The sequence below is a fragment of the Cyprinodon tularosa genome, unplaced genomic scaffold (assembly GCF_016077235.1).
Source record: "Cyprinodon tularosa strain WSP-4 unplaced genomic scaffold, ASM1607723v1 ctg222, whole genome shotgun sequence".
Lineage (NCBI taxonomy): Eukaryota > Metazoa > Chordata > Actinopteri > Cyprinodontiformes > Cyprinodontidae > Cyprinodon > Cyprinodon tularosa.
Genome location: NW_024038830.1, coordinates 1,307,219 through 1,450,014, shown reverse-complemented (window position 1 = coordinate 1,450,014; position 142,796 = coordinate 1,307,219). Strand labels below are relative to the sequence as shown.

Here is a 142,796-nt window from a genome sequence, read left to right as displayed (position 1 = left end):
ACCTTTCTGTTGTAAAAAAGCCTCCTTTTGTCAGCGGTGGGTTTGGCCTTGAAGCTCCCCCACTGATGCCATTTTTTCCACTTTCTCTCTTATTGTTAAATCAGCAACACTCTCTTTAATGGAACACAAACTTTGTCCCACAGAGCAGCTTGTTACATCTCACAGTCAAATAATGTGGCTGTAAATTGGTTTTGCTAAATTGTCCTCAGGAATCAGTGCATGTGTGCACATGGTTGTTTGTCCTTAGTAAAATAACAACTAAAGTAAGCTTTAACAACATCAACAATTTCATCTCATAAAATAGTCCAACTGGAGCCCATTGACATAAAATCTCTACCTGATATGGGCAACAACTCACATAATCCATGGTTGAAAAATCTCTGAGCAAATTAGGCCAAACATTTATGTTATTGATTAGAATTTTGAATAAACAGAGAATAAAGATGGAAACACTTGCAGAAATGTGTTTCTTTTAAAATATGTGAAAAGCCCTTCTTCCCTACAGCAACTTTATGATGCAGCTTTCATTGAAAACCAGTCAAATACATTTTTTAGGAGTGAATCGGGTCCAATCTTCCACACAAATGTTTTCAAATATTGATCACACTAAAAATTATTTAAGTTTACTTTGATCTACAGCCATTTTGATAGTTTTAAAAGTTTGATTAAAGATAGATGATCGATTGGATCATTCTAGTAATTTAACTTTTTTAAGGGCCTCTCAGACTGGGCAATGTGTGTCTTGCTTGGAAAACATCACTTACTGTACTTTATATATTAATAATTTAACTTTATTGATCTTACATTGGAGAAATTGGAGAAATTTATCACTGCATTTAACCCATCCCCTTGGGGAGCAGTGGGCTGCCATTGTGGAGAACCTGGGGAGCAGAGTGGGTTTAAGGGTCTTGCTCAGGAGTGCAGGCTGTGGGGATCAAACTGGGTACTTGCAACCTTAATCAGAGCACAAGCCCACTGCTGTAACCTGCTAGGTCAACACTCTTCTTAAGAAGAATCTGATTCCCTTCCTTCCTGTCATGGTGGCATGGGAGTAAAGAAGGCATGGTGTGTTCAATGACATCCAAAGATTTAAGCATTGCAATGCTAATGCAGCAAACTTAAAACAATGTAAGTCTGACCAAAATCTATATCACAATATATTTCTTAGTTTGTGTTTCTTGTGAAGGAGAGTTGGCCTAGTGGTTAGAGCAGTGTGCTTTTTCTCTGAGAAGGATGCAAACGCCCGGTTCGATCCCCAAGGTCTGCACTCATGTTCTGTGAGCAAGACCCTTAACACTGCTCCCCGTGTGCCGCACAATCAGCCCGTTGCTCCCTAAGGGGATAGGTTAAATGCAGAGTTCATTTTGTTGCTTTATACTTGACAATCTAATGACAATAAGTTGCTTCCTCTTCTGTAGATATGAGATAATTTTGATGTTGATTAACAAAAAGCCTCAGTTTGACCACCAGAATGCCCAAAGCAGATGTTTGTACAAACTTGTGGTATTTGCTATGATTTTAAAACTTATCCTATATAACGCCTTAGTATTGTTTGCTTTAAAAAAGAAAAAAAAACACATAAAACTGCACATAACCCCAGACAGTCAGTGATAAATGCTGTAATCTTAGACTGTAATGCATCCAAAACAATCTTTATCAAGATTTCTCTTTCAGTGGTGAATTATGCATAGAGGATACTGTAAAGCAAGCAGCCTGGCCTGGTTAAAATCTCCTAAATTCTTGTAAGAGAATGCGCAATGATCTGATGAAAGCAAACTTTAATTTTGTGCCACAGTTTCTAAAAAAAACAAACAACAACAACAATAAAAGCACACCATGTTTATGCTGAAATGTGGTGAAAGCAGACTAGTAATCTAAGGAATCCTTTTCTCTAATGAAATGGGGTTTTATTAGATCGATTAAATGGATTTGTTTTGTCAGCAATGCAGTAAGATCAGACATACATGTAGATAAACAAAGAGCTAGATGAGAGAGAAATTAAAGTTTGGAATATTCCTAATAGAGTCTAGAACTAAATCTGACATGAGTGAAATCATGTAAAGAGGGTTCTAGGACATTTGTAAGTTAGAGCGGACAAAGAATAATTAAAAACTGAATACATACCTGTAAACACCTAAATATTTCTTTTTGTTAAATGTCACAGGATTTATGTCACATTAAAGGTGGAAAACAACAGTTCTTTTACATACCCATCATTTAACAGGGGTGCATATATTTCTCAGGGTCTTTTGGTTCTGCTTATTTTTAAACAAATATATTGTGCTGGTTTGTTTTTGATGCATTAAATGTTAGCAGGTTAAACAGAAGATATTTTGGGATGTTTTTCTTTCTCTGTCCTACTTGTCTTCATCCACCTGTGAATATGAATTCTGTGATTATGAGTCTGGCACAAATAAAGCATCCTCATTAATTAGCTCAGCTCCGGTCCTGTTTGGACTTTGGTTCTGGGATGATTGGATGAAGTGCTGCGTCTCTTTGGAACGCCATCATGCTACCTCCCAGATCCCAATGCACCCACCGCTTTTTTGACTTTCACCTAATCAGCCTCCCTGCTGCTGTTGCTGCTGATGGATTGTGCTCTGCCAAACTGTTTGGCAGCATGCTGATAAAACCGGATACCGACAGCTTTGATTCCAATTCTTTATGGGTTTTTGCCGTGCATTTTACCTCCCATTCATAACTGTCCTTAACCTCTGGATCGGGTTGTTTTGTTTTCAGTTAATCAGCTGAAACCATCTCTAATTTAACCAGGATTCAGACAATCTAACACTCTTTTTTTATTGTGTATTCTATGCTCATATCATAATTTTGTTTTGTTCTGTGGTTTCTTGCAGCTTTCTCATTTACACTGACCCCAATCCCCAGTATGCCTGTTAAGTAGACTGATTTAATCTTCCCTGGCAGGAGCACCCGGAGCCCCCCTCTGCTTACCCTCCAAACATGCATTTTTAATCAGTATATTAAGATGTCACATAGCAGTCTGAGCTCATCAGCGATGCCATTGGCCAAAGAGAATATGGATTCAGCTATTTAGAGTGGTATCAAACTGCAGCCTGCCGGCCATCAGGGGCTGATCACTGAATAATGACAACCTAAATGTATTTCTATAGAAGAAATGAGTGGGAAGCCTCTGCTGAATATAAAATTACATCTTTATTTCTCGTTCGAGAGCTGTACCAGGATTTTTTATTAGCTGCACCAGAGAGGAACAGAAAGTAAGGAAATCATTTGACTCATTTTCTCAAGGTCTATGAAGGCTCCACAGGGCCTTGTCCTTGCAGCACAAGACTGCTGATGCCACACGGCACGCTGAGAGGCGCTGTGCACGGATTAATATTTGAGGATGTGCAAGTGATGAAAGAGAGATGACTGTCAGCCTGTCAGTTCTGTTTGGAGTCCCGACATCAAGCAGGGACCTGCTCAGTGACACCCGTTAACTCAAGCAATGACATCAACACACGTGTGTGTTTCTCCCTCATCCATGCACTGTGGAGCCTGCTCACATACAGCCCTCTCAGCCCATTCCTGTCAGAGGCATCACCCTCTAGGTACAGTGGTGACCATCATGCAGACAGAGATCAGGCAGCTCACCAACTCTGCCTTATTCTGCCTCTACCTTGACGATTCCCTTTATCCTAATGAGCTCTGTCAGGATGGCATTTGACATAAGCCATCAATAACACATAGATGACAGACATTATGATTCCAGCCAGGCTATCCGCTGTCCTTCATAGTGAGAGCAGCTCATTGGAGATGGTCCTGCTTTGGGTAGAAGACACATCATAAACAAAGGTTCTCATTACAAAGAATACCTGACCTGATTCTACCTCAGCAGACTTGTTTTGTAGATTTTCCAATTAAGCAACCCTGATTGTATATGTGAGCCTTAACCAATTTGATACAAATATGATTGCAAACCCTCTGCAACTTTATTCAGTAAGACATAACAGTTTTCAAAAGGCGCTGAGTCTCATTGTGCAGATCTGAGCAAGTCCTATCTTAAATGAGCTTCACTGTTCTAGTAAAGACTAAAATTATGGCATTTAATAGAAACTAATCAGCTTACTTAAGTCCTTTGGATCACTGTAGCATGCACAAAGTAGTGAAGCATTTACTGTAAACCAATTCTTCCTTCAAGGGGAAGTCAGTGCACTCTCAGTCTGTCGCTCCCTCTCAGATAATGGACACTTGAGATGTTTTTATAGATTTTAGTTAAATCTCAGTCATGTTTCCTGAATGTATATAAATGATGTGAGAAATAAATATGAGGATACATGAAGTAAATCCAAAATGCCCTGTTGGAAGGAGAGAGGACCTCTCTTCACATACAGCGCTTTAAGTCGCACACATCCTGAAGAAAAATGTGTAAATGTCACTGTTGGAGAAAGCTGTGATTGTGCAGACAAAAGAGCAAAGTGTGTTGCTGGAAGACATTTATTCAGAGCTGTGTCTGGGTGTGCACGTATCTATCAGTGTGTGTGTATTCACTTTGAGGCAAAGAGGCTTTTAGACAATGTGAAGTGTAGGTAAGACCCGGGTGACGGGGTTGTGGTGTTGCGACCTGTTCCCCAGGTCACGTATCCAGTGGCCCCCTGAAAGTAAAAGAGCTCTGACTGGATGAGATTTGACTTCTGTCACCTTTGAGAGTCATCAAGATCTGATCAGAAGGACTGTTGTTCATTTATTTAATGATTTAAATTACTTTATTTTGAGTTTAACTCTTGACTGAGAGGGGGCACAGTGTCAATGGGAATGTAAAGTTAAGAAAAAAATTCTGGAGGAGATTTTCTTTCAATCAAGACTGGAAAGGAGCTCTGCTGCTTCCAGAAAAGAAACTCTAAATTCTTTCTATGTATATCTATCTATCTATCTATCTATCTATCTATCTATCTATCTATCTATCTATCTATCTATCTATCTATCTATCTATCTATCTATCTATCTATCTATCTATCTATCTATCTATCTATCTATCTATCTATCTATCTATCTATCTATCTATCTATCTATCTATCTATAATCCATGTAAAATTGCTGCTATTATAGGTGAAGTTATACATTTATTCATTTACAATTTCTTCTCCTTCTGTTGCTCTTGCCTTTTACACAAACACTCACAGATACAGGGTGGATAAAGTGCTGCACTGTGCACCATGCACTCCCCCCAGTTTCATTTAGCCCTTTATCTGGCCAGAAATTGACTGCATTCAAGAGTGGAATGGATGTAATAATTGCATGCGCTCTATAACATGCTCTACAAATGTGTTTTTGAAGGAAAAAAAGGGTAGGTTTCAAGGTATTCTAATGGCTCTCTGCCAAGGATTCGAGGCTCTTTCTTGCTGTATTGTTTGTTTGCAGCAGTCGAACATAGCCTCCCTCTGTCATATTTGCAACAGACTGCAAAGATAAAGCTATGAGATTCCAAAAAAAAAAAAAACACTCAATCCGCCATTTTAGTTTTTAGTAGCATGACAAAAAAAAATTTCATTGAAGTTAAGGTTACAGGCAACAGATGGTTGGTAAAACCTTTTGTAATATGCAAGAACCCTGCAGAGATTTACACAAGAGAAAATCTCTTTGACCTAGGTCCAATGTTTTTGTGTAATCTAACCATAATATACCTACTTTAAGTTTCGCAAACGCTTTAACACAAATATGTTGCTGTTAAATATGACAGCACATAGAAAACACAAACTATTTAAACTATACGACAAGGAATTTGTTTCATTAAAGTAAAACTTAATGCCCTTTGGTTTATCTGAGCTGCACACTGCTTGCCCTCCAGAACAGAGTCTGTCAAAGCAGGGCTGGACATATGTGTGCTCTGCCTCCTCTCCCATCTTTCTGTTGGCTGCATTGTTTTGGCTCTCCTCTCTCCATGTCAGCTGTGCTGTATGACTGAAAGGCACAGGATTATGTACACTAGGGGCCAAAGGGTCAGTGGATAAGAAGTCTTCTCTGTTACCACAAATCCACAGATTAATCGTAGCGTCGAGAACTAGTGCCGCCCTGGGGGCAAATGGGTCTAAAACGCAACTCTGTGAGAGATTTGGCTTAACATTTCTGTCACTGTGGAGCCTCATGGCAACACATGAGTGGAGTGGCCTCTCTTTAAGTCCTGTTGCATGATGCAGGCTTTTTTTTTAAATGTGTCCGGGTCATTCAGGGGTTATTGGTACCATTGCTGACTTGATATCTTAATTGGAAAGTTAATCCTGGGCACAGGCAGCTGACACTATGTTTAAAGGGTGCAGAGAGGATTCTACAAAACTGCCTTTGAGCACACAGGAAAATCAGCTTCCTCTGCAGGCCTCAGGAAATGTACAGTAAACTGCAAGTTTATCTGTTATTTTAGACACAGTCTGTTTTTTTATGCAGAAGGACACAGTGCTCACAATGCACTCGAAGTGTGTTAACACATTAGTGTTAAGATGTTTTTTTTTTAGATAAACTGCCATTTAGCAGAGTTGTGTGCTGTTTATATACATCTCATAGATACAAAGAGCAAAAGGAATGGCAGCAGATGGAGAAAAGGTGCAGTAGGTCTGTGTGGGATAGTAGCAGGAGGGCCGTTGGTGACAGGCTCTTGTAGTGTCTCGTCTGCTCCAGTGATCCTAGGGAATCTGGGTCATTTCCAGCCTGTTCGTAACTGTTCCTGCTCCTTCCCCTCCCACTCCCACCCCCCAGTGCCCAGGGCGAGCTGCGACCCAGCTACATGCTAATGAAAGCAGAAAGTAAATCTGCTTTTACTGCAAAAGGAAACTTCAGACAACTGCACAACACCTCTGTGCATTGTCCTCCTCTGCGCTGATGTTTGTCCCTAAGCTGCTGCACGCCTTCAGACAGTCTCACAGTCTGCATGTTGCCATTAGCTGCACAAGCTGAAGTGTTTTCCAAAAGTCATCTCTGAGGTATGATTCATTGCTTAAATTTACAGCGCATCTTTTATTCAAATCAAATGGATGAGAAAACTATGAAATCAAACACCAAAAATGTACAGACAGTTGTTTGTTTCTCTGCTTTTATTTGCTGTTTGTTTTCTTTTTATTGACAGATTCAAATCTTTGAGGACTTCCCTGATGAATGTGATACCTTTCATCCAATTGGCTCCACCTGCCTTATCCAGCAGCTAACCGATCAGCTCTGCAGGATGAGGACTAGTCAGACACCTTCATCCTCACCATTAATTCCCAGGTGGATTCAGATTTTGGATTCTTGTCACTAACTGACGCCTCAGCAAAACCTAATTTTGCATAAAACTTCCATGTAGAGGTCATATCTGCTCACACAGGTTCATGTATTTGATCTGCAATCCCAGATAATGTCAGGAAATGTGCTGCTGTTCTTTACGCTTAGTTTTTTTTTTTCAACTCTTTATTTAGTCTTTTTCATAATACAAAAACAAAAGAAAAAACAAGAAGAAAAAAACAAAAAACAAGCTGGGGGGAGCATCCGTTGCCATATTTACCAAAGTTTTTTTTTTTTTTTTTTTTCCTCTTATGGTTTGGTTTTGGCCTTGAACATTGACCACTTCTGCCATTTTTTCTCAAAGTCACCTTCCTTAAGGCTCAGACGAAAAGTCAAATTTTCCATGGTGTATAGTTCATCTACAATATTCAGCCATTGTCCATGCCCAGGTGGGTCACGTTTCAACCAATTCCTTGTCAATGCCTTTTTGGCAGCAATCAGTAATATTTTGCAGAGGTAAATGTCTTTTTTTCCAATGACTTCATATGGCATAAGTCCTAGGTATACAAAGCTCGGATTTCGGGGTACAGATAAGCATAAAATTTCCTCTACTGTCTGAATGACACTGTTCCAGAATAGCTGCAGTTCAATGCATGACCAAAAGATATGGGAGTGATTGGGATCTACATGTCCACACCCTCTCCAGCATTTCTGTTGTTGCCTAAGTTGTTTTGATTTTATATATGGGGTGATAAAAAAACGAATTAGATTTTTCCATCCAAATTCTCGCCATCTTCTTGAGCTGGTTGAAGATTGTTGTGTTTTACACATGGAGGACCAGTCACTCCCAGTTAATGTAATGTTGAATTCTTGTTCCCACTTTTCTTTAACATAGAATGAATTTCTGCCATCGCATTTTTGGAGACTATTATACAACTTTGATACAATTTTTGAGGGAGTTCCACCATATGCACGTGTCAAGATTATAATCACCTCACTAATTCCTTCTGATAGGTCCCTGTTAACCTCTTTGTCGTAAAAGTGACGCAATTGTAGGTAGCGATATAGGTCTCTGTTTTCAAGATTGAATTCTTCTTTAACTTTTTCAAATGATTTAAATATTTTCCCTTCAGTGAGTGTACATATTGCCGTAATTCCCCTCTCCATCCACCTGATAAATGTATCATCTGACCCACTGGGGCCAAAACTGGGCATTTGAGATGGCCATATTAATAATTTACTATCACCTTCAATTTTGTTTTTCTTAACGACCTCATACCATGTTTTCAAAGTTTCGCCCAGAATAGTTCCCTCCTCTTTACTATCTGTTAAAATTTTACACCCCAATTTTGCAGGAGGTGGTATTTTACCAAGATTGAATTCGATTTGCTTCCACTTTGCGCTATATGTTGGAGAACACCAATAAACAACGTATCTCAGTTGGGCCGCCCAGTAGTATTTTTTAAGGTCAGGTAAAGCAAGTCCTCCTTTTTCCTTTTCTAACTGGAGTGTTCTGAGTCTTACCCTAGGTTTAATACCCGCCCAGATAAATCTAGATAAGACCTTATTCCATGTAGAAAATTGGGTTTCTGGGATCCTTATGGGGAGGGAGAGGAAGACATAATAATCTAGGCAGCAAATTCATTTTTATCACCTCTATTCTTGTGCTAAAATCTAAGGCCAACATTGACCAACGTGTTACATCTTTCTGAATTTGATCACTTAGAATACCATAGTTTGACTCATATAGGTCTTTTAGATGTTGGGTGATATTCACACCTAAGTATTTTATTGATTTTGTGTCCCATTTAAGTTTATAATTACTCCTCATATTACTGCTAGGTGTATAATTCAGACATAGTACCTGTGTCTTTTTAATATTGAGTTTATATCCTGACATCTCACCAAAATTTTCCATAATGGAAAAAAGTTTAGGGATTATTATGTTTGGGTTCTTTAAGTAAGTGATAATATCGTCAGCAAACAGGCTTATTCTATGTTCCTCTGTTGCTATGTTGATCCCCTCCAAATGATCATTTTGTCTAATATCCTGAGCCAATGGCTCAATGAATAATGCAAAGAGGGAAGGACTAAGACAACAGCCTTGTCTTGTACCTCTTTTAAGGTTAAAGCTACCAGACAATGAGCCATTAATCCGCAACCTGGCTGTAGGATCCCCATAAAGAGCTTTAATACAGCTAATAATTTGATCATTGAAGCCAAATGTCTCCAGCACTTTATAAAGAAAAGGCCAGCTAACTCTATCAAACGCCTTCTCTGCATCAAGGCTAAGCAACACTGCACTGAGCTTTTTTTTGTGTATTTGATCTATGACATGCAGTGTGCGTCTGATATTATCTTGGGTTTGCCTGCCCTTTATGAATCCAGTTTGGTCTTCATTTATTAGCTCAGGGAGGATATGCTCCAACCTTTTAGAGATTATTGATGTGAATATCTTGTAATCTACATTTAGTATGGAGATGGGGCGATAAGATTCGCATAGTGTTTTATCTTTGTCTTCTTTTGGTATCACTGATATCACTGCTTCTTTCCATGACGGGGGTACTTTGGCGTATTTGAGAGTCCAATTCAGAGATTCAAGTAGAGTGGGCGTAAGGTCCTCCTTGAAGACCCTGTACCACTCATTTGGAAAGCCATTGCTCCCTGGGCACTTATTATTTTTCAAATTACTAATGGCTTTATCCAGTTCTTCCTTTGTAATCGGAGTGGTCAAAGACTCATTTTGGACCTGTCCAATGGAGGGAAGATCCAAGGATAATAAATATTTTTTGATCATCACTTCATCTACAGGGTCTGGATTAGAGTATAGTGTCATATAGTATTTTTTGAAGCAGTTTTCTATTTCTTCAGGTTTAAAAGTCAAATCTTTACTCAGTGGGTCCCTAATCTTCGATATACAATTTTTAGTTTGTTGTATTTTCAGGCGTCTTGCTAGAATCTTTGTTGCTTTCGGACCTGATTCATAAGTGGTTTGTTTAGCATATCTAAGTTTCCTTTCTAATTCATCTGACAGTGTTGCATCTATTTGTTTTCTGACATCCTTCAATTGTTCTGTTAGCCTCATATTATTAGCTGTTTGTTGTTGTTTTTCTAACTTTTTCAGTTCTTCCTGTAGTTTTTCATATTTTAATCTCTTTGCCTTAGTTATGTATGCCATCCGTGAAATCAAGTTCCCTCTCATAGTGGCTTTAACTGTGTCCCATAATATTGTTGGGTCAACCTCACTATTTATATTATCTTTAATACAATTTCTAATTTCCCCTTTAATTTCATCCATAGTTGTTTTGTTATTCAAAATCCCAATATTCATTCTCCACAGTGTGTTTTTACGAGCACTATCTAAGTGTATAGTTAAATAAACCGCATTATGGTCAGAGACATCAGAGGTTCCTATTGTACATTCTATCACCCTATGTCTGTCCCCCGCACTCATCAGGAAATAATCTATTCTAGAATGAATCTGATGTGTAGCTGAAAAATGGGTAAAGTCTTTCTCTGAAGGGTGGAGATTCCTCCAGACATCAAACAGGTTATATTCTCTCAGTAAAACATTGAGGCATTTTGACATAGGCAGTTTATGCTGTTTTTTGCTTGTTGTGTCTAAGGAGTAGTCCAAGACTGTATTCCAGTCTCCTGCATAGACTATTATACCCTCACTGAATCCGACAATTTTTTCAAAGAGCTGTATAATAAAATTTTTTTCACATTCCGGGGGTACATAAACACAAGCAAATGTGATTAATATGTTATCAAGTCTTCCCTTAACTAAAATGTATCTGCCTTCCTTATCTCCTTCTTCCTTAATTAGGTCAAAGTTCAGCGTGTTTGACATTAGAATAGCCACTCCCCTTTTTCTGCTATTTTTACAGGAGCTGTAAAAAGAGTTTGAATATCCAAACCTCCTTAGCTTATTATGTTCTTTATTAGACATATGCGTCTCCTGAAGCATTACAACCTCTGATTTATTCTTTTTTAATTTTCCCAACACCTTGCTTCTCTTAATTGGATTTCTTAGGCCATTTACATTCAAGGATGTGATCTTTAAATTACCTGGCTTTGGCATATAAAAACTTCTAATGAAACTTTGGTCTCCCCCAGAAAAGTACTTTACGCTTAGTTTTACAGGTTTTACAGGTTCCAGCATCATCTCCAGAATTTATCTTTGAATCCCATTCCATCTGATCATCCACAATCTATCACTGCTTCTCTCTATCCCTCCACAACCATTTTCTTTACCTTTTTTCTGTGAATGATGTTTTACTCCCATCTCCTTCAGATGATTAATTCCCAGACATCTTATCTCTGCCCATTTGTTATTCATTTCTTATATTTTTTCTAAAGTATATCACTTTAAGCTGTCTGCCCAGATGCTTTGATGACTTACAACCATTTGGATATATTGTCTGGGCCCATTCGACTGAGATCAATCTACAACTTTCTCCATACGTTAATTAGATATTTTTTGATTGTATTCTCATCATGTTACCATGCCAATCAGCTTATTCCTGTCTAAAAACAGACTTGTTTGCAGAATTAGACTTTTATGTATTTGTTTTTAGAAATGCAAACTAAAAGCTAAATTTACCTTTTTGCTCCACTTTCTGTAGTAAATTCAGTTGGGGTTTTGTTGTTGGTAAAATACCTGCAGGATGTTCGGGGCCCCATTTTCTCCAAGTTTTGTTTGGAAATTTATGTTTTTTTGTTTTTTTTTTGTTAATATGACATTAATTCCTAAATCAAGGGTTTCTTGTCTTCTTAAACTTTGGAAAAACATTCTACCAAATGTTCTTTGAAATAAAAATAAAAAAATGTAAGCATTAAGAATAGTTCTTATTTCTGCATTTGATTCTTCTTTAAAAAAAAGGTATTAGTCCCCCCTAAACTGCTTGATTTCTCAGAATGTCAGTCAGGTTTTATATTTTCTCTTTCTACCAATCATGAAAATTGTTTTGGAGGCTCATGTAAAAACAGCTTCTGTTTCACTATTCTATTACTTTGGTATGATCAATTCATCTTCTATTCGTTATATATATATATCAACATGAAACCAGTGTATTGCACAAACATAATTTTAAAACCAATGCAGAAAGCAGGTCATGGTTTTGTCTGAAGCCTGCATCACCGTCTCTATGATTCATGGAGTAAACGGCCAAGAAAAGAAAAGAAATTGGCGTCTTTGAATGACATCCAGTGTGTTGCTGCACTGAATGTGCGGAGATATTGGTGTCAGGAGGCCTATCCCTTGCTGACACAATGACACAGGCCTGGACACACAAAGCAAGCCTCGCATCACTTCAATCGCAAATTAATCTTTGCAGAATTTGAAGGTTGTATGAAACATATATGCAAACGAAAGGCTGAAACGAATTGCTGATTAAAATTGTTATTTAAAAGACTTTCTTTGCATAAAGTTTATGTGTGTTATTTATTATAAGCACAAGTTTCCATTGAGAGGGCAGAACCTATAAGCAGAGCATTTTTTGCTATTTTATAAATGTTTAAATCCGCCCCAACATGGTTGTTTTACTTAAAAAAAAACATGGTATATGGTTGTTATTTGCAACCTTGCGTTTAAGATATTCAAAACACTTTCATATTTAATTGATAATTCTTCTATAAGCATCGCAGTTCTTGTAAATTTAGTTTGGGACTGGATGCTTGCAGACATTAAAGATTTACAGACAGCTAAATATTTCAAGACGGTACCTTGTCACTTGCCCTTAAAATGTATTTCCCGCATGGTTCGTCTGAAAAGGGGTGCAAGCCTTTATTTATATATATAAAAAAAACAAGTAATTATTAAAGGAAGTGAATTATCCTAATGTAAGAAATGTAGGCCTATTAACCGTGTTTTTTTTTTTTTTATTCTTTTTATTTTATTTTCGATGAAGATGTGATCTTTGGAAAACAAGTATGAACAGCCTTTTTTGGAAAAAAAAACATTTCATAACCTCGCATCCAATATGCGTTCATGAAAAAATAAAATCCCGTAGGGGTGAAATCAGAGTGAGTATGGCGCGTGCGCGGGCACGAAAGATGGATATAGAGGGAGTGAAATAGAGCGCGCGTGAGAGAGGATGTGCGTGGGAGTGGAGGGGGCAGAAGGGGAGGGGGGGGGGATCTGTGAAAATAATATCAGGCCTTTCCGTCAGAATGAACTTTACTACTGTATCCAGCCATGAAATAATCTGACCCGACACTTCAAACCATCTGCGCTATCTATCCGCCCTCTTATTTACTAAATCAGCCTGCGCACAAAACGGAGTGAGCCTGATAGCCCACTAAAAAACCCGAGGAGCCTGCCGGGCCGTCATAATCCTATACACACATACGCGCGCACACATTTTTCTCCTCTGTTGTGTTTTATAAGCATCATAAACTGTACGCTGCATGCGCGCTGATATGCTGTCTACACTGATGGAGGATTGCTGGAAAAGGAAAAAAGGCGCCTTTCAGGACTCCCAGAAAAGACTAATTGTATCCATAAAGTCTGTTTTCTTCTAATGAAATTGCGTTTATTTATTTACAAATCGTAAAACATAAATGTAGGTATTGAGAAGATAAAAATATTTTTTGTTGGTGAAAAGTAAAAAGCAGGCTAAGTAAAACCTTCTTGGCATCTGGATTAATTTGATTATTTTGAATATGCATTAAAGTATTTTACCACATATTATTGCATTAGCAACAGATTTTATTTATTTATTTTTTTAAGAATGGAAAGCTTAATGACCTGTAGGTCTATATATTATAAATCCCAGAAAGGCGCACTGATCACCTTCAGCCAGGGGCTCTGGCTAAACATGATATTGTCTGTTTGATTCTACAGTCTGACATTATCTGCTGAATTTAGCCTTTGGGGGCAGCATGGCCGTTTGTATGCAGCGCGGTTTTGTCGTTTTGCTGCGTAAAGCCGCTTTAACTGTGAGTCTATTTTGGCACTACGGCACACATCCACTGCGCACACTTTCTGCGACACAAAGGCACAGGGAGAGAAGCGCAGCGGGGGCATCGAAACGTTTCAGGACGCGCAGCAAAAAAAAAAAAGGTCAAAATGTTGATATTGTATTTGCAAAGGGAGGCGCTGAGCTCTCGTTTCCGCCCGATTGGCCGAAGTTGACAGTGATTGACGTGTATCCATGGCAACCGTGCAGCCAATCTGCCAAGTCCAATAGGAGATCATAGGAGGGGGTTTGACTAGCTTTTTCTCCCCCCTCCCTTAAAAATACATCTCGGCTCCGGCTTTAATTCTTCTCTGCATTCAGTCCCAGGCTACCTTGAAAAATACACCACCGATCGGGCTTTAAAGGTTCCTGCTTCCTCGGCCAGTTGCTGCCCGCCAAGTTCGCCGCGGCTGAAGATGCGGTAGCCGAGGCCCCGCACAGCATCTTCCCATCTCAGCGGCATTCCCCTCGGCTGCTCAGAAGGTTGATCTGCTAACTTTGGGATTTGGCTTTTTTTTTTTTTTTTTTTTCTTCTGGTTTTTTTTATTTTTTTATTATTTTTTTTCTGGTGCCTTGGATTGCCTTGGCGCACGGAGAGAAGGCGCCGAGGAGATAGAAAGAGAGAGAGGAACGGAGAAAGGAGGGGGAGAGTGGAAACCCAGCAGAAGCCTCCATGTTTCAGCTGCCCATCCTGAATTTCAGCCCCCAGCAGGTCGCCGGGGTCTGCGAGACTCTGGAGGAAAGCGGGGACGTCGAGCGCCTCGGCCGCTTCCTCTGGTCTCTCCCTGTGGCACCGGCGGCCTGCGAGGTCCTCAACAAGAACGAGACAGTGCTGAGGGCCCGGGCAGTGGTCGCCTTCCACACCGGCAATTTCCGTGAACTCTACCACATACTGGAAAACCACAAGTTCACCAAAGAGTCGCACACGAAGCTGCAGGCGCTGTGGCTCGAAGCGCACTATCAGGAGGCTGAAAAACTGCGGGGCCGCCCGTTGGGGCCCGTGGACAAATACCGGGTGCGGAAGAAGTTCCCCCTGCCCAGAACCATTTGGGATGGAGAGCAGAAGACCCACTGCTTCAAGGAGAGAACACGGCACTTGTTAAGAGAGTGGTATTTGCAAGATCCTTACCCGAATCCCAGTAAAAAGAGGGAGCTTGCACAAGCTACTGGACTCACACCCACACAAGTGGGAAACTGGTTTAAAAACCGGAGACAAAGAGACAGAGCGGCGGCTGCAAAGAACAGGTGAGCTGGAGCATCCTGCACATGTTTCTCCATGTAAAAATTAGACAACAATGGATAGAAAAAATCTACATGGAGCATAAACTGGTCAGTTAGCGATAAGGGGCAAACTAGATCCATCCAGCTTTTCCATAGATTGACTTATTAGATCCTGAATTTTACTACTAATCTTGTTTTGTATTTAGTCGCTTATAAAATGCTTTATAATGTAAGAAGAGTCTTACTTATCTGAGATGCTATCTGAATATTCTAGATATATTGTGGGTTACTTCGTCTATCAAGAATGCAAAAATAGCATCACTGACTGTTTCTGTGTAAATATTTTGATGGATAAGTCAGCGTCCGAAAGAGCAACAGCAAGACATTTTATACTATATATATTTATATATATTATATATATTTTGCCAAAAAGAAACATAACATTTGATTATTAAAAATCAAACATCTAATCACAATAATTGATTTTGAAATCCTGATACACAATATCAGAATATATAAATATATTTAAATTGTGCAAATAGTTGTATTAAATCTGATGGTTGCTCTTATGTTTGTGTGTTTTCATCAAATTAGCTTTTTTTTAACTGTGCACGTCTGAAATTATGGGTAGTTAATTTAGTTGTTCAATTAACTAAAACAACAAAAGAAGAAAAAAAAGAATTATTTATGTTTTGTTTTGGAAAATATCCTTGAAAAATGATGTTATATTCATTGGATATGCTAAAAATGATGGCAGCCTTTTGAAGCCTTCCTGATCGCCTTTCTCTGTCTCCTTCCTCACCAGGCTACAGCAGCAGGTTCTGTCCGGCGGCTCGGTTCGCTCCTTGGTGGACGAGGACGGCACGGTGGACCGCCTGGGGAACTCCTCCAGTCCGGAGGCCAGCCTGTCCAGCAAAGCGGCCGCCTCGGCCATCTCCATCACCTCCAGCGACAGTGAATGTGACATCTGACGGACGCACCAGAGCGAACTGACCAATAGAAGGGGAAAAAGACAATCTAATAAAACAAGTAACAGTGCCTGCGTCGAGTTAAAAACACACACATAAATACCCACACTGATTTCTGACGGCTGCCAAAAGTTGATGCAACCCGCGATCAGTGGGTGCCCTTTCAGACCCATAGCCTACTTTTATTTGCGTTTGATCCATGCGTGGAAAACTGACAACGGACATTTTATGGACTAGTAACGCTTGAAGACGAAACCTTAAAAAAAAGTGCAGACGTATATACAAAAAGAAAGGGAAGAAAAAAAGGATGAGGTGTCCAAACTGGTCTGACCTGCTGTTCTCTGTGGGTATTTCATGTTGAAAAGAAGAACTGTGATATTTTTACTTTAAAGTTTTATAAATAATGTTTATTTGCTTATTTAAAATGATCTGCTCTATTGTCTCTTGGAATTTCATATTCATTTGCTTGGTGTTTTTAATACATACCTTGTACACAGGTGAACCTGTTGAGCATGCGCGCTTTAGTGACTTTGTGTTTCAGTAAAAAAAAAAAAAGGAAAAGATAACTTAATAAAACAACTGTTGACCAAGAAAGATTTAAATTTAGACTCTTCTTTGAGTAGGTTTCTTATAAATAAGTAGCTTATTTCTAACATTGAAATGTTAGTGAAGGATCCTCTGGGCTGTTGTGGTTTGGAGAAGCATTTTGGATGGGTTCTAACGCCACGGTGCTGCGTTCATTGACACGTTTCAGAGCTTGGTCTAATTGGCCAACATGCTCTGAGTCCCGTAATGCAGGGTGACAGGGAGAGGTCACCGAGAGGCCGGCTCACTAACCCGGATGATCCGCGGGAGAGATCACAGAGATCAAAAATGCAGCAGATTGCAAACCTGGGTTGATGCTCTGCACATGCACATAAACAACTAGATTCTGCCTCCTTAAAACATGCAAGTGTCTATTTTCCCAAGACAGAGCAATCAAACCGCAACCAATCTTTTAATTAACGCGAACAAGGCTGCAGCAGCTCTAATGATCATTTCGGTAACACTTCACTTAAGTATTGCTGATGCGCACATATTTGCAGTTTTTATTTGGTTTTGTCCAGGTTTTAAGGTAATGTTTTTTTAAAAAGCATTTTGGTATTTTAACGTGAAAGCTGACAAAGATGTATAAATTGGAAGAAATGTAAACTTTTATTGTTTGTTTTGCTCCTAGTCTGCTTCTTTCAATAAAAAAGAAGCACATATCTGTAGAGGAACTAAGCTGAGGAAAATAAAAGGTTTTTTATCTGCTTTTCTTTCAAACTCTGGGACAAAACAGCTAAATATTTCCGTTTCTATTGAGGGAAAGAGGGACAGGGAGAGTTGATGAAAAAGTCTTTCTAGCAGTCAATAAGGTTGTCAAACTGGTCAGCGGTAATCAGTGCTAATGATGGGGTCTGGGGTCCCAGCCGGGACAAAAGGGGCCCCCCGACGCTGTTGCAGGGAAGCGTCCGCGGGTTCCTCTCCAAAGAAAAGACTGCAGAGAGGACAGTCTGGAACATGGAAAACACAACTTCTCCGGTTTGTATGTGTGCGTGGCTGCCTCACTGTGAACTCATTTGTCACATTGAAGGGTTTAATTATTGTCTTCTTATAACAGACTGTTTACTGTACGCAGCTAACTTTCTTTAAAATGAAATCAAAAACTTTTACTAACATTTTAGCAAGTAAAAAACAAAACAAAATAAAACAAAGATTTAAGCCACTTTATTTGTATGTGACTACAGTACTGTATTTTTTGTGCCTGTTGTGATGTTATTATCAACAGCAGATTGAAATCTTCTATTTTCTGTGTTTCTGTGAATATTTTCATTTACAAAAATTCAGAAGCGCAGCTGTTTCCTTGCGCAGACTACAGGTTGTGTCTGTTAGGCTACTGATTTTAACGCGTGTTTGACTGAAACTGAAACCTTGTTGCATAAAGACATTCTTTCTCAGTATTTTATAAAAACTGTAATAATACTATTTGTTGATGCAGCTCTGAGCTTTTAGTCTGTTAGACCATTAACGACTTCATTTGCGCCTTACTCCTATAGCTTCACCAATCAGCCTAAGACCTGCATTTTCCTCCATGCAAGGGGAATAAAACTAAATAATTATTTTTGCAAAAATGTATTCAAAAGAGCAAAAAAGTATGAAGCTAACGGACCTGATCTATCTGACTGCATGAAAGGGAATATATGCAGTTATAGACTAACTTTAACACAGCGCGAGCCATTTTCACACCCTTTTTTTCCGATAGGTTCAGACAATTATAGCTTAAAAATATGATTATTTTTCTTATTATTTCTCTTTTTCTATTTTAGTTTTTATTTATTTGTTTTCTTACTACCCAGTCTTGTACCAACAGCAAACGTGTTTGTATTTACATTTCGTTCTTCTTTTAAAATCTACCCTCACACTTAGACAGTTATAACCTCTGCAACACCCTGAGGGCTTTTATCTCCTGGTTTATTTTACCAATAGAAATATATTATTTTATCTTTAGGACTAATTTATTTAAAATCCCCGGTGAAAGAAAACGTCAGGCCTATTTCAGAAAATGGGTGCTTTAGTCTGAATCTAAATATTCGATGGTTCTAAGTCTTGAAAGTTTCAGTTTTGTAGTTTGAACTGTTTAAATTAATTAACACGCGTTATATTGCCGACATTGATTGTGTATTTGCTCTAATAAACGAAGCACCAGGTTTACCACAATGCAGATTCATCCAGAACTGGAGCACATGTCTTATTGCATCAAGTGTTATTTCTTTGAGAGCCACCGAGGAACCAAACAGCCAAAAATCAGTGATCACACTGTAAAATAAAATAAATCTACAGGCTTAACTCTCACAGCAGCGCGGTTCACTGCATATAAATCTGCGTTGTGTAAAAAATATCATAGCCTATAGAGTTACTGGAATATTTTTTTGTATTATATCAATGCATAAAAGTTTAAAATAAGAGAAAATGTGCAGTTAATAGATTTCTGCCTTAATATGGATATATTTATCTCTTATCAGCTCGAATGATGTCACTAATAAGGAAAACCGTGAACATTCAAGGGGACGGTTGTCCTCAACTTTTTCAGCTGCATTCCCCTTTATATCCTGTCCTTACTACAGCTACTGTCTTTGCAGTACAATGTCGGTGGTTTGCATTGCTGGACCACAGTGTGATGGTCTAATAAAATGTAAAAGGTTAATCCAATCAAAATATTTCAGTCGAATAACAGAGGTGGGCGTTATTACTTGTCTCTTATAGCATGGGTGATGAATTCATAACAAAACTGACTCCTTTAAACCTCCGCTTCTCCATCCAACCTTCAGAAGGGTGTTAGGATGCGTCTCTCTGACGTTTCTCCTTCCATCGGCGTTATTCTCAGGCAATGGCAAACAATAGCATACTGGGAAGATGTTCAGGTCCTGCAGGCTTTGCAGAACAATGCTGTGTATCTAAATGTGAACAGGGAAATGTCAGTGACGCCCCCTGGTGGTCATGGGGTCATCCCGCAAACCGGGGAGTGAAGGTTTTATTGAGCATAGTTGATGTTATTTGTTCATCGTAATGAAAACTATATATATATATATATATATATATATATATATATATATATATATATATATATATATATATATATAGTTTTGTTTTGTTTTGTTTGCTACTTTTTGAATGAAAACAATTGACAGAGTTTGAACACAAGAAGTGCAGAGTTTAAATAATTTCTGATGCGCTCTGTGTATTTATGTTTAACTGTTTTATATATTTTGTAAAATAAGCTAGATTCAAATAGGAATGGAATGTGGTTTACCTTTATTAAATGTTTTGTCAAAGCAAGCTCATGACACCACAATCGTTTGTTCAATGAGTTTACCTAACTTAAATGAGGTAGTTCCATCAGAAATTGAGAAATTGTGCCTTGACACCAATATATTAAGGCAGATTTCACCACGTTAAATTGTAGCTATATTGTGGTGAAAGATGGGGAGAAATTATACAAATGCAAAACGCCGCGACCATGCATTATGCAAAAAAAAAGAGCAATAAGGTTCTTTTTCATAAGGCTGAGCAAACAGATTCGTTATATAGTCAAGCCTGCTGATCGATCTAGTCCGAATCATAAGTAAAAAAAAAAAAAAAAAAAAAAAAAAAAAAAAAAAAACATAGAATCCGGGAGAAATTGTTTGATTCCATAACGTATTGAGAAACAGTCTTCTAAGAGAAAGATAGGTGGTAAAATTTATTTATGGAGGGGGCATATTCTGCTGATATTTGAGCGAAAAACCTGGAAAACAAGAAGTTGCAACATTTCAGCACCATGGACAGAGTTCCTGTTGCTTAATTCTCCAGCAAAGCCCATAACTCATCTTTTGCTGTTAACACTCATAGTGATGTTTTTTGTTTGATACATTGTTTATGCTTTGTTTCCAACGAAGGTAAAATCAATTGAAATATTAGAACAAAAAGAGAAAATTGTAGCACAAACTATACTCCCATAATGAGCTCCAGTTGTTAAGCATAGCTGCGTTTCCTTTCAATCCAAATCAAGTTAGCAACTCAGAAAAGTCTCAAAAAAAAAAAAAAAAAAACTATGACAAAAGGTTCATAAAATAACTATTACTCTTATTAGACATTATTGTGTTTTTCCCGAGGTTCCAACTTCAGGAGTTTATCTGGCATCGATTGGTTCCTTTTAGCGGCTGTTTAGATGAATCTGTTCCGTGACTTGTCTGGAGCAATATCGATCACTGATTGAGCGCATATCGCTGCAGCAAACTGTGACAGACCGTTATTATCTGTGCTTTTGTTTTGAAAGACGCTGCCAGAAGCCTCGGATTAAAAAAGACAGTCGTGGTGCATTGTGGGACTACTAGTATCGACACAATAGAGCAGGATGAAGAAGGTCATGTGGGGACACCAAATGTGTTTTTGTTGTCGCTTTAAACTTATATAGATTTTTTTATTTTTTTACTTTTCTTTCTTATTTTTTCTATATAACTTCCTTCTTACTGTGGTTGACGCAGTGTTTTTCATTCAATAGAGTTAAAGAAAGAGTTAAAAGAAGCAGACCATAATGTCTGATTTTTTATAGCGATAATTTAACTTGCATGTGATTTATCTATACAGTTTTATTTAATTTACAGGAAGGCAGTTGGCATTTTTAATCATTGTAATGTCCCACTGTTATTTTGTAATATAAACCTGATTGAAACAGATTTTTGTACTTATACTTACACTGTTTAAATGTATTGTGTTTTAAGTGAAAAATTGTTGACCGATTTCTTAGAATTTCATATATAATCAGCGTTTTTGATTCATTGTTTTAAACAATCAAAAAAATTTAATATTAGGCAAAAAAGGATGATGGCCTGTCAACTGACAGGGCTAAACGACCATTAAGTACCTGTGATAACTGGTGGTGAGTCTGTTTCTTCACAGTGGACTAATTTTTGGACTTCTCAACCTTTAAAAATTGTTTTAATTCAGCTGAGTGTTTTGTAAATATAAAACTTAAGGTCCTGTCAAAGCATTTCAATCTGCATCAGGACCCGATCTACTCCACACTAAAAACTCTTCCTTCAGCCATCTGAAACACAGGCCAGTGTGCTTTGGATTATTACCCTGCTTCCCGAATATTGGGCATAACGCACCTATATCATGCAGATCATCTTTTTTGAACTTTTAACATTGTTATAAAGTTATTCCCTCAATAAAACCATGCACAAAGTAGTATTCCCCTTAAATCATGCTCTCTGAGTAGCAGCCCCTTCTTGTCCTTGAAAAATAAATGTCTACTGTCCTACATAGGACCATGATTAGCTCCCCTATCCAGAAACCACATACCTGTCCAGTAAGTAACACGTCCATTTTCTCTGATCAGTAAGCAATGATTTGAGACAGAGCACCAAAGTTAAAGTTTAGCACCTATTCTGCACACTGACAGCAACTATTCATTCTTTAAAAAAATGTTTGCTGCAGAAATGTGAGGTTCTCATGAAGGCTGAAGGTATCCACATGGATGAGGACGGAGTCACAGCAAAGGCAGGTGTGCTTCTTCTTACCTGAAATAAAACTACTAATATTTCATAACAAATTAATACTTATTAACGCCCAAGACAACATTTCATCATATATATGCCTATAGTTCAATTTTAAGGACTTAATGAACATGAAATAAAAATATGATATATGAAATCACATAATATACGACCTTTAAGGTCACAAACTAATGACTGGATGATCTTGTTAAGGATGTTTTGCCAGGAAACAGAATTCATGGTCTAACATTGTAGCAAGTCATTCAGGTCCTGAAGTAGCGGTGCATCATGAGATCATCAAATTACCACATCATTTCTGCTAAAGACTCTCCTTATTGCTTCCTCCTCCCTGGATCCACTGCGTGGAACACTTAACATACCCAAACTACTGCTCACCTACCTGTGCACCACCACTGTCTCCATCTCCCTTTTGAACAGGAAACATTGCAATGCACCAAGGATCCATCCCACTCATCACAAGCTTCCGGCCTAATCTTTTGTCAGTATAATCACCAGCCTCCCAGAATATTTCACAACTCCAACCACAGTAAAACTATGGCTTCTTCTTCAGTTCAAACTAGTGATGAGGAGCAATGAGAACAATATACTGTAGGTGCAAGAAAGAATTAGGGGGTAAAAATGTGGCCCCTTCAAGTCTTTGACCTACACTATATGACTCTCACTGCTCCCCACCACTAGTTAGAACTGAAGAAGTCTCTTGGATGAGAGATGAAACGTCTTGTAGAAAACTTCACGTCCAGTTGCCTAAACTGAACTTTTTCAAGCTTGACCTGGATGACTGAGAATCGTCACAGATATGGCTTCTTCTCAAATGTTAATAAACAATAAGGTATGATAAGATAAGAGATATCTTTATAGTCCCACAGTACGGATATTCAGATGTGAAAGTTGCTGCATTAAAAAAAATAAAATAAAAAATGACACTAAAAATAATCACCTAAGTCTCTCTGGTGTCATCCTGTAACCTTCTCCCAAACTAAAAGTAAGCAGTCCTCTTTTTGCAGTGACAATAAACCATATAAGCTTTCCCTAGTTGTCTGTTGTTGCTGTCTGCCCAAAGTCTCACTGATATCCATTATGACAAAGTCAATATTGCTCAAACAAATCCAAACTCATCTAAAGACAACACAGCTATGTCAATCATTGTAAAGGTGTAAAAGAGTATGATCGAAATTTAGCAATTATGGAAAAAAAGAAATAAAAAATTAGTGCACCACATGATTTGATAGCATATAGAACCCCATGTTCTGGAATTGTGGCTGCAGCTCAAATCCACAACTTGCCACCATATGACATGCTAGTGTTAAACATCTATACCTTTCTTTTATCGGTCCATTAACCCTTTGCTTTAACTAGAAACAGCTTTACAGACCTACATTGTTGTAATATTATTTTCCTTCTTTAATCATTTTAGACTTCAGTCCTTTTTCATATTTCATCTCATGGATTTTAACAGTTAACATGTTAAATAAGGCTTAAACTCCAGAAATATGGCTCTAATAGAGTCTGTATTGAAACTATGAGCTAATCTTGGTGTGACTGTTTTTTAGATATCCACAAATACAAAGATTGTTTTGTTTTTTATTAGTTTTGGTTTATTTTTCATTTATTTTTTGTTATTGGTCATAGGGACCAATCTTTCTTTTTGTAAAACAGTAGACATCAAATACTTTGGAAGCCCCAAAATCCAAAGTGGTTAACTTGTTACCATGACTTAAGGACTGTGAGAATGTTTCCTAACATAAGATAAAACTCTTATATATTTTTTTTTATTGTTGTTGTTTTTAATTTCTATCTAGTCTTTTATATAATCTATTGCCAATGTTTTTTTTTTTTTTATTAAACTTGTAGTTAATTACAAGTTTTAACCACTAGATGGAAACAGATTCCAAGGAAAAGGAGGAAGTTCACCTTTTTTTGTTAGGAAACTGTGAGCAATTCTTAGATGTCCTCAGATATTTATCTATGTTTCCAAATATAAATTCATTTTTTTTTTTACTTAAAGTAACTATGTTGCTAACTTTATCTTAGACAGAGAAAAACTCCAATTTAATCTTGAAAATTATTATAGATAGGAAAATAATCCAGATGTCTGCTTGTATCAGTAATTAAATTAAATGAGGAAAAACTGGTTAAAAATTGCACCCAGTGTGACACATTTCTTTGTATTATTGATGATCATTAGTTACAGGTGTTAAAAAATAAGTCACTTAGAATATTGCATAAAAGCAGTACAAAGATTGTTTCATACAGCAGAATCATTAAATAGTGACCATATTACCTACATAATCATAAACTGCTGTCTCTAGAGTCGCTCAGCAGAATGTCAATGATTGTTTAAAGATTGTTTAGTATCAAAGATAGTATCAGAAAGTTGGTTGGAAGGAAAAAGTTTGATATGGTTCATGCTTCATGTGCAAATTAACACAAGTCATCTCAAGGCACTTTAGATGACAATGATGTCAGACTGGTTAACAAGTCCATTTTATCCAGTCACTGACTTGCAAGGCATGCTGTTTAGTATATTGGTGACAAGTGTCCCCTTTAAATTAATGACAATGTCAGAACCATTTTACCTGGACTAAGAAGAACAGTTTGGAATGGTGAACTTTGTTTCCTTTGGAGATCAAAGTTACCTATGCAGAAGAGTGGAGAAGCATTAACTATCTACTGTGAAGTTTCCACAGTCAGATGTATTTAGCTACAATCTCATCCCCTGAGTTTAGTCCACTGTGTTTTATCAAGTCCAACATCACAGAAATACTTTACCAGGATACGTTGGAGCTCACCTTGCCTCATTTTGCCAACAAGCTCATTGGAGATACTGAGATTTGTTTCAGGCAAGACTTTGCACCGGTCCACATCACCAAAGGTATCAATATCTGTTTTAATGGCAATGAGTTTGATAGACCAACACACTAGTAAGATCTGGATCACATAATGTATGAAGTATTGATAAGAGGGCGATGAAATGCCCTGGACCTGAGAGTGCAGAAACAGCAAGGGTTACAATTAAACCAACATTTCCTGCACACTTCAGAAACTAAGGCCGATTTTCTCCTCAGTATTCATTCTGTAATTGGAGCAAAATGAGCCCCAACCAAGTATTTAATGCATAATTTAAGCAGTACAAAGACGCAGTTATTATTTTTAATAGGTCCCTTTTCGGTATTAAAAGTCCTTTTTTGTTGTTCTAATCTGATTGTTTTTTTTTTTTTTTTTTTTTTTTTTTTTTTTGAAAGATACTGATTTAGATTTTTTTTTTATTATTGCCAGTAAGCCATAGCCTGAAAGATTAATTCTTAAAAATAAAATATATCACTCTGTATTTATATCTGTATATATATCTATATATAGAAATTTCAAAGTCCAAAGTTTATACATATATATATAAAAACGTTGTTTTTTAAATATTTTTCCCAGATATCCACCGTTAGAAACTAGAAATATTTACTTGTAGTAATACAACATTGCCGCAAGATGGTGCTCATGAGCTACTAAAATAAGTAATCTGTTCAGCTTTAACAGATAATTGGAGAAAGGTGTCATTTTGGATACTAAAACTACTACTACTAATAATAAAAATAATAATAACAATAATGATAATAATGTTCCAATTGTAATTTTTATTTTCCATTTAAAAATTGTTAACATAGAACAAGATAAAAAGAGAAAAGGTGCAAAAATATTAGTTTGTTTTGTAGGTTTCCTTTAGCTCTCTTCAGCTGCAGCTTCAAAAGTTTTCCCTCCCAAGTGTAAATGAGAGTACAACATGACTGAGAGGCGGGTGTGAATGTACATGTGTAAAGAAGTGTCGAGGCGGAGTAACGGCACCAGTTGGGATTTTAAAGGTCTATATTTAAACGATCTGGTTTCTAGTTTCTGCAGCTGTTGCCAAGTTCAGTGGTGTTCCTGGTTCACATAGTTCACATAAACCTGCCAAACTCTAAAGTGCATAGAGGGGGACTGTAGGACAGCCGGGTGTGTTACATTTGGCTCACAAAATTAAATATGCTTGTCAGGTATTTCATTTAGTTTGTGCACTTACTTCTCATTCAATACTTTTTTTCCACATTTAGTGGAAAATAATACATATAATGTAAATCCATGTGTAAAAAATTATATCTATAGTCTATGTTAAATCTCTTTTCAATTACTTTAAACATACATTTTACAGCTATATCTTAAATCTAAATTTTTTTTTTATTTTATATCTAAATATATATATCTTAAATATTTAATATAATCTATTCTTTCAATGTCAATAGATATTTTAGTTGGAAATCAATATTTTAACATGCATATACATCTAAATCTTAAATATAAATCTATATCTTATATCCTAAATCTCAGACTTAAATCTTCTGGATATATGCTAATCAGTTTTGTCCTTTTAAGTCTTAACTTGTAGCCACACACCCTGTCCTAATGTGCTGCCCATAATATGTATTTTTTATATATATATATATATATATATAAAAGGATTACATAACAGAAATGTAACAATGATCACTACCCACTACTTCATTCAAGAAATACAAATAAATGCAGGGTTTTGCTGATAACTTTATTTATTTTCAAAGGAATACAGAGTGGATAGTGAATAGATTTAAGGAGTTAATGTTTTTTTTGTTTTTTTTCCCCCAAAGATTTTCAAATTTAATTGCATTTTTTTATAGAGTTCATATAAAACCCAGAAATGCATACTTTGGGTTAATTTGCTTGTGTACTTGCACACATCATAAATGTTGGTCTAAAATGTTCTGTGAATTGAAAGAATTGAAATAAAATAATTTAGAACTTGCTGCTTATTTATTGTTTAAAAGAGCAAGTTTACATTTTCTACTGGAGAGATAAATATAACGTTAAAATCTAAGGTTGAGGTTGTAAGAATTTCTGTAGATGTTGACCTTCCTGACCTGCCTCATCTCCAGGCTGATGAGGGGAGGAGGTTTGATCTCGGCAACAGATTTATTTTATCATAAAACCATAACTAAAACCTTTTAAGCTTCTCCAAACTAAGCTTCTTCAGTCACTTGGATTAATACATTCTCTATGTAAAAATCAAAATTAAACCCATGTCATAAACCTGTTTGCCCAAATACCTCCAAGATCTGACCAGTTCACCATCTGAGATTGAATCTATGAGCCGTAGAAGGATCTGTGCTCATATAGATCTGACAGTGGATCTGCTGAGGAAGCCTTGTCTGACTAATGGCAGCTCTGAGCCTAATAACAGAGCTTAGCTGGCATACCAAAGCCCATGGCACATTGGTGTAGAGCCTGGTAATTACCAGCACCCGCTGACACCATGCTGCAAATTTCCCACTCAGCTGTAGGAGGACCAGGTTTTGCTACCAGGATGCTCCTGTGTTTATTTCTTCCCAAACCCTGCATACTTAAAAATAGGAAATGCTTTTAACTTTCTCTGCTTCATGTTTTCTGCTACCTTCCCATCTTAATGCTCAATCATCTCAGAAACATTTGTCTGGCCCATAGGCTCTGAATGAAGAAACAGAAAGACTTTCTCTGTGGATAAACCTTGGATGAAACATGCAGGTCCAGGAAGGGAAGTTTATTTTGCTTGTTTCATGTATTTTAGTTGGATAAGGGGATAAGGGAGGAGTTCATTATTCCCTGGATGTCCTCTTGATTTCTCCTCCTAATTTCACAGTATCTTTCCTCTCCTCTGTCTGGGTCTGTCTGTGCTTTCACCCTCTCTCATCTTCTGTCATCTACAGGCTAAAATTGGCCCAGAAGCTTTTCTCTGCTGGAACTTTTGTCCCTGCTCGGGGAGATGTTTGGCACAGAGAGGATCGTGTTACAACTTTCATTTCCTGAATGTTTTTCTTTTTTTTTTTGTGGGGAAAGCAGGGTATTTTATCCCACCCTGCAGTATGAGGATGAATAACAAGGAAGGAGGAAGATGGCAGCTCGGATTCGGGCTGATGTCATCCCTGCTTCGTCAAACAAACAAAGTTTAAACTTCATGTAGCTGCAGGGTCCTTGTGAAGGGTAGCTGTGGTTTGGGCACCAAGGGGGTTTGGATCATGTTTGGGGGGGGATGTTACTCGAGCTGTTTGTGAGCCTGCAGGACAGATGAAGCGTTACCCCTAAGGAGTCGGGGATAGATTTCATAATCCCATCTACCATACTGCTTCCTTTTGTTGTGTCTGCACAATGACATGTCTGGCTTCTCTTCTGTTCATTTATTGTTTAAATGACAAAAACTATAGCCTCTGTTTAAGGTATAACTGAATAAAGGAAAAAAATAAAGAAAAAAAAATAAACTAAGTTTATCTGTGAGACAGAATCATTATGAATCCAATAAACCAATATTTAAAAATGAATCCAGGTTAGATTTAAAATGTGTTTGCAATTATTGGAGAAAGTTTAAATCTTTCTATAAGTGCAGTGAAATGTTTGAACAAACAGACAAAATTATAAAGAAATAATAAACTATATATGTATATAACTATATATAACTATATATAACTATATATATATATATATATATATATATATATATATATATATATATATATATATATATATATATATATATATATATATATATATATATATATATATATATATATATATATATATGGTTGTTGATGTTATATCAGATTCTCTATCTGCAAAAGAAGCGGTCTTAAATATTTATTTTACAATAGCAAAATACCGGTAGGTAAAACCATATATCTAATAAAAAATCTGCATAAAATAGATTTTTTTCTCTCTGTCTGACTTTGAATCAGACTAAAGCTTTCCCTATTAAAGTCAGCGTTGATTTACAAAAATATTTCTATTCTGTAAATGCTAGAATAATTATTTCTTTATTTGTCTTTAAACTCAGATTTTAATACACAGCTTCAGGCAACTTCAGTCACCTGTTTGGGTATCCTTCAATAAGCTTCCCACAGCACTTTGCTGTTATCCTAGTAGAGATAGCTTTGGTAAGTGTCCCTTAATTAATGTCGGACAGAAAAAGGTTTCGACAATTTTTATATATTGTGTCTCTAAACTTATAATGTATCTTTATTAAATATTCTGGCCAAGTCCATCAAAAGGCAGCACACTCCTATACAAACCCAGATAGACTAGTTAACCTAACAATCCTGCTTACAGATGATGTATAGAAGTCGGAGATCACACACATGCATTTGGAGAACATGCAGTCTGCATGCAGAGAGAGAGAGACCTCAGCTTGGGGTTTGAAACTTGTGTGTCCTGGGAAACAGTGCAACTAACTGAACCACAATGCAAACCCAACAGAACATAAGGTGTGTATTAACAGTTACATGTACTCAGCTTAAATCATTTCTGAAAAATTTGTGCCAGGAAGTAGTTTTGTGTTAAAACGATGCTACTTTTTCTTTTTCTACTATAATTTATAGCCACACTATCTACCTCTAGATATGTGTTATACTGTATGTTTACTACTGTATGGGCTTCAGACTAGGTTGTAAAAAATGATTTATAACTAAGGTTGGACTTACTGACATGTTTAATTAAAATCTCATTTGGAAATGTCCATTTATTCTATCTAAATTAATACCAAAAAAGCTTCTCAAATTTAAACTTTTATTTGAGTGTTTCAAATGACAGAATTTAAACATAACAGTTGTATTAATCTGTCTTATCATATCATTTTGTATTAATCCAGTCTGGTGTTCTGACTCAATAGATTTCTTAAGTCTGCCTTTTATCAAAAAAAAATTGTATCTTTCTATTTTAATGACTTTTTTATTTCAACTTTTTTTTTTTTTTTTAAATCAAAATTTTTTTAAGTTTACTTAAATGTTTGGCTTTTTTCTCCATCTTTGGTCATAATCTAAAAATCTATATAAACTCCTGATCTTTGTAAACATCTCGTGTCTATTTAGCACCTGAAATCTGTATCAACGTATCTCATAAGGGCAAAAATATTGTATAAAGTTAGATGTTAGAAATTATAATTATGTAAAGGTAAAGTACATACTTAATTAATGCTTTTGGAATATCAAACAGGCTTTTCTATAAAATACCGAGTCGGCCAATAAAAAGGAAGCACTTTGTTATTAAACTGGAAAATGATAGAGATAAACCGTTTTTCCTTATTTCAAACAGATTATAACATAAACAATTTGAATTGAGAAAGCTTCCTGGAGAGGTAGCGAAACGTCTTCAAATCTTGGAAACCAAGTCCAGTGGATTGGTTTTTTTAAAAAAACTTTTACAGAATGACTATGACCTGGAAGACTAAGAATCTTCATCAGCAACATAAACAAAGGAAAACAACTACAGAAAAAAAGAGTGAATCTGAAACACCTACATTTATGTCACTTGTGAAAACACAACTGATTAAGTGTTAAATACAAAACAGCTTTATTTAGAAAAGCAATTCAAAACACCCACAAAGTGTCACATTGCTGCAAACAATAAACATACATTAAAATAACTAATAAATATAATTAAGGCATAAAAAAAATAAAAGATTGAACACATTAACACCAGTGACAACAATCAAAGCCAAACAAAGTCTCTAATGTTTAAAGCCAAATAATAAAAATAGGTTTCAAGGAGAGTTTTAAAGTTTTAAAGTATTAAATAGTGGAGAATTTATCATGTGCAGGGGGAGATATGTTATCTAAATGACAGAATGGACTGAAAATGTATATAAAAAATACTTTCTTTAATTAAAGTAAAGTCAAAGACTGTCTATCTATCTCTGACAAATATTAATCTAGATAAAAAATAAATCACAAGTCCCCTATTATATTCAGAATGAAGCCGAACGGGGAACATGAGACAGATTGTAAATGTAAGCGTTTTGGGGACAGACTTCTAACCGGACATCTAATGGGTTTTTGTTGGATGTTTTAAGAATATTTGATCATTTCATAGCATCCAGATTTTCACGTTTGGAAGAACTTGATTTTGTTTAACAGACTGACCTCCAGGTTTGTGACCGGTGAATCTTAGATGCTTAGTGATCATGATTCATGGATCCAACAAGTAATCTGGGACAAGGGTTTATATATTCTAGTTAATGTGGATATGTGTGGAAAAATCCCTTTCACATATCTCTAAAGACCACTTTATCTGCCAGTGAACAAATCAGAAACAGTAACATGTCAGGAAGAGCGTTTTTTTTTTTTTTTTTTTTTTTTTTTTTTGTGAACAGAGATTTTTTTCTTCATTCTTCTAAAAGGATCTATTTAGAAGGAACAGATCTTTGTTAATCCCCTGCTTTGAGAGGAGAGCTACACAGAGCTTCCTGCCTCTTATAGCACAATATATTTAACAGTATAAACTCTGTCATCCTATTAGAAATATTGTTACTCTTCTTGTTAAACTGTTCAAAGATGCAACATGATTTCACGTAGGACATCTCAGTACAGATTTTGTCCTTTACAAGTTTTTTCATTTGTTCTTTTAACTTTGACAAAAAAAGCAACATAGATAACCTGCAGCAGGACTGTTGTCTATCTGTGCAAATCTAGAATAGATACAGAGAAAAAAACATAGAAGAACAGTGACACCGCCGAGCTTCATGGTTGATGTGTTTGGTTGCTGAGGCTAGTTGTTCTTCATCTCTCCTTCCAAGCAGGCCGCACTTGTTCACTCATTTGTAATTGTCCAATCAAAGAGCTTAATATATAACATGCTGATTAAGGCATCTAATATTAAACATGCTGACTGAGGCCTGTGATATATAAAAATCGAGCCTCAGGATTTTAAATTAATTGGAGATTGGTTTTGACCCCTCAAAGATTGATGGAGAGCAGCAGTATGATACAGACATTGCTGATGCCTCTCCTTCTTGCCATTCCGCTAACACTCCTGTGTGCAGAAAAAGTGAGACTTCCTTTCTGGATGTCTTTATACTAATGATTATCAGTTAATTCATGTACTGTATCTGGTCAGCTGCTACTTTCCCTCTGAAATGCAACAGAGCAACAGAACTGAACTCATACTTCCAGATAGATATAAATAATTGTTATGATAGTTTTTATTATGCATTGATTTGTAAAAAGCAAAGCTGTTTCAGCTTTACCCCATAGTGTCAGGGCAGTTTTCTTATTTGAACAGGTTTAATGTATTATATTTTGATCAGTAAACTGTGAGTTTAAGATGTTCCCTGTTAATCGAGCCTTCCTATGATAAAGTAACCTTTGTGTTTCTGTTCATGATTCCTCTTTGTCTATTTTTCTTTATCTGCCAGACGTTGGTCTTCTTGCTCATTTTTCACATCTGAAAGTGACATATACTTTCCTCATAAAAGTTTTCCAAAAGCATCCCTCCGGCTAAAGTCACTCTTCTGTCTGACTTCATGAGACTAATGATGCTAACGGATATCATCTTACTGTTGAGGTTCCAAAAATATAGATATCTGATTCTCAGCAACCAGAGATGAGCTTTGTGTCTGCTGGTCATGTGATCCTCTGCCTCCTGGTCACATTAGTGCACGTCTTATCTTGTATTATGTTATTGTTTTTTCCCTCTCTAATAGATTTGAACATTTCCCCATCTTTAGAGAACATGCATACCTCTTTCCTTTATTTGACGCATAACATGCTATTTAACACTCTCATATTGGAGGGTTTCTTCAGCATGTTCCCTTCCTCCTCCTCCTCATCACTTCTGAACTCCAGGTCACCCATCACTCAGAGGAGTGGAAGAAAGAGATAAATATTTCTTTCAGCTGTGTCACATAGAAGCTTCCTGAATGGCTTCCTGCTCTCCGGTGTGGAAGCTGTGTTTGGCTTGCAGCCCTGATATCGGTGCAATTAACATTTTCCATGGGGAGCTCTGCAAAGCTCCAAGATTTATGGTATAGAAACGTAACTGTTTAGTTACTGTGTGAGATCTACTTTGATCAGTTCTGTTTTCTTAAGAAACATTCAGGAACATGCACACACACACACACACAGCCAGGAGCATTGTGAGATCCATGCATCATTGGTAAGAAAATCTTTTTGGCCCCCTTCCTCCTACATCACCACCTCCACCCCTCTGAGCCAGACCTGAAAAGATCCTTTTGTCCCTCATCACCCACCCAGCCCCTCCTCGCCGCCCCCACCCATCTCCTCTGACTCACACACACAGCCCTCATGCAGCCTCTGGTTATAGATACCTGGGACAGTCTTCCACAGGGCTGTCCTGTGAAGTAAAAGCTACCTGCAGGCACCAGACCATGCATACAAGCGGTTCAACCAATCAAGATGCAAAAATCCCCTCAGCTTTGGAGGTTTCTGGATAGCTGGAGAGGAAACACTGACCTGTGCTGAGGTGGATGGCGCAGGCTCAGACGCACGCAGGCCACTCTCCATGTTTATTTGCACACGTCAGGGCCCTTCCTGCTGCTGATTTAGAGCCACTGCCACTTACGCCGAAATACCCTTTTGATGACTCGCAGTCTGTTTGCCATCAGCAGCTGTTGTTCCTGGCCGCGGCCGGCTTCAGGATGACGTTAACCTCCAGCTTTTGTCTTCTTCCTCTATAGGCTGCATGGAGCACACCCTCCTCTTCTTGCACTTGTTGCTCCTCTGATGAGATAAAAACACAAAGTGGAGAATACAGCAGAGAGATGCAGATTCGGAAGCAGAGGGTTTGAGCTTGATTAAAAGAGTTTCCATGAGAGATTGATTTCAGTCTCCTGGACTTCCTGGAGGAGACTCTGGTAGAGTCTCCCTGTCATACAGGCAGAGAGCCTGTTTAACCCTCAAAGTGTCTGTAATTCTGCCGGCCCTGTTGTAGTCAAATTAATAAGAGGAATCTTACTCCTTGATCACCTGGTTTTGCATCTGCATAATTCAGATAGTGATAACATAACATATAATTTAAAAAAATATATATATATATGCATAGATTTGTAAGTTATTTTCTCTGCAGATTTAATTCACAATACCTTTCTTTAAAATAAAAACAAAAAAAATCTGAATTCTATGAATCTTGAATTGTATTTACTGTATTTACACTAAAGTATTATCCCTGGATAAATATTAACTCAAGGACGGCTCAGTTTTACAATTTTAGGGCAAAAAAGATTTCAGAATCAGATTTGTGCAGAACATGTAAAAAAAAAAAAATAAAGCAAAAAAGTAAAGGTAGAAAGAGCGCTTCTTTAAAAGATGTAATCTAAGCAGGAAAACCCCCCATGCCTTATAATTATAATTAGAAATGTAAGTTGATCAATAGTTATTTTTAAAATGTTCATGTTTTGTAGCAGCAAAACTTTGTTTTCCAATTAAACTATAATCCTTTCCCTCAAATGAGATTTTGCTTTCATATATTTGGCCGTTAATGTTTTTCTGTATGAGCCAAACATTTTCTGTGCTGCAAAAAAATGCTCAAATCAAATAACCTCATGAAATGTCTCTAGAATTCTATTTCTACATTGTAACGTTTTTTATATTTTTAATTTCTCTTTATTCATGACTTTCAAAACTAATACTAAATTTTAGAGGAAAAAAACCTAATGTGCCCACTGATGAAAAAAGCTCCTCCACTGCAAACTTTCTTTTTGATATTTTTTCCTTCTCATTGGGTGGAGCAATAAATATTTCCTGACATTTATTGTGAAACTTTATGGGTGTTTTGTTGCATTTATCATGATGAAGGACATAGGGAAATCGTTTTTCATATAGAAGTCTTTCCCATGTTCTTATAAACCATATTGTTTGTTTTTGCTGCAGTCCTTTACCCCACATTCCTGAAATCTCAGTTTAGTTAGAAAAAGCTGAAAAGGTTGGCGATAAAAAGTGTTGCTACATCAATAAGATTTTAAGACAAAAAAAATGTCCCTTTTAGACTTAATTCAAGGAGCGTGTAAATTATGCATGTTGTTAAACATTTGATATGTAAAAATACAAACTGAACTCTGAGCTGGCAGCAAAGTAAAGCTGCTATTTTGCTCTGAGGGGTTTGCATGTAAACCAACATTAGAAGCATGCAGAAAGCTGGAAAAGAGTGAGGCCTCTAGGATGCAGAAAACACTCCTTGGTCTCCTCCAATGAAGCTGTGGCTGCTGCAGCCTCGGCAGCCTCTGCAATCTTTGCAATCAGCTAGTGAGGCAGGCAGGGACTGTTTCAGATTATGCTCAGGAAATCCTCGGTGCTCTCTGCTCAAAACAATTTACTCTGACATGAGCTGAGAAGAGAGCACGGTGGGGGGTGGGGACTAGAGAGCTGTCCAACCCTTCTATTATTATTATTATTATTATTATTATTATTATTATTATTATTATTATTATTATTATTATTATTATTATTATTATTATTATTATTATTATTATTATTATTACTAGCCTCCATAAAATATCTGAGGAGGTGGGGGGGCTCTTTCCCATGGCCCGGAACCGACAGAACAAACTTCCAGAGAGAGAAAAGAAAACAGGGCAACAAAAAGCAAATGATACGCAGCTAAAAATGACAGATAAAAAAAAAACTCGTGGACCTAAACATGCGTGGAAGAGCAGGCTGGATTTTCAATAAAAACCGAGCTGGTTCTTGTGTACACACTTCCAGGCAGCTGCTGCTGTTGACTCTCTTTTGTATGGGTCTCACTTCTGCTCCTTTATTAATCTACTTTTGATAGAAAAAGGAACCGCAAATCAGGATTTAGATTATTTCTCTTCAGAAAAATATATAAATATATTGTTTCCATTTTACTGCACGTAAATTCTTAATTTCTCTAGAAAATTTATTCCATTAAATGCACAAATTACACGGACACAAATGCATTAATTTGGTTTTATTGGAAACTAACCATGGCTCTATGAAAACGGTTCCTCCTAGTTTCCATCGCAGGAGGTAACTTTACTTATTTTGTAGTTTTAACAAAATATCATAAATTAAGCAGGTAGTGGATCCTGTTAAGTGTTTCGTCAGTTAAGAGGGAGTTTTCAGGAAAAAAAACAAAAAACAAAACAAAAATAAAGCATCCATTCAGTGGATGAAGAGTAAGCGCATTAAGGAGGTGTTTTTTTTCTCTCTAACCAAAATTTAACGACAGGCAGTCAGTCTATATTATAAGGTAGGCTACAATAATGTTATTTTATACATATCTTCAATCTGATTCACGCATCAGTTCTCTTCGGTCTGTTTTTTTTTTATGTTTGTTTTGTTTTTTTAAAATCTGCTGGTCTCTTTAAGAGCCCAAATCCACAAGACTGGAGGTTAGAGGTCCCAACAAGGAGTCCTGCAGCTGGTGAGGGTGTCCGTGCATGCTGTGCACCGGCTGTGGGGCCCCCAGCCCGGACATGGGGTACGCGGAGGCCCCGGGGTGGCTCATGTTGCCCTGGAGCAAAAGCGCAGAGTTCTGATCGGGGCTCTGAGGCGGAGAAAACTCATCCTCCGAACTGGACATGAGAGACTTTCCTCCGTCTAGAGGGGACAGTTGGTTCTGTTTGTTCCCGCCTGCGTTGCTGTTCTCGCTGTTCTCTCTGCAAAGGAAAAAAAGAGAAAAATTATGTGGAGGTAAAGATAATTTATTTTAGTGTGCACTCCCTTATTGTGGTTTGCTCTGATAAATACAATTAATCCTACTAACCAATGAGAAAAAAATTAGATACGTTTACAGATAACTAAAAAATAAATCAATCAATCAAAATAAAATGTAAAAAAAGATTTAACCTTGAATTTAGATTAATATCTCTCTAAAAATCTCTGGATCAAATCTCTCTGAAGGGACTCAGTTGAAGAAGGAAATCACTCAGATATCACATGACCCCTCTGTTTTTAAATAATAGCAAACTGCTTTTTTATTGCAGATATAGTGCAATATTCTATTAACTCTCTTTTCATCCTTTTTTCTCCTTTTTCTTTTCTTATCTACTTTAAACCGATGAAATGCAAAAATACTGACAGCTGAAGCTGTTCCTGTTGCCAAAAACACTCATTTACTGCAAATTTTTTGACTTACTGAAACAATCAAGATTCTGGATAAATCCAGCGGTCCTATATATGTTTAACTTTGGTTAAAAAATAAATAAATGGAACTCTAAAAGTTGTCATGAAAAAACAAATCTTTTGTGTATTTTTTCGCGTTTATTCCTTGAACCTAGAGCATAAATCTGTGCGTAATGAGTGAATTTTGAACAACATTCTGGATGCTGCAGGAGCCTCCATGTCTGTGACAGCTGAACGCACCTCTCCTTGGCCTCGGCGGCTCTGTCCCTCTGTCGTCTGTTTTTGAACCAGTTGCTGACCTGCGTGGTGGTCAGTCCCGTGGCCTCGGCCAGCTCTCTCTTTTCCCGTGGGGATGGATAAGGGTTGTGCGTGTACCATTCTCTCAGGACTCCCCTGGACTTCTCCTTGAAGCAGTAGCTGGTCTCCTCGCCGTCCCAGATCGTGCGTGGCAGTGGGAATTTCCTCCGAACGCGATATTTCCCCACAGCTCCGAGCGGCCGGCCGCGCAGCTTCTCCGCCTCCACGTAGTGAGCCTTCAGCCAGAGCTGCTGTAGCTTCGGGTGGTTGTGTGGAGAAAACTGGTGGCTCTCCAAGATTTTGTAAAGCTCTCTGAAGTTCCCCCGGTGAAAGGCCACCACCGCCTTGGCTTTGAGGACGCTTTCGTTCTTGTGGAGGTGATCACATGCAGGCAGAGACCACAGGAAGCGACCGAGCCTCTCCAGGTTTCCCCCCTGCTGCAGCACCTCGCAGACGCATGCCACTTGCTCCTGCGTAAAACCGAAGGACGGTAATATCGACATGATCCACCGGCGAAAATTCCTTGATATCCAAAGCGATTTATTCAACCTTTCTGACTGTCCCACAGCTTCTTGTTATAGTGAAATCCACGCAGTCCGTCCACGCTGCGCAGGCCTGTGTGGGCAATCCGCTCCTCTTCAACCCCTGATGCGCGCCGCAGATTGGGATGTTGATTGTTGGGACAATTTGTTCCTGTTGGAGATATGTCAGGCTTAAAGGGAGCCTGTGCGTCTCGATGATTGGCTCTCCCTCTACCCTGCACCCTGTACAGCAGAGCAGGACTGAGTTTGCAGCTCCGTTTCCTCCCCAGAGGCAGTGCGTCAGGGGCTGAAATAGGAGCGCAGCCCACCTCCCGCCCCCACAGTCCCTCAGCTCGCTGCAGATGAGGGAGCAGAGCAGCACCTTAACGCAAATCAATTATTACAGAGAGCTTAAAAACACTCTCTAGATCATAACTTTTAAAAGTAATGATGCATACCAGAGATGACTCTAAAAGTCCTCCCAACATAGGCTGTAGACATGTGTGACGTGTACAACACTAATAGGGATGCAAATATGGAAATGACCAACAATATTGTTAAAAAAATATATATCAACATTGAGGTAGACATGATAATTTTGGGATGATTGGTTGTTTCTTTTAAAGGTTCAAGATATACCCAGTTTACTGTTTCATGGGGTCCAAACCAGCAAAGACACAAGAAAACTGACTATTTTGTTGTTTCCTCCCTATTCGATGAATCCCACGAGCTGTTTATTTTATGAGGTGGTATAACTTAATAAGTTCCTATGATAGGTGGGTCCATTACGCGCTTATTTATGAGCAACCTATACTACCTGCCAAAGGAGTTATGGGCCACAGACCACCAGAAGGAAATCAGCCACTTAAATTGTGTGTGTGCGCATGTGTGAGAGTCAGTGGCTGGTATAAAAAGGCCTCATATTTTATGGTTGCAAGATTTGGCAAGAAAATTAGCCAAAAATCTTCAGTTCTGGAAATTCGGAACAGTTTTATTCAAATAAAGCAATAAAAAATGAAACTCGGAGTGGGATGTGAAGAACAGAATTTTAAGCATTGGGCTGGTGCTCAATTAATCTTAATGATCATTTTCCAATTGCTGCAAAAATGAAGAACTGTATTATTTTTTGCATCATCGCGTGTCTTTATCCCCTTTGACTGCTGTGCGCATTTATATTTCAGAGATTAGACGGGCACCACACTGGCTCCACTGTTTTCTGTGAGCTGAAACATTAAACCAATCCATTAGTAAATGAGTTCTGGGCCACACTGGTTCTTGGTGGTGCAGTTGTTGGTTTGAGCCTCACGGATCACGTTTCTATATCTGCACCAAAAGTCTGAAGCAGAACCTCCCATTTTGCGTTTATCTCGCATAACTTTGCGCTTTAGGAAGGGATTTTTAATTAATACCACCAAAATAACATCATATATATAATAAAGCAGTTTTCAGATAAAATACAGTTGTTATGTATATAGAGAGTTATTGTGCTTGCCTTTTATTCTCTGACAAACTGTCGAAAATTAATTGAAAAATAAGTATGAGTGAAAGGCATTTGGTTAGTAAAGATCACAGGGCTCCTCGAATGATGGAGATTATAAGAATAATTATTTCTGTTGGCTCAATTTATATTTTCCAATGATGAAATACAAGAGGAAAAACAATTATATTCCTTCTACAATGATTCAGACATATAGGTTTCCTCGTTAAGGCTTAATGCATCCGTTTTCTCACGGTTTTGAAGCTTAACGCCAAAGGGAAAAAAAAATCAGAATTTCTTATACTGTGTGTAACACAATAAAATATTTTTTTCCCACTTAAAAATATCTAAATAAATTACCGAAAATAAATAAGAGCGAACAAAAACACAAATTTGGCCCTATTTATTTCCCTCAGGTTAGGGAATAGTTTTTCGTGCGTAAAATTCAAGCGTTAACTGCTTGTATTTGTGCTTGAGATGTTATAGGGAATGCGGGCTGTGAAGTGGGCTCAGCCTGGGTCTGAGGCTGTGTAAAACCTCGGTGCTTCAGTAAATGAGCTGTCTGATGAGCGCCTCTCGGGTTTCTCTAATATCTCTACCACATTGCGCCGCGCCTCCTCCTTTAACCCCCGCAGCCCGGGGGGCCAGATTATTTCAAGATGTGGACTCTCCGCCTCCTCCACTGCTGCGGCCAGCGCAAGTAAAGCAAGTAAAGCAATACTTAGGTAGTCGATCACTCGGAACTTCCCTCAGAAAGAGGCTTAAAGGCAGAAAGGATTCCGTTTATTTTCCTCTCTGGACACTTTATTAACTTTTAAAAACGAACACAGTGCGCTCTTTTGTGCGCTCTTTGCTGCTGAAATCTTAGATGTTCAGATTTTAGTGACTTAGAACATTTTTAACATGAAGAAAGAAAGAAAGAAAGAAAGAAAGAAAGAAAGAAAGAAAGAAAGAAAGAAAGAAAGAAAGAAAGAAAGAAAGAAAGAAAGAAAGAAAGAAAGAAAGAAAGAAAGAAAAAGGGGGGAAAAATCTGCTGTTCTCCATTTATTCTACAAAGCTTTACTCGAATTTAACCTGATCAGGAATTCAAGAAAGAGGAAGAATAACATATATAGAGTCATAATTTGCTCCAAACAAGGAAGTTTGCATGAAGAGGCAGGGAGAGCTAAAAAGAAAAAAAGGGCTAATAAAAATCTAGTTTGAAAAACTTCCATCATGGGAGAATAAGAAATAGTTAATCTTATTCATATATTTTCAATACATTTCCTTATTTGTCTCCCCATATATACTCCAATAGATTTTATACAAACAACTGAAGGATACGATTTAAATACCACGCATTTAATTCTTTAATTATTTTTGAATTGTTTAAGTTTTAGAGAAATCCCTTTAAGTAAATCATGAGAATAATTTAAAAAAGCGCAGCTCCTTCCATCAAAACAAAACACAACTGTTGACATGAGTGAGTTAAATGAAATTGGAGCTGCAATTATCAGCTTAACAGAGTTTCCTGTCATGTTGGAAAATTAGACGTGGTACAAGTGCGCTGGGGTTAGGCCTCCCCCCCCCCCCCCCCCCCCCCCCCCCCCTGCACCATCAAAATCATTACGCATTTCCTCAGAGGACCCACCTCCACAAATATGCAATTAAGAGGCGGCTTTCACAGTGCTCTGCCTCGGTAAACACACCCGGGTGTGCAGATGAGGACATTTGTTTTAAAGAGGCTCCGTTTTCTGGCTGCAGGGCTGATAAATAAACAAACGAGGCAGGCAGACAAACAAAAACAAACAAAGTGAAGGATTTAAACGCAGCTGCCATGTTGGTTCTGGCAAGGAGGGGGCGCTGTGCAGTCATATAGAGAAGATGGGTTGTTAGTGTTTTAAGTGTAGCAGCTGTGATCTTCTCTGGTCGTTTGGGCTCCTGCTCCTGTTACAGCCTGCTGCATGGTTTCTCTTTGGGAAACACCTCAGACTGCTCTGCTGCAGACCTAATGCTGCCTCACAGCTGCTGCTGCTGCTGCCTCCTTCTTCACACATGCACACTTAAAACTGTCCTCATGAGTTATGCTTTCTGTTCCTGCCATGCAGGACAAATACGTGAATCATTCTGGTTGCATGCCTTTGGCTGAGTGATGGGCGACAGCAGAGAGTTGCATGTTTCTGCTGCTGGAGTTATGAGAACTCACCAAACTGCTAGAGTTAAAATGAAATCTCTGAGTGGGTTTCCTGTTCAGTTAAGGAGCAAAAAGCCAATGTTTCTGCCAGGCCCGGTTTAGTTAAAAGTGGTGGGTCTGGTACCCACTGACCCCTTGCCCTCTCATTAGTGGGACGTAGAGTGGTGGAGTACCTTGCTCCCCAGGTCATGTTACATGTGCCTTGCAGTCTGCTGGGCCGCATTAAATGTCAACTTTGAAACCGTCTGAAAGATCAGGGGTCGTTGATTTTAATAAGGCCAAAGTTCTGGGATTGGTTCCCTAACTTTTACACCTAAAACAAACTATTTTTACTGCTTTTTTCTTTTCGATTGTTTAAAAATAACCCACTGGTTAATTAATTTGATTGTCATATAGTTTTTTCTGCTGGAGTACACTGGTTTTGTTTTTTCAGTTGATGTTCAAGTCCTCTTCATTTTGGTTCTCTGTGCACAAAAGGTTGAATTCTTTTTTCTTTGGCCTCCTCCCCGTGAGAGCCACAGACTTTGGGCTTTTGCTGCAAATGGGATATTGTTCTGGGCTCCAACAAAGCTGTGTTCATCCTCTTCAATATTACAGGAGGAGTTACCCGATACCCAACAATCAGCTAATCCACTGCCCATGGCGACGAGGTCACCTGTGCACAGGTAACTTTATCCCGCGTGCTTGCGTCTCCCTCCCTTTTCCCGCTATAGTTGCTTCCATTTCCCCCCTCCCTCCTTTTTGGAGCCTCAACAGTGAGTACAGACAAACAGCCTCTGTTTATTCAGGTCATTGGTTAGATCATATCCCATGGATACACCAAGAAGACACTCCTGTATATAAAATAATTCCCTGCACCACATCCTTTTCTCCAAACGGATCTCTATCTTATCTCTTCACCCAGGATGGATATATTTTTACAAAAGAAAGGTACAAATTTAGAGTAAATTCCCTAAGAAGAGTTGAGTGACCGGCAGCAGCTCACATCTTTTTCTCCACATGTTTAAGGTACCAGGGTGGTGGGGTTTACCCTTCATTTTAGGGAAAAAGCTTTTGGTTTGGACTGAGCTAACAAAAATTTCGGACCCCCCACCCAAAAGGAGCTTTACTTCTGGAAATCTCATTGCTGTTTATTTGAATTACAGAGGCTGAGATGAGAAAAGGAGACCTAATGAAGTCCAGGTTGCCAAGCATGTGCAAACGATCACTGCAGGTCGGCAAAAAGCTGCAGAAGGCCTGCTGGATTACTGCGTGTAGCCTCCCCCATGCCTCCCCTCTTCATCCTTCCAATCTGGCAGTTCTGGACTTTTGAATATAGGACAGGAAATGTGCTTTTTGTTGTGAACTCACATTCCTTTCAGCCTTAGTGTCACTAAAACCTCCATAATCCCATATTGTTATCAGTCATTGTAAAATCATACATGCTACAGGAATGAAACTGCCTCTTTTATGTTTTTATAAATATAAACTTTTATTCCAGTACATTGATTTAGAAAAATACATTCACATAATTTCACATAACAAACATATAACTCAAACTAAGATAAAAAAACAAACAAAAAACAAATGATGCACTTTTTGCTCATCATTTTTGGTTTTATTCCGTTAAAGCACTGAGGATACTTTCATTGAAAGGTCCGCTCAGAGGTCCTGAAGATGGGGAGCATCTCTGGCATGAAAGCATGTGATGAGTTGGATGTAAGGTCGAAATGTGCTCATATGTGACGATAAGAAACTCTGGACAAGTTTGGAAAAGTGTTAGTGTCTCTTGACAAACGGCCTCACTTTCAAATTCAGGCAGAGGCTGCAAACCTCTGAAGCTGCTTTCTGAACCCGGATGCTTCCACTTTGATTGGATCCCCACAGCAAATGTAAAAGGCACTCATATCAATGGACTAGTTTAATGCTGTGCATAGACAGATGATTACACACTCTGGGGTCACATAAAATCATTTTGTTTGAAAATTATTTCACTCTGGAGCTGTTTTAGTCTGGTCTTATGGAAAAACGGGTTTATCTAATGGGTTTCCACAAATTTTTTATAAAGAAATAAACATTTTTCGAGATTCATTTATACAGAGTTTTTCAGTCTTTTGTGTTTGTCAGTAATTCTAAAGCAAAAGGTCAGTATGTATTTTCTACCATGTAAGCTCTAATAATAGAAACTGGAAAAACCAGAAACAGGAAGAAAGGAACAAAGGATACAAGGAGAAAAGGAGATAAAGGGAGGACACACAGATGTAGAAAGGGACACAATAAAAGAAAGAAGAACAAAAGGAAAGAAAAATGAAGAACACAAAAGGAAGGAAGGAAGGAAGGAAGGAAGGAAGGAAGGAAGGAAGGAAGGAAGGAAGGAGATTAGGAAAATAAAGGTTTAAAGGACGAACGCAATGACTAAATGAATGGAAAAATTAATAACGTGAAACAAAATTGAAGACAGAAAAACATAAGGAAGGTATAGACAAAAAATACATAAAAAGAGAAATGTCAAAAAAGATTTTGACCTTTCAAAATCTTTTTTCAAAAGAGGAGATTTGTTTTCTTGAACCTTTAAAACAATGATTTAAGAAAAAACTGAGGAGCAATGGAAGAAAGGAAAAGAAGGAAAAAGAGGATACAAAAGAAGAATTCTACATTTAGGCAATACAATACATAAAAAAACAACCCTTCCTTTGTTTTTGTTTGCTTATCAAGACCAGAAAAAAATTACAAAATCTGATTCCAAATTTTTTCAGACTTCATAGGAACCCTGATTCTGCGAGCAGTTGGGTTATAAACAGCTCAGAATGAGAGAAGTCATCATTTATGTGTCCGTGTCATGAGTTGATGATGGGACTGGAAACAGGAGACAGGGCTGCAATAGTGGGCATTTCTTCTGGACGTGTCACACATGACAAACGTCCAGCTCAGGGGTTGTTTCAAACATTGTAATGTCATGGTGGTAGTGCAAATGCCAAAACAGAACCATTGGGTATTTTTAGCTGCAGAAAGGCACATTTAACTTTACTCTTCCAGTCAAGGTTTTAAATGTGTTATAAAGCATAAAAGCAGCATTTTGCATTGACTTGAGAAGCTTTCAAAGCAATTAAAGTGCTCCCTGAAGGAAAATTCTTCCTTAATCAGCAACTTTTCTGTGTTGGTTAACCGATTCCTTTTAGTCCTTCAGTAAAGCTGTTCAACTTAAAGCTTTCTCCCTCTTCCCCACTCCAGAGTGACCTTTTTGTTTCAACCCACATGACGCATTTGGTTTGGAGGAACATCCCGGTCACATGACCCGAGGAATTCCAGCACCTGCTTCTGCAGATCACATCCACTCAACAGGAAGTAGCAGGTGCTGTCTATAAAAAATGCTCTTTTAAACGGAGCCTAAACTCATGCAGGGACTCCTTCCTATCGGCCAGAACAGTCTCAGTGTTTCTTCTCACAAACGGGGGCTTTTTTAGACACACCACAGGCTCTTTTATTTTTACATTTTCATAATAATCTGAAGCAGTCAATCTACATGGCTCCTTTCTCACTAGAGTGCATTTAAAATTCAAATAAAAACAAATAATTTAAAGGAAATCAATGCTTAAAAACTCACACACACACAAATACACACACACACACTGAATAGTAAAAATATTCATTGTATGACTGCTCAGGTGGATGTGAGTGCTTCAGAGTTTGAGGTTAAAGGTCGGACATGTCCTCGTCCATCTGCACAGTCTGTAGTTTGGCTAGCTCCTTCCCCTCTGCAGCCTCCAGCTCCCCGCACATCGCCCGTACCATCTCGTTCATCCCCCCAGGCCCCGAAATGTCCGACTTGCTCTCTGAAATGTTCATGTAGTCACTGTTCATCCCGGGGCCCAGTAGGTGTGAGGATGGGGCCCCTCGGTGCACCTCATGTGTGCCGAGGAACTCAGCCGGCTGCAGGTGAGGATGGGCGTCTGGGTCCGTCTGAGCCATCAGAGGTGTGCTGTTGGTGAGGGTGGTGTAGACCTCTGGCTCAGAACTGGATGAGCTGATGGGGGTGACGTCAGTGGTGGAAGTGGTGCCATGACTGGAGGAGATGTGCCCAGAGTCGCTGCCGGTGTAGCTGATCTGACCGCTGGGGTCCAGGTGGAGCCCGCCGTGGTACGAGGAGTAAATGCCTCCATCCAGAGGTTCCTTCTTTATTGGAGTCTGGTTGCTCATGCTGTAGAGAACGGTGTTGTGGTGCAAAGATGTCATAGTCAGCTTGTCCTGTGGCTGGAAAGAGTCTTGACTGGATGAGCTTACCACTGCATTGTTCAGAGACATGCTACCTGAAAAAAACAAACAAACAAAGAAACGAAACAGTGAACACAAAATCAGATATCTAAAAAACTAAACCATCATTTGTTCCCATCTGACATGCATCTTTGAAATGTTTCCTGTTTTAAGGAGTAAGGATAACAAAAATAATGGATATTTGCTAAACACCAGAATAAATGCAAAGAGAATAAAACTCTCTTTTAGCATCCTAATGTCAAAGTAGCAGCACATTGCAATCCAAGCCTATATGTACATTCATTGAAAACCTCTCTAATACCAGAACTAATGTTAGCTGCAACTGTCCTGGTACAGCTGCAAGGTCAACATATGCAAGTCCATGGTACTGATCAAGTTAGAGTGTCCATTTATTAATGTAGACATTTGTAGCTGATGCTGTTTAAAACACTACCCCCCCCCCCTCCATCCATAAGGTTAATCTATCAGAAGCTTTCAATGTAACATCATCTGGGCTTTCCCAAATTGTATAAAGAGACGCTGATCTCACTGATTCTGAATCTAAAGAAAAAAGACAAACCTCATTCTGGAATTTGGAAAACTGAAAAAACTTTAGTAATCCTAGCTATATTTCAGACAATAAGGGGGGGAAAAAAATCGCTTATGTCAGTGTGCGTAGATATTTACTTTAAACTTCTTTCAGTGCAGCTAAACCAGATCATTTTCCTTCTTTTTCTTGTTTAACTCTCAGTGGATTTCATATTGCATACCTGCTTTGTTATATTGCGTTTAAGCAAACAGATTAACTTTGTTAATATGTAACAAAATTAATATACAAGATAAAATTGTTAAAACATGCAATAACCAATACAGTTCATACAAAAACAGCAGGAAAACACAAGAAAACAAGGATGTTTCTCTGTTGCTTTGACATCTGCTTAAAATCCTTAATATGAAAGAAGCTGCCCTGCTTGAAGTCAACGAGGAATTAACATTTTTGTATTTTTCCAACACATGTAAATGATGAAAACATGAATGCATTACATTTCCTGAAGCAGAAGCTGTGTTATTTGTTTTAAATTTAAAGGGTTTGGTGCAGTAATAATATGGTTACTGATTTGTTGATGAAAATCTACTGGTGTCACAATCTGCACAGACCTTCTTCTCAGAGTCACTGTTGCACATCCCAAACACTTGCTGCATTTTCTGCCCGACCCAATGGTGACCCAGAGAACAAATGCTCTACTCTGCCCGTCTCAAATGTAAGCTGTAATTCTCTTGTTTTTTTGGGTAGGAGGGGTTCTGCTCTCGGTTCTCTGCTTTATGTCACATTAAGTGCTGTAATTTCTTTTCCCCCTGTTTCAGTGTTTCAGTCCAAATGAGTCACACCTCCATTGCTTTCTCTGGAGATCAACACTATTAATGATGATGAGTGATGTGTTTTTATTCATCTGAACAGATCATCGCTTCTAGAAATATGAATGTCCGTGTGTTTCTCTTTCATCTGTGCATCATGTTTTGCTGCAGCCTGACTAATGAGGTGGCTTTGATATATTGGGTGGCAACAGCTGAGATGGCTGACAGAGGTTTTCAGGAGGATATAAAGCAACACTGACCTATTATAAATTTGTTCTCAGGTTTTAACTCCAGTTAAATCTTTTTATGTGCAGACTAAAACTTTCAGGGCCAGTATTATTCATGATTCGGGTAAGATTATAAGTAATTAACTAGATATGACTGTTATAAGTAAGAGTCGTTGCTTTAATGGTTGTTGAAGAGATTAAGACTAATATTTACTGCTTTTCTCTAACAGATAAAAAAGAAAACTAGTTTTAATATTTTAAAAATGACAGCATAAACATATTGATAAATATCTATATTTAAAGGTAAAATCATTTTTATAAAATAATTAATACAATTTAATAGCATTACAACACCCTTATAAATTCTGCATATTTTTTACAATTAAAAACAACTATAAAATGACCTCTTTAAATTGATCACTTGCTAAGAGCTCACCTTGCTGAGTAATTGTGGAGGAAGATGAAGCAGACGGCAGCTGTAGGGGAGGAAGACCTACATCGCTGTTAAGCAAGGAGCTGCCATCGCTGTCAGGGACTCCACTCGGTACCTGGACCAGGCTGTAGCCACCGAGCTGCAGAGACCCTGACGGTGAGCTGAATGTGAGGACTGAGGAGCCTCCATTCTGGGCCGCCATGGTATGAACCCCCTCCAGCTTCACCTCCGACCCATTAACACAGCCCGTGTAGGAGGAGTAGTGCAGGGCGGACTCCTCGGCACCGATCACTCCTTTTTCCTGGCCTGTCTGCATGTGCATGTCCCCCGCAGAGCCCCCCAGAAGCACGCCGCTGGGCGGCCTCAGAGGGTTGAAAGCCAGAGGCTGGATGCCCAGATTGAGGCCGTTGAAGAGAATGTTTCCAGGTGAATGTAGATACGATGAGCCACCATTATGAAACACGGCAGGGGAAGTATTATTGGCTGCTAGACTGCCATTGTAGACCCCACCACCACCGGATCCTGTGGACATCTTGATGTCACCAATCTGCTGGATGACCACTCCACCGTCCAGAGCTCCTGTCTGAGCTGGGAGGCTCCCGTGGTTTATCACTCCATCCGAAGAGTTGGAAAGAGGACGAGGGGACAGCTCCTCCTGTCCCTTACTGGACTCATCCTCTGTACTGTGGTTTCCATCAGACTCACTGCAGAGTAAGAGCAAATAAAAAAGATGGGTTGCAAAACAAATAACAAGATAAGCTCAGTTCATGTCTGAATAGAGCATTTTTTATTTATATTAGAAAGATTTTTCTCTTCTGGGAAACAATAAGGAAAGACTCCATCTTATTGCAGAGCTGAATAGCAGTCTGTTTGTGGACGTGGGGCCCTCTCTACCTCATAGAGAGCTGCTCTGACAGCAGCACCAACCTTGTAACCATTTGGTGCAATAAATTCTGTCGACAAAAGGCAACAACAAACGGCTTCCATGGCTTCGAAGTAAAACTAAAATCCACATGTCCAGTTTTAAACACATATATTCAACGAAACTAAAACGAATTCAAAAGCTCTGTTTTCTCTTTTTATCACTTAAAAAAAGCCTTATTAAAACAGCTGCTTCTCCACCCCCCACCCCCCCTTCCCATCCCGCGAACACGCACAACCAACCGCCATAAAAAAATGAAAATAAAAAATAAAAAAAAACATGTGGGCCCCTCCGAGGAAATCCACAGGTTCTAGACATTTTTACATTACTAATTTTGCCCCTTTGTGAAAGTGGGGGCGGGGGCTGGATAGACGGGGTCACCTTCACCAGGTGTGCGTCATCTTTGTTCACACAATGCAAGAAAAAAAAAAAAAAAAAACATGAAAGACCAACCCTCACATCTCAGTGCGTGTGTGTGTGTCTGTGGGATTATGAGATGAAGCGCAGCTGATGGAAGCTCTGAGATCCTTTTAGTCCAGGAAAAAAAGAAAGGGTTAACATGAAAATGATTTATGTTCTGATCTCTGTGCGTTCAGGCACAGGCTCATCCAGAGTTGCCTTTTGAACTCTTTCATCAAAGTTACCTTCTCCTCCTGCCTGCCTGCCTGCCTGCCTGTCAGCCGGATCTCTGAGGCTTGAAGATATTTGGTTGCCTCTGGTTTCCATGACTCTCCGCTTCGCTTGAAACCGGATACGAACGGCAACAGCTTCATATTTCAAAACATTAAAAGCGTGCTGCTTAAGCTTTTTTCTGTTCTTTAACCATAACTAGTAAATAATTCACTCGTTCACTACAAACCCTGTCTGTACTAAAGGGTTCAGTTTTGTTATTGTTGCGCTTTTACGCACCAGTTATCTGTGCGGGGCGTAAAATGTGCTTCCAGAATACACAATAAAGGTATGTTGAGTTATTGCTCAACATTTTTAAACTTGATTTTATATGATGCGCCTTTTACGCAGAGATCATTTCCACCAGTAAAAGGTCTGATGAAGAGAGACAAATGTAAATGCTCTTCTCCTTTGTTCCCTTACCTTTTTGACTGCGCCTCAGACGGGTTTCTGTCTCTCTGTCGCCTGTTTTTGAACCAGTTGCTGACCTGGGTCAAGGAGAGTCCGGTTATCTTGGCCAGATTCCGTTTCTCGGCTGGAGACGGGTACCTGTTCTGGTTGTAGAGATCCTTCAGAGCGTTCCGCGACCTCTCCTTGAAACAATAAACCGTTTCCTCACCGTCCCAGATAGTCCTAGGGAGAGGATACTTTCTCCGGATCCGGTACTTATCCACGGCGCCCAGGGGTCTCCCCCGCGCCTTCTCTGCCTCCGTGTACCGGGCCTTGTACCAAAGTTCCTGCAGAAAGGTGTGGTTGGACGGACTGAAACTATGATTCTCCAAAATACTGTAGAGCTCCTGGTAACGAGCTTGATGGAAGGCAACTAGGGCTTGGGCTTTTAAGATGCTTTCGTTGCCGCGGAGCAGGTCGCTCTGGGGTAAGGACCACAGGAACCTCGCCAACCGGTCCACGTTGCCCCCCTGCTGCAGCGCCTCGCATACGCACGCCACTTGCTCCGGGGAGAAAGCCAGGGAGGAAGCGGCGCTCACCAGCAGCTCCGTGCGCACCGCGTCGGCGTTGGGAGCCGTGCGCTCCATGGACAACTCCACCGCGTCCAGCGCCACCAGCTTGATGCTCTCCCGCGTATCCACCTCCTTCACATTTTCCCTCTTGATGTCATTCACCGCCGTGACCTCTCCAGAAGAAGAAGAAGACATTTTTTTTTTTTTTTTTTTGTTCGAGCCTTCCCTGGTAGAGTCACTCCTCCCCGTTCGATCAGGTTACCTCCTCGCCATGCGAACCCGATCGGATATCTGACAGCAGCTGTAAGCAGATATCTCTCTCCCCTCTTCCTTCCAACGTGACTTTTACTCTGAGGGGACTGGGGCTTGAGGGAGATACGCTGGGGTCTATCTGAAGGAGAGCCACGCCATTGGCCGCTAAGGGCCCCACGAGGGAGGAGCAAGCGCGATTCATGCGCGAATGTTTGGCTTTCAGCTGTCAGTCAATGAGCTTCCAGCAGGGCTTTATTCCCGGTGTTCACCTGTGCAAGGTGAGTGCTTTTGGGATCGTGGGAACGGGAAGTTCTTGTGGCCTCTGTTCTCAGTGGCTGTATTGCATGAAGGTATGCACAAAAGTGTTTTATACCCACATCAAGGCAGAGAAATCCAAGGGGAAATATGGGAGTGCTCTCATTAAATTTCTCTAAAGAAAATACAAACAAAACATCACAAAAAATAAAAAAAGACTGATTTCAATCTTATTCTTCATTTGCACATTGTTATTGTAAGTACTTTTTATGTTGCTGGCCTCAGAAGAGAACAAATCAAAATGTGGAAAAACAAAACAAATTCTAAACGAGCGCATGAGATCTCTAAAGAATTTTAAAATAAGTTTCTGCAAAACCACCATCTTCACCTTTTTTGTTGTTCAAATTGCCAATTTAACCAAAGTGACAAACAAACTGCTTTCAGGAGTGATATTTTATAACCAGGCTATACAAAAATACCCCAAATATTCCCAAAAGAGCTCTACATTTAAACATATGAGCTATATACGTATATTCCGTCTATAAATTCAACATACTGCAACATATGATAAAATAGGTTTTGTATTGAACTGTAGTAAAATCATTTATGAACTATAAATAAACTGTATTAAGGAAAATTCATTACTAAGCTCTAACAAAACAATCTTAGAAAAAATCCATCCAAAACAATTAATAATTATTCCTTTACAATTTCTGTTTGCAATTTTATGATTTTTATAATCCAACATTGACCTTACATCGAAATAATCATTGTTCTAATGGAGTTAATAATTAAAGATTAAATTAGTTAAGTGAAAACATCCTGCTGGAAATAGCACTTTGATATGGTTTCTTTAAAATATAAATATAAAATGCATGGATGAATGGATGGATGGATGGATGGATGGATGGATGGATGGATAGATAGATAGATAGATAGATAGATAGATAGATAGATAGATAGATAGATAGATTTCCTTTTTTTGGCAAGGCATGTTGTGATTTATAAAAGGAGGTGGAATAAATATATGTACAGTTCTTTCTAATCCAAAAACGTATTAGTTAATTTGAACACAATCAATTTATTATACTTACCGTATTTAAATGCTTAGAGTGTCTCTAAAGATTACAACCCCAGTTAGAATGATGATTTGTTAACCAGTATTTTATGTAAATATTATGTCTTTGGTACCATCAAACTAGAAATCAGAGAAACAAAGTGTCTTAAAAATTATTGAAATAAATTAAGATGAAATAAGGTGAGGGTTTGAGCCTTTATCAAAGTATTTTTTAATTCATTTTTAGCATTCAGTTGTCTTTGGTTCACACTGCCATTAATCATAGGAAATCTTTGTATCATTTTTAAAGTCATTTTTAAGCTAAAGCTTTGTTATTCTTGGAGGGCTTAAATAATCAAGCATGTCAGATTCTTTAAGCCAGGAAAAGAGTACAGAAAGGAAATTTTATATTTATAGTAAAGATAATGTGGTGATCAACTATTTCAAAAGTGTATGAAATTCTGGAGCTTTATTTGAAATTAATAAAAATAAAAACAGAAACTGGATACTTAGGCATTGCGGAGGTTGACAGAAACATTTCTAGCAAGTTCTGGTGGTCTATGTGAAACAACACCCTTCTGTACTCACTGTATATTTAGACTAGGATCTCCAAAGCAGGTCTCTTTTTTTTTTTTGTCTTGCAGAGAAAATATTCAAAAGTAGGTGAAATATCAGACCTGGTGCAGGAAATAGTTTTGGTCTGATGAAACAAAGCGGAAACATGTGTATAACTCACAGTGAAACATGTTAGTGGCATCATGCTGTGGGTTGACGTTTATCCAAAATTGAATCAAGGTTACTGTCAAGGTAAAAAGCATTATTTTTCAGCATCACAGTCAGCCCAAATACTTACATTTAAATAAAAAAAAGAGGTAGTTCAATGTCCAGATGAACATTTTTCAGAAAATCTGTGAGTTTACATAAAGGTTACTGTGAACAAGAGGTGCACTCAGATTGTGAAAAGTTTAGAAAGTTTTTGCAAGGTGTTTTAGGGACAATTCTCTTCCTGTTTAAACCATCACCACCCTGTTCCACTTTAATGGACGATTGATTATTGTTTATTTGCTGAGATGTATTTGTAAACAAATTAAATAAAAAAAAAACAATGAACATTTAAACTAATTGCATCAGAAGTTAACTATGATAACACAAAAATTTAAAAATAATATTTTAGTTTTGCAGCTTTTCTAAGATTTATGTTGTAAACTGTAAATTCAAAATCTCAAGAAATACATTTTAAGCACCTAAAAATGCTAGATTATGTATGCTGAATCTGTCATGTCAAAAATGACAGTATTATCATTCTTAATCAATGCATAAAAAAACTAAAAAATATATTGTCCATGTCAGAATTAAAAAATAGATTTTCCTTGATGGTTTTTGGGGCCCTTAGTTCGCTTCAGGATTGGCCCCCCCTCTTGTAGAGTTGGTATATGCTATATGAAGACAAGGGATGCTCATTGAGTGCTATCAAAGAAGATTGAATTTATAAATGAAGCTGTTGTTTGTATGTACACCAGAATGTACATCGAGATATTTCACTTTTTTTTCTTCTGCGGAATAGGAACCATTGTTATTGAGCAGTTTTCCACCGGAGCGCTTTTGGTGTGACGCCTTAGTTCTCCTCGGCGCTCTTATCTTACAGATGATTACTTTTTTCTGAAGCCTGTCTCAAACAGAAGGGAAAAATGGACGACCAAGGTTGTCCGAGATGCAAAACCACCAAGTACCGCAACCCGTCCCTGAAGCTGATGGTGAACGTCTGCGGCCACACGCTGTGAGTCCTGATAACCGGGATTATTTCTCTAAAACAAAGCTGAGTTTATGGAATAATCCACAGGGAAACTGAGAGACAGCACTTAGATGTCAGCAAAGGAGCATCTAACCTGGGTTTAGCGTTTAATTGAATTCAATTGCTTGCGTTTGTTTTTGTTTTATTCCAAAAAAGAGTGATAGTTTATTTTCTTCTCCTTTCAGACCATGTTTAATTAAACTAAACCTGTAAAAATGAACTCCTGATCAGATTACTGCATCTTTAATGCACCCATCCTATCGCTGACACATTCTAATTAAGCTATTTAGACTAATATTTACAGTGTATAGAATAAAAATATGATATATTGTTAACATAACAGATTAACTCTCTATTTTGTTATTGTGCATGCCTACAGTGACGCAGTTGGTAAAACTGTTTTGCAGCATGAAGGTTCTCGGTTCAAATCCCAGCCAAGCGTTTCTTCCTCCTACAGTTTTAAACATGCCTGCTGGGTCAGCTGGATATGTTGTTTTTACCTGTGTGACTCTATGGGGATCTGTCCATAATGCAACCCAACTCTCCCCCTACAGTTTCATAGAAGCACTGATGCTTATTTAATATCAGTAAGACAGAATGTAAGCATAAAACAACTTTTTCAGCAGCCCAAGGAAAACAGAATAATCTGAAAGTTTTATAAAGAAAAGCTCAAAAGGAGGATATTAAATAAGATTTAGAGATATTGATTGTTCAGATTTATACAGATTAGGATTCTATATCTGAAATCTGATGGGATTAATTCTATGTTTCCCTGTATAGACCATACTAGTCGACTTGAAAAGTACCTTGAGAGGATTTTAGCAGCGAATCGGTGCTGCATAGGTAGTTAAATTACTTTGATGTTATTGTTTAATAACTTAATGAGAAACAAACATTTTGTACCTTTTTTTCATTATCTAAGTGTGTATATCATTTTCCAGATTCTTAAGTGTGTTTGGAAATTAAAATTTTCCTGGATTTTTAAAAGAACAATTGGCAAAGTCTCTCATTGGTTGCATTCATTATTAATATGAGAAGTTATGCACCTGAAATATAACATCTAAGGAGTCTGTTGCATTGTTATAATCCCTTTAATTTTATGATGATATTGGCATTCTCTCTGTTTTAAAACAGAGAGAATGCTTGGTTTTGGTTGGTTTTAGCAACCAAAACCAAGTACAGTTCATTGTAATTTCAAAACCAGAAAAAAAAAAAACACAAAACAAAGCTGTTTCATGAATCTAAAGAGTGGGAATTGTCTTTAACATTGATATTTTATAACTAACAAATATGTGAAGCAGAAAAAAAAATGTTTTTTTACCAAATCTTCTATTCTTTTTGAGAAAATTCAACAGTTTTAATTGGATCCTAATACCAAGTATGATAAATGGATTAAAATCTGGGACGCTAAAAGACCAGATCAAGCTTTTGCATCCATCCTAAACTTATATGTACAATTGGAAAGAAGAGTCTTGCATTAATTATAAAACAAAAACAACTTATATGTCCAGCCTTTTAACAAGAGAGCAACAAACACTCTATTTAGATAATGTCATCGTAGTCCACGGAGAGAAAATAGGAATGTCCTTATTTAAAATTACAATGCTTATGCAGTGCAAAAATACTATTGGCAATCAAGCAGCCCCACAGCATGATACTGCCACCACCATGCGTGACAGTTTGTAGTGTTCTTAGATTTCAAAGCTTCTTTGGCTCCTTCAAATTAGGGCTGAAACAATAGTGGTTGATTAATAAAATGATTGTCAGCTTTAGTAATCTATTAATCATTAGCTGGAGATATACAGACTAATATATGCCATTAGATAAAACAGCATCCCAATCAGAGCAGTGAATATGCCAAAATAGTAAAAAAAATATATAGATTTTGCATTTATGATGAAAAACCTTTTGTTTGTCCGTGATTATCCAGAATTCATCAACTGGAACAGTTTTAACTTTACCTGGTCTAAATTCTGTATAAAAGTTTCTTTCAGGCACCTTTTGCTATCTTACCATTAATTGGGAAAAAAAAATCAATAGATTGACACAATCCTAAAATACTCATTGGTGACATCCCTGCTTCAAAAATGTTCTTAAAGGTTTGAACAGATAACTCAATCTTTGCCCCTTAAACATTTCTCCAGAGGATATTTTGCTTGTCCATACTGGGTGCTGCAGATATAAGGCCAACATTAAGATACTGATTTTGAAATAAGGACTTCATTCTTGGTTATGAACCCCTTAGTTCATAGTGATGCTAAGCAGGCTCCATTATTGACAGTCACCGTGCCATGTGAACAATTTTCATTTAATTGTGGGCTTCCTGAACATCTTCATTAAACTCCTTCATTTGATGAGAATAATCTGGGTCTGGTTGTGGATACTTGCAGATGGTTTTGTGCTTTATTAGGACAATGACATGAAACACAGTCCTGGGGTGCAGTAGTAGAAGATTTTTGCTTTATTTCAGGGCACTTGGGTTTATTTACTGGTTGAATCAGGAATGGCATATGGCTTAGAAAACTGCAAGAGCTTCCTGACATTTAGCTTTCTAGATTGCTCTTCCCATAGCTGTGTCCTTCTCATATCTATTGAAATTTTCTAAACCATTTTTAGAAACTGAATCTCTGCCAGGAAGCCAATTAACTCTGCAAATCTTGTCCAGAATAGTGTTCAAAGATCCAACCAGAGTGCTGGCAAAACCTCTTTGATGGCTGCGAGTGGTTGAGATGCGACTTAAAGGAAGTTTAACCACATACTAATGAGGGTATTTGTGGATTTTGGAGCTTGTATTGCCTGTATTAGAGAAGATTTCATTCAAGGTTGTGTTGTTGGTTCGTAATCTTAACAAGTGTGCATTTACTGCCTTTCAAATCCTTAGGTTGTTGAAGAATGGATTTAATCTTCTAGCCATAACTAACTTTTTAAATGTGATTCTTTTTCTTAGCTCTTCAGGTTCTGTTTAAAGTAAGATGTTGTCTTTATCCACTTAGACTCAGACACCTTTTATTGTCATTTCGTATACACAGAGTGTATAAAAAACAAAATTAAATTATTTGCAGCTCTCCTTACATTTTGCCCAAATCATAAAACTAGTTTTTCAAATGATGCTAAGCTGTCGATGCTAACTAAATTTCTGTTCTAAGATGTTACTAACACAAAATTAGTAAGAATCAATTTAGGAGGCATTTCTAAGAAGAATAGAAATGTTTCATCACAGGTAAAAACAAATCAGTCAGTAGAGTTTTACATGGTTTATTTTTAATCAGCGGTTAAGGCTTTAGCTTATTCTGTCACCTGTTTACAGAAGCCTAGACGTAAACCTATCAGAAGCTGTGCCCTTTCAGCGGATGTCCTGCAGCTAGTGGCCTCAAGAACATGACTTTTCCGACCCTCTCTTCTGCTTATTGAGCGTAGCGTTTGGAAGTGCTGGTGCTTGGTCATCAGGTCAGAGGGGCTCATAGCTCGTCTCGCTCGGTCTGGATCCAGGAAAATTAAAACATTTCTGCAAATGAAGCAATTTCAGTGACGTTGTGGCTCAGGTCACCTTGGCTTTGCTCCTGCTTAGAGCTGGTGTGACAGAATATTTATGCGGTATATGCGTCTGTTCCCTTATTTCTGTCATCTCTGATATAATTCTAGGGACGTTTTAATATTTGTTTTGTAGAATCTAAAAGCCAGCTCAGGTCTCAATAGTTTAACTGACAAGTTGTTTTTCTATATAGTTTAATGTGCACCCTTGGCTTCTAGATCACCTTTAACCAGTTATATGATCGACACTATGTTGATCTTGATTGTTCTCTGTTATAATTAGGATCAAATCACATTGCTCTAAAAAGCTACAATAACTGATTGAATTATCTGAACTGAATTTGGATTTTGTATATTAGCATATTAATCAGAAACTACCTTCAAATTACATCTGTTGTTATTAGGCTCTATGAAAATGGACAGAAGTACATTTCACCTTTCAAAAAAACAGCTTTTAAATAGTTTAAATATGGAATCATTACGTTTTTGAATTAAAACCCGGTTATTGCTGTAAAAGGCACGTGCTTTGCTATTCAAACTGAGCAAAAGCAAACCGTGGAAGTTTTGTTGACTTGTATCGTTCAGCCTCACATTACTTTGTCATTCCGCTCCGCGCCTCTAAATTTAAACTCCACCAGAGCACATTTTGGATGCACATCTGTCATCAGAAGAGCTTGATGTGTTTTATGTATGATGTTTGCAGAATGACTTCTGGCCCTTGTCTGTTGGTATTTGACGCATTGAACATTCGGCAAAACAAATGTAGGTGTGATCAGGAGTGGGTTAATGTGAGGCTTAAAGAGAGGATAAGCTATTAACACAAAGAACTAAAATGTAGCTTGTTGGACACCATTGTTATTATAATTATCATCACCAGTTCACATCTATCTAGGCAATAGATGAAATATAGATCAGAAAAGACCACCAGTGTTTGTTTAATAGTCTAATAATAATCTAACTCTACTTTTATTGGACAGACTTGTGTCACCAGAAATGTCCTAAAGTGGGTGTTTGACATGTTTAATACTATAAATCTTTTGTGAACTGAAAACATTGATTCAAATACTTGACATTTTAAGTTGGTCTGACTAGTTAAAATAATGCATTAAAATTTTATTTAAGCAATATTACAGAAATTAATATGAAACAGAACTAATCCAGCAGCTCATATCCAGAGTTAACATGATCTAGTTGTATAAAACGTGTCCTGCTCTAAACCAAACTCAGCTGGAGGTCTTAGCTGGTTGTCATGGAAGATCCCCTTCATTTAAACTTTCCATTCTTCTCCAGCTCTGCTAGATCCATGACTTCCCTTTTATGAACTGTATGTTTGAAATGCCTGAAAGGTTCCTGTCAGGTCTAAGCACCTAAAACATCATACATACATACAGGGAAACAAAGAAGGCACAGAGAAAATTAATTTAGTTTTACTCGCGAGGAGAGTAGGAAGAGACTGTGGAGTTTATAAATCTCCAACCCACTCTGCAGTCTTCAGCTTTCTCCTCGCTATTTATTGAAGTCAGGGGATGTCCCTAATTACACAAGCTGAGGTTTAACTAAGGGAAAGGGAAACAAAATGATCTTACTTTAAACCTCAGCACATATGTTAAAACAAAGCATGTGGTTGTTTTACAATTGAATTGTTCCAAGAACACATGTTTAGAAGAAACATGTGATAGATGTTCAGGCCTCTTTCACAACCCGTCCATTGCATGACCTTTATCTGGAACGATTTTTAACAAGAGTTAATAAACGATGAATCACACATTATACATCATAATAGTTCATTAGTACACAACCCATGAAACACAAACGGAGTATAAATAAATATTTCTAACAGTTCCTCAATGACGCTGAGGTTAGGAAGCTGACATGAAACCATCAGTTCTTCTAGATATTGAAGCCTTTATGTTAAAAAGCTCAAATTTTCTTCATTGTTTTCTTGGGAAGCACAATAAAGCAATATCACTTCATATCTCCATATCACCTAAATTATTTATTTATCATTTAGGTGAAGCCTTACCCAGAACTGTGTGGCATTCTGGGGAATGTAGGCATTGGGAGAAATCTTTGCATCTTAACCATGTTTGTTAAGTTTAAATGGTAGTAGAGCTGACCTATATTTAAAGGTTAAGGTTATATTTTTATAGGTTTTGGGTTACAACTAGGGTTGAAACAATTAATCGGATTAATCATGATTAATCAATTATTGAAATAATTGTCAACTAATTAAGTAATCGATTAATCGTTAACTGGAGTATAATGACCCTAAAACATGGCTTTAGCTGATAAAGCGACCCACTTAGAGCAGTAATTTTACCAAGATTTTAAAAAATATATATATATAAAATGTGCATTTAAGACAAAAAAGAAACTTTTCCATCTGTCAGTACACTCTATGCAGAAATCCTTTATTCGAGAAGTTTGAGTTTCAACTTGTTTAATTTCGTAAAAAAAACCTTTGGCTGTCCGGTTATTAGCAATTAATGGAAGAAATAATCGACAGATTAATCAATTTGTAAAATATTCGTTAGTTGCAGCCGTAGTTAAAACTAAACATTTTGTTATTTTTTGCCTTAATTTCAAGTGGATAAAAAAACAAAAAAATAGCTTATCTTAATAATTATTAAGATCAACTGATATGAAATGCTTATGCAATTTTAAGCAATATTGCACAGCCCTAGTATTTTCTGAGACTTTTTTTTTTTGTTCTCATCATCAACACTTTTCAAGGGCTCAAACTGCTGTTGATCTTCCTAAATCCCTCATATTTCACTCCTTAGTTTATGTTTGAACACTGCTGATTGGCATTCTACAGTCCTTGGATGTCCTATTATATGTTTTACCTGTTTTGTAATGTTCAGCTACACCTTGTATCAGATCTTTGATGATCAATTTGTTTTCCCAGGTTTATTTTTCCTAGCGCAGTCTGGACTCAGTCTTTGGTCTGGGAAGGTCAACGACTCTATTAGAGTAACCCGTAGGCATCCTTTGCTCTGGCTCTTTCCTGCAAAGATGCAGGCTGTGTGACAATGGGGTGGTAGTGTTGGGATGTGCTGGCAGAGTCTCTTTGCTGAGCCAGGAGGACCCTGTTTACCTTCCTATTACCACCCCCCTCTCTGACCTGCTGACAGCTGCAGATGAAGAGATAGGAGCCTGGAGCTCTGAGCAGGACAGGTGAGAGAGGGAGGAGTCCAAAGCCCTCTGTCAGCAACAACAGCCCTGGGACATAGAATTGGCAAGCTGCTACCCCTGAAACGTCTTTCTGTCTGAGCAGGGTTTCAGTGGCAAGATGTCTCTGAACATTAAAGCTGGCAGAGAGCAGAATACGGAAAGTCTCCACCCTTATTTTAAGGGGTCACCTCTCGACTCTAGAGTTACACAGGATTTCCCCTTAAGAGGGTTCTGTTGTGTGGTCCATTTATGGGGCAGGGGGCAAGCTACTCCCCGCTCCTTGCCCCGTGTTGATGAATGGGCTCTTTGTGGGCCTGTGGAAACAAGCAGAATCCCTCCATCCACCTCCATATGGTGAGGCCTATAGATGTGCTGTAGCCTGAGGCCGCATAGAACATCTGCCTCTTCCAGGGAGCACTCCGACCTCTGAGACGTCAACTGGACACCACACATGTTTCTGGCCGCCGCTTTGCTTTCATTTTCAACATTTCAGCTTGGCTATGGCCAAGCCAAACAGACGCCTGATAGTATTAGTGCTTTCAGTCGTGGCAGGTTGGGTTTGTTTGACCCTTATTGGAAGCTTTAGATGTAAACAGAGAAATTCCATGTCTATGCACTTTCCTCTTTTGCTCTGTTTTGTGCTTTGTGTCCTGCTGATTAGGTAAAACGTCTTTGAGGATGCCTCTGTTCTGAACTCTCTGCTCTACTTCTGATTTGGCTCGATTCCACTGCAACGCAGTGACTCAACCATACCGCCAGTGAGGTGTTCTGAAAAACATGCTTTTCTTCTCAAATTGCTCTAAAATTCAGATGATGCCTGGTGCTTTAAAACTGAGGGTGATGTTTGGGAAACCAGATGTCCATTTTTGTGAGGGTGGTCATGAGCTGGAAGTTGGATTTGTGTGGCAATAAAGCTCCATGGAGACTTGATTAAAAGATCGACTGTGCAAACGTTTATCCAGCCTCTCCTGTCTCTCAGGGGGAAACAAAGGGACATTCCCATTGTCTGCAGTGTCTACTCTCCACTTGAGTGTAACTGATGGGTAAACGCCTACCTGCATAAAGGTGTGATTGATTGGTAGACTCAGGATTGTGCCCTCAGGTGTGCCTGCTGATCAGGCTGCCTTAGACATTGTTGAGAAGATGCATAGAGCAAACCTTCCAGACTGGGAGATCCTCAGTTTTTCATTTTAAATTTCATCCTCTATTAGAAGTCCAGCATTATGTGAGAGATTGAAGACCAGATGAGAAACTTATTATGACTCTTCTGTTATGTTTTATGTTAAATTTCCATTCCTATGCTTTTAATTCACACATAAATGTTTTTTTGCATCAAATGCATTTTAATGTCGATTAAAGATAATCTAAGTTAATACAAATATCAGTTTTCAAATAATGATTTAATCGAGTTTCATAGTCTGGAGTTTGACTCGGCCGCTTCAAAACTTTGATTTTGCGTTTTTGACCTGTTTGACCCGTGCATTGCCCACCTGTTTGAACCTAAATCACAAAATTATAGCTGGACCTATTCCTGGATTATCTGGCAAACAACATAATTCTTGCTTCCATCACTTACGGCTAGATGTGCAGGTCCTAAAGCAGCAAAGCTGGACCAGACCTTTAAAATACCCCCATGTTTGACTGGAAGCGCAAGGCTCTTTGTCTGAAATACTGATAGTTTTACCTCAGATGTGCAAAAAGTTCTACCTATTTTGTCAGTTGATAAAATATCCCAAAACATTTGAGGATCATAAGATGTTGTCTATTTAAATGTAAGATGTAAAATCGTGGCTCTCACTGATGTTTAATGGAGTAGGAAAGTCTTAGAATTGATTTTGTAACCTTTGCCAGACTGATGGAAGTCTGGTGTTGGATTTTTTCAGATCGGGGCATATTGCTTTTTAAAATCGTTAGCATGCATTATGTTTTCACAGGGGAACTATTTATGTTGTTGGAATTGATCACAGCTTTTTGAAAACAGGGTTAATAATGTTTTAGTCCTCCATTTAACCAAATGGGCAATATCTTTATTATTTGTTTTTTATTCTACCTCTCATGAAATAGAAGAAAATTGTGGCTTTAGCGCCTTTATTTTGAAAATGGTCTGTGAGGAAATGGAGTGAAGAGACATGCAGGTAAGATTTTGGGGTTTCATGGAGGACTGAGACTTCTGTACAAAGGTCAGATGCTCTGCTTCTTTTTAAATAGACATAACACTTGAAACTCCGTTGTAATAACAGGTTGTCTTTAATGGTAAAACTTAATATATTTGAAAAAATATCAGTTTCAGTTTGAGGGATATGAAACTTTATTACAAAAATATATGGCAGACATAATAAAAAATAATGAATTATTTTCTAAATTTGTTGTTTTAGCTTTAAAATCACAAACCTATCAGGTATAAATGAAAAACACAAAAGCCTGAGGTTTTCCGCCCCAAATTGCTCAACATATAATCTGTTCTGTGCATGAAGTCTGCACAAATTACTGAGATGGATTTTCTTTTGTTACGCAACGTGGAGGAATGGTTGACTGAGAATCTTCACCAGCAGAATGGTTGAGGTTTGCTGAAATAACAATAAAGCAAAAATTTTCCAGTGCAGACAGACGCTCGACAGAATGGATGTCAGGCTAATTTTCTCTGGCCTGAGAGTGTGAGGCGGCCTAATCGACAGTCAAATCCTAATCCCGGCCATCTTTCATGCACTTAGAAGAAATATTCCTTTCTCCCATCATCATCATCCGCTGCTCCAAAGATTACTCATGGAGAAATGTGTACAAAAATGTATTTGTACAAGCAGCCACTCAAAGCTGTTTGGCTGTGTTGTCATCCTTATAATTTGTGTCTTCTTGTCCCTCTTGCAGATGCGAGAACTGTGTGGAAATGCTGTTTGTGCGTGGCTCGGGGAACTGCGTGCAGTGCGACACGCCTCTGAGGAAGAGCAACTTTCGCGTGCAGCTCTTCGAAGATGCTTCAGTGGACAAGGAAGTAGAGATCCGCAAGAAGGTGATGAAAATGTGAGTGAGTTGGGTTGGGGTGGGGGGGTGAAGCATTAGGGGTGTGGTTCTGTGTGTTTATATGTTACTCCAGGCCTCCTCCCACTTCTTAAGCTGCCTTTGTCTTCCTCATTACACTGTTTGTTTTGTAGACAATGAGTCTCCCCGGGGGGGTGGGGGCAGAACCCTTTTCTCTGACAGGTTTTTACTCCGCAGCCCCTCCCTACCCTCTTTCACTCCATCTTATCAGTGTATTTTAATAGCCCCCTAATTGAGTTCTAATGCATGTGTATATTGGGCAGAATGCAGAGATGGTTTATAAAATGGTTGATTTAATGGATGCTGTTGTTGTCTGTGCTTGCCATGTGATCGCTCCTTTTGTTTTCCACAGCTATAATAAGAGAGAATTCGACTTCTCCAGCCTGAGAGACTATAACGACTATCTGGAGCAGGTGGAGGACATAGGTAGGAGCCCCAGGAGGAAGGCCTCAATCTGGAATAACTTTGATGTTTCTCATTGGCTCTGAGCTTTTTAACAGCGCTGGGAGCAAGCAGTGCTTTGGATCAGAGAAATAAATCCCTCTGAGGAGATTCAAATTGGATGGACTAATGTCCCTATCAGTGTCCAATTGACACCCTTGGTTCTGCTTCTAAAGGAGTAAAAATACAATCATGAAAGAAGTCACCACTTACTGCAATCTATAAGTTCTTATGTTTAATATAAGTTTTAGCAATATTAAATCTTCATATAATGTCAATAAAGAAACTGAATAAAACGTATTTCAACATGAGATACAAATTATAAGCACAAACCAGGTCACCAACTACTTAATATGGACGTTCCTGCTTAATAAGACTAAAATCCCACACAGGTGACATGATTGCAGCATCTTGCCAAAAATCTAAAGTGCCATTTCTTCTGGCCTAAACTACAATTGTGATTTGATTTTGAGTTTCTTCTGTTTTAACCACAAGCATAAACATGTTTGGCTTTGTTATCATGGCCTTGAAAGTTCTCTTGTCCAGAAACCATTATCTCTGGACTCTACTGTGACATGGAAAATTGCTTACCTCCAGCCCACGTGCATAGATTTGCACGCTAGATGCAGCTCGTTTTTTTGTGTGGAGGCAAACCTTCTTTAAGTGTATTATCACCACATAAATGACCAAAAAATATGGAAATTACGTTTTTATAATTGTTTTTTTTTTTACAAATGCAATGTGTTGACCAGCCCCTAGTTTGCCTTGTTTAAAGCTCAAGGCATTTAGCTTGGAAGTACTAGATAACACCATGGTGAGATTTAGGCCCCGTCCACACGAAGTCAAAACGAACACGAAACGCTAATATTTTCCAGAACGTTTGTCGTAAAGACGGAGACGTAAAATAAATGTGAGCGTCCACACGAATGCATGAAAACGCTGCAAAATGTATGCCAGGCCTATAAGTGGCGCTGTGGTGCCAAAGCAAAAATAGGCGAAAACAGGCAACGAAATGTTGGGCATGCGCACTAATATTTATACATGGTTGCCCTGCGGGTCCATTTTCGTGGTTCAGTCAAATTCAGGTGCTGAACTATGTTGTCTATATTGCTCTGTTCTCCCTGGAGATATTCCAGAAGAAGAAGATTCTGTTGTAAGCCTGACAGCAGGGTGAGTAGCATTAGCAGCAACCATTCAACACAGTACGGCGCCATTGTTGTTGTGATACTGTGTCGCGCATGCGTGTTTAGAGGCGACACTATGATGCATGCATGTAAGAAAAAAAATGCGGTTAGAGCTTAAAGATGGAAACGCGAAAACGGTGTTTCAAAATCTTCCCACTCTGAAGGCTTAATAAAAAAAAAAGATTGTTTACAGACCCCCGAAACGCCGGCTTCGTATGGATGAGAGGCTGGTTTGGTGAAAAATGTGTGCGTTTAGGCCAGGGTTTGACTTCGTGTGGAGTGCTGTCTGAGGGCTTCATAAAGAACATTATTGCATTTGTCTAGGGATTCAAAGAATTACAAAAAAATAAAAGTAAGACGCTTCACAGTATAGAAATAAAGTTACTTCATAGCTGCTAACATGCCAGGATAACGCAGTCCAAGCAAGCTTGCCTTGAAAGGAGTTTAGACCTATAGCAGGTTTTTGCTACACTAACAGTGAAAGTGGAACTCTTTTGGATTCAACAGATCTTATGAACCACTTCAATCAGCTAGATGTTGTAAAACAGTCCAAATATCCAACATCTGCTCTGTTGGCAGACACTTTGCTGTGGCCATGAAGGCTACAAGTGAAGCCCCCTAGAGGAGCGGTCCCCAACCTTTTTTGCACCACGGACCGCTATATGTCAGACAATATTTTCACGGACTGGCCGGGAGGTGGGGGTACGATAGAGTAAAATGATACGACTGGCATAAAATCAAATACAAACAGCATAAAAATAAAACAACAACCCGGTCCCATCTAGGCATAATCGGAGAAAATGACAGACGAAGTGTGCTCCTGATGTCCAGTCTGCTCCGTAGCTTTGTTTTGGTCACTGTAACCGCAGAAAATCCCGCTTCACAAAGATAGGATGTTATAGAGAGGATGAGTCTTAACCTGTATTAACCTGTGTCAAGAGGCACAGATGCACCGACTGATGGAATTGGGAGAGAATACCGCAATTTTTTATATTTTTCAAAATAAAACATCACTCAGACTCTGATCGTCGATAAATTTTATATATATACATACTTTTTTCTGTGCGGGCTGGTACCAAATGACCCACGGACCTGTACTGGTCCGCGGCCTGGTGGTTGGGGACCGCTGCCCTAGAGGATATAATGCAATTACATTTGCATGAAATAAAGTGGACATGAATAGAACTGAACATCTACAGAAGATAATGATTTATGTATAGATTTTTTTGTAATTACTTCCACTGTATTTTGTTTTTCATATGATAAATTAATGTGTTTGGTTCTGTTTAAGAGAAATAGATCAGTGTTTGGCACAGAAGCATATTATGTACTAAGTTTTCAGATTTTATTTTATTACATTGTTTTGATCCTCTTATATTACAAGAAGCAATATTTAGATTATAATTTATCACTTTTAAAAAGACTTCATAGTTACACAGCATTGATTCTTTAGAGTTAAAAGCCATCCTTTCTCCTTTTTCTGTTTTACATACAGTTTACAACCTAACAAACAACATTGATGTGGAGAACACCAAGCTGAGGATGGAGCAGTACCAGAGGGAAAACAAAGACATCATCCAGAGGAATAAGGCCAAGCTAGTATGCTCCATCTCCACTCCGCCCTTAGACAAGGCCAGACCGTGGCTTGGAGCTCGCATGACTTCTGATTTGTGGTCAGTGATGTTGCAGGTTGTTTTTAAGATCCTGTTTCCTTCTCCTCCCTCAGACGCGGGAGCAGGAAGAGCTGGAGGAGCTGCTGCTTCTGGAGCAGCAGAGCAACGAGCAGCGGCGGCTGGAGGTGCTGCAGGAGGAGAAGAGGCAGCTGCAGGCCAAGAGGAAGAGCAAACAGGCTCTGCTGGATGAACTGGTGAGAAATGCACGTGTTGTGTCACCGAATTGACTAAAACTGATAAATCTAGGGATCAGGAACGACAAGGGGAAAAAAAGCTTCTGTGCATACTTTACCTCGCATCCACAGACACACACTTACACAGTCAGCCTGAGGCTTGATGCCTGCAACACCATTAAGAGCTTATTACCAGTCATTGCACTGTGGCTTGCATTGTTCTCATTCTCTGATCCCAAAGCCTTTCAGCTTCATTGTTTTGAGTTGAGGGCTTTGGAAGTTATTGTTCCTGCAGAGCTGCCTGCAGAAGCACCATCACAGATAGCAGGCTAAGCTGTGTGCTTGTTTGTTTAAGGCACAGCGCCTGTTGACTGTAGGCAGATGAGATCAGCTCAGACCCCCCTCTGAGGGGAACTCTCCTGGGCTCTGACATCTCTACCTCTCTGTGACCATTTGCACCAGAATTTATCTATTTAGTTTCCATATCTACTGTATTCTTATCAGTAAAAACACTAATTTACATATTGGTGTTAAGGGCAGCAGCTTCTTATCATTTTCTTACCATTTCTTTTAAAATGTTTTAACGTCACAGTTTGAATTAGATTTAATAGAAACATTTAAATGATCAAGCCAAGAATATTTGAACAATCAAAGCTATTGTTGAAATTGTTTCTTATCTTAGATAAATGTTATAATTTTAGTTCTGAACCGGTTGGTTACTAGTAACTAAGAATTTTTTTTTTTCCCTCTAACTTATTAATGGAATGCCCAGATTTATGCTGTGCTCTGTCTGTCAGATGGCTGAAAATATACTATTTGCTTTCCTTTTTCCTTAATAACCAGACTAATCAACCAGCTAATTTTGGCTTATTACACTTTCTATACTATAGATTAAAAAATAAAACGGAAAAGAAAGCTGATGAGCTGCAAGAAATATCATATTTATTTAATAAGTGGTTTGAAATTTAGAGCGTTTATTATTTTGAAGGTTTTTAGTAAACACAGATAACCTTGGAGTTTTCCTTCAAGGTTATTTTTCTGGCTCGTTCCTAACCTCGGCACTGGTTCAGCATTCCTGCCTGTTGCATGAAGGCTGTTTCATGATCCCAGCTCTTGTAGTTTGTGCACTTAGACATATGTGCCTGACCTTGCATTTAATTAGAGGTTGTGTTTTCTAGACGCCGTCTGCTGCACGGTCACAACTTTTTAATATCTCTGCCTTCAGTTCAGTGAGTGCTTGCCTGAAAGCATCATTTACTGATGGTTATCTTAGCTCCAGTGATGAGTGACGGACGGAGGCTGCCGCCTGTGTTGCTCTCTGAAGGAAAAGCTCTTAATGAAACTCTTTCATGACAGACGCTGAACTCTCCCCAAATCACTTGTGTCCCTCCAGGAACAGTCTCAGCTTCCTGCCACCATCTTATTGGCTCAGCACAAAGTTCGTGCTGCCCAGCTGGAGACGCAGATAGAGCAGCAAAAACAGAATGTGAAGCCGACCAGTTTGTTTTCAACTGGAATCCAAATAGTAAGTAAAACCACTGTGGATGTTTTGGAGATCAATTGGGTTTCTAATGGGCCTGGAAAAGGCTTGTATGTAAGGTTTGAGTTTTTCCTCTCTCTCATCTAAATATTGTCCTTCCTTTCCTTCATGTCCTCAAGTTTTTCCTTTCATTTTCCTTTTCTTTGTTCTTTTTTTCCTGAGCCCTTACTTCTTTCCTTCCATGTTAGCTCAATATGTACATACTGTAAGTTCTTCCTCCTCCTTTCCTTGTCTTTGTAATGTAATGTCCTATCATCCTACTTTTCCTTCTCCCTCTGTCCTACCTTTCTCCTTTCCATTGTTGTATTTCTTCTCTCTAGCTCTCACTTTCTTCCTTATTTTCATTTCTGTCCTTCCTTCCTTTTAAACTTTTGATAGAATCCATCTCTAAACCTTTTTCTATTTATAGGGAACTTTTTACGGAGCCCCTAAAGGGACATGGAGGGGAAAAAAAGAACTTTTGCAAGATCCCGCATTAGTTTTGCGAGATCTCGCAAAACTATTGCAGGATTTCGCAAAAGTATTGCGAGATCTCGCAAAAAATAAACGTTTGCGAGATCCTGCAATAGTTTTGCGAGATCCCGCAATAGTGTTGCGAGATCCCGCAATAGTGTTGCGAGATCCCGCAATAGTGTTGCGAGATCCCGCAATAGTGTTGCGAGATCCCGCAATAGTGTTGCGAAATCTCCTGCAATAGTTTTGCGAGATCTCGCGGAATAGTTTTGCGAGATCTCGCGGAATGGTTTTGCAGGATCTCGCAAAAGTTAATTTTTTGCAAGGTCTCGCAATACTTTTGTGAGATCCCGCAATAGTTTTGCGAGATCTCCCGGAATAGTTTTGCGAGATCTCGCAAAAGTATTGCAGGATCTCGCAAAAGTTTATTTTTTGCAGGATCTCGCAAAAGTTTTATTTTTTCCCTCCATGTCCCTTTAGGGGCTCCGTACTTTTTGGACTAAAACTTAGAAACATAAAAAGTGAGACCTCTGGAAACTGTCGTTTGAAGTCCAAACTTTTTATGCATTGAAATGTAAGAATATTTGATTAAGTTGAGACATTAATTGATCCACTTCTTGAAAAGTTTTATGAGCAGGAACTGACTGGACATTAACCATCACTGTGTTCATTTAACAGGCTTTTAACTGGGCTGCAGCTGTACTTGCATAGAGATGCTGTGAAAGCATCTCCTCTTGTTATCGTCTGGTAGATCACTACCTACCAAGACTAATAGCATTTATTAGTGTGACAATCATACTTTCATATTTGAGTTAAAAAATTAGTTCACACTTTGAAATCTATTAATTTCTGAGCTAAGAATTTTTTTTCATGCCTGGTTCTTATTGTCCAAATTTTTCCATGGAGGCTATACCTGTATTGAAAATAAAAAAAGAGGTTTTAGTATTCCTTAGATTTATATGAGATGTTAAACGTTCGGGACAGAGTTTGGCTGAATAGCATTTGTTTTTTGACTTGTTGGTAATTGACCTTTAGTTGAAATAAGTTAGATTCCCGATTGATGCAGATATTTCAAGTGTCTACTTAGTAACGTAAGCAAATAATAACTTTGGAATATTTGTGAAAATCAACAGTGAAGATAGACCCCATTTTTTTCCTTGTATTGGTATCAGTCGATATATGCCCGCATTGACCGATTCACACGAAGTTTTAGCAGCCATGCCTTGATATAAAGAGAAGCGCATGCAGTGATGTAAATGGAGGAAGAAAAAGCAATATCGGTTTCAGGAATCGGCCCAAAAATATTTGCAGCACATATCGGGGATCAGTTAGACTGATTCCAGAATAATCTGTATCAGCATTAGCCTTCAAAAAAAATATGAATCAGTTGATTTCTAGCTAAGGACTCTGCCATCAGTTCAACTTTTAGAAATTGGCTAAATTTTTCCTTTTTCTTGACAAAAGCACACTTTGTAAAATGTGTGCAGATTTTCTTGCTGAATGTGACTAAAAGGTAGTGCAGGTTGTTCAATGATGATAAATGTATTCAGTCTGGTGGCTGTTGCAGTACCAAGGTGGGGGCCCGTCTTGTTCTGCTGTGTATTCAGTTGAGGCCTGATTTAATTTCCTCACTTGTTAACATCGCTGCATTAATAACTGTTCAAAATGGTAACAGTGCATGTTTGACCTGATCTGGTGCTTCTTCAGTGTGGGAACGGGCTTTGACCTCTTCGCTCGTATCATCACATTCCTCTATGAGAGCGGTGGGTCCCACGAGGGCCGAGCATGGGGGCTCCGGGCTTTAGCTGCGCCGCAGTTTATGCACACGATGTGCGAGGAGGACTTTTTTCTTGGCTGTCGTTCATGTTTTCACTCATTTATTTTCATTTTACCGGGATGAGATAAGCTGTGTCATCATCCACAGTCTGTCCAATCCAGCCCGCATGAGATACGGTTGTCTTCTCACAGTTTAGTGATGCATGGCGCTGATATCTGCTTCGTCCTCGTCTAAGGCTTGAAACTGGAGTTTGATGCAAACCACCACTTTTTTCTATACAAAACTGCATTGGAAATAGTTTTTTCTATGCTACCAGATTGGGCTTTGCACTTTTTGATAGAAGGTGGGAATTAAATAAACTTAAAGATGGAGAGAAACATGGCCCACTTGTGTTGTTCTTGGCTTCTCTCCTGGCTTTTTTTCCCAGCTTCTTTCTTGAATTTCTCTTCATCTCGTTTGTGCTGCTCTTAGTGGAACGGAGCTCTCACCACGCATCTGCTCTGTTAGACTGAGAGACGTGAGTCAGGGGAAAGTGTTGGTTTGGATTTCCCTTCCCCTCAGAGTCCAGAGGAATGACTTTGTTTTACTTGGTAGGTTTTCAGTAAAATACTGTGGGTTCCTGCACATTGCTGGAATGCATGTATCTACATGCGTTATGGTCTTTGCAAACACTGTATTGATAGACATTTTGGAAAAGCAAATCAAAAAGGTAAATATGTTAATACAATAAATCATTTGTGGTGATTATCGTTACACCCGTAACTGTCCGTGCAACAAAATAAACATTTTGGCCACTTTTATGCAAATAGACAATTACTATTGCCAAAATATGTTTTACATTTTTTATATTATGTTCAAGTTTCAACTTTCCTTCACAAACTTGTGTTTCACTGGAAGTTTATGACTACGCCATATTTAATGATGAACAGGAAGGCAAATGATTGTTGGCTTTCAGCCTAATTTACATTTAAAAACCTAAGGTTTAACCTACGTATGAATTCTGCCGCTTTTCCCCGATACCACCAAATAAAATATAATGCAACTAAAAGCTTTCACATTTCATTTTAATTAATAAATAGAGTCCAACCTTGGGTAATCAAACCAAGGTTTACATTCAGCTGTTCTCTGAAAGGCAACAAGATTTGTAAACGTATTTTTTTTATAAACAAATAGGATCATGAAGACCAATGAGCACAGCAGATGGAACACTGAGAAAGTTATAGAGATCTTAAAATACAAGTTTAGCTTATAAGACCATTTCCCAAGCTTTAAATATCTCATAGAGCTCTGTTCAACCCATTATCTAACGATGGAACGGGTATGCAAACCTGCCAGGAAATGGACGTCCTTCAGAACTTCATCAAATAAGATGGCAAGAAGCTGACGGTACCTGGTAGATCTTCAGAGATCCACACCTTAGGTCAGGGGTCACCAACTTTCTTAAGGCTGAGGGCTACTTTATGGGTACTGAGTCATAGGACGGGCTACCAATACTGACCTATGAACTAGAGGAGTCGCAGTTCACCTGAACTTCATAGATAATAAACATATTTCTATTGTTTCTTTTCATTTTTAATTTGCTTTTAAATATTCTCATGATGAAATCCATATAAATCCTCAAATTTTCTAATTTATTGATGTGATAAGATGCTTCATAAATGCTTCAAAATAAGAGCTTCAGTAAAAATAACATTTCAGATTTAGTCCACTGGTGAATTGTTCTGTTTTCAAAAGATGCTGAGGGCACCCCATGTTGTCCTTGAGGGCCCCTTGGTGCCCACGGGAACCACGTTGGTGACCCCTGCCTTAGGTGGTAAAATTTGTTGTTTTTCATAAACTCCACCAATGTGGTCTTAATGAAAAATTAGAAGGATGAAAGATGAGAGGAAAATTTTCCTTTCACGGTCTACATATAAAACTGACCCTCCATCACTCCTAACCCTCAAGGCTTTAAGACATAGTGGTGGCTGCATCATGCCATTTGTAAAATATGTTGAAGGCCATAAATCTTTTCCCTTACTTTATGATTAATGTTACTGAGGCATTTTGTGATTTTTTTCTTATATTATTTTTAATTAAAAGTGAAAACACAAATGGGTGCCCTCAGTCTCTCTCATCCAGTCTCAGCTGAGTGTTTGCTGCTTTAGTCGTTTTTCTTTAATCACCCTGTCCATTGGGTTAAAGGATGCGAGTTCTTCAGCACTGTGGTCATTTTTAGACTAAATTTAAAGTAGGATCTTATGTAAAAACTAGTTCTAATATGTGCTGGGAAGAAAGGTATTTTCATTTACTCTGGCACAGTCCAACATCAAGGTTAATTTTCTTAGGAGCATTTAGAGAGTCTCCTATTCAAACACGGATGTTCCAGGCCGGCTGTGGGTTAGCGTCACAGTTGAATGGCCGGATGAGGAAGTTGGCCAATCCTGGGGGGAAAGAAGTGGTGTGAGTCCAGGTGTGATATTTGATGGGATAGGCCTGGTCTTGCCTCAGGAATGGTCTGGAAATGTTCCCTAATCCCTCACTTTGTAGGTGCTCTATTGAACCAGGAGACACACAAACATCCATGTGCGGGTGCATGCGGATAAATACCCCCCATTGCCCCTCCCCCTTAAGTCTGAGCACACAGCGTTTGAAGAATAAAGTGTCTTTCTGAAATAGATGTCCTCTGAAATCAAAAGATCCGCTCTGTGTGGGAGGATTCACTGTTTAAACAGGCTTTTTGTTGACTGATACAGGGCCGACCTCACAGTTGAGTATGATGCCAAAGACTCATCATGCAATCGAATAGTCTACTTGGCACCTGCTTTCATTAAGGTGTAGATTTTAAATGAGTGGGAGAAAAAAAAACATTAACATGTTATTGTGGCAGTAAAGGTAGAGCGCATCATCGTCAGTGGGTGTGTGTTTGAGCTGATGGGGGATTGTTCTCAGCTGCTGCAGCCTCCCATTCCGGAAAGCAGCTGACCGATGGGGAATCTTTCCACCTTGGAGGGGCTTTCAGCGCCATCTTAGATGAAAGGTCCTTGGTTCCAGCCCTGCTGGGGGGCTGGGCCCTCTGCCCACAGGCAGCATAGCAGCTGACATACCTGATGAGGCCGACGTGGGCACCTATTGAGACAGGAGGCACATAAACAACTGGCAACACACACACAATGTGGAGTTAATGTGGGTGGAAAGTTTATCCCTAAACACTGATGTGTGGCTGGCTGAAATAACCCAGGTTCTCTCTGGCTTTAGTCTATTCGACACTTGGACAGTGGAATTTGCCTGCAATAGAAAGCACAACACAGTCCCGCACGCAGGGCGACGGCGAGGCCAGTGTTTGCTCTCCTGGTTGAGTCCTCTAACATGACCTCTGCTCAGCAGATGCGCTTGTCGACGCAGGCCGCGCTCTGCAGACTGGCCCAACCTGTTCTGTCTGAGTTGTTGCTATAAACGCACTGCAACCCCCACTGATGTTTGTACTTTTATCTTCCTTTCCTTGTTCACACTCGGAAGGAAAAAAACTGACAGATATTCATTACATAGTTCTGTCAGAAAGAAAATGAACAACTAAAACAGAGTGTGAGCTTCTAGTTTTTTACATTTATTTTCCATTATCTAGGTTAGTGCATGTGGGGGTCTTGATAAGGAGGGAAGTATGGAGAACTTAGTCCTGATTGGCACCAACACATGTGCATTCACACCTCGGCCCCCTCTGACGGTCTGGCCCCACTTCGGAGGGCCCTGCCGAACCCAGCCTGCAGGGAAGGGGAGTTGTCAGCTTTAGGGGCTTTGCGCCGGAGCAGCTGCCACTGATCAGGGAGTTATATTTAAACTGGTAAGGCAGAGGGAGCCAGCAGTTTTTACACTTGCTACTTGGTGCTTGGCGTGCCAGTGAGCAACCCAAAGCCCTTTATCCATACAGAAGCACCGACAGCTCTGGGGCAGACGAAGGAAGTGAGAATGGGAAGGTGTTAGCATAGCTCCTAACAAGGCTCCTATTTTCATTCCCTCCACTATGCTCCACAGTTTCCTCTCCCTTGTTCCTATTATCACTTCTTGCATTAGTGAAGAGGTCCCAATCGGCTCCCAAAGCCCCCTGGGAACCAAGTGAATTTCTGTTTGTGTGTCTGCAGATGTGCAGTGGAGGTACTGATGTAGAAGCTGGTCTCTACAACCTTGAGGTGTCCTGCTGAGCTGCAAAATGAGGCTCAAGAGCAGGGGAGGGGTGTAGTTGTATAGTTTTTCCATGTATAGTTTATCCATGTAAACTTATGGATAAACTATAATTTTCAATTCAATTCAGTTTATTTCTATAGCGCCAAATTCACAACACATGTCATCTCAAGGCACTTTACAGTTCAACCAGATCATCCAGTCAAATTGATTCAAAGTTTTCTATCTAAGGAAAACCAGTTGATTGCATCGACTAATTGACTTGAATGCAATCCCTCACACTAAGCATGCTTGAAGCGACAGTGGAGAGGAAAAACTGCCTTTTAACAGAAGGAAACCTCCAGCAGAACCAGGCTCAGTGTGAGCGGCCATCTGCCGAGGCTGAGTGGGGTTCAAGGAGACAGAAGCAGAGACACAAAAAGCAGCTGTAAAAGGCGGCCCCATCCAGGAAACACCATGCAGACGAGCTCCGAGCCAGCTCCCATGCTAGAGGATGAAGAGAACACATCCAGCCAGTCACAGTCAGAGAAACAGGGTGTTGATGGAAGCAGCACAGCTGATGTTTCTCTCCAGGATGGAGTCACAGCCAAACAGGAACAGCCGAGGCAAAGCTACTCTGAGGAAAAGCAGAGAGAGCAGAATGTTAGAGATTGAACTAACAGATTCTGCAGAATAGGAGAATAGAGCGAGATTTAAGCAGAATGATGAAATGGGGGTCCCTATGTCCTCCAAAAACTAAACCTATAGCAGCATAACTATAGAGATAGCTCATACAAAGCAGTGGTTCATCAGTGAGGGTCTACTGGTGGTACTTGGGCTGCCTGGACTGGCTTGCATTAGAAATTATGCTGTTACCGGTAAATATTTCCTAGGTAAATGTGATGGAATTAGCTGAGGATGAGGAGCAAAAGCTGGGGGTGTTGCACTTTGAAAAAGGTTTTTTTCCTCTTAATGAGGTTAGTTTTTTATTATTTTATTACCGGTATTATCATTCTGGTGGTCAGTATGGAAGCAGGTTTTTTCCAGGGCAGCGGCTTTGTCCGGTTTAAGATCCTTTGTTCCTTAAGTTAGGAGAAAAGCAAGTTCTAATTTCAAGACTGCTTTTAATTTTCCCCAGGTAATAATTTTCAGACTTTAAAACTAAAATGTTCCTAAAAGTGTTTGGAAAAAAAGAAAAAACAGAAAAAAAAACAGTTAAAGATTTTATGAAAATGTCTAATACTTTGCTCAGTTGTAAGGAATCAAATTAACTGGGAACTAGGAGGAGGTACGAAGGTCCACTCAGATGTTTAATTTTACTCAAACACCTGGATCTGGGACCAGGCTAACAACTATTAGCAATTCAAATGAATAACAATGTTTTTCATTCCACAAGTGAGAATAGAGAAGATAACCAAAAATAGAGAAATGTGATAAGCAGACTGCTGTTCTTCACCGGCTGGAGAATCCGGAGAGGAGACAACTTCATTTAACCTTTTAACACCGTCCTTTCAGGCAACATCAAAACACAGAAACTGAATCTGTGAGTTTCTGAGGATACACAATTATCCCCACTGGCTCACCAGTGATTTCTTCAAATCATCTTCCATGTGGTTTTATTAGGATTGATGGCCCCCAAAGGCCCACTTTAGTGCCACTGGGGTGTCATAAGAGTTAAAAAACCAGTTACATGCACAAACTTACAATGAACACAAAGCTGTATAGGTAGTTGGAAGGGCCCCTGTGATGATAAAAGCAGATGTTCTTGCCCCCCCCCCCCCCCCCCCCGCTGGGCCCTTTGCCGTTTCTACTGCCCTGAACCTGACTGGGGGTCTCAGTCCTCCATCCATTCTGTTGCTCTTTCTGCTTAGGAGCATTCTTGAAAACAACATTTGTTTGTTGTAATTCATAGAGGCTTTAAATAGAAGGTGATGAGTTAGTGATTGAGATTGGAGGGAGATTTGATGATATATCTGGACTATATGAAAGGTTTTGAGTCTTCAGTTAAAGACATACCATAAATGATATTAAGCTGTTAATGTGTTGCCATGGTAAATAAGTCTGCCAATGTTCAAGGTGCCCTAAAGAGGAATGTGTTAGAAATATCTCAACACAGTGGGCTCCCTCTGAGGGACTGGATTTCAGTTGTATGCTGTTCCCAGTCTGGTGCTAGATCTGGTGCTTTCCTAGGTTCTGGTAGCCTGAAGGAAGATGGATGGAGAGGCTGCCGCAGTATAAAGGAACTGGAAAGTGACAGGGATCGGGTCAGCTAGTCCAGGTTTCTTTAGCATGCATGGAATGATTGATCAGGACCTTTGTAAGGGGTAAATTGAAGCAGCTGTTCTACATCTGAAATTAAACTTTGAACTTAGAAATCTAGCATTTTTACCTTGGTTTTGGTGGGATGCTCAAAGGAAAGTATTTCATATGTGGAATGTCCTTGTTAAGGCAATAAATTGAGTTAATTCAGAAGCCACTATTAAACATTAAACATAGATTCATGACTAACATAGTGAAAGGTTTCAACCTATTGGATCATTGTTTACTCATAATGAAAACTTCCAGATTTTATTAAATTAGAAAAGTAAAACACTTTGAAAACTGATCTTAAAATAAGTAAAAATGATTCTTAAATGAACTGTATTTTCCCTTAATTTAAGCAAGTAAATATTAACATCTACAAATGGAATTAGTATTTTCCCCCTTAAAATAAGATACTTGCATATGTTCTTAGAATAAGTTTGTTTTTTTGTTATTTTAAACATAAATGATCTAATTCCTTTAGCGAATTGTCTAACCTGCTCAATACAATGGAAAATGCACTTGATTACTTGTTTTTAAAGCAAATAAAATATTTTACTACAGAGACGTGAGGCGTATACTGTGCAGTACGGTACTTAATGCTTATTCAGGGCTCCTTTTGCCACACAGTCCTCCAGAAGCTGTGGGCTATACCTGGTATTCAAGCACCTCTTCTACCACACATTTTCCTTTCACTTAACTTTCCACATTGAATACAGCACTCTGTGATAAACAGATTTGTTTAGTAATGGGCTTTTCTAGCTTTTGGACTGAATGAATGAGAGCAAAATCAACAGTTATACCCATAATGTATAAACCATAACATGACTTATCTGTATAAAAAAAAACATTTTTTTATTTCTTCTTATGTTTATTTTCAACAAAGTTTGAATTTGGCTTGTTTTTTTAATACCGTAGATGCAAGTTATAAAGCAAAACTTTTGCAACATAAATCTACAATGAAACATTTTTTTTAATTTAATTTCCTGACACCCACCAATAAACGTTTTATTTGATCAGTCATCCACCTATTGCAGCAGAAGCAAACCTGTTGCTCCACTGAAACAGAATCATTAGGCTGAGGCATGCATAAAAAAACAACAACATTCAACTTTCATTACTCGTTCAGTGGAAAATCCCACTAGATTGCAGTTAATGTGCTGCCACTGTCACTATCTTAGCTTCCCCACCTCCCCTCACCTGCACAAACTAAAAGCCGCCGCACAAAGTAACAGGCTCAGACTTGTTCTGTTAAAATAGCTGAAAGTCATTCTGAAAAAAGAAAAAAAAAGAACAGCGTTATGTGAATAAATGACCTGTAAAACGTCCCATTAGCAAAGACACATTTCCTTTCAGCAGGTATGATGATCATTGCTGAGGGGGAAACCCAGCATCTAAACTTTTCCCCATGATGATGAAGATCAGCAGCTCTGAACTAAAATATCTTGCAAACGTAATCGTTAGTAGCTAAAAGTACCACGTTTGCATATTCCACCTAGAATCAAAATGACGCTTCTATAGAACGCCACTTTATAATTGGTGTGTTGTGTTGCTTTCTGCCTGTACACACCAGGACAATAACACCCATTGTTCTGTTCTTATCGAGCAAGAAAACTTTACATCTTCCACCTCATTGTGCATCACTTTGAAAGCTCCAGCTCAGCTTTGCTTCCTTTATTGCCCGTGTGTTTGTGCGTGTGTGTTTTCAAATAAGCCAAAGCATGTGTGACAGGCGGGCAGGGCAGTCTGCGGCCGCGGGGGCACATGTTACTTGTTTAGTTTGGTTTTCATCAGCTCCCCTCTGTGTTCTGTTGTTTATTCTCCTCCACTTCTTTTTCTCTGCTTTCTCTCTTATCTTTTTGTCTCCCCTTTGTCTCTGTGTTCCTTTGCTGAACTCCAAAGTAGTTGGTGCGTGTTTAAACAGCATCTCTTTTAATTCCATTGACTTTGGTTTGTCTTCTGAGGCTGGTTCAGTAATGCTGAAGGCCCATAGAGCTCTGACGCTGGTGGGAAATTCCCTTTTTCTTTGCACGGCCCCAAATCGAACAGTTTCCTGCTGATCACCATGATCAGCACCAATAGTGAACACGGCAGCTCCTCTCCAATCAGAGCTTTTCAGGCTCTGGTTTTCTGCTTTTGTACATGTGGGTAGAACGAGTGCCAAGCAGAGCTGAGGATTTGCTTAATGTCATCGGCTTGATTCACCCAGCTTCAGGAGACTGGATCGTGTTTGCATTCCCCTTTTCCTGCTAAAGTTTCTAGCAGAGTTGCTTAGCTGCTAACACACTGTTAACTGCCAAAAGCGTTTTCAGTATTGTCCTGTTTTAGTTTATCCACTAAACAATAAAATGTGTTCCACTTTAACAGTTTGGCTGTCATTAACTCCATTTCTTTTTCCTTTTCTTTTGAGGCTAAGGTTTCCATTATAGTTATCAGAATGGCATTTATTTTGCGTTTGCTGAATAATCTGCTTTTTTTCTTTCAGGGTCAGACTGTCTCTCTCCAGCCTTTGCCCAGGATACAGGAAGTTCTGTACCAGTATAAACCCCTCCAGGTTGAAACTTATGGACCCCCAGCACCAGACCTGGAGCAGCTCAGCAGATTTGGGTATGAACTTGTTTTTTTTCGGTTTCGCTCCACCCACAGCGACTTGATTAGTTAGGTGTTCAGCAGTTGGGGCAGTTTGTCTGCTGATTGGTAGAGGATTTGGCCCATAAAGTTTATGCTTATTCAGGGTTTCTGCGTGTCATTAAAAATAATTAAATTATTATTTTTTAAATTAAGGCCTTAATTGGCATTAAAATTTACTAAATTTGACAATTGTGGAATTAAAATGCTTCAGAAAATAAGCTTGAGGCGGAGAAAAGGCTAGATAATGGGGAAAATGCAAATTTGAACCAAAGTGGCGGGAAAACGAGGAACTCGGAACATGGCTGTGTATATAGGATATCTATGATATATATATATATATATATATATATATATATATATATATATAGATATCCTATGTGTATATGTATATATATGTATGTATATATATATATATATATGTATATGTTCAATCATTTTCTATTCTATTGATCTGTTTTCCATTTTCCTCCTTTAGCTTTATACTCTAGCTTTTTTCTACATAAAAAGGCAGTTTAGCAGAGCTGTTCTTTCTTATTCAGAGAGAAACGTCTAAACGTGTTTCATAAATTGGAAGAATTGATCGACATTTGTTGAGAGATGTTTCATGGCTAAAATAATGTTATGCATATTTTTAACAGTGAAAGTTCAATCATAATTTCTCTACGCAAAGTAGCTATTTTATTGTCAAAGAAAGGTATGCAAAAACCCATAGCTGGGCTTCTTTCAGATTACCTGCCAATGGAATTCAAATAAATAAGTAACGAGCCATTAACTTTTAAACTTACACTGAGTTGTTCATTTGCTTTCATTAGATGGCTCACTTTAAGGTCTTTCAGTACAATTCAGAGGTAAAAATAGGAATCTAAAGGTCTAAAGATATGTATGCTAATAAACAATATGTTTAGGGTAGGAATTTAGTGACATGAATATAGGGCCGATGTAGATAATTCATATTTAAACTGCCTTTATGGGCGGTAACTGATATGTGCTGATATTATTTTTTATATATGTTCCTACCCTTGTTGCATTGTTAACCCTTTATAGGGCAAGTTAGCGTTTTTGTTCACTTGCATCCCCCTTACAAATGGAATCCCCCCATCCCTCAGTGAGGTCTAGAAGCACAAGATCTATATCCAGCCATTCTGCAAAGATACTGCTACATGGCTGTACATCTTATTTTGGCATTTGACCAATTAGATGAGCCCTTGAATGATGTATTACCTACTGTAAATTAAGTTGGGAAAAAAGTTAACAAATCAAGAAAAAAAAGGTAAAAATCTAATTAAAAAGTTAAAAAGTAAAGTTGAAAAGTTGATAAGCCATGTTAACAATTATATTTAGGTTTATATCTAAAAAAATGTAAGTGCCAGTATCAGTATTAATGCCTTTAAGATTATGTTGGACCAAAAAAAAATGTGTTTCTTTCACTCTGAGTGTTTTTAATTAATTTCTTATAGAAGCACTTTTGTTATTTTTCTTAATATATTCAGGCAAGTTGGCGTGTCTTGTTATTACATTGACATCCGTTTTTGCCATCAACATATCCATATTTTTCAATGTTAAAAAGGTAATAAGGTCCTGAATACCAAAATACTATTGGCTTGAAAGGTTGATTTTCAAAGTATTTCACTGAGTGCACAATAAATGGTTAAAAAACAACCACAGAGATGACTTTGCTTCACTGCTTCAGTTAAACGCCAACAATCCTGCTCTGCATGGTCATTGCTGTTACATAAACAAAAAACAGAGTGGCTGTGTTTGAACGTCCACCCATACACCATTTTATGAGTGTCCGAATGTCAAGTGGATCAAAAAGTAGTGAACTCAAAATGTCCCACAAAAGTGTATATTGATCGTCACTGGACGAGCCGATGTATCCCAGAATGCTTTGCAAGAGCTCTCCTTGCAGAGCATCTGTTCCCAACAACCTGAATACGTTGTTACATTGATGCTGATTTTTGTGCAGTTTCTGACTTAGTCAGTTAAATAACATCCTGCTGTCATTTTTTGCACATCTCTGTTGTTGCTGCTATATTTAACATATCCATTACTGTAAAAATGTCCGAAGCTGTTATTGATTTTTTTATTCTTCAGATACAGTGTTTATATTTGTAAAAACACTGTAAAGTACAATACTGTATTTGTTTTTTTTCCTATCTTTTATTTTCATACACATCTCCAAGCTGCACATTGTCTGACCACTTCTACTTTAACCTTTTGCTGCCCTTAACCCCACAATGTCCCCATTTTGGGACAGTAAAGGGATTTTCTATTCTATTTTACCATGGGATTTGTATTTGGGGCGAGAAAGAACAAAGATTGCGCAGGCATGGTGCTGGGTGCTAGAGTCATGTGACCAATGGGCAGTGAAAAGTAGTGATCATCTGTCAGAATGGTCAGTTAACTGATTTCACTATAAAGTCTCGTTTGTGGCTTTTTGGCCAAACCTTGAATACGTCGCTACAGAAGAGTTCTCTAGATCCAGAATCATTAACTTTTAACCTGTTTAACCTCAGTGGCTTTTAAAACTGATTTCCCTGTTAAAATATACTACAAAATGAGTATGCAGGTCATTAGTATACCGTTTCAGGTCTTAAGGCAAACTTTGGTACCTGTATAAAGGTAACAAATACAACAATATTTTTTTCAGTTTAAGCAACACTGCAGATGGTACTACGCCTGATTATAATCGACTAGAAGGATGTTTTAACTGGTTCCACGGCTTTCAACCCTTAAAGTAAAACTTAAACTTAAAACATTTTAGTTTTAAAATTCAGTGAGCTGTTTGGTCCAACACTTGAAGTGTTGTCAGTAGTTTAATCATGTTTGCTCAAAATGGTCAACTGAATAAAAGCTAGTTTTGAGCAAGGGATGAAATGTAAGGAAAGCTTCCTTAAATTTATAGTTTTTTAGTTAAACCTTCTTTTTCTTCAGTTTCAGCATTTAGTCTTCCTGGATTAATTATGCTGAATTAAGATAACCTTAAATAAAGCTCAGTACTAACCAACTGCCATATGAGGCTGATGTCTGCCTGGTAGTTTAAAAACTTTCCACAGTGCCTTTGCTGTTCTTAGGACTCTACTCTTCTGGCATGAAATCTCCTATGTTCCTCCAGCGATGGAGGTTACTCATGTTCCAATGACCATGGGAACTGCTGCTGCCTCCACCTGCCAGGGTCTGTATCGCCCTTGTTTTTTATCTATGTTCCCTCTTTCAGATGTTTCCATCATTTAGCAAAATCTACATCAGTCAAAACATCCGAAAGCCGCTGCTTAACAAAGTCCACTTGGCTGACTGGTCGTATTGTGGTGGACTGGTCGTATGTGCAAGAACAATCTTGTTTACGCTCCACGTATCACAATAAGAAGTCTGGTTAAAAGACATTAATCCTTTTTTTTCTCAAAGAAAACTCCCAGGATAAGTTAATGTCACCTAATACCTTCTGGAAAATGTGCCTTGGTATAATGAAACTTAACTTTACCAAATTATTTGGACCGAAAACATCAACATATATTAACAAGGGAGCACCACAGCCATAATGAATCTCAGGGGTGATGATATTGTGGGGTTTTCTTTGAATGGACAGGTGTTTTGTGACCCAAGATAAGAGTATCTTTAGTATATTAAGATGAAGAAGGTTCTAGTATTTCAGAATGGCTTCAGCAGAAATAAATCTATGGACCCAACTAGAAAGGCTGTAGACATGACAAGTTCTCACAATCTGGGAGATCTGGAGAATCTCTGAAAAGGGAAGTGGGGCCAATATTTCCGGACAAAATGTGACGCACTAAAGGCTGATTTATACTTCAAAACCGGGTCGTCTGCGTAGGTGTCGCAGTGAACAAAAAGACGTCCCCGCCCCTTCCGCAGACACTCTGATGCACCTCTCCCGCATTGCAGGTGACCGCAGACAGTGCCGCAGACAGGAGGCTGGCTTGTTTTGTTTTTTTAACCGCAATTGCGGAAAACGACTCGTGAAGTTTGGCCAGCTAGAAGAGCGAAGTGCGCGAGAACGCTGGGACCCTTTTTCCACCTGGATCCCCGCTCTTTAATGTCATCATGTCCCTCCATTGTCGGACAAATTGGCCCCAACTTCCTCACCGCCTCGGCTGTATCTAGACCCACAGCGAATTGAGCATAAATCAAAAATGTCTGCGTCAAGCTCACTGCGACACACTGCTGCGGGGAGTATAACAAGCCTCCTATCAAAGAAGACTGAATTCTGTATACGACTCACAACCTGCTTTGATAAAGTATTAGTTTAAGCAAAAAGGTTACATTGGCTCATTTTAACATGTTTTATTCTAATACTTTAGCAAATAAAGAAAACATAAGGCGAACGATTATTCCTGACTCCTGAATTCATGAGGTTTTCTAATATGTAGTTGGAGATCACCTGGGATCTGTGCAACTCATCAGGCCTGGCTCATTTCTCATGACTCTCCACTGATTAAGTGAGAGAAGAAAGGAAACATGTAGGGGTGGAGGTACGGGCGATAGAGAGGGAATAAGAACCCTCCCCCCCCGCCACACGCCACCACTGTGCATCCAAAGCAGCGTCCATTAACACACACAGGAAACGGTTTCCCGACAGCCCCTTTGGGCCAATCAATCCAGGACGCCATTGGCCAAGTCCTCTCTGAGTGTTTGCTCTCCATCAGACAATCCAGCGCCCGGTCGTCTGCAGTTCAACTGCATGGCACTACAGTTTGCTCAACCACCTGGAGGGAGTAGATTTTATGGGGGAAAAATGGGGTCTCGTTCTTTCAGGGCACGCTCACTGCTTCAAGATTCAATTCAGATTTGCATCTTTGAACATGTGTGCTTTGCATATTCACATAAGGTTTTTATCAGTTTATGCCATCAAGTTCATCAAGAAAAGAACCAACTTCAGATGAAACATTTCAGGAGCATATAAGTTGAAATGCTGGGTCTTATTTACATGATGTATGCAGGGAAGTGCTGAGGTACCACTTCTTTTGGCTAATCAATATGCAGATGAAACACATCTAGCAATTTTGCTGCATGCCAAGGCCTAAAGAAGGGAGGAAGAGGAGGGGGGGTTGTCAGCAGTTCAAGAGTCCAGAAGGACCCCTCCTGGAGTGGAAGAAGCACAGGCTACAGAGATAAATGAGGCTCTGTTCAGTGAGGAACACCAATCCCTTTGGTGCAGGAATCCGGCTGAGACACACACAGGCTAGTTCAGACAAACCACAATTCCCAAGATGCACTGTTCTGTTAAGTAAGAGCAAGAAATATTGCTGACATTTCTGCTCACACTGCAGCTTTTGACTCAGCTAAATTTGACCTTTAGTCAGATACATGGATAGGTGAGCATGTAAACCTGCACATGGTGTTTATTCATTCTGTTGTGTTATTGTTTCAAATGCAGTCATGCTGAGATTTTCCTCCTGCAGTTCCAGCATTTTGGATGCAACGCAACAAACATGGTTCTATAAATATTAATATTTATCAACCCAGAAGAGTGACGATGCAGACCGCCCTTCGAGCATGAATAGTGACACCAGCGCCTCTCTGACCTGTGAAGGGAAAACGCTTGGATTGGGTGGAGATATGGATGTAGATGAGGTGAAAGGGGCGTAGGGGGCAAGCATTTATTTTAAAACATGGCTGTTTGTCTTGGTAAAGGCCCACTGTGACAGCAGCTCCACTGGTGATTTGTCTTGGACAGAGCTGTCAAGTCAGACCGACGCGTTGAGCTCATACTCCCCACCACCCCAGCGGCCCCCTGGTCCTTTGGGGCCTGTCTGTTGTACAGAATGTCCAGTCAACACAGGCCTGACTGGAACCATTTTTTTGGGGGGGCGTCTTTTTTCTGCATCCTTCCCTTTGTTTCTTTCTTGCCGTGTCCTTGCCCCCCCCCAAAAAAACTGCAGGAGCTCCCCTCAGCTGCCAGGAAAAAGAAAAGCCACACCTCTTTTGCTGCCTGTACCTGAATAAATATGGGCTGAGCACAGCTCATATATTAAAGACAGCTGCCTCCATACTGGAGTAAAGGCTGCATGTTCAGGCTTTAGGGTCCTTTGCAAGGTATCATTCAGTTTCCAATATCCGCACCCTTTGCACAGGATCTCCTGATATGTGAAGGTGTGTATGACTTGCTACAGAGGATATGACCCCGACTGTTTGAGGTTTCCATATTGGCGTTACAGTGCTGCCCATCTCTTTGACTGGCAGGGACCCAGAAGTGTGCGTGATCCGTGAGAACTACGAACAGACTGTGAATGCAACACCGCAGCCTGTACTCCAAATGTCCCTCCATGGCTCTGTGCTTTCATGTCGAACAGTAAAAGCCTTTAATAAACAAAATCAAAGCTGAAGTAAATAATTCTCCGAAGACCCAAACAGAAGCATATGATGTTTATGTTCACATGGCTGTTGTATGGATCCCAGCATACTACACCTACAGGACCTCAGCAGTAGCTGTGAAACTGCTGGCGCCTCACCCTCACCCTCTACCACAAGAGGCCCATAACCTTCATACATCAAAATGATCAACACTTCAAAGTAGGGCTGCACAGTATTAGAAAAACATGCATTGGGAATGTTCTAGCTGAATATTGCGATGACGACATCGGTTGCAAGTGTCGCAAATTGTCTGCGCTCTTGTCTTCATTTGTCATTGGTAGGACTTCTGCACCCTTTCCTCCACATTCATTTATTATAACAGTTACATTTATTAAAAACAATTTATTACATTTATTAAATTACATGAAATTAAATTTAATATCAAACAATATTAACATAAGTAAATATAAAAGAAGTTTTCTTGTTAATTCTTGAATTATTGGTAATTAACCACAATTGAATTCTAATTAACCCTCATTTAACAAAAATCAAGCTTTTTCTTTTATGGTTCCTAGATTTCTGAAAGCATTTCTTTTAAAGGTTAGAGACGCGCCATTTGAAAACATATTTTTTCATTGTTGAATGTAACCATCAGCATATTTCAGTGTTTTAAATGTTTTTTTAATCTTGGTATGTGCTGCCCTTTGGTTTACCTATTGTTTATAAATGTGATTTAAAATACAATGGATTTGGATTTTGGATTTATAGAACTCAGCATTGATTACTGCCAAATCTGTACAACCAAAAAAATGACTTGAAAAGAACATAAATTGGATTTCTGTGAACCACAGTGACAGCGAAAACAGGGAACATTGTTAAAGCTTTCCATTACTGGTTGATCTAAGATGATTACTCCAATAAGCCATTAGGGAATCACCCAGGAGGTCAAAAAAGAAACCAGAACAGTATCTAAAGCAGACTAGTACGGAAGAGGATTAGGGCCAGTAGAAAAAAAAAAAGTTAACTGATTTTTAAATTTTATTTCAGTATAGTATGGGGAAAAAAAGTCAGAATTCTGACTTTAATCTCAGAATTCTGACTGAATTCTGACAATAAAAAAAAGCCAGAATTCTGAGAAAAAAGTCAGAATTTTGACTTTTTTCCCATACTAAACTGAAATAACATTAAAAAATCAGTAAACTTTTTTTTTTTTCTTCAGTGGCCCTAATCCTCTTCCGTAGACTAGGCCTCAGTTGCTTCAGTTCATATCAGAGTTTATGATTCAGCAGAATGAAAGAGAGACTTGGCAGCGATGGCATCCATGAGAGAGTTCCCAGGCCAGAACCACTGCTGACCTTTTATAGGAGGAAAAGGCTGCAAACTATAGTTGAATCGCTTGGTGGGCTTGTGTTTGATTACGTCTGGTAAAAAAAAAAAAAACAACTCAGCATTTTTTGAAAAAGTAAATGATACTTGCAGTTTAACAGGGCGTGATAATCTGGAACTGCTTTACTGCCTCAGGGCCTGGACGCCTCTCTGTATTAGAAACCAAACTTTTCTCAGTAGTTGAAAATCCAAAAAAAGTGTCCTGCCATCAGTTTGTAACCTTTAGCTGAATGCGTCTTTAGATAATGCAACTAGACAATGATCCAAAGAAGTTGGCAAATTTACATCCGACTGGCTGAATATAGTACTTTTGGAGTGGCCTAGTCAAAGTTCAGACTTAACTTAGGTCATCTTTGCTTTTATTTACTGCATATTCTGATCATAAAGATCATATTTGCTTTGCTTTTGTTGGTTTTCTCAGATCTGAAACATCAAGGCATGAAAAGGAATCTTAAATCTCTCAGGGGGAAAATCTTTTTTTTTTTACAGGAATGTGTTCTGTTTATGCAAAGAAAAAATACATGTCATTTAAAAACACTTCAACAAGCAGTTATTATTTTTGTTAAATTGGACAGCATTATATTAATGACAATTTGAAAAATGTTGCAGCTATTTACTGCTAAGGTAGTAAATCTGTTCATGTTGACAAGTCCTGTAAAAAAAAAAACTGAAAAAGATCTATTTTTGTTTATGCACCGTAGATTAGCATCTGGATCTGAGTTTCTACCAGAATACTTTTGAGGCTCTGACTGCATAGGCGATGAAAAAACTGACTGGGATCCAGGAAAAAGACAAATCATATAGCAGGGAAAAAAAGTAAGGGAGAAAGAAATTGGCTTCAGAGCGCTGAAAAATTTTGACTCAAACCTCAAGTGCTGACAATGAAAGCTAGCCAGAACAGTTGTTTGTGTTGGCACGAGTTGCCCTGAAATTAGCCCATCTCTCTCTCTGTCTCTGACAGAAGTTGCTTAATGTGCTTCGCCAAATGCCAGTGTGTAAAATATTTTGAAGTCTTGCCGTCTCCTCCTCCCCCACACCGAATCTGTAATTGGTGGAAAAAAGTTTTTTTCCCCATGTTTTTTGGGGGTGGTGGTGAGAGCTTGTCAGGGATCCGTCTCTTGTCGGCTGGGGTGAAGGGGAGCAGCTGAATGAATGGCTGTTTAGTCTGGAGCTTTCCTCCCGGGGATGCGCCTCTATGCTTAAGGAAGTATCCCTCGGAGCACTTTCTCTCACCGAGTTGCCGTCGAGGGGTTAAAAAAACACAAATAGTTTGCTGTGACCTACATTCATAAACGAAGATCATAAGCGATTATTTTCTTCCCTTAAAACTTCCCCTCAAGTCTTAATTTAAATCGAATCGATATATTCGCGGGCATAAATCACTCTAGCACACACGCGCAGACCAGCTATGTTTAACATGTACTTGAAACGACGCCTGCTTGCTGTTCTGGTTGGCAGCCAGAGGTTAATGGGTCTCTGAGTGATGCTCTCCTCCTGAGTCTTCTTTAGCTTCTAGTGCATCTCTCAGAGCCTGCGTGTTTATTTGAACTCTGCATGCATGTCTTTGTTTGTGTGTTGGTTCATATTGCATTGTTAAGTGCTTTGGTGGAAGGGAGTTTATTAGGGTAGCCAGTGATGCTGTCATTGCCATGAGTTCCTGGCAGCTAGCTTCACTGAGCCTCTTCCTGCCTGGTTTGCCTTCTTCCTATTCTGAGTGGTCCTTTGAAATCTCTTGGACCAGAGGTTTCTGGGTCTGAGTCTGGAACCTTGCAGAACTGTTGAACATCAAGCCATTGCAGACATTTAAATAGCATGCTAGTCATTTTTTCCTTCCTCTGCTCTCTCGGTGCAGAAGAGTCAGTCATGACATTCCCTTTTTTTCCCCCCTCGTATTATTATGTGGAGGGCAGCCAGCAGCAGGAATCTCTAGGATTACTTTGAATGGGTTTTCCATGTACTCCAGTTTCTCTGATCCCTGCGAGGCAAACATCCAGCTGAGGGCTCTGATGGGAGTGGAGGGGCTGGAGCAGGGTCAGGGGTCATTGACCAAGAGGGAGCGGGAAGTCAGAGTGCCTGGGCTGACAGAGGCAGACTGATGGGACCTTGGAGAGATGAGGCATGGTTTGTGAGCCATGAAGGTTTGTGGAGTTTCACACTCTTTCAGGCATAAACACTGCTTTGATGATTAAGTTAAGAGCTTCTGAACAAGACTCTTGTTAGCAAGACCTCACCTGAACCTTTTCAAGAGCAGCGGTATTTGATCTGCCCTTGTTTTAAAAACCTACTAGATTACATCTCCAGGTTCAAATGGAGCAGAAATGCACATTTTAGCTCCTAATCTTTGATTATGTATTCTGTTTATTTAATACAATCATTTTACTTTATTTATTTTCATTCTCTTTGATTATTCATTACCGTTATGCCATTGCAATATAAAGTACATGTATCCCTCCTGAATGTGCTCTGTAAATAAACACTTACCTAGTTTGCCAGTTTATCCCGGCCTGCTCTACTTCCAGTTTGGTCCAGCAAACTAAAGTTTTTAAACCCACTTTAAACCCTGGATTAGGTGTGTCTTCCTTTTTTTATTTAAGCCTTTTAATGAATTATAGGTAGTTATTTAATAAAAGTTCTTATATGACCTAATTCAAATCTGTGTTATTATTAAATCCCTATTCCATTTAAATTTGTTCTGATCCCCAGTTGACATTTATGAAAGATGCCAGAATAAGAAAGCTGATCAAATCCAAAGAATTATGACATCATGCTGGTATAAATAATAGATTAATCAGCTGCAGAGGGACTGAGTAGAAATAAGGATTTTCTCATTTTTATTGGGTTATAATTTAAGTCCAAAACATCTCCCTGTCGAGCACAACATGATCAATACAAAAGACCCCACAGATTATACCTGATAAGTTCAGGTATGAAATTCTACAGCAGTTCATTGGCGTAATCTAAAACCTTGATTACTATATCATCCATTAAGGATGATATTTTAGTTTTGACACCTTTTATTTTCCCCAGCTTATGTTGTAGTTTTTATCCAACTTATATGTGTGCATAGAGTCCTGCAGTCTGCAGCAGTATATATGCGTCTGTGCTCTGACGAGTGTACTAGACTGGTCTGTGAAACTGTTCGAGAATAAACATGGTGCCTATAAGGTTGAATTACTTTAAATGAGTTTTAAATATTTTATAAAATGTAAACATACAGTAAAAATTAGCAACATTATCAAAGGTTTGGCTCTGTGAATTATACCAGAAACCTTTCATATTTGACTGATTAGCTGCTTATTGCCTATTTATCGACTGTGACTCACTGGACAGAGTAGCCTTCTTGGGTTTAAAAGGTGGTGGATTTGATTCCGGCATCCTCCTGTCGCATGTTGATCTATTTAAACCCATTGCGTTAAGATCCCAAGGGGTGTATGAATGTGTGCATTTCAGTGATTAAAATTGGTTAAATTTTATTCGTATTTAAAGCCCACCTATTGGTCAGTATGACTAGAAAAACACTGTTAAAGATTCTGTCTGTTTACCTGGTCCACTGTCTGTTATTATATAAACATTTTGCATTTAAGATGGGAAAAAAATGTCCGTCATTATTCTCTGTCCGGTCTCCTCAAGTGGAAAATTTGATTTAATTTCGTAAAAAGTCTTCTTTAAGGAAACTTTGGCCATCCAATTATGAATTAATGAATCGAAAAAACAATCGATTTGCAAAATAATTGTTAGTTTGTAGATTGAATTATTAATTAATTGGTTATAACGACTTGTTCAAGGAAAATATATTGAGTGAAACAAAAGTCATTGGTAGCCCTTCTACAAACCTACCAAAACTAAAAGGTAGTAGTAGCCTTTAAGTAAGGTTGTGTACTTTACACACTTTTAGACCTTTTGACTTTCAACTTATCATTGTGAACCACTGGGAGTTTAACAAGTTGATGTTCTATGGTACACTAAGAAATGATGAGAGGTACCTTTAATGTCATACAGTGGAAACATTCAGCTGAGTTTTGTATGCTAATCCCTTTATTGTCCCACAATGGAGAAACTCTCTCTCTGTATTTAAGCCATCCCCCTGGGGAGCTGTGGGCTGCCATTGTGTGGCGCCAGGGGAGCAGTGTCAGGTTTTGCACAGGAGCCCAGAGTGGAGGCTGTGGGGATCGAACCGGGTACTAGCTACCTTCTTAGAGCAAACACTCCCCAGTTATCATTGAAGCTCCTTTGGAGAAGTTTACTTTGACTGTCCTGGAATTTTTCTAGTAAAATAGGTTTTTGTTTATAAGCAAGGAAACATTTCGGAGCACTCTTTAATCCAGTTGATAGGCAGTGTACAGCAACATGTATGGTAGGGGTAAATCTGTGTTATTATGCTGCATGTGCCCAGAAAATAACTTTATATTAACTTTCCATCAGTGGAATGGTATAGAATATGCTTTTGATAATTGTTAAAGATTTTAAAAGGATAATTTAATATTTCCAGTAAGGAGCTCATGTCTGCTGATGTCACTGGGTCCAGTCTACTCTTAGTAAGCACCCCTGACAATTTAAGTTTTTCCATTGCTTCTGTCTGAAGCTTTGACTGAAGTCCTCGGGCGCACAGATTTATAATTTGCATAGCCAAAAGAGTACAGGCTCTATAAAAGTGTGGAGGCATGAGGGCGGCTATTTGACTTGCAAACCTGTCTGTGTCAACAGGGTGACCCATCTTCTTCCACAGCCCAAACATCCACCTTGCATCGAGTTTCTGTCAGTTTCTTCAGCAAAAACTGCATCAGAAGCTCAGGCCAGTGCAGCGGGGCCGTCGTCTGATTCTCCACCAGCCAACACCCAACCCATTATCCCGTCTGTCTCAGTAAACAGACCATTAACAGACCAGGCTGGTGGAAGCCACATCGCTATTGTTTTCCTTCCCATAGATCTGTGCAAATATTGATTTTCTCTTGAAGCATGAGTCAAAATAAGCTCTCTCTGTAGTCGACTGGAAGCTTTTTACTTGTGGGCTAGTCTTTTTTGACCTAAAGAGCGAGGAGCATGCATAGGGAGGACGGGTACGTTTTTGGAGTCTCGTAACCAGGTCTCACCACATCAGCCAGTCGCCTCCCTGACCAAACCCAGTGAGGGAAACAGCAGGTGGAAGGGATGACCGAGGGTAACTCACCACCCTGTGTCCTGATTTATTTGCATTACCATCCTGCAAGCATGAGCTGATGCCGTCAGACTATTTTAACACTCAGATATGTGGAGAGGTTTGCACTGGAATACTATCCAGGCGCACATGCTTTGATTGTAAGCTTGTGGGCATGTAGAACTATGCATACACACGGGCAAAGCGCACCATATACTCGATTTGAGTGTTGTAGCCACAAAAGTAAACAGACTGGAAATTCATGCATCCCTGCTGCTCTTCGCCCCCTGTGGGCCAAGGGCTCAGTTATGTACAAGGGGGATTAACTGGCTCATTTTCCCTCTTAAGAGCTGCAGAAACAAAACAAACGGCTGTCATGGGGGCCTAGCTGTAGGGAGTACTTAAATTGTTTAATGCCTGAATAGTGGCCCTTACCTTTGCTTTAACTTAGGGTACTTTTTGTTCTTGGCCTTTTCACAGAGATGCTTCAGTAACTGATACCTGCAGAAATGAATTCCCCTCATCAACCTGTCAAGCCCCCATGCACGCAACTGTGCTGGCATGGGTGTGTCTCAGCAGTCACTGGTCAGCATCTGTCCCACCATTGTGTACAATCCCAGTTGGTTTACGAAGACGCTGATGTCATGTCATTATCTTCCCTCCTGCATTATCTGCTGGCAGAAGAAAAGAAGGAAGCTGTGGCTGTCAGTAGGTTAGAGCCACAGTTGCTGCACTACAGCCAGCCTCTACTACCCCCATCAGGCGACAGACGTGAGGTGCAGGGCAAGAACACAACAGCTGTGAATGAGTGATGACAGGTGATTCTAGGACCAGGAAGTGAACATAAGCCCTTATCTGCAGCCACGGTGTTAATAAACAACACAAACGGGCCTCTTCTTTATCTACGATACCAACAAGATGCCTCCTTATAGATTCCCCCTCTTGCTCTTGCTGAGAGTGGTTCTTTGAGTGTTAATGTCAAGTCTCACCTCACACTTCTGTTAACACTCTGGACATGTTCTCTCCTTCAGTCGGCAATGCTGGTCTGCCTCTAAGGCTCTCTGCTGGGATGCAGAGCATCAGATTGTTAGCGGTGATGAGAAGAAACATGATAATGGAGGAGGAGATGTGAGGATGTGATGTAAGCCCCTCTCAAGCACACACACAGAGAACAACTTTAGATAATCTGCTGGACAGTGGGCCAAGGATCCATCTCACACACTTCATGTCCCAGAGGAAGCCGCATTCGGGGGGGGGGAAGAGTGTGACCTGTGACCCGCTGTGCTGAAAGACTGCTGTTGAAGGATATACTATACCTGTGAGAGTTATCGGTGTTTGGCTTGTCCACACAGGGGGCATATGTGTGGATTTCAGCCTCATATTCTCCCCTGGTAAAATTCTGCCTCACCAAGTCGCTTCGGGTTTTGATATGAGCAGCTCTGCCTGTAGATAAACAACCAAGAGGTGCAGATTTGCACACAGGGAGCCTAAGCTCCACACTGCACATCCAAACAGTGAACTCTGTTTGCTGCCTCTCTCACAGGGGTTCATTTTCTCTCAGGGTTGAAGTTTGGGAAGGAGGGGCAGATGGAGTGAAACTAGAGCTGCCTCAGGAATGCAGGGGGTGTTTTTGGAGAACCGGAGTGTAGTTTAGTGGGTGCAGGAGGGGGCTGACTTAAGGGGTAGGATGGGTGATTAGGGGGTGACAGCTGAGTGCTGACCCCTCAATAATGACAAATCATCTGGCAGGTGTGTGGCTCCTTCCTCCCTCCAGCTCCCATCATTCCCAGGGCAGGAATCTTCCGTTGGTGCTGGAACATTCAGCGTTAAAGGAAGATTTCCGGGCATTTGTACCATCATCCAGCAGGGTTATGCCTTGGCTTCTAAACAGATACAGAATTTATCACACAGATATACCCTCATCTGTGCCTGTCACCCAACCTCAGTATGCATTTAGCTCTACAATTGCTTCAGTGTACTTATAACTGAGCTAAGACATTTACACATATACTGTATATAAACATTGATAATTGTTTTATCTCATTATCTGACAGAGTCCAGTTGATATTAGATTAAAAACATTTTTTATTTTATCTAAAAAAGTACTGTGAATGTGCTATGCATTTCTTTCTTTCTTAGTATAATGAAGTTTACATAGAGTGATATTATTATTATTTTATACTTTCAAAGAAATCGGGAACGCCTTGCAGATGACATCATGGGCTTCTTTTCTTATATTCCCCGTTTGTTTTTTATTGGAACACTTTATGAACAAGAATAAAAATATATCTAACTTTTACAATATTAATATTTGCATATTTAATACACACCTAACACCACAACGACCACACTTTAAACCAACATCAAGGGTGTCAAACTTATTTTTTAATCAAGCTACTCAAGCAGTATGATGTCTTTAAAAGGGCCGATTGCAGCTGTATAATTAAAAACTTCATTTTTTCATTAAATTTACTCAAATAACTTTACTTCCATTTATTCAGCAGCTTTAGCCACTCTACATTTCTAAAGAAGATATGCCTCTATTTTATGACGTGTCTTTGTTGGCTCCTAACGGATGGATAAATTGCTGCGGTGTGCCAGGTTCGGCGCACGGGCCTCGAGTTTAACACACTTGTCTTATATCATGTAACAGAAAACCAGCTGGTAAAGGGAGACCAGATGGTGTCACCTTGATGAAGCCTATCCAGTAGTCCATGAGTCACTTTCTCAAAAGAAGCCAGTATAACCTTTGTTATCAACCATTCCTTGTAAGGAGGGTGGTGTTTCTGCCACCAATGTCTCAACAAGACACCATCTGATACTTGAGTTGGAGGAACAGTTCATGCTTTTAAAGGCAACACCTCAACCAAACTGCTTCCTTGTGAGACGTTGGACAAACGTCTCTACAAGTATGCGTCATCCTTGCCTTTAATTCCCGGTTGCCCAGAAATTTTCAGTGTATACCATTCAGAGGTCTATGCTAACTAGTTATATTAGGTTAAAGGTATATAAGGTATAGTGAAGGATGTTCTTTTTCCGGGTGGATCATCAAAATAAGTGGTCATCCTAATTGTCAATCATTCTGGTGATATGTTTACGTAAGGCCATCCTACTTGCTAGTCCCTACTTTCACTTACCGCTGGTGAGTCTGAGATAGTGAAAAAAACTGTAAATCTTCTTTTGGAAAGTAACCTTGTATGCTAAGTAAGCTTTTAAACTGAGCGTGCACGAGGAGAAATGGGCTCATCAATGCTCTCGCGTGTGTTAGGCGTTTCCTTTCGGGAGTCGGTGCAGGGATGTAAAATTGCTTCTTTTTTTTTAAAGTGGAGAGGGTGGGTCTTTTCAAAAATTTGCGAAAATCCTCCACTATACCTTTTAAGTTTATGAAAAAAAGTATAGTTTTAAGTGTATTTCAGTGTATTTCTTACTTGAGTGAAAATATAAAGTAGTATCTCTACTCCACCCATCATAAGTACCTTCAAAAGAACATGCTTATTTTGAACCAATTACACCGCAGTGACACACACCTACAGTATATATTTAAGTGTGACTTTTTATTTGCATTCAAGCTTAATTATTTTTATGTTTCTGCCATGTCATTTGAAGGTTAAATGAAGATAAAGTAAACAGATTAATAGTTTCTAATCTAGATGAAATACTAAAATACTGTAAGTATTGATTTCTTATAAGGTTTACAATGTAAGATATTTAAAATATATATTTTGAAGTGCTTCTTCTACCTGAACATTTAATTGTGTAATCACTTTTTTTATAATATTAATCAGATGTTATTGGTAGAACGTAGATCATGTACTGAGTACTTGAGCAACCTTTTTACACAGTACTTTTACTAGGTCTTGATTTATTTGATTGCTACTTTGAGTAAAAAAAGAAGCAGTGGTTCAGTAGGATTTTTAGTTATTCTACCCATGCGACAGTGGCATTGCACTATTTGCACTACCTTGTACATTTTACTTTTTATACTTTTTATATATTTTTTTTATTTATCCATATTTTTATCCTAAGTGTATATATTAGTATATTTTTTGCATGCCTTATACCCCAGTGTTTTTAGAGATTTTTATAATTTTATTTACCTATTTCATATTATATGTTTCATGTTGCATGATTGTACCATAAAAAATTCCTAGTTGTGAACTCCTTCACTAACAATGGCAATAAACCCGATTCTGATTCATTGGAAGTAAGAGTTTGCCCTCTAATTGAAGGGTTGACGGTTCAAGCCCTGGCTCTGTCTTTTAGTGTTGTTGTGTCCTTGAGCTTGCTTCTGTCAGTGAGCCCCAGAGCAGCGGTGGCTACAATCTAGTTTGCCACCATCAGTGTTTGAGTGTGTGCGTGAATGACTGAATGTAGTGTAAAGCACTTTGATCAAGTCCTCTGACTTGGAAAAAGCGCTATATAAGTACAGGCCATTTACCATTTTACTATTTCACTTCTGAAACTCTAAATATTATTTGCAACCACAAGCAGCAGGAGAATGTCCAGCTACCATTAATGAGATACATGTGTTTTGGTGTAAAATGTGCAAATTGATTGATTGATTGAGTGACTTAATTGATCTCACACTGCAGAAAAAAACTCGTTACATCAGCTCAAATAGTCAAAGAAGAAGAATGTGCCAAAAGGAGAAAAAGGTGCATGGGATATTTACAGTAAATGCAGTGCGTCCACATATGACGGCTTTTTTTTTTTGTTTTTTAGGCCACAAAACAAAAGCTAAAGCTAGATGTTTGAAATCATAGAGCAAATTATATTATCTGCTGCAACACATGGGCTTTAAGGCCACTGATTAAGGGGAAATCCATTACACTTAAACTGTGCAAACTGTGAAGTACCGCCTGTGGTGTATCCAGGATGCTGTGCAGTATGTTCCCACACACACAGCTTTTTCTATGTATGCAAAAAATGAAACTTCTTTCTTGTGTTTTCCATGTTCTGTACATGGCCTGCAGGGCAGATTTTTGACGCTCAAGACTAATAGTTGTCCTCTGAACAGATGGTCACTTCCCTGAAGCTATATCAGAGCTTTCATGAGACTCTTGGCAGCGTTTCTGATTAGAGATTAGATTCTGTTTACCAATTTCTGTGACATTTGCAAAAACCTTTCTCCCGCTACCCAATTCTACACTGTTTGTTGTAGGTTATTAAAACTCTTTAGAAAATAAAACATCGTAGGGTTTTTTGCAACAAAATAAAAACCAATCTAAATACTTCTTTAAGAGACTATAATTAGCATTTGATGTGAATGCTGTTATTTAGATTTTTAAAATATCTGGCTTTTATATTATTATCATAAATATTTGACTTCTTTAAACTTGCTTTATTGTGAATGACAGCTTAAAAACTTTAAGCATAAAAGCAGATGAAACCACAAGCGTTGATTCTTCAGTGAGTTTTGTTTAAAAGTCATTATGATTGCTCTGAGAACGCCTTTTCTGTGGTTTGCATGTTGATTAAGTGTCTACTTGTTGAAATAACTACTATAGCATTAAAGACCTATTTTCTTTCCATTTCACTTTGACTTCTACAGTCATTGTTAATCTAATTCCAGCCAACACATAAGAGTCTAGACAAAAGGGTCCAATGCAGCCCGTCTGCATTTCTGTACAGTATCTGCTTGCTCCCCTCTGGAGCCTCGCTACTGTCCGTCATCAGAAAACCCAAACACTTTTAGTCCCACTGCAGCGTCACTAAACGCAGATACAAAGAGAAGCAACATTCTCAGCTGGAAGTCATGCTGAACCCGCTGGAACATTTTCCCAATTATCCTTTCACTTCGAATTAGGGATGGTTCTCGGCTGCGTTTGCCAGGCGATGGGAGCGGGCAATGCTTTCAGAGCCCCAACAGGAATGTCTGGGCCCCGCTCAAAGCATTAAAAAAAACGTCCAGGTATTTAGTGTTGATTAAGAAAGCATGAAGTATTAGTACGGATAAAAACAGACAAAACTGTTTTACATTTTCTGTATTTTTCTATATGCTTCTAACATTAGCTTGCTGGAATTTTGACCCATTCCTTGTGACAGGACTGGTTTAACTAGGTTAGGTTTCTAGGCTACCTTCCTCACACACCATTTTTAGCTCTGCCCACAACTGTTCTATCAGAATGAGGTGAGATATGGGCTTTGTAATGATTTACATTCATCTGAATTGGTTCTCCTTGCTTTATGCTTGACACATCTGCTAAGTTATGTCATTTTAGCTTCAACACCACTCAACATGGCCTCTGCATGGCCAGATATTCATGTACGGTGCACCTAGGAAAATTTTTAACAAAGCAGACAGTTCACCTTAGAAAAATGTTTTGCAAGAGTGAGAGCTCTTATTGGTGAAGGTTAAAAAAAACGTAAACTTCTATAAATGTCTTGTTATTTGACACATAAAGGACACCATGACCAACAGACTAGGGGTGGAACAGTTCGCAAAATCCACGGTTCTGTTCGGTTCATGGTTTCGTGGTCACGTTTTCGGTTCGGTATATGTTGATTGTTAGGAAAACCTATTATGTCTTGTATAGTACAACATGTGTTGCACAAGGCTTGCACACTGTTGCACTTTTATCTACAAAATGTTTGAGTGGGGGAGTGGTGGCCTAGATGTTAGAGCATTGTGCTTGGAATCCTGAGGTTAAAGCCCCACTCCTGCAGACTGCCACTCTGGGTCCTTGAGAAAGATCCCTTAACCTCAGACTTCTCCCTGGGCACCGCACAATGGCAGCCAGCTGCTCCCCAAGGGGATGTGTTAAAAGCAGGGAGTTAATTTCATTACGCTCTACATGTGACAATGTAATGGCAATAAAGTTGAATTCTATTCTAATTCTGTTCTGGAAACAACTGTTTTCTACTTGTGGTGTCATGCTTGTGGTCGGTGCTCTACCCCCCTGGAATTGGCCAGACTGCAGGTACAGAGGGGAAAACCACACGGAGTATAAAATGATGCAAAAGAAATGGCAATATTCTAATTTCAATGGTAGAATCCTCACGTATAAACCAGCCTTCAAATCATTCATTTGAAAAACCAAGTTATGAACCGGTTCTAAGGTATTGGTTGATGTATTTTCCTCATAATGTTCTTTAAGGATCATAGTGTCTTTGTATTAAATACAGTAGTTCCTTCTGCAGCAATAAAACCACACAACTTGATCCTGCCAGTGCTGTACTTCACAGTTAGGATGGTATTTCTAGGTGTGTAAGCTTCGACCTTTTTCATCCAAATATTTGGAGCAATAGTAATTGTAGTGCATGTGAACTATTTCATTTAAAGACTGAAAAGTCCTATTCTGTGTCACTATTTAATGTTAGCAAGTTAGATTATATTGGTTGTGTCTTTTTCTGTGGTGTAACTTGTAGTTTTCACTGACAGTGGTGAGATAGGAAGAATTTAATGTTTGACAGATGAATTCATGCTTTTTAGAAAAGGGTAGGGGATGTTTAAAAAAAAAAAAAAAGTAAAGACACCTGTCCCTCCAACTCCCTTGTGGCAGTTGCAGTATGATGTACCCACACACCCACCCACACACCCACCCAGAGGCCTTCAGTTGTCTTCATCACTCGCGCTCGTCTTTTCCAGCTCCCCCGAAGCGACATGATGGGCCGCTGCAAAGTGACCCATATTTACCCAATAATACAAAGCTTTGAAAAGACCCATATCAGGTTGCAGCTAATGCTCCAGTGGGGCCTGAAGAGTGAAAGATGTTACCGGCCCAAACATCTTAGGTTTCAGCGCCTCATGAACAAAAGGCAGTCCGGTCTTTGGAGGGAAAGGGGAACCAGGGTGATTGGAGCGGGGGGCAGCAATATATATATTTATATATAGCGTGGAAGTATTGCGTCTTATTTTCTGTTGATAGAAATGGTTTAAAGGATACTGTGAACTCCCGATCTTTGCAGTTTTGCCCCGATACACGTGGTTTTATCACGTTCAATTGAGCGTTCGGTTTCGTCTACATCATGAACTGCTCTATAGCTCCTTTAACAGAGAGATGCGGATAGAGGCGCTGAGTTAATGGAGCAAAGCCAAAGCTAAACTCTGCTGTTCTGGGTGAGAGCAAGTCGGACAAGGTCGGTTTAGAAAGATGATTTCACTTCATAGTCTTCATCATTTTCTCACTCCCCAGCCCCCACGTCTACAGTACTCTCCTTCTCCTTCACGCTCTCCTCTAGCTCTCCCTCTCCTTGGGGGCTTGCAGGTATAAAGTTACACAGAGCTCTCAGCTTTCTTGGAAGGAATGACCACATGAGTAGCTTGGGGATTAGATTAGCAGGAAGAGCAGACTTAGGCGGGCCGTAAATAGCCCACTTTTTTCACCATTAAAAAGGCCCGGTACAATATAATCAATAGATAGCACTCATCTGATGCAGGAAGCCATATGAGAAGACCTCCCTCAAGTGCTCTGAAGGACAGGCTACAGCAGCGTGGGCCTAATGAAGTTATTATTAATCACTGGGACTGCTGTGTTGTTTCTCTAGTGGGTGATGAGTGGTCTGATCTGATTGTTATTCAGTGCCGTTTCTCTGACTTTCCCTCTCTGAGTTTGCTTTAATTTTGATATTTAGGACGGATAAGTCTAGTTTGAAGGTTTTCTTTTTTCTACAACAGGAACATTGAAGCTATATGAATGATGCAGTGTGCAAGATGAGCAACACCTCTCCTGTCCCACATACATCTCCACTCTGTCAGTCTTTGCAAGCCTCCCCGCAGGTGTTGGGTTACTCTGTAAAGCAGCTTGAATGAGTCCAGAAATCACAGAGTGCTGTCTGCACTCCTGATGCATCACTTTGAAGTTTCCTTAGCTCATAGTAACCGGGAGGGGGGGTTTAAAGCCAGACTCGTGTGAGGCCTTGAGAGCCGTCTGCCAAAGAAGCACCAGACAAGGGGTTTATTTTGGGGCAACATAATTGGGAAAGCCTATAGGTTGTCCAAGTTGCTTTAAGATGTTACTTTTTTAGCTTTGTTGTAAAAAGATTGTCAAGAAAGAGGATTAGGCCTTGGTGCATATAAGGGGGTGAAGGGCGGCTGTAACTTAGGAACATGATGTGGAGATTAGGAAGAGCTCAGCTGTTTTTCTGCTCATGCATCAACTTCTGGCTTTGCTTTGAATTCAAAGCAGCTGTCTTAGCTGGATACATCTGTAAGCACTTAGAAAACAAAAGATATCTAAATAATGTAGCTGATGATAGGCCATGCCACGCTAGATTAAGATATATAAATATTTAATGAGATAAGTTATTGATGAATCTATCAAGAATGAATCCTTTACCTAGACCCTGGGAACACATTTACTGTGCCGGATATTTATCCCTCCTCTATCCCAAATATTGTAGTCACACCCTTCAGTCTATTGATTTACAGAAGCAAAAATAAAATAAAGAAAATCCTACTCAGATTCTGCAGAATAATTCCTCAGGACAAATAAAATAATAAATAATCCAAGCAGATTAATGGTTTTCCTTGCATGAAAGTTTTTGGTTCTCTCTGGAATTTAGAGTCAGTCTCAAAGCCTAAAACTCTAGGATCTAATTTATAGAATTGCTCTGAGAAAAGCCTTTGGAAATGGCTAAGGATTCAGTCACCTCCAAGCTTTTGTTTTTATCCCCTTCAGCTCCTTCTGCAGTAGTTTGTCTTGATTGGTTCCTCACTTTGAATCATCTCAAGACCAAACTTGACACAAATGGAACAAAAATAAAGTGCACTAAAAAAGTCTCTTAGTGATTATTATCAAGAGAAAACAAGAAAATGTCACCAGCAAAGTGTCGAACAAAAACGTTTACAGGAACTGAATCTTAAAAAATGGAGCAGGAATGGGCTTCATCTTCCTGATTCCGTTCCTGTCTGGGTCAGCTCTCGGCTCTGCTGTGACGGTAGCTGGCAGCTTCATGAGGCCTCATCATCCAATCACAGCAGGCTCTGGAGGATGTTTGGCTCTGTGCTGCTAAATTCACATTTTCTGTAAACTAGCGATACATTGGTGTGGAAAAGCGAGCGTCCTTCATGATTTCCAACCTATTTTTTCACGTTTGTCACAATTTAGCGTTAGAGTTCCATTTCCTACACCGCTGGATAAAGATAACAAAACTAAACACAGAATTCAGTTTCTAAATATGTTATGAAGGAAAAAAAAAAAATGAAAATCACACCCACATGACTGTGAAAGGAAATGCCCTTTAAACAGGATATCTGGTTGAACCACTCATAACGATTGCAATTAATTGGATTGTTTCCCTTTCATTTAATAATAAAACTACATCATTTCGAAACTGCTCTTTATTTATTTATTTAATTTGTACGAAAAGTTTCAGATCAAACATAAAAACTAAAAGTCAAAAAGAGGCAATCCCTGCAGATTAGGTTGTAATGTAATGCTTCATAGTAGATGTAACTAAAACTGCTTCCCAGTTTAAGGCTCTTGTTTGAAATCGCTCTTCAGTTCATACATTCAGGCATGTTTTTATTTAAGAGTATCGCTTTGGGGTTTTAGGGAGGCATTTTGAATAATCAAGGAACTTTTCAGGTTCTTGGAGAAGGAGGGTAAGTTTGTCGTAACTATGCTGAGTTTGATGGAGCTGCCAATATTTGTTATCTACAGATCCATGAAAATGTTCCAGTGGGATAGATGCCAGTGAAGTTTTTCTCAATACCTTCTCATTAAACACCTGCTGCTGGTGCTAAGTATCGCCTTCTGTTTTCTCAGGTATCTGAACCACGTCAGGACAGCGATGCCCCAGGACACTGCTGGAGGATACACCTCAGCTCTGGCGTGTTATCGAGCCATCCAGGATGCTTTTAGTGGGCTTTTCCCTCTGAAAGGCTGAGTCCAACCAAACCTTCACCTCCTGTCTGGCTGGACTTTACAAACATCACTTTAACCATCATTGTTTTGTCAATGTTCACCTGCTCCTGCTGAAAATTTGTGCAGATGTAGATTTTGTTTTCTATTTTGTTTTTTAATAAAAAGGAAAAAAAAACATGTTTTCAAGTATGTGGGTTTATGTAAAAATCAAATATCTTAATGTAAAGCCCATTTAAAGAAGAAAAAAAATCTATTTAAGGGCATAAAATGAGGGAAAAATATTTTCAGAGTAAAACAAAATGTAAAACTGAGTCAAGCTGATGTTACATTTGGAGAATCTTCACACTTTGGTCTCTTTGGGGCGGGTTCCTCTGACTGTTCTGTAAACATAAAACAAGGTTTTGTTAAAGTGTGAAAAAAAAATCCTTAAAACAAATTTACTTTAGAAAAATACATGAAATGGAAGAAAAACAAAAATAATTTTAACTAAATTGTGCAAAAATTTAAAAAGGAACCATTTTTTTTTATAACACACTGCAAAAAATTGAAATCTAAATAAGTCATTTTTTCTTGAATTGAGGAAGTAAGTGAGTCTCTTTGCCAATGGAACAAGACAATTTACATTTAAAATAAGAAAAAGCAATTGCATTGTCTTATTACAAGTGCATATTATCTAATTATCTTATTTTAAGAGTAAAATAATAATTCCATTGGCAGATCATCCTATTAACCTACTATAATTAAGGGTAAATACACTTGAGTTAAGAAATTTTTACTTATTTCTAGATCATTTTTGCAGTGCATAAGCAAGGTAAATGGTGCGCAAATGTGTTTTTTGGAGGTATAAATATGACCCCATACCAGGCTTAAATCAGAGGCAACTGGACTTTTGCTCGGTTTTTGTGAAAACGTTTAAACTCTTATCCAGGAGACGTTTTCCGCTTATGACGCTCTCCAAACAGTACAAATTCTCAGACATCCAGCAACAAGCTGAAATATCAGTTTGAATACTTTTTAATGAGTTTTAACTTCCTAATTTTCTGAGAGTCAGAAGTAGAAGAGACAAAAATCCTCAGTGACTCATTGTCTTAAATTCAGATGGTATAAAACAGTTTAAATCTCATTATATAAATTAAAAGGCAAGGATATGAAAACTACTTAACTTTTCCACATTGATCTTATTTTAAGCTCTAATTAATGCATTATTAAAAAAATAAATAAATATCTTAAAATTTTTATAAAAGAAACATAAAATGACAAGAATTAAGTGAACAAAGGGAACAAAAGTTCTCATTAAAATGTGTTTTTCCAGGTTTGCTTGGAAACATTCATACCTGTGGTCTAACCAGGTAAGTTTCTCACCTGTTTTTCCTTCATCGCTGCAGAACAGAACCTCTTTAGGGACTGTGAACCTCACACACATCATATCCTTGTTGGGTGCGACGTTACGTACAAAATGCACAGAGCATTTGTTCTCCAGGGGGAATCCAATGCTGCGGGAAGCCCTCTCCACCATGTCCGCCTCGGGGTTGTCATCTTTAGAGAAGCCATAGCAGTGCACTATGGGAAGGTTCTGCTCAGCGGGAGGCTGCAGGTTTAGAAGGCCCCGGAAAGCGTCCAGAAACTCCAAAGCCAACGCAGGCAGGTTCATGACCACATGAACAGCAGATCCCCCCTTCAGCAGAGCAGGCAGCTCCTGCTTTAATGGCCCCCGGATGAAGTCTCTGCCATCCAGATTGAAAGTTTGAACCTTGCTCTGCACCTTGTTGAGTTTGCAGTTGTGCTGCAGCCATCTGTAGGACTCTGGATTGAGATCGTTAGCTAGAACGTTGGCGCCGGAGCGGGCAGCTGGGATGGCAAAGGGTCCGACTCCGGCAAACACGTCGAATACTGTGTCACCACGTTTAACGAGCTGCACCACCCGTTGGTGCTCTGTACTCAGCCGAGGGTTCCAGTAGACACGAGAAAAGTCAAACTCATAAGCCACGCCGTTTTCCTTCACCTACAGGAACAATAAAACAAACAGGTATCAACAGTTTTCTAACCTGCAGATTTATTTTCCTATGAAGGAATTTTATCTAACCCCTTTGTGCAGAGCTGTTTTATTTTATATTTCTTATTCCCAGGTCCTAACTACGCCACTACATTCATTCCTTACCCAGTGACAAAACCCAAGTGAGTTATAGTTTAAAATAGGGAACTGATAGTTGGACCTTTTCCTTTAAGATTCTCTGAGAGCAGAATCATGTTTCTATTAATAAAGCAAATAGTTCTGATCCATAAGTAGCTTAAAAAAAAAAATGATAATCTTATTGAAATAATATTCTATTTTTTTTATAAACTGCTGTAATAGTTTACTGAAAATGAAATATAAATCAACTTTGCTTGAAATTAGTTGTTTTTTCTATTTTATAAAGCAGGTAAATAAGACATTTTTTTATTTAAATAGGTGGATTTACATTTAATATAAGAAAAAACTCCATGATCCTATTTCAAGTGCATAATATCCAGTTATCTGATTTTAAGGCAAAACATACTAATTTCATTTATAGATCAACTTATTTTACTTGCTCAAATTAAGAGCAAATACATTTATTTTAAGAAATTTGTACTTTATTTTTAGTAAGTCCTCTGAATATTATTAAAAAATGTTTTGTGAATCAAAGTTGGTTTTGGCCTTGAGACTCTCCCTTCGGAGCCATTTTTATGGAATTCTGCTCTCTTATTTTTTAAATCATGACCTCTATCTTAAACTGAGACAAACCAGCCCTGCATTGTTTAAGATCTGGCTTGATATTTGCTTTTTGTGACCTTCTGGATGAGGCTTTAAAGGATAACGGTACTCCCAATGGTTATCAGGAGCCCCAAAGCCTTAGAGCTGACTGAGTAATCCCCCTTCAGACTGATTAATGTCAAATGATTCATTTACCGTCGTACTTCATTTAAAATATATATATATATATATATATATATATATATATATATATATATATATATATATATATTCATTTTTAATCAGGAAACTGTGGTGCTTTAAAAGTTTTATATATTTTACTGGAGGTTGTCTGGCAGGAATTTCTTTAGTTCATAATTTAACAAGGGGTTATTACTTTTTCCACATGGTCACTAAATACAATTATTTGAAAACAAATACACTGAATCCCCTCATCTGTCAGAAGATTCAGACTGCAATGACTGATTGCTCTATGTGGGAATCATTATAACTGCACAAACCTTGGCGACCATGTTCTCCTCTCCAGCCAGCACCTCCATCTTAAAGTTCCTGTAAGTAGAGTCGATGGTGTTGGTCTTATTGACCACACAGGTTACTCCAGGGTTTTTATCCATAATTACTTCACCTACAAAAGACAGAGAATGAATCTTAAAGTTATAGATCAAATTCTGCAAATATAAAGAATGGGGATATCCCAATACAACTTTTTCATTTTTGGTACGATACTTATTTTGCAGGTTTGAGTACTAATCAAAACAGATATTAATCTGCTATGATATCAATATGAATTGTAAATATTTTAACACTTATTTTGTAGTGTGGCATGTTAGAAAATGCTGGATCATGTGATATTAATCAAGCAAAGAAACATAGTAAAACAAAATAGGCATGGATCCAATTGAAAATTGAAATTGAAAACAGAAGCGGAGTGTTTAAATCATTGTGCTTATATCAAAGATTTTAGATGCAGGGTGATATATTCCAATACTCATTTTTCAATATCAGTGTCTGCTCAAGGCATCTCTAATCCAGACCTGTCCAAACCTAAGAATGGTTTTTGTTACATTTAAAAATTGCTCTGATTGGGGATATAAGCCGGTTTAGTTTTAGTTGTTCTTTTTATTTTCATGACACCTTAAATAACATCCATCCATCCATCTTACATCCTGGACACGTCACCAGTCCATCGCACGGCAACACAGAGACAAACAACCATTCACGCACACACTTACAGGTGCTGGTCATAAAATTTGAATATCATGAAAAAGTAGATTGATTTCAGTAATTCCATTTAAAAAGTGAAACTTGTATATTATATTCACACATTACATACAAACTCATATATTTCAGATGTTTATTTTGTTTAATTTTGATGATTACAAATGACAACAAATGAAAATCTCAAATTCATCATATCAGAAAATTAGAATATTGTGAAAAGGTTCAAAATTGATGGCCCCTGGTGCCACACTCTAATCAGCTAATTAACTCAAACCACCTGCAAAAGCCTTTAAATGGTCTTTCAGTCTAGTTCTATAGGCTACACAATCATGGAGAAGACTGCTGACTTGACAGTTGTCCAAAAGACGACCATCGACACCTTGCACAAGGAGGGCAAGACACAAAAGGTCATCGCTAAAGAGGCTGGCTGTTCACAGAGCTCAGTGTCCAAGCACATTAATAGAGAGGCGAAGGGAAGGAAAAGATGTGGTCGAAAAAAGTGTACAAGCAAGAGAGATAACCGCACCCTGGAGAGGATTGTGAAACAAAACCCATTCAAAAATGTGGAGGAGATTCACAAAGAGTGGACTGCAGCTGGAGTGAGTGCTTCAAGAACCACCACACACAGACGTATGAAAGACATGGGTTTCTGCTGTCGCATTCCTTGTGTCAAGCCACTCTTGAACCACAGACAGCGTCAGAAGCGTCTTGCCTGGGCTAAAGAGAAACAGGACTGGACTGCTGGTGAGTGGTCCAAAGTCATGTTCTCTGATGAAAGTAAATTTTGCATTTCCTTTGGAAATCAAGGTCCCAGAGTCTGGAGGAAAAGAAGAGAGGCACTTCATCCACGTTGCTTGAAGTCCAGTGTAAAGTTTCCACAGTCAGTGATGGTTTGGGGTGCCATGTCATCTGCTGGTGTTGGTCCATTGTGTTTTCTGAGGTCCAGGGTCAACGCAGCCACATACCAGGAAGTTTTAGAGCGCTTCATGCTTCCTGCAGCTGACCAACTTTTTGGAGATGCAGATTTCATTTTCCAACAGGACTTGGCACCTGCACACAGTGCCAAAGCTACCAGTACCTGGTTGAAGGACCATGGTATCCCTGTTCTTAATTGGCCAGCAAACTCTCCTGACCTTAACCCCATAGAAAATCTATGGGGTATTGTGAAGAAGAAGATGCAATACACCAGACCCAACAATTCAGAAGAGCTAAAAGCCACTATTAGAGCAACCTGGGCTATCATAACACCTGAGCAGTGCCACAGACTGATCGACTCCATGCCACGCCGCATTGCTGCAGTAATACAGGCCAAAGGAGGCCCAACTAAATACTGAGTGCTGTACATGCTCATACTTTTCATGTTCATACTTTTCAGTTGGCCAACATTTCTATAAATCCTTTGTTTTTATTGGTCTTCAGTAATATTCTAATTTTCTGATATGATGAATTTGAGATTTTCATTTGTTGTCATTTGTAATCATCAAAATTAAACAAAATAAACATCTGAAATATATGAGTTTGTATGTAATGTATGAATATAATATACAAGTTTCACTTTTTAAATGGAATTACTGAAATCAATCTACTTTTTCATGATATTCTAATTTTATGACCAGCACCTGTACACCTAAAGACTGTGGGAGGAAGCCGGAGTACCCGGAGAGAACCCATCCATAAACAGGGAAAACATGCAAACTCCATACAGAAAGACCACGGACTGGGAATCGAACCCGTAAAGCTTCTTGCTGCAAGGCAGCAGTGCTAACCACTGAGCAGCCCCCTTAAATAACATGTTCTTATATTTTCTGTTCTGAATAGAGCCTAAATGAAATGGGTTTTTTTCATATTTTACACCACTGGTAAACATGAAGTCAGAGATTCCTGGAAAATCGGATTTAGTTTGAGTAAATTTTTTAGCTTCATTTGTTTTAGATAACGTTTGACCTAAAATTTAAGCTTTATGTCATCATCTAGCTGCTTTCAGCACAGGCCCAGCAGTATAAAAATGAAAAAAGCCGGTTCTGCATCATTGCCAACTCATCGCTTATATTTAAACAGCTTTCAAAATTTCTCTAGCACCTTTTTTTTTTTTTTTTTTTTTTTTTAAGCAACAAACCCAGGTACTTTTTCCTATCTTGTTGACTTTAATGACAACAAGATAGGAAAAAGTAATTAAGTTTTTCACTTTGAAGCAGACAAAGGAAGCAAAAGAAGCTTAGGTCCTTCAACGTTTGCAGTGAGAGTCTGCATATCTTCTTTGCTGGTGTAACAGTATTAGAGAAAATTACAAATTTAAGAAGCCTTGACAGAAGGCTGGCCCTGTTCTGTTCCAGAAAGTCTACAACTAATGAAGACTAATTTTACAAAGAAGAAATCTTTATAAAATTATGAAAATCATGAACAACTGTAAGCATTGTCTTCAGAAGATTGTTTAACAGCAATGAAGTGTCGTCGGTCAAATGACTGATGAGGAACCTGCAGATCTACTGCAGGACAGACCACTACAGAAGGTCCTTCCCGTCTACAGCTATCAACATCTACAACAACTTGCTGGGAAAAAAAAGCTGATGAGTTACTACAAGATCAAATTTCCCATTTGGATTAATATTAGTATGAATTAATAGTAATAATATTAGATAACAGTATTGTTCAGTAGGATTGATTGCAGTATGCATTGGTAATTCAAGAATTGTGCGACCATAAGCAACCAGCAGAGGCAGCTCAAAGGTCGCCACAAGCATTTTATAAGAAACAGCTACTCCTATCCAGTTATTCTTTCTGAGAACTGATAATGAAAATTGAGCGATCAATTAAATCAATTGGCTTCTTTCATTAAAGATTTCTTGTTTAGCTTATTGTTGTGCAGTTAAACATTTAAAAAGTCACAATAAAATCTAATGCTTGCAGTTTGGCAGTCTGCCGTTTGTGGCATGCGTAGTTTTAACTTCACATGTAGATCAGCCTCTAGTGTTCAGGCGCCATCTTCTTTCTGCCTCTTACCTATGAGGTTCTTGTATGGCAGCTGATGATCCCTCAGGTTCATGTGGGCTATGTGTCCAACCCGGCTGAATGCTGAGGTCACATCTTGACCCTGAGGAAGCACTGCCTCCAGCACCTCCTCCGTCTTCAGGTTGTCATAGGTCAGCTTCAGCTCATATTGTTGCAGCTCTTCAGGGACACCAAACGACCTGAGGGCCTCTGCTTCAGTCTCGCTGAAGGAACTCGCTGACGAAACTTTGTTGGGATCCAAAAGGACTAACCGAAAGCCGCTGTTCTCCTCTTTGTCTTGAACCACTCGGTGCACACCTGGGCGCTGGATGGTGGACTTCTTCAGACTCTTTATCACTTTGTTCAAAACCCCAGTTGGTACCTGCAGAGCTGGAACTGTAATGGTCTGTGTGAAGGCGTCTTTGTCCAGAGAGGTCATACCCCGGACCCCTGGAGGAGGTCGGTAGAGTTTGAGCTCCATCACGGTCCTCCCAAAGAACCCGGAACTGACTGAGTGTGAAAAAAGGCGACCACTGAGCAAGGCAGCAGAATCGTGCTTTCTTTGAGTTTGAATAGGGACCAAAGTTCTGGAGAGGATCCTGTAATGGCAAAAAAGGAGAAAACTCTGATCCCATTTGCAGCTGTACAAAAACTATTTAACAGCAATTAGCTTGCTGATGTTCAAGTGCTAAACCCAACATTTATTTTATATGAGCTACAAAATCATTGTGAGTGTTTACTGTATATCACAACAGCATGAAGATTCAGAAGCTTAGAAATACACTGCAAAAAATATGAATCTAGATAAGCCATTTTTTCTTAAAATAAGTGCATTTGTCCTTGAAATGAGGAGATATAAGAGACATTTTGCCAATGGAACAGATCAATTTACACTTAAAATAAGAAAACACAATTGCATTGTCTTATTTCAAGTGCATATTATCTAATTATCTTATTTTAAGAATAAAATTACTCATTCCGTTGGCAATCTATCTCATTTACCTGCTCAAATTAAGGGTGAATTCACTTAATTTAAGAAATTTTTACTTATTTCTAGATCGTTTTTGCAGTGTAGTTTTATTGACGTCTAAGGAGATGAAATGGAGTTTACTCTATCAAACTGGGATGAAAGGCCACACAGATGAAGAAGTTTTTATAGTAAAACAACATAAAAATCAGATTACAGTCTCCAAATGCACTCTAGTACAAAAAATGTAATTGTTTTAGAAATGTAAGTTTGGAGGAAGGGGTGGAATCCTTCAAGCTTGTGAGGTACATCCCAACTGTAAAAGGTTGGAGTTTCAATGAAAAGTTAGAATGAACTGCCGCATTTCCGGGAATAAATCTTAAGCAGAATCTTAAGAAGGGAGATTTGCATAAACGTTCTTCTATACAATGCTGACTTAATTAACCAAGAAGTTGAAGCTTTTAGTGTAAATGTTTTTTTTTTATTATAAGAAACCTGAACCGTAGCATTAAATCAATTAGAAAGTGAATTACGGTAAGAAAGTCAATATTTTTTTGAAGGAGAGCACAACACAATTCTTATCACATTCTCATAAATAAATCTGTGAGCAGAGCTGAAAAATGTGTAATTCACCAAGCTGACCCAGTTTCACCAAACTGATGGGCTAAACCTCCAGCGACTATTATAAAGCATGCAAGAGGAAAACAATTTGTCAATTTTAAAACATAATTCTACCGAAAATTAAGAAATAAGTTTAAATATTCTTACATTTTCTGGCATTTTAAAAATAAAAATCATTTTAGTGCTAATAATAATAATAATTAATGACATAAAAACAGGAAAATGTTTGTATGTTTAATGTAAAACAGTCAGATTAAAAGATTATGAATTTTTCCATTAAATGTATTTAAATATCTGGTCTTAACTGCACATTAGGGGGACAGGCTCTGTGTTTTCAGAGCCAAAATGAAACAGGAATCTGGAGCTATATTTGGTAAATAACAGAATGTATGTTACTCTCTTTGCTTGAAAGTTTGCTGAGAGTAGTAATGCTGCAACAGGAAGCAAGAGAGAGCCTGTAAAGCACTGGGGCACAAAACATCAATAACAAGAAGAAAGCAAGGGCGTGGACTTCTGTTTCGGCCTTGAAGTGAATATCTGTGCTTTCACACGCTGAGCTCTGTGTTTAACAGCATGTTCTCAGGTATAACTATAGAACCGCAGTATCAGATGTCACTCTGAGTCGTTTTTCTTTCTGCTGCTTTTATAAAAAAACACTCTTTCACACAACTTAATGACCAGTCATTATTCTGATGTGTATGGTGAAATTAAAGTGCCCCCTGCTTGTTAATGAGCTTAAATACAATATGTGTGAGATCAGATCGCAGGAAACGAAGCTGGAGACTCAGAAATTATCTTAAGCTCTTTATAAATGTTTTATTGTAAATCAGTGATGGATGGATGGATGGATGGATGGATGGATGGATGGATGGATGGATGGATGGATGGATGGATGGATGGATGGATGGATGGATGGATGGATGGATGGATGGATGGATGGATGGATGGACGGACGATAATCTAAAAGTCTTTAGATGAGATTAACGATATGCATTTTGCACTTAAGATGCAGTTACACAAGCAATTTGAGGATAATTGCAACAACATACAGAGTTAATTTAAAACAATTCTCTTTTTGCAAATGTTAAACTGTAATCTTAAGACATGCTATGTTACCAAGTTTTAAAAATCAAAATTTTTTGGTAAGGAAATAAATTATGTTTGGTAATTTTCAGTTTTCTTCATGTAAAAATATTACTTATATAATAACCTGCGTTAGTTAAAGTATTTTTTTTTTTTTTATCAAATGTCTCAATTAATTATCAGGATGGTTCATGGAATACTCAACTATTAAAATAATCACAAGCTGCAGCCCCAGTATGTGTTATAATAGTTTGGAATTTTATTTTATTACAAATAAAGTTTCAAATTCTGGAACAAAAGCATCGCAATCGGCCCAAGTCTCATCCACACCCATTTAATGAGTTCAAGAAGGTATTATTTATCAGCTTTGTTATTTGTTTCAACATTTCATTTATAGGAAAGTCTAAATTCTGCTTTATTATTGTTGACTCATCAGAAATATTTATAGGTTTAAATTTGGTTTCTACTTATGTCAATTTATAAATACACTGTAAGTGATTTTTGCATTAATACTGAGGAATAGGTCCATTTTTTGTTTTGTTATCTTGTGGAATGACTGCATTCATTCATTCTTCCAAATAAAAATTTAATCTAAATGGCTAACACACAAACTCTGGATCCTATAACAGATAATCTTAAATAGCTGTAATCGTAATTAATCATCTATCCCAACCACTTGAATAAATGAATACCAAACGAGATAAGTTGATTGGGTCCTCATTTTCATGTGTTATTTAGTATTTAAAGTGTATAATAGCTTTTTTAAAAGCCCATTAATGTTATCCCCTGTAAAAATGATAAAGATTATGCATTTCTGTGATGGAATAACATAGATGTTTCCCCCTGACACACTGGAATGCCCCCTTGTAGGACAAAAACGACAGAAAATATCTCTAAATTTAAAATTTAAAATAGGAGTAAATCCTGTTTAAACCGCTGTGTAACGCTAGTTTTGACAGATCACAGCCCCAAAATAACCCACTATAGTGGCCGCTCTCATAATAAAACCATTGTAATTGTAAATATTTATCCATGAAATTTATAAATCATGTAAAAGAAGATATCTAACCTTAACATCCTCCGTGCGAAGGCATGCTTGAACTGCATCATCCACAGCGGACGAGGGACGACTGCTGATTGGTCGAGAATTTAAAACTCGCTTTGTGATTGGTCAGAGGCGGTGTCGTAGGAAAAATGCGACGAAGCAGGAAGTTAGGGGAGCCTTTTATCAATAACAGAGGCAATCAGCTGACTGCCCGATAAGCGGCGGGAATAAAGAGGGTCCAGGAGAAGATGGGAGCATAAAGTCTGAGAGCGAAGCTGTTTGTATGCTTTTATCAGTTCAGAATGAGCATCAACAGCAGCGAGCAGGCTGATGTTTACACTAAACTCTCTGGGAGAGGCTCGTCTGTCAGTGAGAGGACTCCTCTGTTGGGAAATGTGAGTATTTAATCACTACGTCTTCTTCTGTCATCGACATTAATCTATAGAAATAAGGAGTTTAACATCGAGTCGCTGCTTTGTTCGGGCTTTTTTTAATGGTCAGCATCACATGAGCTGGACTTCACTTTTTCAGTTTCCTTTGGGATTTCTGCTTCTGTCAGCACAGCAATCCACCCACACAGCAAGCAAGCAAGTGTGCAAAAAGGCTCACTTATGTTTATTTCTCCATTTACAAAAAGAACATTTTGTTTAATTTACTTCAATTGTTTTGCATTGTTCCATCGGGGTCTCTTCCTCCAAAATGTGTGTAAATTAGTGCTTTTGCTGCTTTTATACTTTAAATTCTCCATACACTTACTCTCTGTGAAGCATGTAAAAACTGAAGTCTGCTGATATCAATTTGTATGAGAAATTCTGTCTTTCTTTTAAGCATTAAACATAGGTATCAGTATAAAACAATGAACATGTGGGATTTTTATCTTACAGTAGCAGCTCTTTTCTTAAAGCTGAAATTTTCAGTGGTTGTTAAATTCCCTTTTTTGTTCATTACAAGAGTAATGACACGTAGGAAAACCAGATCCTCTGCCGGCTGGATGTCCCTTTAGTTGTCAATGGGTTTAAAAAAAAAAAGATGTTATATGTTCAATAAATGTTTCTCGGAATCATTTTGGAAATGGATTCGCAAATATTAATTTATATAAAAATGAATCTGAACCAATCATTAAAAAAAAAAAATAAGTGCAAAACATCCCCTTGATTTTTATAACTAAAACAATGAGTAGATTTTCCACAACCCACAGCTGTATTTTAAACTAACTTTCACATGTATCAGCCAGACAAAAAGGGAGCTCTTTTAAACTACTAACCACCTTAGTTTTAATTCCTAATTAATAATTGATTTAAAAACAACCATCACATCATGTTTTTATTAAAAGGATTCTATTCTTTTTTTTTATGTTAAAATAATTAATGAGAATGTGCAATGCTAAAATAAATGCTAAGAAATATTTTTCTACCTCAAAGTTGTGTGTTTGTTACAGAAAATGACCATTTGAGAACTAACAGCAGTCTGGGGTATATATGAGCATATCATTACTCCAATATAATAAGCAACAATTTTACTGGTTAGTTTTTCACGTGAAATTTTTTTAGAATTATCTATATTTTAATATTGTTAACTTTAATATTAACATTTCATGTTTAGTCATTGCTATACAGTTTTACTGTTTAGCATATAATTTACTGTAGAGTTACTGTAATAGCAGTTCTGATGGTAATAATGCTTTATTATCATTGTAATTATTATTAGTAGTAGTACTACTAGTGATAGTGAACTGTTTTTTTATGTTTCTGACTTACTGTAAAATCCCCACATGATATCAAAGTCGTGTTTTGAATGTCAGGTTATTCTATGTAGGTCTAAGCATATCAAAAATCAGATAAAATGTAATACTGTATAAATGTGAGCAGTGTGTTTAGACATCTGATCAATTCTTATTGGGTTTAATCAGTTTAAAGGTAATTTTCAGTCCATGTCATGTCATGTTTAATCTGTATCAGGTGAAGAGGTTGGGGATGCAAGGGTGGTGGGAAAAGCATTCAGGCTGGGGGGAAAAAATTGGTGTATTTCAAACTCAACTGTCTCCATGTTTATTTCTGAAGGACTCTGCAAATAGTCTTAATTCTCCTCTGTCTGGGTCTCTCCCATGCACTTCCCGTCTTTCGTTTCCTGTAACAGGGTGAATCTGAGCGAGAGCCTTGCAGGTCAATCTGAGCTTGTTGTGACACTGACACCAGAGTTGCCACTTGTTCTATCCAGGATATCCCCCATTAGAGAGGTCAAGCAGTTTGGGCAGCTCCCCTTATCCTGAGCTCAGGCAGCTGTCCTGCAGCCAGCAGCTCAAATCCCACCCCATCAATTCCTATATCCATCCCCTGATCCTGCATGCCCCTGCAGTGTTGTTTTATTACATCCATCATCAGGCCGAGCCAGTTGCTCCTTGTAATGTCAGGGGGAGTCCTCTGAACAGGTCTTTTTCTGCAGTTTTTGTTTTGTTTTGGTCTTTCTCTGTAGCTTTAATTGCTTTTCTTTTTCCATCTGCAGGGATCAGTACAGATCCGGACTACAGGAGCCTCCTTCGCCTCCTCTGTGTTCAACCTGATGAATGCAATCATGGGCAGTGGGATACTGGGTCTGGCTTATGCAATGGCCAGCACAGGAATAGTTGGGTTTTGGTAAGAGTGCACTCCTTCCACCAGTGCTGTCTTTCTTCAGAATAGTGTAAGGTTTATCAATTGGTGCTCTCCTTTTCTTCCCAGCATCCTGTTAGTACTGGTATCCAGCCTTGCAGCATACTCCATCCATCTGCTTCTGAAGCTTTGTGATCAAACAGGTGAGGGAAAAACACTTTCCAACTGCAGCCAATAAATAAACTGCAGGATTTCTTCGCTTATTGATGTTGACTTCATGCTCTGAATCGCTTTTCCTTTAACTCCAGATTTAATCAGTTTGTTGCAAAACTATCTATTGTTTGTATTCGGTTATTACTCAAGTCCTGATTGTGACTTCATCAGGTGATGCTTGACTAATGAGTAATAAAGGGTCAAAGGAGCCCAAAGAAATGATAACAAGAAAACACAATAGAGGGATGCGCAGGTTGTTGATTACCATTAAATCTATTTAAATACTGTGATGTTTTCACCAAAACGGTTTAAATGCTCAACTTTCATGCAGACATTCATCCCTTTTTCACTCTTTCTTCTTTTTATTTCATATGCTTTTTCATAAAATTTTAGTTCAGGCAGAAAGTTGATTAAAGACATTTATTTATACTTTACATTCCTGTTTTAGCTCAGTTAGGATTATAAATGCCAGACTAAATAAAGTAGTTTTCAAATTAGGGCTACAACTAATTATTATTTGGCAAATCGATTAATCTGTTGATAATTTTTTTGATTAATCAATTAATAAGCGAATAGCAAAAGGTTCCTTAAAGAAGACGTTTTATGAAATTAAAGCAGGGGAAAATAAAACTGTTCCACTTGAGGAGTTCTGGATAGAGCAGATTGACAGACAAAAAATATTTTTTATTTTAAATGTAAAATGTTAACATATCTTTTTCACAATTTTAGTATAATTGCTGCTCAAGATGGGCTGTTCTTTCAGGTAAAGGCATGTTTTAGAATCTCTACACTCCAGTTAATGATTAATCAATTACTAAATTATTTGACTCAGAAACAATCAAAAACTTAAGAAGTTGGGGAACCTTGAAAAGCCACGATGTCATGGCTTTAATGCTAAACGCTGCATATGATATTTTTTAGGAAGCATCTTAAACACTCTCCTCGCTCTATCAAAAGAAATCAGAAATCTGTTATTATTTGGAAGTTAGGCTCCCAACGCCATCATTGTTGTTAAACCGACATCATTGTTGTTAAACCGTTTCTATGATGTCACCTAGTTCTCTCCATAGTTGCTTTAATATTTGAACATGAAGATGTTGTAGAGCTGCAGGAAGGGTGGGATCGACCTTTAACCTTTAACCTGTGGCTGATCCATGCATGAATGTGTCAATCTGAAACCAATGGCTGTCCCATCAGCATGTCTAATTCTTTGGCCTCATAGGTGTTTCTGAACCTGGACCTGACCAAATGCAGCCACCTCAGATCATAGCACTTCCTCCACAGGTCTCCACTGGGTGTGATAGAAGCAGCATTGTATGCACTTCTTCTTATCTTGATGCTTGCTTTAGAACAGTGTAAATCTGGACTAATTGTCTTGTATTGTTGCTCCACTGCTCAAACTTTATGCTCCTTAACAAATTAAAGCATTTTTTTCTTCACTGATCAGAGATTTTTAGATGTTTAGTCCCCGTCCTAACTCTGTGTGTGTAGATTATCTTCACTTACTTTTATTAAAAATACAAATGGGTTTGCAGTTTTGGTTTATTTTTTTATGATTTGATTATTATAAAAACATTTAACTGAACACGGACCTCAATCATAAAAAAAATATTTGCTATAATATTCTTATGGTCAGCATCATTTGTATTATTTTTTTTAAGAAACATTTTTTTTTGCCTTAAATTGCCCTGCATAAATGACTCAAACACAAATATCCAGGCAGTAATAATGGAATAGGAGGATCCTACCTATCTGCAATGTTATATCAAGGCAATTACATTATTTTTGACAGGCAGTTGATAAAACATAATTTTTCTACTGCCATCATAGCCTTCTGGAAGGAGAAATGTTCTTTGTCCCACACATTAACTTGTTTCAGTGCAAAATCTGCAATTTAAGACAAAATTAAAAGAAGGCCTTATTAAGATGCTATTGAGGTCGGTCATTGTTATTATAATCAGTCAGACAAGTCCTAGATGAGCTTGCTCAGCAAAAAAGGACAAACACCAATCACTACAGTTTTCTGGTTGTATTGAACATTTTTAAATATGGAGGAAAAAGGGGAGCAGGTAAACCTGAGAGCAGCATCTGGACTGTGAAATATGGGATGGTAGAACCGTGTCGCATGGATGCTTTATACACAAATACTGAAGGGATATCTTAAGATCAGATTAGTTATAAAAGTCACAGAAGAACAACAAGGTCAGTGTTTTGGAGCAGCCAACTCAAAGTCCTGATTTTAGTGATATTAGAGCAGGTATTACCGAGTCTGGCTTGTAAACCGGACTCTGTGACTCCAGCCCTGTCAGGAGGAATGGTCCAATATTCCAGAAGGTTCTACAGAGCCTGTGGAAGATAACCCAAAACAGCAAAGCCATATTGTACAGTTTTAAAAAATGTGTTTGAACTGCTAAAAAAAATCTGTTATTCTGGCATTTAACTAATAGAAATAACATATAACTGGACTAAAGACCTTGGTTTTTTCTAATGAAGTTTTAGACTGTAATGGAAAAAAAGTCCTGATTTGTCTGACTTTGATTTATTTTTTAAATGGTCATTTGCTGCAGGTATCAATTCGTACGAAGAACTTGGAGAAAAAGCTTTGAAAAAACCAGGAAAAGTAAGTGAGGCCTTCAGGATTACTGTGAAGGTTCTGTTTTCATTTTGACTTGGGATGTTTACTCTTCCCTCCCCTTTTTTCTCTCCATCTCTCTCTCCAGATTTTAGTGGGATTGGCTATTCTCATCCAAAATATCGGTGGTAAGTTGGCCTTCTTTTCAACATGAAGGAACAGACATTGTTTCTGACATGTTGGACGTAAAACTATTATGTGGTTTTTATGAGAAGCAGAGCTGGGACAGAGCTGAGGTATGCTGCAGGGACAGTTTGTTTATTTTGGAGGGAGATATCGCCTCCTGCTGGTGAACAGAGTGGTCTGTGCTGAGGTTCTCTCTTTCCTCATCACCCCCCTGCCATTATCTAGATTCCCTGATAACCCCTGACCCTCTCAGCCCCCTCCCCTGGGCCTGAAACATGACTTCTCTCCTAATTGATCGCTGATGGCGAAACCCACTCCCACCCTGTGTGCGGAGAGTAGCATATTGGGGTCCCTCCCTGTACCCAACTCGACCACAAACGATGCTTCTCAGACAGCTGAGAGCTGAGCTGCTGCACCGTCATTAGTATCTGGGTTGAGTCGATTACCTCTGATGTTCTGGTGTTTTCCCAGCATGTGTCCAGGAGTGTGAGAGCCAGCACTCCAGAGTCCATCTGTCTCTACCCACAGCTTCTTTTATAAGAGTGCAATTAGCCTCACTCTGGGTAAACATTCATTCAGGCTGCCAAAGGCTGAGCAGCCAATTGACCTTAATTACTGACCACCCTACGGCTCTCACAGCCAGCCTCTCCTGGCTCTTAATGAAATGAAAGTTGTTCTGTCTCATGTTGGAAGCACTCCGCAGCTATTTGCTGACCACACAAAGAAGCCTCACCTCTATACTCTTTAAACATTACGTAAATGTTGATTATCAGTGTCTGTTTTCTTACCACTTGGCCAATAACGTCCTCTTTCTTCACTCAAGGGCCATTTTGTATGGTCGTTGTAAGTATTTTCTCACCTCTGATAGAAGTGTTTGTCATTCCAAGAGTAACCAGTTGCATGAAACTAAACCACCGCATCCCGACTGACTGACTGCTGTGTGTTCCTGTCAGTGTGTCTTTAATGGGTTACCTTTTTGTGGTGTGTTCACAGTGATGGATACGTCTTTGATGTGAAACTCTTTCTTTCTTTCTTCGTTTTTTTTCTTTGTTTGTTTCTTTGTTTGTTTGTTTCTTTGTTTGTTTGTTTCTTTCTTTCTTTCTTTCTTTCGTTCTTTCTTTCCTTCCTTCATTTCTGCATGAGTTAAGCTACTACCATTATAGTGAATGTGCTCTATACAAAGTTTTGCATGGAAATCTGTGAAGACTGAAATGTGGAAGGATTTGGTTTTGACATGGGAAATTGTTAGGAACCCTCGATATTGGTTCTCTTCCCCCTTAGAACTGGGTGAAGAGAAACAACATATTAAAGTGGATGGGTGCACAAAGACACGCTGCTACCAGCTACAGTAGTGTAATATGCATATATATATATATATATATATATATATATATATATAGCATGTAACAAAAGTAATTTCCCTCTGGGATTATTAAAGTATTTCTGATTCTGGTACCATGGTATGCACACTAGAAGCCCTGAAACATTTGATAATGGAGTCCCTAACTGCCAAACAGTGCTCATGAATAGCAGCTTTTATTCAGAGAGGGAATGTGCTTGTGTCTGTGTGGGCGAGAGCATTATTGGAGGAATTTTCTTTTATAAACAAATACAGGATCTGAGGGATTATGACTGGGATTATTTAAAGAAGAGTCACAGACCCGCCCGGGGTAGTAGGATTCCAGCTAGTCTTGCATTTTGCTTGGCTTTCCTAATAATAATTCCCTTAAACTCAGGGCTGAGCACATGCTGCTTGTGAGGCGCTTGCCCAGACCAAATGCACACTTCTTTTTGGGAGCGCCTTATCCCATTCCCTGCTATCCTGATGGAGCTTTTAGAAGCGGGCTTAAAGGAATTGAACTGATCCGCTGTCCATTTGGCTGTCAGAGAAAAATGGCTGTATCCTGTTGCCTAGCGAGGTGGAGAAAGGTTGGAAGTACCTGGATTAGTGTCAGAGATCGTTACTGTTAGCATTGCTGCTCGCCCTCCTCCTTCCTCACCCCTGATTTCCCATCCTAGCTGCTGTGCAGCAATTGGAAGGCCTGCATTATGTCTGCTCCTCATACTGAGGGCTTTACTGGGGATCTCCCAATTACCCTCCCATGTTGCGGTACCCCCCCTTCCTTTCCTTTGAATACACACCACCCTCACATAACAGCTGAGAGCTTCTTGTGGTGGCGTTCAGCTGCATGCTGTATTTGGTTGAGAATCGTTTCTTGTGATTTCATTTAATTTTCCTCATTTTCTCTCCTCAGCCATGTCATCCTACTTGTTCATCCTGAAGTCGGAGCTTCCAGCAGCTATCAGCAGCTTCGTGAATGCAGAAAACTCAGGGTGGGTTCATCCGTTACCCTCCTAATGAAAATGTTTTCATAATGTCACAAAATTGATGACTAATGCATTTATTTAAACTAGCAGCAAAGGAGTCATCCTGTTCTTTTAATAAACAAGATAAAGTTTGATTAACATTTTGGAGTAGATGGGTTTGAATGCACTAGAAAAGCCCAACTGCTGGGAGATTCTGTCTGATCAGAGGAACTAAGGACAGCAAACTGTCAGCAAAGTTTATGGGGGATTTTTGTGCGGCATCTTTAGCAAACATGGAATAAGAGGCTCTAGTTGGATACATACTAAATTTGACTTTTTAAACTATGCTGACTGCTTTATGTGGCAAAAACCAGCAACTGAAATCAACATCTGTGCATTGAAGCATAGCAGGGGAAGCATCATCCTGTGGAGTTAACCTGCAGATCTAAATCCGACAGTTTTTTCCTCAGGAGGATGGACCTCCATGCTGCTGAAAGAAATTGACACTCTGTCTACAGACTGCTCTAGTGCGAGCCAAATAAAATCATAGGTGTTGAAAAAGAAAAAATCGGTGTCCTCCAATTAAGGCCTTTTTTTGTGCTTGCTATGACCCAGATGACTGAGTTAGAGCTATTCAATGAAGAGGAAAGACTGAATATTCCAGACTCGTTTAGTTAGATTTGAAGCTTGATGAGTTAAACCCACAAACGCCGCACGTTTGTTCAGGCATATAAATTCTCCATAAAACATATTGACATTTGCAGAGGTAATCTGACAAACTCTAGGGAATTGAACACTTTGCAAGGCACTATCCATCCATCCATCAACTATCGGCAGCCTACATCCTTCGTTGACCTTTATGGGTGATCCTTCAGCTCCCCCTTCTCACAGAGCCTGGTCCCCTGGCCAAGAATGTAACGTATATCTCTTTATTATTGGCCACTCTGGTTTTCGCAGAACTTGAAGCAGCTCTCAGCCCCCAATCCGTCAACATCTGACTCTTCCCCACACAGCTGTTCCGTATTAGCGCGCTTCTTTCACCCTTCCACCCCCAAATCTCTCACACATGTTCCCAGAATCAGACTGATACAAGGGGATATCAGTTTTGCCATTCTAATTACAGCTCGCGGTGGCGGGGAGCAAAACGCTTCTGTTAATGAGTGGCTGTGGGATGTTAACAGAAGCTCACTCGCCTCCATCAGAGCTTGAAGAAATGAACAAATAAGCCAGGTCCTTTGTCACAATGCAATACAATTATAGCAATTCTGTTGACTTTTTTGTTTTCTGTAAAAGGTTTCTTTCTAGTTTTACTCATTGTGGTTTCCACCAAGCAGCTGTGGGAGTCAGTTTATGAGGCATTTAGTTAGATTCATGCTGATCTTCAGCTTTGTGTGGAGTCTAATGAACTGTCAACATCGGAGCATAATTTTTTCATCATCATTCTTTTCTTTTTTTTTTTTATCCAAATACTCTATAATGAAAAGTCCAACAGCTGAAGGCTGCCTATAGTTTTGCGTCCAGTTTGGATTCAGTCATTGGTCACAGTTTGCAAACAAAACATATAAAACCCTGTCTCACTGTCAAATTATTTCGTATTGTAGGGTTTTTGTTCATTACAAAAAAAACTCCACCATAAATTAGGTAATCAACAACTTAAGAGGTGGCACTTACAGAATACCAAAAGTATAGTCCTAACAAATTAGAGAAGTGAGTACTGAATATCAATTTCAATAAAGCTATAGAGGAATGTAACGTAATATAAACAAATAATTTAAACTGAAGTATCTTCTTAAACAAATTTTTATAGAAATAAACAAAAAAATAATAAATCTTGTGAGGATGACATTTATCCTACTGTAAATGGTCAAACTCACACACAGGTGTTACGCATCAGGAGCACCTGATCAGAACAATGGGCATCATGCAGCAACGTTCTTTTTATTCTTGTCATAAATTTTTCTGTTTTTCAAACGTGCCACATCAGATTCTACTAACTACAGAAGAGGATGAGGGCCACTGAAAAAAAATAGTTAACTGATTTTTAAATATTATTTCAGTTTGATATGGGAAAAAAATAGAATTCTGACTTTAATCTCAGAATTTTAGATCTTAATGTAGATGGGCACCATAAAGGAAGAGATGTGGAGCACTCAGCTTCACTGACAAAGATGTGTGTTGTTTGAGAGGGCCAGTGACACAATGGTGGAAAATGACGGAATTAGGCGATGCTATTTCATTAATGGAAGAGCAGAAGGCGATTAAGAGAAGAGAGCTAGTTTAGTCTCTAAAACAGACATGGCTACAGCTTGATGCTAACATTTCTTTTTTTTTGAAAAAAGTCAGAATTCTGAGATTAAAGTTAGAATTCAGACTTTTTTTATCTCATTTTATACTGAAATAAAATGTAAAAATCAGTTAACTTTTTACAATTTTTTCAGTGTCCCTAATACTCTTCCATAACTACCTTTTTTAACTTCAGTAAATAATCCTTGTAAACATGATGCAGTCAACGTGTTTAGTTTAGTTTTATTAGGATCCACATTAGCTGCCAAATAAATGGCCACTAATCTTCCTGGGGTCCTCACATAAAAAAATACATTACATTATGAAAAAACCATTAAAAAAATTGCACAAGTTGCACATTAGGAAATAATAGGAACATGAAAAAGAGTAGAAATATACAACATAAATACACAGGTCAGTTCATCATATCACCTGCAGTAGTTCTGAAGACAGTATCTTTTTGAAGCTTGTTCTGTTCTGGACTGTTTATGTGGTTATTGTCAGTTGGTTCCAGTGACATATGGCTCTATAATATACTGTGGATTTTAGATAGTTTGTTCTGGGTCGAGGGAGTTTAATGTCTCCACCTAGTGCCCGCCTTGTTAAATAATTAACAGTGAGTGAGTGTGTTTGCCAGAGAAATGTAAATATGCATAATTACCACCCCAATAATGGCAAATCAGGCTACAACTTCCAGCCCAATCAGAAGGTATTCATTTACAGAAATGGCATTAAAGACAAAGAAGTGACACTTTACCAGTTTGAGATGGAGGCTCTGCCTGAGAACTGAGTAGCAGAATTAAAGGACCTGTTAAAGTCAAGCAGTGAAATGAATCAAAAGGGTTGTGAATGATGTGGTTGTACTGCTACAGAAGTAAAAGGAAAATAGAGAAAAATAACAGAAAAAATCTACAAACAAGGTGCCATAAACATGTTAAGCAAACACAACACAACATTCTGCAAAATCTCCTTTTAATACACCATATACTGTATATCTCCAGACCAATTCTGCCATCCAATCATAAAAATAATAAAGGCCAAACTTTAATTTGATGACCCAAACATTTCAATTTTGTGCCATGAAGTGAACTGAATGCATGTCTTACCATTGGGAGACTTTCAGGCAGCAACATGTTGCTTAACATCCTCTCTGAACTTTCTATTCATTTTCTGTTCCAGATGTTACTTCAATAGTAGCTTAATCCTACATAGAAATAACAACATATTAAGCCAGTGTCCCCTTGGACCGATAGTTCTGTCATCAGCGAATAGAAATGTAATTTATAACTGCAGAGTTGCATAATACATAAAGATGTATCCTAATAAAATAGACAATTGCTTCTAAGTAACAACAAATGTAGTCATTTAGTGAAAAACTAGGTCTGGATAAGAGCTGACTGATTATGCAAGACCTCTTCATCAAGTTTGGAGCGCTTATAAAATAAACTCTTACCTGAGAGAAGATTAGAAATAGGAGAAAAATGTAAATGCAGCATTTACATTACAAGGAATTTGTTCATGTGGACGCTTCTTGCATGAGGCCCATTAATACTTCACACCTTGACTGAGGTTTGCCCTTTGGAAACGTCACGTTTAGTTTGGTGCTCCTGACTGTTAAAGTGAGAGGGAAAAACATAATGAGACCATGTCGGGCGTGGAAACCATCTGTTAATCCAGCTCTATCTGTCTAAGGCCCCGTCCACACGAAGACGAACCCTGGCCTAAACGCACAAATTTTTCACCAAACCAGCCTCTCATCCACACGAAGCCGGCGTTTCGGGGGTCTGTAAACGATCTTTTTTTTATTCAGCCTTCAGAGTGGGAAGATTTCGAAACGCCGTTTTCGCATTTCCATCTTTACGCTCTAACCGCATATTTTTTTTTTACACGCATGCGTCATAGCGTCGCCTCTAAACACGCATGCGCGACACATCACAACAACAATGGCGCCGTTGCTGCTAATGCTACTCACCCTGCTGTCGGGCTTACAACAGAATCTTCTTCTTCTGGAATATCTCCAGGAAGAACAGAGCAATATCGATGACATAGTTCAGCACCTGAATTTGACTTAACCAAGAAAATGGACCCGCAAGGCAACCATGTATAAATATTAGTGCCATGTCCAACATTTCGTCGCCTATTTTTGCTTTGGCACCACAGCGCCACTTACAGGCCTGGCATACATTTTGCAGCGTTTTCCTGCATTCGTGTGGACGCTCACATTTATTTTACGTCTCCGTCTTTACGGCAAACGTTTTGGAAAATATCAGCGTTTCGTGTTCGTTTTGACTTCGTGTGGACGGGGCCTAAGTACATTCACTCTGAAAGCAGACCTCGACATGCTAAAATACATCGCAACAACTCTAAGTAATTGAGAAAAAGTCTGAGAAAATTCAAAATTGATTTCTCATTGTATTTGTGAGTTCACAAACACATGAGAATCCATCTTATCTTGATGCAACTTAATCCTTTCGAAAGCGACTAAAGACGGTTCGGTCAAACATGTTGCAGTAAGATGGTTTAATGCAGGACATATAGATGTGAGGAAAGCAGGAGCTGCAGAGCTCCCATTCTGAAGACAATACACATCTCCAATCTCCAATTCTTTCTTTAAAGGAGGAAAATCTAGAGCCTAAAAGCGTGAGTTGTAGTTCCTCATGTCTGCTGGTAATTAACTTGTTACCAAGATTGGCTCAAACCAAATTTTGGTAGGAAGGACTGTAGATGTTGCTTCACCCAATCAGCTGGAAAGGTTCTGCTGAATGTCCCTCTTTACCCACTGAACACATTCTATGAGAGTAATCCCAGATTAATAATTTGAGGAACTAAATCTCAATCTGTCTGGTAGAGAGCAAAACATTTGTTCTTCAAGTCATTTGGACTGGTAGAAAAAAGATGGGTTAGTTTTTTTTCACAGTTTGAAAATTTAACTTATTTTTTTTTTAATGAGAAGAGGAATATAAATTTGTATCATTTATGTTTCAAGAAATCAGTAAATTAAAAGCAAAAATAGCCATCAGTATGTAAACATTTTTAATTTGATTGAATGTCATAATCTTCTCACAGCTTTACTTCATGCTTTGAAGTCTAAATCTGTATAATTCATTTAGTTGACATGAAATTAATTATGTAAAATATTTGAAAAGAAAGAACACTTACATTGATTACTTAATGAGGAAAATTATTCTTTTAGATTAAGCAGGAAATAAATCAGCGTTTTTCTGTGTTCGCTCCAGTGCTGTGGCATTTCGGAGTGGGAGATGCTCCACATCTCACCCTGTATCTCTGTATATTGAGTTTAAAGCCTCCTGAAGATCCTCGTTTAATTTTTTTAAACATGTCTAAATATTTTTCTTAACTGAGCAATGGAAGATTGTTGAGACACAGCAGACATCCAGTTGTGGGATGGGAAGCGTGTAGTCGGGACAGAGGGTAATGACACAGCTGTGAAGCTGCCAAACGGGGGCCAGTGGGTGTTGATGTGGTCGAAACAGGTGCCTCTGACACTGGGAGCTCCAATAAACAGCTGCAGAGCCAGTTTCTTATGACCCTGCGCTGCGGCAGCGACACCCAGGACCCTTCCCATCCAGCCCCAACCCCAGCGGAGCCAACATGCCTTCCACATGTGTCACTACAGCCCACCCCTCCTCCTGCACAGTCCTGTATAAACCACCAAGGCTCTCCTTTAGCAAAAGAAAATATTATTCCCCTCTCTAAAAACCTGCAAGAGAGCTGTGGTCTCATCTGATGGAGCGGCACAACGTTACCATGTGAACTACAAGGTTGTTATGATTTGGAAGAGCTAAAGCCTTTAATTCGTTCCACATGACGAATCTGTCGCTCTGTATTTGAGCACAAAATGGAGACAAATTTCCAGAGGCGGTTGGTCTGAAAGCATGGCAGATTGGTCTGCGGCTGTCGCTGTGACATTTTAGAAGATCTGCTGCAGTTCAGCCTTGACTTTTAATACTTGACTCCTTGTGTTTTCCAGGAATGCCTGGTATGAAGATGGCAGGTTGCTCCTCATCATCGTCACAGTTTGTATTGTTGTGCCTTTAGCGATGTTGCCCAAAATCGGTACGTTTTTTCCTCTTTCTAGCCTTTACTGGTTTGAATCACTCCACCTTACTGGATCTTTCTCTCTCCCATGCTCCACAGGATTTCTGGGTTACACCAGCAGCCTTGCCTTCCTCTTCATGCTGTATTTTACAGTTGTGGTGAGCTCTGACCTCAGCCTGTAGATGTCTGATGACTGTATGTCCTCCTAAGCTAACTTTCTCCACTTCTAGGTTGTGGTGAAGAAATGGTCCATCCCTTGTCCCTTGCCTCACAACGTCACAACGTTCCCAGACCTCGAGAAGGTGAATGTAAATTTGCAAAATCGATGTCTAGGAAATGAGATATGTTCGTTTTATAGTGATGCGTGTGACATTCACATTCAAATGAGCAGGAAAGATGCTCTCAAGATGACTTCAAGCCAGACAGCTGCAAATATAGCCAATAGATTGATTGAATACATTAACAAATGGGGGCTGACCAGCAAACACCCTGTAGTTGTAACAGACAATGTGCAAATATGGTTTGTACAGTGGAGATAATGCAGCTCATGAATATCTGTTGTGTCACGTCAGCTCGCTCGAGTGAGGCTTCACTTTTTCACTTTTCACAAACAAGTTTGCACTTTTGAGACAGTTTTGTTCACATCTCAAGTTTAAACTGTCTGATTTACAAGTTTGCACTTTGTGTTTAATATGACAGGAAAAAGTAAAATACATGAGTATTTTGAAACACAGTTGAACCTCTTTCATTATTGTAAAAACAGATCGAATCTAAATTAATCGATTTAGAACTTTATGAATCGAAATCGAATCAAAATACCCAGCCCTAAACGCAACGTTTCTGTCACCTCTGGCTTTAGAAGTACAACATTCATCATCCAGGCCTAAAAACTGCTAGTCTAAACCAGAATACGTTCCTGTTAGGTGCTCAGTGAATATTGCTACCAGTACAGAGTGCCACTTGTGCAATAAGTATAGTTGTGAACTTTTCTTGCTGTTAAATACTTAGCTGTCGACTGTTAGTGCCGTTATAACAAAGTAGAAACTTTTTGGGATGAGGCAACTAAACCGAAGAGTTATGGACCAGGTGTAGGTCAGAGAGGGGTGAGCGTAGACTGACATAAAGACGTCAGCAACTTTCAACAGAATCAGCAGCTTCTAACCTCCAGATTACATGTGGTCTTCAGAGTAGCTCAAAAAACGTTAGTATTTAGTAATTTAGTCTCAGAATTCTGACTTTGTTCTCAGAATTCTGACTTTTTTCTCAGAATTCTGACTTTTTTCTCAGAATTCTGACTTTAATCTCAGAATTCTGACTTTTTTCTCAGAATTCTGACTTTTTTCTCAGAATTCTGACTTTAATCTCAGAATTCTGACTTTGATCTCAGAATTTTGGATCTTAATGTAGATGGGCACCATGAAGGAAGAGATGTGGAGCACTCAGCTTCACTGACAAAGATGTGAGTTGTTTGAGAGGGCCACTAACACATTGGTGGAAAATGACGGAATTAGGCAACTTTTATGTGACTGAGGGGTCCCCTCATTAATAGAGGAGCAGAGGGTCATTAAAACAAGAGATCTAGTCTCTAAAACAGATATGGCTATGGCTTGATGCTAACATTTTGTTATCTGTCAGAATTCTGAGGAAAAAAAGTCAGAATTCTGAGATTAAAGTCAGAATTCTGACATTTTTCCCATACTAAACTGAAATAAAATTTAAAAATCAGTTAACTTTTTTTTTCAGTGGCCCTAATCCTCTTCCGTACCTCACCTTACCAGGGGCTATGTAAGGAGTTTGATGCAGCAGGGTAAATCAGGGTGTGGCCGGACTCTAGAGCAAGTTCTTTCCAAACATTTCAACCCCAGAATAACAATGCTATAGACTGGTGTTCTCCTAATATACATATAATCACATCACTCTATATTTATTCATACATATAAACAGAAGTAATGTCATTCATTTTAGATCAATGTATTTTTTAATGGCATTTAATTATTAAAGTAATCATTTAGATAGATTTTTGATAATTTAACAGTACAATTTTATTTTAGTTGGGCATTTTACAATTTAATGGTATTTTAGTATTTGAATCATGTATTAGATCAATAACGTCTTTAATGGGACATTTATTTCATGGGCTAATCACAGTTATGTATTTCACAATAAACCACATTAATTATGATTAATTATGAAAACCATTTCATGACCCTCCAGCTGGTGTCTCATGCAATAATTTCTGTTTGATTTGTTTTATTCTTTACACAATTATATTTAAAACAATACAATTGTATCATTACAATTTGGCATTAAACAAATGAAAAGGAACAGGGAATGGATAAACTTCTAACACCTACCCCTATCTATATAAGTATTTCTATAAAAAATACAACAAATCAGTTGAATAGAAGAAAGAAAATAAACATAAAAAAATGTAAGTCATGAATTCCTTTCATGTTCTAGTACATAAAAACTAATTTTAGCTTTGCAATTTCCTTCTTTATTTAAATCTACCCTTCAAAGAGTTTTTTGTTGTTGTTTTTTTTTTGGATCAGGAAATATAATTTGGCCTGATGAACTTTTACAATCTTTTGGGGATTTTAACATTGCCCTCCTTGCTGCCAAACTGAATATTCCCTGAAAAGGGAAATTCAGCATTATTTCATGTCTTTTTGTGAACACTTTAATCTCTATGACCCACTTTTTAGTGATACAATTTGTACTGCATCACCTGTCTCACTCTAGACATAATAAAACCTGCATGATTCTGGTGCTTTTCTTGTCATTTTGTCCAATTATAAAGGTTTTCCTTCACCGTGTCTATCTTCATACTACGGAAACACATTCAATAAAGTTATGTAAATGGAGTTGTGGTCTGAAAACACAGCACCTAAGCTGTGTCATTTCAAATAGGTCTTCCTGTAGCATTGATTAGTGGAGTTTATGTCTCATTCTGGCTCTTAATTGCTGCTGCCTCTGTACTACTTCAGCAGTTAAAGCAGAAAAGGTTCTGCTGCTAAAAAAAAAAAAAAAAATGAATGTACTTTTAGCCTTCAGGAACCAAAGGTCTGAGGTTGGTAGTTTGTGTCGAGACGGTCATGGCCAACAGGATTAGGAGGAAACCTCAGGATGTTGATTTACTGATTGAGTCAGATTTGGTTGATGAGTACCAGAGAGGTCTGCCCAGAGTTCTGCACGGTGAATAAAGCCAGTCCTTAAGGGAAGGAAGTCCAGGTGACCTTTCCTGATCCTGGAAATGAACTCTGACTTTTAGAAATTCAACACCGTGATACAACTCCAGAATGAGCATGTGCTAACTTATGACTTCTAATTGTAAAGGCGTGTAGGCAAACAGTAAGAGTCGCTTTTGTTCAAGACGACTAAAAACATTTTAAGTCTAAATACGTTTTTATTTCTTTTATTTTCAGTCATCAAATGTATCCAACTCGGAGTGTACACCACAACTCTTCGTCCTTTCCATTAAGGTGCGTATGAATTTGACTTTCTCTCTTCACAGCAGGTATGCAGTCCTCTTTAACGGTTCACACCCTCACCAATAATGCATTGCCAGATGTTCATAATGATGGAGAGCAGCTCCCCTCACATTTATATCACATGCTGACGTTCATCTCAGCCATAGGCCTTTGCAAATTGATCGGACCCCTTTAACTTTTCCACATTGAAAACTTCAGCTTTTGTTGGAGGGTTTTCTGCGATACATTAAAAAAATAAAAGCATACAAGGAGTTTAACAAACAAAGCTGTAAGGTGTGCTGAGCGTTTGTTTTCACCCCCCTATGGGCCGAGGCTTTGTGGAACCAGCTTTAACTTTCCCTGCAGGTCCTTTAGGGCTTTGCTCTTCTAGCGTCACACATCTGGAAACGGACATCTGCATCCATTCGTCTCTTCTAACTGCTTCAAGGTTCTTTAGGTTGGATGCCGAGCGTCTGTTGGTAAACCTGTTCAAATGCAACACTTGTGGAACTGCAGTCAGGATCTGTTTACAAATTAATCATATATTTAATTTTATTTGTTAATTATTTCGACTAATTATTTTCAAATATGGGCTGCTCAGTGGCACAGTGGGTAGCACTGCTGCCTTGCAGCAAGAAGGTTATGGGGTCTTTCTACATGGAGTTTGCATGTTCTCCCTGAGCATGCGTAGGTTCACTCCGGGTACTCCGGCTTCCTTCCACGATCCACAAACATGAAAGTTAGGTTAATTGGCTCCTTAGGTGTGAGTGTGTGCATGAATGGTTGTTTGTCCTGTTTGTCTCTGTGTTGCCCTGCGATGGACTGGCGACCTGTCCAGGGTGTACCCCGCCTCTCGCCCGTAGACAGCTGGAGATAGGTACCTGTACCCCTCACGACCCCAAATGGGGCAAGCGTGTCAGATAATGGATGGATGGATGGATGGTCAAATGTAAGAAGAATAAAAAGGAATTTAATCGTTTTACAGCACAAGATATGGAAACAGTATTTGTATGTCCCTGAAGTAGTGAGAACAGTTCAGACCTGACAGACTTCTTGCAACATTCCTTTCACTTAATGTTGTTTATATATTTTTGTTTATGGTGGACTTGATGAGTTTGATCTGGACTTTGATTAGGCTATTGTAGCTTTGAACAAAACCCACGTATTTCTGGAAAGTGAACCTTTGCCATGGTTTCCCGGTTTTTACAGCCTCTAACAGATGGTTTAGCTCCATCCGTCTTGTTGCGGACTCTGATCAGCTCCTCTGTTCAGTTTCAGTGTTTTTTACAATAAGCTGTTTTTCATAAATATGTCATTATTTTCTTAAATGTTAACAAGTATCTAATATTCTATCAAACCAAGAGTTATTTTAAACATGAAAACGAAGTTCTTTATCTGGGGTTATTTTGCCTGTTTCTCAGTGATGCTTTCATAAAGGCCTCTGTCCTACCTGAGCTGTAGAGACTGATATTTTTTCGGGAATCCCATGGGTCACGGGATTCCCGTGGGATTCCCGTGGGATGGGAGTCAGTATTAGTAACGATCACGGGATTGGGACGGTACAGGATTAAACATTAACGGGAGCAGACGGGAGCGGGAGCAAACCAATAGTAACTTCCGCTCTGAGTTTTTCACCCGCGCTCAAAAACAACAAGAATGGGAGTGGTGCAGGAGCGGGAGTCATTCTGAATGGGAGCGGGATGGGAGTGGGAGTAATTTCACCAGGAGTGGGACGGGACAGGATTTAGATTTCTACTCTGGCCCGGGATCGGGACGGGACACCATTTTTTTCTGTGGGAGTGGGACGGGACAGGAGTGAAAATCCACTCCCGTGTCAGTCTCTACTGAGCTGTGGATCCCTGCAGCTTCTCAACATTTACTATTGATTTCTTGTTTACTCTTTTGATTAATGCTCTCCTTGCCTTGCCTGCCTTAGGGGTACTACCATGTCTTTATGTAGACTAATGTACTCAAAGGAACCTCTGATGCTTCAGTATTAAAGCAGGATTTATACCGAGATTTAATTACAAAGAAGCTGACTGTATACTAAGTATGTTATATCCTGAAATTGGTTGAACTTTATATGGGGACATTACAGGAAGGGGGGAATACAAATGCTTCTTTTGCATGGTATAAAAAAAATTAATGAACCTGCCTTGTGGTTTAAGGTCACAAGCAGACCAGTTACCCAGAAAGTCCAGCATTGTCCCACCTGCTGATTGTTGATGATGCCTGAACTGTGCCTGTTTGTTGCAGAGTGCATATGCCATCCCCACCATGGCCTTCTCCTTTCTGTGCCACACGGCCATCCTGCCCATCTACTGCGAACTGGAGAGGTCAGCCCTGCAGATAAGTCCTTCAACCCCATCACCATGACCATAATGCTCACTGAGCGACTGCTTTCTTTCAGACCAACCAAAGCCAGGATGCAAAACGTTGCAAACATCAGCATCAGTCTCAGCTTCCTGCTTTACTTCATTTCCTCTTTGTTTGGGTACCTCACCTTCTATGGTAAGCCTGCACCATGAAGCACTTTGTCAGTTCAAAGTCCTGATCTGACTGTGCTTCTTCATTCTTCTTCTCCTTTTAGCTCACGTAGAGTCAGAGCTGCTGCTCGGCTACGGAGAGTACCTTCCCCGGGACATCATGGTGATGACGGTTCGGCTGGCCATCCTCCTCTCTGTGCTACTCACAGTGCCGCTCATACACTTCCCTGTGAGTGTGCTATACCTCGCACATCTTCTCAACCAAGCACTTTTAAATTTGAAACCTTTGTTTCCATGAATGCTGCAGGCCCGTAAGGCTGTGATTGTGCTGTTGTATGGAGGACGCTACTTCTCCTGGCTGACCCACACAGTCTCAGCTCTGATCATCCTGAGCGTGGTGCTGATGCTGGCCATCTTTGTGCCTGACATAAGGAATGTGTTTGGAGTCGTTGGTATGTAACCAGTGAGGACATTTTAATGTTTTTATTTTTTATTTTATCCCACCCCTGCAGACAGAGTTGGTGGCTCAGGTTTGTTTCCACCCACACGTTCATTAAGCTCCAGTCTCAGATTCTTTATAGGTCTGCGATCTGGCGTTATGATGGCCAGTCAAAAACCATTACTTGAGTCCTTCTTGAGTCCATCCAGCAGCAAAGCACTCCCACAGCATGATGCTGCCACTTCCAAACGATTAAATGGTCAAACACTATTTTTATCTTTTGTTCAGGGCAGGAATCAAGACTCAGCACCAAATCATGCTCATCTCTGAGATGCACAGCCAGTGTCCTTGTAAAACTGTAGATTATGGACATTCCTGTGCTGTTTATTCTTGCACATTAGATAAAATCAACATGGCACCTTCATGTATCCTTAGTTCCTTTTTGATCCCTCTGTTGAATTTTGTAGATTCTCTCCATAATGTGACACAAGGAAATTGAATGTTGACTTTAAAGCAGGAGCTTAACATCATGATATTATAACCTAAGCTTTTCTAACTAATCTAGTACTCAATGTCTGAGGAAACCTCTGAATTTAGGGAGAGTATTAAATACGTTCTTAAAATAGTGGCATTAAGTAAAATAGTAATAGTTTTGGTTATTCTAATTTGCCTCAAACAGTAAAAGTTTCATCCTATTTTATGTCTTGTATTTTGTTGAAGCAATTTTCCGCTTCGCTGCAGATTTTCTGCTTAAATTGAAATTTTAAACCATACAACCAGAGGAAACCTTTGGAAAGTTTGGCATCTTTCTCTATTCAAACAGTACATATGAAAGAGATCAACTATTTGATCATTAGAATTCCATTAGTTAAAAATTTATTAAAAGAAACTACAGTTATGTTTTGAAGATGGACTAGCAGCAGCCACTTTGTCAATATCCCTGTTATTGATTGTTGCTTCTAAAACTGCATTTTCTATGCATAATTAATGCTGCATTGTGAACAGTCTAAAAAGCTGCAGCAGTTAGATATGCTGCACATTGTCTTCATGCTGTTAATTTTTTCTCTCTGTTCCTCTCAGGATCAACGATGTCCAGCTGCCTGCTGTTTGTCTTTCCAGGCGTCTTTTATCTTAAAATCAGCGGCCAGCCGCTCCGATCGGCCGACTCCATCGGGGTAAATCTGAACAGTAAATAACATGTTTGTTACCTTTAGGCCTTTTATGCTTACCTGCGGTTTGTTTTTGTCTCCCTAGGCTATATTTCTAGTGGTTTTTGGGCTAATAATGGGTGGTACCAGTCTCTGTGTGATCATTCTTTCCTGGGTGTTCAGTTCCTGAATCCGCTCCGACCAAAACCCTGTCCAAAGCAGGAAGGAAAGGGAAATATGGACCAAAGAAACGGAACCTTGAAAGAAATCAGCATAAACTCAGGGACTTTTTTTAATGAACACTAATACATTTGCATTTTTTTAGATTGAAACAAACTTTTAGTACATATTGACTTTAAAAACAGACAATTCAGTTCAGCAAAAAAATGTTTTATTGATCCAAAAAAGGGAAAATGGACACAAAAAGATAACAGAACAAATAGAGATTTGTTCTGGATTTCAAGATGAAGAAGGGTTGATTTTTTTATTGTTTCAAAGCTGTGGTTTTAATTATGCACTTTATATAAATCAAAACAACAATCTATTTTCAAATATTTATTCAAATTCTTCATCATATTACAAGGATAAGTCCTGTGCTCTGCTTTTTTTCTCAAATAGATTACCTAGGAAGACACTCAGATCAGGTTTCAAGTTGTGGCGTTCCAAAATCTTCTCATAAAGCCATTTGTTTATTGGTTCAGATCCACATCTTGGGTTGTCGTAGCGCTGAAAGATAGTTTCCCTCTGGAAATAACTTGCTTCTCCTTCATTAAATGATTCTAGCTGGAGAAAAACAGCCCCGCAGCATGAAGCTGCCCTCACCATGCCTCAGTTTGGTTATTGTGTTTTTACGTTTCCCATCATGCAAGATTTTAGATGTGCTTTTGTGAAGGTCTGTTGGGCTGGAATCTTTTCCTGTGTAACGGAAGGTTTCTGTTTGCTGTTTAGCTCAGACATATGAAGAACAAAGGAGTTCCACTTCACCGCCAATACTAAACGGAAATTGAAACTAGTTGCTATGGATCCCTGGGAAGCTTACATGAGCAGTTTTCCAATTTTCATAACATGGACCCTTTATTTTTTCCTTCAACTGTTTACTGTTATCCACTTTAGATCTAATTCACTTCTTTATTGTCCCACAAGTGGATACTTAGGAACAGAAGCAGACATGCATAGTTTACACATTAACTTATTATCCGTACTCCTAATCTTCCGCTTTCCTCTCTATGTGGAAGGTAAGTGGCTCTACTCTGAGCCTCTACCAGTTGACCAAGCTCCTCCTTCTACCTCTAAAGGAGAGCCCAGCCTGCCTGTGCAGAAAGATAATTTAAGCCGCTTGTAGCTTGGATCTCAGTCTTTCAGTCATGATTGAAAGAAAAAGATACGTTACCATTTGTATTTAATCTTTATTTACATATTACTATACATATCAACAAGGATTTTGGGAAAAAAAAGTACCAAGCTTTGTTAAAGTTTGTCCAGAGCTCAAATAGGACAATATATTTCTAAATTTTTCATAAATGGTTAGCTGCACATTTGAACTGTAAAGAAACTGTCCTGACTGAAATATTTTAACGTCCATCAAATATGGACGCCCTTCCCTGTTCATCCTTAAGAGGCTCTGTGACTCCTGTTTGACACGGGTTCTCAGAGGAAGGTGGCAGTCAAAAATAATTACACTTTTTTACTATATTTTTTCCCTGAAAGGAAGAAATGGTTCTGAACTTACTTATCTAGCTTTTAAAAAGGACAATTTCAACAAAGGTGTTAGATTTTTTTCTACAACCCATGTTATACTTTGAATCATTCTCAGCACAATATTACCACCTAGTGTCTGATGGTGACAGCTCTACTTGTCTTCATCATTCCACACTTTGTTTTGCATTTTATAGTTTTAATGAAACCCCAACAATTATGAACAAAAAAAGCTCTGAAAGGTTGTTTCTATGTCAGAAAAGTGCACGTTGACCCAGCGCAGTGCTGCTTTTTGTGGGGGCCTGTTGTGGTCGGAGCCCTCAGCTCAGGGTGGGAGTGTTTTTGTTTAGTTAAACCGACTCACGCGGCTGGGCTGGGCCCTCATCCAGCAGTATGACAACACGGTCCCCCAGGGTTAGGGAAAGGAATGAGGCCGGGGAACGATGGTGGGCCGAAATTAAGAGCCCGCTGGCAGCCTCAGCTTCTTCTGTTGCTCTAAGAGGTGTTGGCTGTTTGCTCGGAGAGATGCTTTCTGTTGATTGAAGTTAGGGCAGTGGTCACTTATGATCCTATTTACCGAATGCTGACCTTTCACCCTACCGTGCTGGATTTCCCTTTGTGAATGAAAGAAATGCATTTCCTGTTCCTGTTTGTGTTTTAGCATCACCTTTTTTTAATGTCAGAAACTGCAGCGGAGAGAACATCAAACACATCTGCTTTCAGTTTACTCGTCTCCAACAGGCGTTCCTTCCTAAGAGGTGCTTTAGGGGTCTTTTCACGTCAGATTTTTAATGGTGGCTGGCATGATGAGTGGTTCTCCAATATTAGTCACGGTTCTGGACCACAACTCGACAAACACTGTCCATACGTGAGTGTCATCGCTGATAAAGTGCTCTGCGCTCCATATTCTGTTCTCCTTCTCTTGTCTCTTGTTCACCTTCGCTCCACGCTGCTGTTCTGCTCTGAATCCATTTCCACGCTCCATCAGTAAACATGCCTGCTGTGACACAGTTACAGCATTCCTCGCTCTGAGGACTCTTTCTGCAACTCCAGATGCTTTTGTTGTTCAACAATGTGCCTTATTTCCTCTCAGATTTCCTAATGATATGCATGAAACAATGTTGGAAAAAGCCTGTCAATTAGAGGATTTCAAATCAAATCGCTAAACAAGGTCAGGGAAATGTGGAATTTCCTTGCAACACTCATCTTTAGAACAGCTGAATTTCTGCATATCTACATCTTGCATTTTTGGTATTCTTTATTTCTTACAAAGCTTTAAAAAGAACAAGTAACCCACCCCCACCTACTTATTTCATGCTTTCTTATGTCAAAGATATTTAAGAGTAAAATCAAAGTTCTGGGGATGTTATTTACTTTAAAGCGGGAAAAGCTATCTAAATTAACCTAAACCGGTAAAGAAATGTTATCATCTATGATCTTTCAGCATAGATTAACTATGATTAACAACAGTTATTGGATAATTATGTCAGACCTGATCAAAAGTCAGACCTGATAACTTTAAAGTCCAGAAATCACATATTTAGGACCTGTCTGACAACAGGAAGCGCGTTTAAGTCTCAACAACCAACACAACATGCTCAGGAACAGATTAGAAATAAAGTCACTGTATGTCAGGCTGTGGTTAACAAAACTCTTGTCATCCACAAAATAAAGACAACTGGGTACAGATGTGGCCAGCCGTTCAAAGTGACTCCAAGGGGGCACCAACACCTCAACCACTGCATCTGAGTTCAATTCAATTCAGTTTATTTCTATAGCGCCAAATTCACAACACATATCATCTCAAGGCACTTTACAGTTCAACCAGATCATACAGTCAAATTGATACAAAGTTTTCTATCTAAGGAAAACCAGTTGATTGCATTGACTCATTGACTCGAATGCAATCCCTCACACTAAGCATGCTTGTAGCGACAGTGGAGAGGAAAAACTCCCTTTTAACAGGAAGAAACCTCCAGCAGAACCAGGCTCAGTGTGAGCGGCCATCTGCTGAGTTCATCCAACCTTTAGGATTCTTAAACCAAAGTACAAGTGTGACAGGGATCTCCATGATAAATGCTGTCTGAAAAGTGCTGGCACTAAGAGAGGAGGTAGAAAAATTCGACTGTGCCTTTCTATGATAATGTCTTCACCATAGGGAGTGTGCGCGGTCCCTCACTGATGCTTACGAGCTTAAGGAGTCCAACAATCCTTTGTGTTACGTGACAGATAAGCATGGACCACATCGTGAAAATAAACAAAAATACAGTATTTCTTCAAGCTGTTCTCCCATTTTTACTAGCATCATCCATGTACAGTTTAGTCATGTATTGACGTATGTTAGGACGAAGGCTGTCTGAATTCAGCAAAGCAGTCTAGAGCTTGTTTCCTACAGTGGATAGTGTTCTTACTGTTGACCTCAAGGCATAGAAGCTGTAGGAACAGGGGAGCAATTTGACGTATTTGGATGCAGCCATCGTCTCACCTGCAATTAAAGAGATAGTTTATTAGTTAACAATAGGAGCTGTTTTGTTTTGTTTTTTTAGAGCAACAAACAAGTGGACAAAATTGGCTTAAATGGCATCCAAGAGAGAGTTTCAAAGCTAAAACAATTTCTCAAAGAAACATTATTATAACAGGGTGGCAGAGATGGGAAGTAACGAAGTACAAATACTTCGTTACTGTACTCAAGTAGATTTTCCTGATATTTTTACTTTACTTTACTACTTATTTTTATAGCGACTTTTTACTTCTACTCCTTACATTTTAAAAAAATTGGCTCGTTACTTTAGTTTTGAATCATTTCAATGGAGTTACCGTCATTATTTTTCACGTCATCAATACCAAATTCAATCTAATTGGATGGGAATCTTCATTGCATTTGACGCACCACTACAAGATGAATCGACAGATTCGGCGGTATTCATTCGCAGCAAATCATTGCAGCTTGGTGGCGGTGGCGTTAGCATAGTAGTATGGACGACGAGATGATTGAAAATGAACACAACGGAGATCTAGTCCTATTGGCAGACATCCATTTAAAATGTAGGCAACGGCATGAAAAAAGTGGTTTCTACTTTTACTTTTATACTTTAAGTAAATTTACAAGCCTGTACTTTGTCACTTTTACTTGAGTAAAGAAGTTTAATCAGTACTTCCACTTTTACCAGAGTATCTTTTAACAAAAGTATCTGTACTTTTACTCAAGTACGGAAAGTGAGTACTTTTGCCATCTCAGCAGGGTGGCCTAGTGGTTAGAGCATAGAGCCTGGAATCCTGAGGTTCAAAGTTTGAGCCCCACAGATTGCCTCTCAGGGTCCCTGAGCAAAGACCCTCCTCGGGCGCCAAACCGGGGCCGGCAGCCCAAAATAAAAAAGCAATAGCTTGCTTGCAAGCTAATCCTATTGGGGAGTGTTGGCCTAGTGCTTAGAGCAGTGAACTTGTGCTCTGAGAAGGTTGAAAGTATCGGGTTCAACCCCCACAGCCGGCACTCTGTGAGCAAGACCCTTAACCCCACGCTGCTCCCCAGGCGCCACACAGTGGCAGCCCACTGCTCTCCAAGGGGATGGGCCAGATGTGAATTTCTCCGGTGTGAGATTAATAGAGTTCAATTATATAGTATATATAACTTCTTTGGTAAAAGCTTTCTAAAATCTGCTGCTGTGCAGCGCCCTGAGAGCATTCTGGGAATAAGGGTATGGCTCAGGGAGCCAGAGAAGCTAAAACTTGCTGCCTATCCAGGACACAAGTGCTCCCCTCCATCCACTAGGCTGGTGGTTTCTATCCCTGCTCCTCAAGTTCTCTTGTCCTGCTGCTGAGGAGGTCATACAGTCATTTGAATTAGGGAAAGTGGGGAGAATGAGGTTGAGAGCCACTGCCTCCCTCATACAGTATGTGGACTGATGAGACAAGGGGAATACTACAGTCTGGTTGGACTAGGTCGGTCTGACTAGCTTTTACCCTGCAAATAGGAGTTAATAACTGGAACACATCTTTATGTTTTTACACACGTTATCTATGTCCGGTATTAAAATTAGTTTGCAGAGTCAAATACTTCTTAAAGCAGTGTTCACCATTAATCAGGTTTTAGAAATTCATACTTTGCCTGCCAATAAGATCAGTTGGATGGAGTCCCATTGCACCACGCCTGACTTTTGATTTTTACAAGATGCTGAAGGTCACAGAGAGACTTGGAACCTGTTATTAAAGAAGAGAAAGGAGTGAGGAAAATGTGGTTGTGGTTTCCCTAATGATGTCATTGCAGTATTTCACAAATATTATTTGAAATCATATATTTCTAGAGTAACCTTACAGTAAGAAAATGAATTTTTTTAAAAAGCTACAACCTTGTTAAATAAGTTTAGCGACTCAGATTTTATGAAAAACAAAACAAAGAAATGCTATCTCTTTATGGTAGAAATCCCTCAGGAAAAGTTAACAGGGTGGGAGGATTTCCTGCAATGCTTCAACTTTGTATCAATAAGCAAAAGCAATGCTTCAGCTCTGTCGTCACCCTTTCTAAAACATCCATGGTAGTTTTGGGTAAATAAAGTCGTACTGAAGGGAGAGCGAGAAATGATGAGCAGCAGTGTGGGGTACAGTTTTGGTTTTATGCTTGTGATTTGCGTGGGTGGGGGGTCAGCTTGTGTCTTTGCAAACCCGTCAGCCCTGGGTTGAGCCCTTAATGCAGACCTGACGCCTTTCTGGCGCAGGGGCCACGCTGCCTCACATCTGGAGCCAATTAGCCCAGAGAGCCAGTGTCAGAGCCCCAGCCTCCCACCCCCACCCCACCAAACACCCACTACCCTCCGCTGCTCCATCCAAAGCAGCTCTGACCACTCTGACAGGCACATTCCTCCACACTGCTGTATTCTTCTGTTTTTCTTCATCTCTCTCTGAACATCCTCAGAATGACCGGTTTTTTCTTTTATTACATAAGTTGGTGTAGAAGCAGGCCAAACTACAACAAGGCACATTTATTTGTCTTCAAACATTCATAAGATGAAAGTTATTTTTTGGAAAATAAAAAAATAAATTAACTAA

At 38.9% G+C, this 142,796-nt stretch overlaps 6 protein-coding genes across 9 annotated transcripts; 3 read left to right on the top strand and 3 right to left on the bottom strand.

Annotated features, from left to right (window-relative positions):
• The first annotated feature begins 14,372 nt into the window (after positions 1–14,372).
• six6a (SIX homeobox 6a) lies at positions 14,373–16,946 on the top strand. The gene is made up of 2 exons (XM_038286264.1): positions 14,373–15,416; positions 16,198–16,946. The coding sequence occupies exons 1-2, from the start codon at positions 14,845–14,847 to the stop codon at positions 16,361–16,363; spliced, it is 738 nt and encodes a 245-aa protein (XP_038142192.1). The 5' UTR covers positions 14,373–14,844; the 3' UTR covers positions 16,364–16,946.
• A 19,219-nt stretch (positions 16,947–36,165) lies between these two features.
• Positions 36,166–38,440, bottom strand: LOC119784263 (homeobox protein six1b). The gene is made up of 2 exons (XM_038286234.1): positions 37,578–38,440; positions 36,166–36,871 (listed from the first exon to the last, which is right to left on the bottom strand). The coding sequence occupies exons 1-2, from the start codon at positions 38,135–38,137 to the stop codon at positions 36,577–36,579; spliced, it is 855 nt and encodes a 284-aa protein (XP_038142162.1). The 5' UTR covers positions 38,138–38,440; the 3' UTR covers positions 36,166–36,576.
• A 4,810-nt stretch (positions 38,441–43,250) lies between these two features.
• On the bottom strand, positions 43,251–50,973 carry six4a (SIX homeobox 4a). The gene is made up of 3 exons (XM_038286230.1): positions 50,066–50,973; positions 48,055–48,755; positions 43,251–46,091 (listed from the first exon to the last, which is right to left on the bottom strand). The coding sequence occupies exons 1-3, from the start codon at positions 50,797–50,799 to the stop codon at positions 45,478–45,480; spliced, it is 2,049 nt and encodes a 682-aa protein (XP_038142158.1). The 5' UTR covers positions 50,800–50,973; the 3' UTR covers positions 43,251–45,477.
• mnat1 (MNAT1 component of CDK activating kinase) lies at positions 50,881–103,804 on the top strand. Of its 3 annotated transcripts, XM_038286232.1 has the most exons (9): positions 50,886–51,134; positions 53,814–53,945; positions 63,531–63,683; positions 64,054–64,127; positions 66,822–66,925; positions 67,053–67,193; positions 68,566–68,697; positions 79,866–79,987; positions 103,550–103,804. In XM_038286232.1, the coding sequence occupies exons 2-9, from the start codon at positions 53,857–53,859 to the stop codon at positions 103,668–103,670; spliced, it is 936 nt and encodes a 311-aa protein (XP_038142160.1). In that variant the 5' UTR covers positions 50,886–51,134; positions 53,814–53,856; the 3' UTR covers positions 103,671–103,804. The 3 variants fall into 3 exon arrangements, with proteins under 3 accessions (XP_038142161.1, XP_038142160.1, XP_038142159.1); XM_038286233.1 differs by lacking the exon at positions 53,814–53,945 and having other exon boundaries at positions 50,881–51,134; XM_038286231.1 differs by lacking the exon at positions 50,886–51,134 and having other exon boundaries at positions 53,760–53,945.
• Positions 103,805–103,832: 28 nt separating this feature from the next.
• Positions 103,833–114,425, bottom strand: trmt5 (tRNA methyltransferase 5). The gene is made up of 5 exons (XM_038286240.1): positions 114,332–114,425; positions 110,604–111,190; positions 106,883–107,007; positions 105,011–105,650; positions 103,833–104,028 (listed from the first exon to the last, which is right to left on the bottom strand). Exons 1-5 carry the CDS (start codon positions 114,370–114,372, stop codon positions 103,961–103,963), a joined length of 1,461 nt encoding a protein of 486 aa, XP_038142168.1. The 5' UTR covers positions 114,373–114,425; the 3' UTR covers positions 103,833–103,960.
• A 44-nt stretch (positions 114,426–114,469) lies between these two features.
• On the top strand, positions 114,470–136,605 carry slc38a6 (solute carrier family 38 member 6). 2 transcript variants are annotated; one of them, XM_038286241.1, is made up of 16 exons: positions 114,470–114,702; positions 116,810–116,940; positions 117,025–117,098; positions 119,676–119,728; positions 119,829–119,868; positions 122,122–122,200; positions 128,448–128,533; positions 128,615–128,673; positions 128,746–128,817; positions 131,941–131,997; positions 134,242–134,321; positions 134,396–134,496; positions 134,576–134,700; positions 134,779–134,923; positions 135,991–136,085; positions 136,165–136,605. In XM_038286241.1, the coding sequence occupies exons 1-16, from the start codon at positions 114,610–114,612 to the stop codon at positions 136,246–136,248; spliced, it is 1,374 nt and encodes a 457-aa protein (XP_038142169.1). In that variant the 5' UTR covers positions 114,470–114,609; the 3' UTR covers positions 136,249–136,605. The 2 variants fall into 2 exon arrangements, with proteins under 2 accessions (XP_038142169.1, XP_038142170.1); XM_038286242.1 differs by lacking the exons at positions 114,470–114,702; positions 116,810–116,940; positions 117,025–117,098 and adding an exon at positions 120,690–120,709 and having other exon boundaries at positions 119,682–119,728.
• Positions 136,606–142,796: the final 6,191 nt, after the last annotated feature.

What these genes read in the sequence shown, in the direction of transcription:
- six6a (XM_038286264.1), top strand. Translation starts at nt 14,845, where the DNA reads ATGTTTCAGCTGCCCATCCTGAATTTCAGCCCCCAGCAGGTCGCCGGG. An exon ending in GCGGCGGCTGCAAAGAACAG is followed by an intron (nt 15,417 to 16,197) that starts GTGAGCTGGAGC and finishes CTTCCTCACCAG; the next exon opens with GCTACAGCAGCAGGTTCTGT.
- LOC119784263 (XM_038286234.1), bottom strand. Translation starts at nt 38,137, where the DNA reads ATGTCGATATTACCGTCCTTCGGTTTTACGCAGGAGCAAGTGGCATGC. An exon ending in GCCGCCGAGGCCAAGGAGAG is followed by an intron (nt 36,872 to 37,577) that starts GTGCGTTCAGCT and finishes TTTCCTTTGCAG; the next exon opens with AGAGAACAGCGAGAACAGCA.
- six4a (XM_038286230.1), bottom strand. Translation starts at nt 50,799, where the DNA reads ATGTCTTCTTCTTCTTCTGGAGAGGTCACGGCGGTGAATGACATCAAG. An exon ending in TCTGAGGCGCAGTCAAAAAG is followed by an intron (nt 48,756 to 50,065) that starts GTAAGGGAACAA and finishes CTTACTCTGCAG; the next exon opens with TGAGTCTGATGGAAACCACA. An exon ending in CTCCACAATTACTCAGCAAG is followed by an intron (nt 46,092 to 48,054) that starts GTGAGCTCTTAG and finishes TGTTTTTTTCAG; the next exon opens with GTAGCATGTCTCTGAACAAT.
- mnat1 (XM_038286232.1), top strand. Translation starts at nt 53,857, where the DNA reads ATGGACGACCAAGGTTGTCCGAGATGCAAAACCACCAAGTACCGCAAC. An exon ending in CGCAAGAAGGTGATGAAAAT is followed by an intron (nt 63,684 to 64,053) that starts GTGAGTGAGTTG and finishes TGTTTTCCACAG; the next exon opens with CTATAATAAGAGAGAATTCG. An exon ending in GAGCAGCTCAGCAGATTTGG is followed by an intron (nt 79,988 to 103,549) that starts GTATGAACTTGT and finishes CTGTTTTCTCAG; the next exon opens with GTATCTGAACCACGTCAGGA.
- trmt5 (XM_038286240.1), bottom strand. Translation starts at nt 114,372, where the DNA reads ATGATGCAGTTCAAGCATGCCTTCGCACGGAGGATGTTAAG. An exon ending in AGGAGAACATGGTCGCCAAG is followed by an intron (nt 105,651 to 106,882) that starts GTTTGTGCAGTT and finishes TTGTTCCTGTAG; the next exon opens with GTGAAGGAAAACGGCGTGGC. An exon ending in CAGCGATGAAGGAAAAACAG is followed by an intron (nt 104,029 to 105,010) that starts GTGAGAAACTTA and finishes TTATGTTTACAG; the next exon opens with AACAGTCAGAGGAACCCGCC.
- slc38a6 (XM_038286241.1), top strand. Translation starts at nt 114,610, where the DNA reads ATGAGCATCAACAGCAGCGAGCAGGCTGATGTTTACACTAAACTCTCT. An exon ending in TGCTGTATTTTACAGTTGTG is followed by an intron (nt 128,674 to 128,745) that starts GTGAGCTCTGAC and finishes CTCCACTTCTAG; the next exon opens with GTTGTGGTGAAGAAATGGTC. An exon ending in CGTTCCCAGACCTCGAGAAG is followed by an intron (nt 128,818 to 131,940) that starts GTGAATGTAAAT and finishes TTTTATTTTCAG; the next exon opens with TCATCAAATGTATCCAACTC.